The sequence below is a fragment of the Typha latifolia genome, chromosome 2 (genome assembly GCF_019914945.1).
Source record: "Typha latifolia isolate L0001 chromosome 2, TyphaL0001v2, whole genome shotgun sequence".
NCBI classification, from domain to species: Eukaryota; Viridiplantae; Streptophyta; class Magnoliopsida; order Poales; family Typhaceae; genus Typha; species Typha latifolia.
The window spans coordinates 6,274,212-6,397,707 of NC_133087.1; the positions used below are offsets into that span (position 1 = coordinate 6,274,212).

General features: G+C 37.9%; 6 protein-coding genes across 14 annotated transcripts; 2 read left to right on the plus strand and 4 right to left on the minus strand.

The window, feature by feature from the left end:
- Positions 1-31,575: 31,575 nt before the first annotated feature.
- LOC140782196 (uncharacterized) lies at positions 31,576-35,470 on the plus strand. Of its 2 annotated transcripts, XM_073128645.1 has the most exons (7): positions 31,576-31,801; positions 31,899-31,991; positions 32,875-32,953; positions 33,083-33,161; positions 33,275-33,314; positions 33,416-33,550; positions 34,104-35,470. In XM_073128645.1, exons 1-7 carry the CDS (start codon positions 31,605-31,607, stop codon positions 34,159-34,161), a joined length of 681 nt encoding a protein of 226 aa, XP_072984746.1. In that variant the 5' UTR covers positions 31,576-31,604; the 3' UTR covers positions 34,162-35,470. The 2 variants fall into 2 exon arrangements, with proteins under 2 accessions (XP_072984746.1, XP_072984745.1); XM_073128644.1 differs by lacking the exon at positions 34,104-35,470 and having other exon boundaries at positions 33,416-33,722.
- LOC140781433 (mitogen-activated protein kinase kinase kinase 20-like) lies at positions 34,426-35,391 on the minus strand. Its single transcript, XM_073127387.1, has one exon. The coding sequence runs from the start codon at positions 35,389-35,391 to the stop codon at positions 34,426-34,428; it is 966 nt and encodes a 321-aa protein (XP_072983488.1).
- A 38,911-nt stretch (positions 35,471-74,381) lies between the features above and the next one.
- LOC140782434 (phosphatidylinositol 4-kinase gamma 4-like) lies at positions 74,382-77,901 on the minus strand. Its single transcript, XM_073128987.1, has 3 exons — positions 77,734-77,901; positions 76,022-77,589; positions 74,382-75,002 (listed from the first exon to the last, which is right to left on the minus strand). Exons 2-3 carry the CDS (start codon positions 77,360-77,362, stop codon positions 74,625-74,627), a joined length of 1,719 nt encoding a protein of 572 aa, XP_072985088.1. The 5' UTR covers positions 77,363-77,589; positions 77,734-77,901; the 3' UTR covers positions 74,382-74,624.
- Positions 77,902-88,552: 10,651 nt separating this feature from the next.
- On the minus strand, positions 88,553-94,991 carry LOC140782550 (uncharacterized). Of its 7 annotated transcripts, none has more exons than XR_012107893.1 (7): positions 94,318-94,960; positions 94,042-94,236; positions 92,451-92,480; positions 91,250-92,359; positions 89,638-90,197; positions 89,333-89,459; positions 88,553-89,243 (listed from the first exon to the last, which is right to left on the minus strand). XR_012107893.1 is itself a non-coding variant. In XM_073129173.1 (6 exons), exons 1-5 carry the CDS (start codon positions 94,759-94,761, stop codon positions 89,646-89,648), a joined length of 2,331 nt encoding a protein of 776 aa, XP_072985274.1. In that variant the 5' UTR covers positions 94,762-94,960; the 3' UTR covers positions 88,977-89,077; positions 89,638-89,645. The 7 variants fall into 7 exon arrangements, 3 of the variants coding, with proteins under 3 accessions (XP_072985274.1, XP_072985272.1, XP_072985275.1); XR_012107894.1 differs by having other exon boundaries at positions 88,642-89,243; positions 89,333-89,431; XR_012107895.1 differs by having other exon boundaries at positions 88,642-89,238.
- Positions 94,992-103,933: 8,942 nt separating this feature from the next.
- LOC140782760 (uncharacterized protein At4g37920) lies at positions 103,934-110,163 on the minus strand. Of its 2 annotated transcripts, none has more exons than XM_073129513.1 (6): positions 109,914-110,163; positions 108,690-109,090; positions 108,371-108,539; positions 105,302-105,546; positions 104,852-105,039; positions 103,934-104,714 (listed from the first exon to the last, which is right to left on the minus strand). In XM_073129513.1, exons 1-6 carry the CDS (start codon positions 110,086-110,088, stop codon positions 104,555-104,557), a joined length of 1,338 nt encoding a protein of 445 aa, XP_072985614.1. In that variant the 5' UTR covers positions 110,089-110,163; the 3' UTR covers positions 103,934-104,554. The 2 variants fall into 2 exon arrangements, with proteins under 2 accessions (XP_072985614.1, XP_072985613.1); XM_073129512.1 differs by having other exon boundaries at positions 108,690-109,099; positions 109,914-110,160.
- A 689-nt stretch (positions 110,164-110,852) lies between these two features.
- Positions 110,853-112,054, plus strand: LOC140782761 (uncharacterized). Its single transcript, XM_073129515.1, has one exon. The coding sequence runs from the start codon at positions 110,902-110,904 to the stop codon at positions 111,826-111,828; it is 927 nt and encodes a 308-aa protein (XP_072985616.1). The 5' UTR covers positions 110,853-110,901; the 3' UTR covers positions 111,829-112,054.
- Positions 112,055-123,496: the final 11,442 nt, after the last annotated feature.

A 123,496-nucleotide genomic window follows, 5' to 3' on the forward strand; every position in this document is an offset into this window, starting at 1 on the left:
TGCAGGAGGCCCCGCAGTCAACCTCCTTATTTGTTGTCTGACTGGGCTCTTGAGCCCACCCATTACCTTCGGTCCAAAGGGGGGCTGCAGTAGGTCTCCGTAGCCCACTCTCTCTCTCTCACTCTCACTTATTTTGCTGGGCCTTGAACTCAGCCCAATCTTTAACATTTTAACCCTAGTCTAATTAATTTTGAGTCTGTTATTTTTCTTAAATTCTGTTAGCTACCTAAATTGTAATTATTATAATTTTTCTCAACCAATAAAATTAGGGACTATACAAAATTAAAATAGTATTTGAATCTATTAGTCTTCTCAATTATCTTCACATTTACAATGTGAATGGCTCTAATGACCATTATTATTTTAATTAGGACAAATAATATCTCAGACCTAGAGAATCAAACTTAAATATACACAACAAGATGGTTAGTTTATAAGTCCATTAATTTTATGTCTATTTTATTTATAAATTATTAGATTCAGCATTATGCGGGAAGGATCTTGAAATTCAAGAAGAGCCGACTGAATAGGAGAGTAAGACGGATTCCAGAAATACCCCAGGCGAGTAGAATTTTATAATAGTCTTTAAAAATGCATGCTTATGTCATATCTTACATGTGATAGTTAAATGTCGTTTTCTTATGAATCTTATATGACGTCTCATATTTGCATTTAATTACATGTCAGTTCTTACTTGTATTATTTATCACTTAATGCACATGTATGATAGACTATATGTTTGTTTATAATATCTGTTATTGTGATGATTATGTTAATTAAATAATAGAAGTCATGGCACCACGTGCACGTATCACTATTAGTCAAGTCCCGCTTAGGCAAAGGCCTTTACCTACTCAACCCGGGGTTAGGGGTAGAGTGTATATTATATAGTATCATATTAGCGGCCTACACCTGAGGTCGATAGCAAGTGGAGCATTCAGGTGATTACACTGCCATAGTTGGAGACTTGACTAGTATGATATTAGAAAGATAATTGAGAGGAAAGGATTGTAGTTCTAGCGGTACCCGAGGACGCAAGGTCAGGGCGTCTATTGAGCTGTGTGCTCTTACCAGCCGTATGTGATGATTTCGCCCTGTGCGATAATTATTAGAACGGTGTTGATGGGCCTACGACTAGGGTCCTTAGTCTGATGGCCACAGACAACCGGTCATATGCAGCGTCGCCAGGCATGTATGGACGATAATACCGCTAGTTGACTAGTCCTCTTCGATTTTTATGATGCTATGTGAGATATGTTATTGTGACTCGACTCCTGTGTGGATTTCTATGTAAAATAAGCTATAATGATGAAAACTATTAAAAGTCATAATGTACATTTTTCCCTGACATGTTATGAGTTGCATTTTTACTTATCATGTAATATTCTTAGATTATTATTAGATTTTACTTGCTGGGCCCCATGCTCACCGCCATTTTTAGTGGAAATATTTCAGAGATGATTATAAAGGATGCGGACATCGAGGAGTAGCAGATTCATTCCTTATTTTTAGCATTTGTTTATTCTATCATTTCAGTTGGACTTAGCCCCTGCGAGGGTATTTATGTTTTAGCAAATTTGTGATGGACTTGTATTCCTAGAGGCTTGTTGAGGCCTGTGATATTATAATTCAGGATTATTGTTGGATTATTATGGTATTTCTTGACTTATTCAGATACTTGGTGAGATTATTTCACTGACCGATCACGTGGGAATCACGTGGACATGCCCCACGTGAAGAACACGTAAATTTTTGGAAGTGGGTGTTTCATCACTAATCCTAGCGTACAGGAAGGTTAGATGTGTTTTGGGCTTATCCTAAGATGGAGGAGCTTAGCAATTGGATCTGAATACCTAGTCCTTTGGGTAGGGCTACAGCCTCATCCATCTCTTATTTTATGGCTGAAGCTAGACTTAAGCCCACTTCTCCTTGGGAAGACTGACAAATCCTTTGGAAGCTCCTGATTACTCCCAAATTAAAAAATTTCTACTGAAAAATTATTTGGAACCATCTTCTTACTAAGGACGGGCTCCATAAATTATCCTTAGGAAACACTTATTGATCAATTGCAGCAGGGCAGATAGCTTATGGATATGGGATGAAAAATCATTTCGATATCACTTTTAGGTTCCAAGACTCATGATGCTGTGGTAATTGGCTCCGCGAAGGACATCACTTGGACAAAGTGGCAGCTAAGATGATCATATGTCTTATTGCCACAAGAATGTGGTAAATTTGGAAAGAAAAGAACGAAGAATTTTTTTTAGCAAAAAGACTACTCGACTAGGTAATTATTATAACGCACATTGGCTCTCGTCCTCGAGAACTTTCAGCATCTTGGGAAGCCGAGTAGATCTATCGAGAATGATGGGAGATGAGCTAGATGGATCCCCCTCATGGCGGAGCATCTTACGCTAAACTCTGATGCAACTTCCTCTGCGAAATCTCGGGAGGTTGGTTTGGGTTTCATCATTTGCAACCATCAGGGTAACCCAATCATCTCGGGTGCTCTACTGGGGCTAGCCGACAATGCCCCATGCCGAAGCTTTAGCCTTCAAAGCTACACTAACTCAAGCTAAAGCGAATGGAGATGGCATTCTGATCATTCAGCTAGACTGCAAGACTCTTATCAACATCCTTTAAGCAAAATCAAGCTTTCCCTGGAGATGGCATTATGTATTTTTGAATATTTTTAATTTATTGTATGATTTAAACATTAACTCCTCTCACTATTTTAGAGAAGCTAACTATCTTATTTACTGGTTTGCAAACTTAGGAAAATCTCTATCCTTTTTGTTAGTTTGGGCTCGGACCTCACCAATTGGGATAGATGCTTTACTATATATGGATGCTTTAGGTATCCCCTTCAATACTTAGAGTAGCTTTGTGTCCTTTTTTTAGTTTAATGCATTAACCTTTCTAACCAAATATATATATATTTCTCTTCTGGACATCAAAAGACATAAGAAATTATTTGGACATTGGATTCCTGTTTCATTGTTGATATATCATATTGCTCTTGCTAGTAGATTCTAAATCTTTGACCTAAATAGTGTAGTTAGTATTTTGCTGAATTTATCATTGATTCATTCATAACCAAAGAGCTGGCTCTTCATTTGGCTGCCGATTTATAATAAGTCAGGTGTACCAACTTGAACTTTGAACCGGTGCATATTAGTATTTTTGGACTTCCATTGCTAGAGGAATATTGTTGATCTATTGGTAAAGGACAAGGGAGGAGGATCACGTGATTGACATGGGTTAGAGCACTGCATCAAGCCTGCTTTACTATTCAGCTGCGATTTTTCTCTTCTTCTTTTTTCCTCAAGCCGTCGGCAAACTCCTCCCCTCCTCACTCCTAGCAGCTAGCTAGTAGAGGAGGAGAGGCTTTCTACCTTACCTTCCTATTTTTTCCTTTTTCTTCTCTTCTCATTCTAAAGTCTCCTCTTGATCTCATTTATCTTCCTCTTCTCCCTCGTTGCTAGCTCACTCTCCTTCTCCTCCAACTTCGCTCCATCCTCTCTCTTTGTCATGCTCTTTAGTGCTATTGCCGTTCTTCTATCACTATTTTTATCACCGTTTGCCCTCGTGTCTAACTCCTCCCCACCTGTCTTGACCTTAGTTGGCTTCAATGGCCCCCTACCCTAATTGGCTCTCGAGTTCAACTTCTTCCTTCTTGGCTCAACCTTAGACGCCTTATCTCCTCCTCTAATAGTTTTTATTAAAATAAAATTTCTGTAGGTTGCATTCAAATGTAGGAGGGGTCACGTTCGAACGCCCTTGCGAACGCCTACATCAGGTTCGCAAATACATAGAACGCATAATGCACGTTCAAATATGGTCATGCGAGTTCGAACGCCTGCATTACATTCGCACATATAGAGTACGCCTTTTGTGCGTTCGAACGCGCCCGATCGCGTTCGAACACGATCGGCTGGAATCCTTTAGAATTAAGGTAACTTATTATTTTAGGACTTGTTGGCTAGCCTTTATATATAATTGGATGACAGCCAAATTCAGAATGCTATTTGAATATTGAATTCTTGTCTCTCTATCATCTATCTACCCTAATCTCCCTCCTCCCTCTTCACCATCTTTCCAACTCTATCGTTGGCAAGGTCTCTCATAACTTCTAACCACTCTCGTCTGTTGATTTCTCCCTATTCTTTGAGATCTCGACCACTTCTTCCCCTTCGTCTATATCCCTTAAACACATCCACTCTCCACCTTCATCTTCATACTCATCCATAACCCTAACATTCACTCCACCCGTCACCACCACCATCACCCGCGTTCTTTCATGTTTTCGTCCCAATTATAGTTTGAATCTACGAAGGGCGTACATACAAAAATGATAGATCAGTGAGTTATGGATCTAATCCACTTATTCCATAATTTTCTAACTAAAGGAGAATATTTGATGAATATTTTGCCACGGTTATGCGGACTGATTCTAATAATAAATCCAGATCTTGAAGAAATCATTTCATAGCCTATCTTTTAGTACAATAACCCATCAATTTGGTCTTAGAGCCAGGTGAACCTCAGACCTCCATTAATGGTTGAAACAAGGAAGATGACATCAACAAAGAGACCAATAGAGAGCACACCGACAAGGGAAGATTTAACACACGATAACTCTAACCATGATGCCGATTCCTTTGGAGCGACCATGGTAGGATCCAATCAACCAACGTCCATGGGTGTGAATATGGGCTTGGCGGATGAACTTAGGGGCATATTCCAAACCTTGCAGCATAGAGTTGATGCAATACAAAAGGATCACAATGATCTAAAGGAATATGTCATAAACCGATCGGTTTCATCATCTCCTCGATGAAGATCGGTACCTCAAAAAGGACCAGCGGTGGAACCACACCGATCCGATACCCCACAGGTCCAAGTGCGATATGTTAGTGCCAATGATCCCCTCTTACCTATGCCTACATATCATCCCCTACCTTCGATACAAAACCCAAGACCGGCGGTGGTGGAACCCGAGAGGCGAGTGGCACCGATGCACTTCGTCGATGAGGAGGATTGATATTTTGAGGATGAGATTGATCCCTTCGGAGATAGTGATGGACGTGCTCGAGGATTTAGAGAAGGAGATCAATATGCACAAAGGTTCAAACCTGAACCAAGGATCTTTCGCGAACCCGACAATGCTATTTGGGGGAGAATCTCACACTTGGACTTTTCAAAATTCCAAGGCGGTGATCCAACGGATTGAGTGCTTTAAGTTGAACAATACTTTGATTGTCAAGGGACAGCGGAGGATGCAAAGGTCTAGATGACAAGCTTTCACATCCAATGAACGACATTACATTTGTATAGATCAGTTATTCGTGGTGGAGGATTTAGCGGTTGGGGTAATTTTTGTAGGAGGATTATACGCAGATTTGGGACAGCGACATATAAAGATTTTGCTGCCACATTAAGCAAGATGGTCCAGAGGACGACCGTATTGGAGTACCAAGCAGAATTTGAAAGAGTTAGTAGTCGTTGTGAGCCACCTTGACCCGAAGTGACATTGATGAGCACATTTATTTTAGGGCTGCGAGAGGAGATACAGGCAGATGTTCGTGCTCTATGTCCTACCACTCTTGAGGAGGCCTTTGAGAAGGCCGTGAGGATGGAGCAAAAATATAAGGCTCTCAAGATGGCAGCAAAAATAAGTTGGGGCAACTGAGATGGGCGATTTGCACTTAGAACGCTGGCTACAAATTCTGCAAGTTCAAAGACAGCAACTACGAGTACTAGACTATGACCACCTTTGGTATCTTCTTCTGATGTTAGAAGAGGCACAAGACCCGCCGTTCGAACTCTCACACCTGCCTAGGTGGAGGAGCGAAGAGCGAAGGGCCTTTGCTTTCGATGCGATGAACGTTTCACCCATGATCATTGGTGTTCCAAACCGATCGGGAGTGTGATGCTCATCGACGGTCTCGAGGAGGATGATGAGTTAGTTGATGATGGAGCATGTCCAGAGAAGGTTCATGAGGAGGCCATTGAGGAGGGCGCGTAGGAAGATATCCAAGCTAAAATATCGATGCATGCATATTCGGGTACTTCCACGCCGAGGACATTATGGGTTGACAGAATTGTTAGAAAGCATTATGTGCACATCCTCATCGATTCCGGGAGTACACAACTTTCTAGACGAGAGGTTAGTGAGGAGATTGGGTTTGGATGCCGAACCGACCATGAGGTTTGACGTTGCTATTGGAGACGGCACGAAGCTTAAGGCGGAGAGCTTATGTCGCTGGGTCGGTATACGGGTGCAAGGATATGACATCATTATGGACTTGTTTCTATTGGTGCTGCAAGGAGCGGACATTGTCCTTGGCACTCAGTGGTTACAAAGCTTGGGACCCATTATGATTTTCGGAGCATGTGGATGAAATTTAAATACGAAAACAAAGATGTGTGGCTTGATGGCATTAGTTCTTCATCGATTCCAGCGATGCAGCCGATGGTGGGGCTGCCTTGTGAGTATGATTTGACCTATCTTCTTCAATTAGGACCAGCAGGAGATGAGCCTCAAACGAATTCAGGTACTAAAATTGAATTGCATTAGTTATTTATTTTTATTAAAATAAAATTTGTGTAGGTCGCGTTCGAACGCTCTTGCGAACACCTGCATCATGTTTGCAAATACAGAGAACACGTAATGCGCGTTTGAACGCGGTCGGGTGGGTTCGAACGCCTACATTGCATTCGCACATGCATAGTATGCCTTTTGTGCATTCAAATGCGATCGGGCGCGTTCGAACGCGATCGACGGGAATCCTCTAGAATTAGGGTTACCAAATTCAGAATGCTATTGAAATATTGAATTCTTACCTCTCTATCATCTATCTACCCTAATCTCTCTCCTCCCTTTTCACCATCCTTCCACCTTTATCATTGGCAAGGTCTTTCCTATCTTCTAATCCACTTAATTTTATAATTTTCTGACTAAAGAAGAATATTTAATGAATATTTTTCCACGATCGCACGGACTGATTGCAGTAATAAATCCAGATATTGAAGGAATCGTTTCGTAGCCTATCTTTTGGTACAAGAACCCATCAATTTAGTATCAAAGCCTATCAGTTGGTACCGTAGAACCCATCAGTTTCACCTCTTTCGTTCTTTGGCTACGTCCATCTTTTTTTTCTTTGGTAGAATTTTGTTGTTATTTGGGAGTTCTTGCCCGATTTCTTAAGAATTCTACAAGTTAATTTTAGGTCTTTTGCGCTTGTGTATTTGCTAGGATTGTGTTCCTTATTGATATCATATTTTCTTTTGTTGTAATGTTTATTATCATAAATAAGTGTAAAACTTGTCTTAAAAAGTTATTCCATATTTTCTCTCTCAAGTTTTATTTTAAATCGTCTTTAAAATATGTGCCTATAAACTTTCTCCGAAAAAAAAAACTCTTGGCAAAGCATTTATCCAAATTTCAACAATATTTTTTGGAAAAGCTACTGCTAAGAGGGCTTAGATTTCTTAATGCATCCAAGACGAAAATTATTCGATCAGCCAATAAGAATACTAATCTTATCACACGTATCTTGCTTTAAAGCATAATTACAATTAGTAGCTCTGTATAGAATCACAGTGACATGTGACCACTAAAAGAAGATTTTATAACAAATTTTCAATTAATCTGTAGTGGATTCATTTCTTAGGGCTTCACTTGTTGGCCACATCAATTTCATATTCTATCTTAGAATTTTTGTATTTATAACCTTCCAAGTGCTTATTTTAATTACTTTTATACCCTATAGATACTCTTGAACATATACTCCTCAAAGAATTGTTTTTTTAAACTTTTTGCATAGATATGTAATTTATATGAATGCCCCCTATATGTATATATAATATTACTTTATGGTATTTTGTCACTTTTACTGTTACATATCTGGCATTGAACGTGATCATTTTAAGTCTTTATGTCCTTATACCTAAAGATAAGTTTAAAAAGTGTATAGATAGATTGGCAAGGCCTAATAGTAACAGTAGGTGGAGCATCGTATTAGAAGTAAATAAAAATAAAAGCCTTAAATTTATTATAGGTGTACGGAGAGGCCAACCATTTTTTAAAATCCTAACTATCCTCTCTCACTTCCTAATTATCTATTGCATCCCTTGATTTATTAATCAATAAAAATTCCTTTTAAATGAATAATCGGTTGATGCGATAGCTACAGTATGCTTGTCGAGTTAATTATAGTTACGATTGGAGAATAGTAAAGCAGGCTTGATGCAGTGCTCTTACCCATGTCAATCACGTGATCCTCTTCCCTTGTCCTTTACCAACCGATCAACAATATTCCTCTAGCAATGGAAGTCCAAAAATACTAATATGCACCGGTTCAAAGTTCAAGTTGGTACACCTGACTTATTATAAATAGGCAGCCAAATAAAGAGCCAGCTCTTTGGTTATGAATGAATCAATGATAAATTCAGCAAAATACTAACTACACTATTTAGGTCAAAGATTTGGAATCTACCAGGAAGAGCAATATGATTATATCAACAATGAAACAGGAATCCAATGTCCAAATAATTTCTTATGTCTTTTGATGTCCAGAAGAGAAATATATATATATATGGTTAGAAAGGTTAATGCATTAAACTAAAAAAAGGACACAAAAGCTACTCTAAGTATTGAAGGGGATACCTAAAGCATCCATATATAGTAAAGCATCTATCCCAATTGGTGAGGTCCGAGCCCAAACTGACAAAAAGAATTGAGATTTCCTAAGTTTGCTAACCAGTAAGTAAGATAGTTAGCTTCTCTAAAATAGTGAGAGAAAGAGTTAATGTTTAAATCATACAATAAATTAAAAATATCCAAAAATACATAATGCCATCTCCGGGGAAAGCTCGATTTTGCTTAAAGGATGTTGATAAGAGTCTTGCAGTTTGGCTCAATGATCAGAATGCCATCTCCATGCGCATTAGCTTGTGTCAGTGTAGCTTTGAAGGCTAAAGCTTCGGCATGAAGGGCATTGTCGGCTAGCCCCAGTAGAGCACCCGAGATGATAGGGTTACCCTGATGGTTGCAAATGATGAAACCTAAACCAACCTCCCGAGATTTCGCAAAGGAAGTTGCATCAGAGTTTAGCTTAAGATGCTCCGCCATGAGGGGGATCCATCTAGCTCATCTCCCATCATTCTCGGTAGATCTACTCGGCTTCCCAAGATGCTGAAAGTTCTCGAGGACGAGAGCCAAGGTGCGTTATAATAGTTGCCTAGTCGAGTAGTCTTTTTGCTAAAAAAAATTCTTCGTTCTTTTCTTTCCAAATTTACGAAATTATTGTGGCAATAAGACATATGATCATCTTAGCTGCCATTTTGTCCAAGTGCTGTCCTTTGCGGAGCCAATTACCACAGCATCATGAGTCTTGGAACCTAAAAGTGATATTGAAATGATTTTTAATCCCATATCCATAAGCTATCTGCCCTGCTGTAGTTGATCAATAAGTGTTGCTTAAGGATAATTTATGGAGCCTGTCCTTAGTAAGAAGATGGTTCCAAATAATTTTTCAGTGGAAATTTTTTAATTTGGGAGTAATCAGGAGCTTCCAAAGGATTTGCCAGTCTTCCCAAGGAGAAGTGGGCTTAAGTCTAGCTTCAGCCATAAAATAAGAGATGGATGAGGCCGTAGCCCTACCCAAAGGACTAGGTGTTCAGATCTAATTGCTAGGCTCCTCCATCTTAGGATAAGCCCAAAACACATCCTAACCTTCCTGCATGGTAGGACTAGTGATCAATGAGCTAGTCAACCTTCTTGCCCACAAGCCTTTTATCCATGTTGATGGAGGAACATTGACCCATGCAAGCATCAATTTCATGTTCTATTTGAGAATTTTTACATTTATAACCTTCCAAGTGCTTATTTTAATTACTTTTATACTAATATGATACGATTCGGACTTCACCGACGTCGTCTCGAGCATGGATTCACTTTAGGAGTGTTTTTATTTCATGTTTTAGTGTTTAATTTCCATTAAAATAAGTTTTCTGTAAATCGCGTTCGAACGCGGGTGGAGTGAGTTCGAACGCGGTTTGTGAACGGGGTTGTGAACGTGGAGAAAAGAATGTACTGTGCGTTCGAACGCGGTGCGTTCGAACGCACTGTGAACGCCTGCATCGCGTTCGCAAATACCGACAGGCGCGTTCGATCACGCGTTCAAACGCCTGCATCGCGTTCGCAAATCCAGAAGAGCTAATTCGGTGCGTTCGAACGCGGTCGGCGAAAATTATGTTTTAGGGTTAATGTGAGTTGTTGGTTAGCCTATAAAAGGATGTGTAGGGCAACAAAAATTATTATTGATTATTGAGATTGAGTTTTGCCTTGCCTCCTTCGTCTTCTTCGCTCCCGTTCTCTCAATCCCCGGCGACGCCGCTTCTAACCTCCCTCGTCCGGCTAATCACCCTAGTCCCTTAGGGGTGGCCCTCTTCTCCCCCTTCGTCCAATCTATCCAACACTTGCCCTAATCCTTCCATCAACCACAACCGTTCCACCATCACTTTTCACCGGTGCCACCACATTAATGCCGGTCCACCACCAACCATCATTACCTAGGATCTCGTGCCTCCATCCACGAATCCAAAACAAGCATCCTGACGTTCGTCCACTAAACGCATGATAGCTCGAGATCCACAACTCCGATTCGCCTGAAACTAGATTTGTTGGAAAGCTCTTTTCTGGGGCTACAACATATCAAAATTTCACGTCGATTCGACGGCGGAATATTTTGGGATCTAATTTCAAAGTTTCGTGCCAGATCGTATCAAGCTGGTATCAGAGCCTTAGCCCCAAAGAGAAGATCGTATCATAATAACTGTATTATTCTTCTTGACAAAGATCAATTATCTCGCGAAGTCATTGACGACAAGGATCAATCATTGGCTGCAATTTTTCTCTTCTTTTTTCCTCAAGCCGTTGGCAAACTCCTCCCCTCCTCACTCCTAGCAGCTAGCTAGTAGAGGAGGAGAGGCTTTCTACCTTACCTTCCTCTTTTTTCCTTTTTCTTGTCTTCTCATTCTAAAGGCTTCTCTTGATCTCATTTACCTTCCTCTTCTCCCTCGTTGCCAGCTCACCCTCCTCCTCCAACTTTGCTCCATCCTCTCTCTTTGTCATGCTCTTTAGCACTATTGTGATCCTTCTATCATTATTTTTATCACCTTTTGCCCTCGTGTCTAACTCCTCCCCACCCGTCTTGACCTCAATTGGCTTCAATGGCCCCCTACCCTAATTGGCTCTCGAGTTCAACTCCTTCCTTCTTAGCTCAACCTTAGACGCCTCATCTCCTCCTCTATTGGTGACAGTTTCGCTCCTTCTCATTGTGGTCATGGGTGTTTCACCTTTTTCGTTCTTCGGTTACGTCCATTTATTTTTTTTATTTTTTTGGAAGCATTTTGTTGTTATTTGGGAGTTCTTGCGCGATTTCTCAAGAATTCTGCAAGTTAATTTTGGTCTTTTGCGCTCGTGTATTTGCTAGGGTTTTGTTCTATATTGATATCATATTTTCTTTTGTTGTAATGTTTGTTATCATAAATAAGTGTAAAACTTGTGTCATTTCGTTAAGCAGAATATCCCAAGATAACATTATTATTATGCTTTGTCGAAGCCATAGCTAACTAATTACTAATTACTTGTTTACTCTCCTCTAAACCTACCTGCTATACATGGATTCTTTATATAGGCATGAATCCTATCCTAATCCTAACCTAATCCTAATCCTGATTAGTACTCTACGAATATGCATGGCATTTCTTTTTCTTTTAATCCAATTACAATTAATTATATAAAGATGAACTCATGAAACATATTATAATAAAACAGATTTTTGCATAATTGTCTCCAAAACTTTCAAAATATTATAAACATTTCTTGATAAAAAACACTATATTTTTTAAAATATCAAAACTACCACTAAATTCTTTTGACTCTTTCGGAATAACAATTATGGTATTAATATTCCTAACGTATCATTATTAAAATTAATAAATATATATAAATACCTAAAATTTCCTCCCGTTTTAAGTAAAAGAGTATGAAATATCTATTAATAATTTTATCTTGCATAAAATAAGATATATAAACACCAAATGGTATTGCGTATAATATTGGATAGATTAAACTAATTTTAATAATTTATGTAGGGACAAGAAAGTCTTTTTGGATCAAAATTAGGTAGTTTAGTAATTTTACACGTATAAAGTTAACTAATGTATTTGATTGTCTTTAGTTAAGAAAATTAACATTTAGTGTTTTTTTATGATTAAACTCAAAATGCAGGGTTCTAATAATAAATACTCATATGCTATGGTGCAACTAAGAATAAAAGGGATACATCTAATGAATTTTAGTTAATTATAAATTGTTTGTTAAAATATTGAATTTTAGTAGTTTTTCTTAAGAGGGATACATCTAATGATATAAAATCCTCAATATATATTTTCTTATAGTAAGGAAAAACTTAATTTCTATGAAAACAAAATTATTCATTTAAAAATAATCTCCCAATTCACCAATGATTAATTTCATGGTGATTAGTTGAAAATAAAGTAGAGATATATATAAGTTAATAGAAATGTGTAATTTATAAAATGGATACCAAAACCTTACCTCTCTCATACTCATTTGAAGTGAAAATTTGCACAAAAAAATTTAATTATGTTCTACCAATTTTCTAACTCGATTAAACTTATCTTTAAAATTTTCAAACACTTCAAGATTTTAAATAAGTAATTTTCAAATTAATGCATTGATTGGCCATCTCCTCAATAGATTCATGTGCCTATGAGCGTAATTAAATTTGTCATAATAAGGTCACTCAAGTTTAGACGAGGAGTGCTTTGAAATTGCTTGTAAGGAACTAGAATATTTCTACCCTCACCCTTACCTTTAGAATAACAAAAATGCCCCAAAACTCAGAAGATCATTGGAACATGCAATTGATTCCCAAAGCAGTCCTGTAACAGCCGTCCACAATAATATACATTAAATCACTACATAATCTGGTAGGACCCACACAAGCTACAACAAACCATCAAGATACAACTAAAACGACTAATACAAGAGTACCCTATTATTCGACCTGTATCGTCTAATACAAAAGAGTACAAAGATCAAATACTAGTACAACTCAATTTCTATATAAACTATCATCTATACCATCTCGCATCTATAGCTTATCTCATCTTTGCTCTGAAATATCTCATCAGGGTATCTCATGGCGATATCACGTACCATAATATATGTGAGGGTTAAAAAGAAAGAAATTAAGAGAGTCATGAGGAAAAGGCTCAGTGAATAGACCTTACCCCGAATTAGTGATGTCAAACAGAGAGTAAATCATGTACTATATAATATGAATCAGCAAGAATATCATGTCATGAATAAGTATATGAATGTATCTTCAATAATATATAAATGAAAAGTAGATAATATGCTATAATTGATAAAAGTATATAATCCTCGACAATGAGTAAATAGATCTCCGTGTTATACTATCATTACAACTCTCTCTCAAATATAACAGATGATGCATGCCGACCATGACCATGCTATGATATCAAATGCAACCATATATGATGCATATTGATCACTCGATAATCAGGTAACCAAATAATAAAAAAATCATATGCATTTCTCAACATCACAATCATCACCGACATCTCAGTATAATATCATCATACTAGACCACCGTGCATAGTCAACGCCCGGTACCCGGTCTTAACATCATGTCCGAAGGCTTCGAGCATACTCTGTCTCCACAAGGAGTATCTCAAATATAACCATACCATGCCATCCACTAAGGGTATCAACATCCATCCAGACCGGGCACCCACATAGTTGATAGAAACCTCATAAGGATAACTCGTCACATATGCCCTAGAAAATGGCATGTGTCTGATTGTTTATGCGCACAGACTCAACTGACCTCGAACATGGGCCACGAGATATCGCATATCAGCGACCATAATCATCACTCCAGGCACTCCTAACCCTGGCGCCTATTCGGGGATCCTCGCGCTTTCTATCAACTATCCTATCAATTATATTTTATGTTTTTCTTCTAAATGTCAAATCACATGTATATATCTAGTACGATAACGAGTCAATGCACAACAGGAATTTAGGTAGTAAGGAAGTCAAGAAGAAAATAATGCAATGCAGTCTCCGACTATATATCTAACACATGTATACTCTTACTAGTCTGTCACATGTACACTCATACTAGAAATCACTCAAACACAAAATCATAATGGTATAATCATCTCTAATCATCTCTAATCATCTCTATTTATCATCATCATACTCATATCCAAGATCAGCCTAATTCTATGCATGATAAAAATATGCTCGACTGTAATCATCTCTAGATAAAGTCATATAATCATACTAGAGGCCAAAACATACATGTCTACTCACACTTGATCAGAAGATGCAAACCACGTATCCCTCATATCCGCCAATTAACTGAGTGACACTCATCACTAGTAAGGTCCACGAGGTCTCAAATAAGGGGTTCGGGATCTGAAAATATTTAAGTAGTATGATGTTAGTCGTTTATCTAATTAGAATTAATTCAATTAAAAATAAAGGTTTATTAGGTTTAGAATTACTTGTTTTTATTTTTTATTACATAACTAGATATATATTATAGATACGATTCAAATACTATAATTATACTATTATCATAAAATGCTAATTATAGTATAAGGAGAAGAGGTTTGTTTTCTAAATATATAATTATAAAATAAAATAAAATAAAATAAAAGGATAAATAACTATAAGTATATTGTTGGTCTAATTATAATTAATTTTATAATTCATACTATCTTCATTAATTAGAGACTATGTAGTCATTACTTTATAAAATAATAAATAAATACATAAGTCGATTATTTTATTTGTTACAAAATAATAATGTATAATAAATTATTAGAACTATTTAAAATGTATCTCATAAAAATATTAGTATATAAATTTGATAATTATAATTTGTAAATCTATATATTAATCTAATAGAGATATAAATAAATAAATATGAGTATTACTAATATTTATACCTAATTAATCATTGATTATACAAATTATAATTAATACTAATCATATTGAAGATTATATATTATTATTAAAATAATTAATGTCTAAATAATATATTTGCATTAACTAAGAAGAAAAAACCTAAATAAATAATATAAATAAATAAATAAATAAATAACTTAAAAAAAAACTGCCATCAATGCTAGGCTCAGCCCAGCACTGTGCAAAAAAGGGAAGGGGCAGAAGCCGAGGAAGGAGAAGAAAAAGAAAGAAAGAAGAAGAAGAAGAAGGAGGAGAAGAAGAAGAAGAAGAAGAAGAAGAAGAAGAAGAAGAAGAAGAAGATGGGAGGAGGGGAGGGAGGTGCGGACCCGGGCTGGCGGGGAGGGCACCGGCAGCTGGTGGCCAGCTAGCTGTCGGCCTCTCGCCGGCGACTCGGCTCCGACGGGCCCGAGCCCATAGCAAGAAAAAGAGAAAGAGAGGGAGAGAGAGAGAAGAAAGAAGAGGAAGAAGGAGGAGGCTCACCTGTGGCAGCACGACGACATCATTTATTTTAAAGAAAAGGGGGGTTGGAAGTGGCTGCAACGACGCTGAGGCCCGCTGCAACCAGTTGCCCACAACTGGTTGGCTACAGCGACGCGAGGGGGTGCGTGGCACCCCTCCATGCTGTGCCCCATTGCATAGGCACAAGGCCAGCCACACTATGGCCGGCCATGTCGTGCCCATGCAAATTTTTTTTTTAAGAATAGGTTGTTACATTTTCCAATATTTTTTTTAAGATTGCCCCAAACCTATGCAGGGCACTCCCAAGGTAACCCCTTCTATAAAGGTATCTTAGTCAGGATCCCTTTCGTTGTTGTATTCTCCTTAAAGAGTTTTCCATCTCTTACTTTTTTTTTTTGATCTGGTGTTTATGAATGCTAACTTAGTTCTCTCGAGAGAATTGGATGTCACACGGACCAAAAAGGAGGATATTTTCTTTATTTCTTGATAATTAATATCAGAGCGAGACAATCATTGAGAGTAATATGTCTAAAATTGTCGACGTCAATAATGCTTTTCTCTTCCCTCCATCTTTTCTTTTTGTGTTTCCACTTCCTTTCTCCCCATCCTCGTCGGGTTAGGGTTTAGCCGAAGAAGTGGGTGGTGGTGCTGAGCCATATAGGTTAGGCCTGTCACCTCCTCCTACTTTGGACCTTCTCCTCCTCTAACTTCCCCGATCTCTTGCTCGGCCTTCTCCTCGCCCCATTTGTCAGAATCTCACTCCGCACTCTCCTTGCCCCATCTTTATCAGAATCTCACTTTGCCCTCTCCTCGCTCCCCCTTCATCAGAATTTCATACTTAGTAGCGCAACCTCCATTCCAGTCATCCCCCTCCAGTCTCTTGCTAATGAAAATTCTTGGCCCATGCTGTGGTTTCTATGGCCCATGATCTATCTCCGATGTTGCCCTCGTGCCATGGTGGTCGTTGCCGCCTCTGGCTTGTCGGAGCTCCAAGCTGCGACCTAGTCAGCCTCCCTCTGCCGTCGCCATCCCTTGCCCCACCTCGCCTCACCCCTTGCCAGGCCTCCTCTGTTGTAGCTGCTATTGGTGGTGGACCTGCCATGGCAATCATTGGGTGGTTGCATTGCCATCGTGTTAGGGTCCGCTGTCGAGTAGGGTTCCATTAGAGGCGGAATTTGGTATGATATTTTAATCGGAGTTTGTTCAGTTGGTTTAGCCAGCCTCTGTTCGTGTTGGATCTATTTTGACCTGTGAAAGTCATAGGACACCGACCTTTTGTTGAGAAGCGCTCTAAGTCAAAGTTTCTTACAGCTATTTCTCCTATGCAGGACAATCTTGATAGGCCAAGAGAGAGGCTTGCTCTAAGGCCGATGTCCTATCCCCTCTCTTTTTTCTGCATGAGTACTTGTATGTTATATATTGATACTCTAGATTAATTGTTGGTCAGTCTATATTTTAGCCAAGAGTAGAGCTTAGTTCTTGATGTAATCCTATCTCCCATTCTTATATTTTGTATTATGTTGTAATTACTATTTGAAGTTTAATGAATCATCTATCTACATATATTTCTCAAAAAAAAATGAAAGAAGAAGAGCTCACGTGCATCGAGAACATGAAGGCTATTACGAAAGCATCCATGTCTCTATAGATGCTTCAAAGCTCAAATCTTTGATTTTAGGACTGCACTTATGCGTCAATGTGAAATCTATTGCAGACAGCAACCACCTAGAAAAAGTGTGGGCTAAAGTATTGATGAACTCAAAACTTGAGCTGTCCTCCCTGAAAATGCAGTAGCACATAGTGATAATTCAATAAGAAGCACACCAAAGATGTGAATAATTGAGCCCAAATGCTTCAAAGGTGCAAGAGACCTAAGAAAGTTGGGATTTTCTTTCGGGACCGGTACTTTCGAACAGCACATAGGCTTGAAGATGAGGATGATCAAATCTAGGTTGCAACCATGTACTTCTAGGACGATGCTAGGCTATGGTGGCATCAATGTTATGTGGAAGTCGAGGAGGGTCTTTACATTATCTAATCTTGAGAGGATTTGAACTGAGAGTTGAAAACTCTGTTCTACCCTACAAATATAGAGTTCCTCGTGAGGATCTACGAAAATTGAAACAAATAAAAACATTCAAAGACTACATCAAAGAGTTCACCCATTTAATGTTGTTAATATTCAACATGATGAAGGACAATTACAATTTCCACTTCATCAATAGTGGGACAAGGCAAGAAGAACCTAAATGTTACCCCACCATCACTGAACAACCGGCAAAGTACAAGCAAAGCAATAACTCCTCAAAGATGAAGCCTTCAAAGCAAGACTAAATTAATGCCGGGGGAGATTGGACGAGCAGTAGCAAAGAATCTTCCTGGAACAGTGACATGAGTTTGTCACAAACTAAGGGTAAAATAATTTTCTATGTACTACGCAGTGCAGATTACTAAGAAGAGGAAGAAGTATTGTGTAGGTCAATAAAAGCTAGGATGAGGTTGATAACAAACTAAAGCTAGGTGCCATCCAACTCATTAACGCTATCAAAGGGGAAACCCATAGCGTCCAGCCTTTGAAGAAGCATATCATGTAATGACAAGTTCATAAACAAAATCACATATAAGTTTTTGACAGATAAAAATATCAGAGATATCTAAATATCCAAGAAAGGAAACCTACTTATCTTAATTTGGATGAATGTTTCTCGAATGGAATCCACACATATAAGCATCGTAGCTTAGTGATTCTCATATTCATTTGTCTAGTATGTGTTAGGTTTTTACTTGTTGGCAATTGTGTACAAGTCATGCCGTTTGAACGCACCCGGGCCACGTTCGAACGCACCCGGGCCACGTTCGAACGCACCAATGAAGTTTGATAAAATTGGACTTTCGTGAGTACGGATAAGACTTGGATTTGGCTCTATCTTGGAGATCATATATAAGGATTGTAATGCCCTATCTCTAGGTTGGTTGAAGAAGCATTATTAAAGGAGACTTCTTGAAGCTACATCGGTTCTTCAACTAACAAGGTTCTACTCATCTACAAAACTTAATTTTTCGTCTTAAGGGCTATCTAGACGAAAGATCAATCTCGAGGGTTACTGAGGTTGGACTTCAATCACAAGAAGCAGTGAATCGTGGATTCTAGCGAGCAAGACTGAGAAGAACAAAGTCGTTTGGATCGACGGGTTGTTTTGTGAGTCAGTCTTGTAACTGCTACTATTCTAGTGATTAGTTTTGATCCGAGTTTGGATCCGTGGTTTTTTCCCATTTGGGTGTTTCCACGTTAAAATCTTGGCGTTCATCTCTGCTTTCGTTCCTAATATTTCTACGGACTTTTACTTAAGCGAACGAGTGATATCATTGCTTAGTATTTAGATACATACTTGTGTCTAGGGGTTTTTCAATTGGTATAAGAGCATGTTCTCTCACCTTTTAAGAGAGATCAGATAGACATGGATTTTCATAGAGATTGACCATCATCTATTAGACCTCCTATCCTAGATGGATCAAATTATGGATATTGAAAAGCTAGGATGAAAGCTTACTTGAAGTCTATAGATGAACGAGTATGGTTTGCCGTTGTGAACGGTTGGAGTCCACCAATGTACATGGTGGATGATAAACTTGTTGATAAACCGATAGAGTCATGGGATAGGTCAAACTATGAAAAAGTTAGATAGAATAGCAAGGCAATAAATGCAATTTTTAGTTGTGTTTCATCGGAAGAATTTAGAAGAATTTCTACTTGTGAGATAGTAAAAGAAGCTTGGACAATATTAGAAACTACTCATGAAGGAACTATGGTTGTAAAACTTTCTAAACTTCAGAGGTTGACTACTAGTTTCGAAACTCTACGTATGGAGGAGAATGAGATATTTGATGAGTTCTATGCAAAGCTGAGTGATATAGTCAACTCCAGTTTCAACCTAGGAGAGAAAATTCTTGAAAACAGAATTGTTTATAAGATCCTTAGGTCTCTTCTAGAGAGGTTTCAAGCGAAAGTTACAACTATTGAGGAAAGTAAGGACATTGATTCTATGAAAGTTGAACAATTGGTAGGAAATCTACAAATATTTGAGTCTAGTCTTTCAAAACTGAGGAAGTCCAAAGGGATTGCTCTATCCACAGTTGAAGAAATTATAGAGGAGTTTGATGATGAAGGTGATATAGATGTTGAGATGTTGGCCATGTTCGTCAAAAAGTTTAATAAATTCTTCCGGAAGTCAAACAAGTTGAATGCTGAAAAACTTGAGAAAAGCAAAGCCTTTGTGAAAATGAAGAATACTGCGAGTTCGAATATAGGTGTGAACAACAATAGTGTCAAACAGAAAAACAAGAATTCTGAGAATAAGGTTCGATATTTTGAATGTTCTAGTTTTGGACACATAGCACAAGATGCCCTAATCGCCTTAAGATGAAGGGTAAAGCTATGAAAGTTACTTGGGATGACTCAGATGAATCTGATGATGATTTTGGAAAAGACGAAGAAAACTTTGTTGCTTTTGCCTCTTCTCTACTTAATATCGATTTTGTTGTTGATACTGATAGTACAGATGATCAGAATATGTTACCAGCTGAGGAAGATGAATCTGAAATTCAAAAGGCATATAATGACCTGTACCTGGAGTCGTTTAAACTCAAGAAAAGCAATCTTAGACTACTTCAACGACTCAAGGTAATCGAACTAGAAATAATTCAATTTGAGGAGAAGTACAAATTGGAACTTGAACGTGTCAAAGACCTTTCTAAACAACTTGACAAAGCAAAAAATAAAATGAAGGCTGATGAAATTGAACTAGAGTGACTGAATAAGGAAGTGACATTTCTAAAAGGGAAGAACAAACTTGACGAGATTTTAAAGGCACAGATCTTTGGAAAAGACAGGTATGGTGTTGGATACACTAGTAACTTAAATAATAATAAAACTGTCTTCGTTTCTACAAGTATATAAAAGGAAGAATATCTGAAGTCATCAACCACATTTACAAAGCAATCCTAGATGAATGCTTCTAAATTGAAAGTGAATCTACAAACTGGTGAATCGTCAACGGCACCAAAGGTAAATTTTAGTCACACTCCTCGACAAAAGGTGAGTAGAAAAGGGTTTGTTCCGACATGCTATCATTGCGGCATTCTAGGGCATATTCGACCTCATTGCAAATTTTTGTAAAAACCTAGAACTGCTTTCATTTATGGGATAAAAACAAAGGCCATATGGGTCAAGAAAAGTGATTTGAAATGTTATGTTGTGCATACAGCCTTGAAAGTTTTAAATTTTGATTTATGGTATTTAGACAGTGGCTGTTCAAGACATATGTCAGGTGACAAGTCGTTATTCTCTAATCTTGAAAAACATGAAGGAGGAGTTGTGACATTCAGAGATGGTAATTCATCCAAGGTAATAGGTAAATGAAAGGCAAGTTCTCCGGGGGTTCCTATTCTTGAAAATGTTCTTTATGTTAAGGGCTTGAAAGCAAATCTTCTGAGTATCAGTCAATTTTGTGATGAAGATTATGAGGTAAAATTCTCCAAAAATGATTGTACTATTCTAGATCATGGTGGTAATGTTATATGTTATGGATCTAGAACATCTGATAATTGTTATGTTGTTGGAACGTCACATAAACTGAAATGTAACAGTGCCTCTTTTGACATTGCAGATCTTTGGCATCAACGTCTTGGACATGTAAATCACAAGGAATTATTTACTCTGTCCAAATAAGAAGTGATAAGAGGAATACCTAAGATGAAAGAAATGTCAAAAAGAGTGCGATTCCTGTTAAATTAGAAAACAAATTTGGATCTCACACAAGAAGGTAAATGCAGCTACCATTGACCGTGTGCTTCAATTAGTTCACATGGACTTGATGGGTCCAACAAAAACGGAAAGTCTTGGAGGTAAATGTTATATATTCTTAATGGTCGATGATTACTCCAGATATACCTGGGTTGCCTTTCTACGTGAGAAGTCTGAAACCTTTGAAGTTTTTAAATCACTATGCTTAAAATTGCAGAATGAAAAATCTACAACCCTAGTTAGGATTTGTTCTGATCATGGTAGAGAATTTGAAAATGAAAATTTTTTAATATTTTGCTATTATCTTGGTATTCAACATTAGTTTTCAGCTCCTATAACCACACAACAGAACGGGATTGTTGAAAGAAAGAATCGAGTTGTGTAGGAAATGGCTAGGGTTATGCTTCACGCTAAAAAGGTTACTCAAAGGTTTTGGGCAGAGGCGGTCAATACAGCGGTACATGTGATAAATCGTGTTTATCTAAGACCAGGTACAAAAATGACTACTTATGAAATCTGGAAAGGTAAGAAACCTAGTGTTAAATAATTTCGAGTTTTTGGTAGTAAATGTTATATCTTGCGTGATCGAGAATATTTGACTAAATTTGACACTAGAAGTAGCGAAGGCATCTTCTTAGGGTATTTGAATAATAGTAGAGCCTATGGAGTATTTAATCTTGACACTTTTACTGTTATGGAATCTGCTAATGTTATGATAGATGAATCCACGACTGATTTAACTGAAGCTACTCCTATTTTCGTTTTTGCAGATACATATGATGAAGAAATAGGAAAGAAGCTTGATCTGAAAATTGAGAATCAGGACGAGGACAAAGTTGAAATGAACAAAGATGACTACAACGTACCGGAACCATCTGCTAGAGTAAAATCAAATCATCCACTGTCACAAGTGATCAGAGACGTGAATGAACTAATTAAGACAAGACAACAAATCTAAAGTGAGGTATCATTTACTTGTTATACATCTTCTTTTGAACCTAAAAATGTGAAGGAAGCATTGTTAGACGATTCTTGGGTTAATGCTATGCATGAGGAATTAGAGCAAATTTCTAGGAATGATGTTTGGTATTTAGTTCCTAGACCTAAGAATGTGAACGTCATTGGAACAAAATGAATTTACAAGAATAAAAGTGATGAACATGGCAATATAGTTCGAAATAAAGCTAGACTCGTAGCATAGGGATACTCAGGTTGAGGGTATAGATTTTGATGAGACATTTGCTCCTATTGCTAGATTAGAATCTATTTGTATACTACTTGCTATTGCTTGTCACTTAAAGTTTAAATTGTTTCAAATGGATGTGAAAAATGCTTTCTTGAATGGTACTCTGAATGAAGATGTTTATGTGGAACAACTGAAAGGGTTCGAAGATCAAAAATTTCCTTCTCGTGTGTTTAAACTGAAAAAGGCCCTCTACAGGCTAAAACAAGCTCCAAGAGCTTGGTATGAGAAGTTGACCACTTTTTTAGTGGATGCGGGGTTCACTCGAGGGGGAGTGGACAAGACATTGTTCATTAGACGGTCAAACAAGAGTTTAGTTGTGGCACAAATATATGTGGATGACATTGTCTTCGGGGCAACGAGTCGATCATTAGCTAAGGAGTTTGCAGATCTTATGCATAGTCATTTTGAGATGAGCATGATGTGTGAGTTGAAGTTCTTTTTGGGACTTCAAATTACTCAATTGGAAAGAGGGATATTTATTGCTCAAACCAAGTATGCTAAGGATCTTGTGACTAAATTCGGTTTAGAAAATATAAAACATGCTAGAAGTCTTATGAGTACAACTACCAAACTAGGTAAGGATATTTCAGGAAAAAGTGTCGATCAGACACTGTATAGGAGCATGATTGGTAGTCATTTGTACTTAACTGCTAGTAGACCAGACATTGCATTTAGTGTCGGTGTGTGTGCTAGGTTTCAGTTTGAACCTAAGGAGACACATTTGTTTGCTGTGAAACGTATCATAAAATATGTCGGTGGCACAGTTGACTTAGGTATCTAGTTTACGTATGACTCGGAAGCTATCATATCTGGATACACGGATTCTGATTGGGCAGGTTCATGTGATGATAGAAAAAGTACCTCAAGTGGATATTTTTATACTGGAAACAATCTGGTTGCTTAGCACAGTAAGAAACAAAACTCGATATCTTTATCTACTGCGGAGACCGAGTACATTGCAGCGGGAAGTTGCTGTTCTCAGTTTCTATGGATGAAACAAATGGTCAAAGATTACAGCATTGAACAAGATACTATGGTGCTTTATTGTGACAACATGAGTGCTATTAATATTTCAAAAAATCCTATTCAACACTCGCGTACAAAGCATATTGATATCCGACATCATTTTATACACGAGTTAGTTGAAGACAAAACAATAGCACTAGAACATGTTGAGACGGAGAAACAGTTGGGTGATCTATTTACAAAACCTTTGGATTTACAGAGATTTGAGTATCTTCGTACTTCTTTAGGGATTTGTGCTTTGGATTGATTTTTTTTTTGTTTGGTTTGCGTGTTTCTTTTTTATTATTTCTTTTCGTTTCTGTTTAGGTTTTCTTTACTCTGAACCTTTCCTTAGTTTTAGTTTCAGATATGTCAAGAGTTTTTGTCATAAAAAAATGATGCACTCCTAGATTCAATAATATACTCTTGACATATAAATATGATTTTTCTCTTGATTATGAGTTATGATAGTCAATTCTGTTATCTTGCAGTATATTATATCATTTATGATTTGTTCACTCTCTCGATTTCTATGATAATTAAACTAAATTTAATGCACTCATAATGCGTGTATATTCTTGAGTGAGCATGACATCATGAAATTGTTTTTTAAATAGCTCACTATTGACGTTGATTTGCACAGTTTGACCTCATGCTTAGTCATCACAAATAAACTCATAAAAGATCAATGAAAAGGGCTACAATGAGTTTGTGTGAAAGCCATCTTGTTTAGAGTCCAGTTTGACTCAGTACATTGCTTGCAAATTAAATAAAATTTTTGATGTTTGTGAATATCTTCTTGCACATTGTTTGATATGTACTACAAGAAAAGGGCTACCTACTCATGTGTGAAAGCTATCATTGCACCTATATGGTTTATGTATAAAAAATATTACAAGAAAAATTCCTGTTCGGTTATGGAGAATAAGTCAAAATGTGCAAATTTAAATACTAAGTCGGTTTGACTACTATCATTGTTTAAATAGAAAAGTTTATTTAAGAAGAATATTTCATGTTATCTATGCTCACCTTGCATATGTATATTGTTATGATCAATCAAGATTAATTTAATTTTGAGTGATACATTAGAATTGATTATAATATGCTTTTGATGATTTGATTGATCTGTGTATGATTTATTTCATTCGATTGTCATATTCTATGTCTTGAATCTATTTTGAACGTTTAGAGGTGCATCTCCACAAAGATTTTTTGATTTTTTCTTAGATTTTTTATTTAAAAAAAAGGGGCGTTCGAACGCACTCGAGGATTCTTTATATATTGTGTCCGAACCCAAGGGTTTTCATATTCCATCTTCCAAACCCTAGAAACCCTTCATTTTCTCTTGGTATTTTTCATCAAATTTCTCACTACAAACCCTTTTAAAGGGTCGTTCTCCTCCGGATCTAGTATCTTTCGGCCGAATTTCTTAGTTTTTCTTCACTTTTGCGAGGTATGATCATCCATCAATTTTCCTATTTTTTTATTCAATTAAGTCTCTTGATCTTGATTGATTTATTGCATTTTCGAGTTTTGATCATGTTAAAGTTACTATCTTGATGTTTCTTGTGTGATTGAACGTGATATCTTAGTGTTTTCAAGTCGATGATGGATTTCATTTATGGCCTTCATGATTTCTTGGATTTTTTTTATTTCTTGCTATCTTTTTGTTTGCTTTGGGCATGTATTGAATCTTGCATCTTGTTTCTTTCTCAAGAATGCCTAGAAAAGCTGCAGTTTCCAAGAAACCTAGGCCGCCTTCCTCACCTACTTCGACTCCCAAGTTTTCAACATCTACGACTGTGGGGCGTTACAAACATAATTTTGGCACCCGTCCTGTTATCTGTGAATGACCCGTGGTCATTTTCGATTTTTCTTCTTTGGGGATAGAATAGATATTTATTGAGCGAGGATGGTTATCGATGTGTGGGATGAGCGGGACTGCTTATGTGGAAGTTGTTCGGGAAATTTTTAGTAATGCCACAGTTTTAGACCGATGTATACGTTCTACTGTTCGTGGGGTGTTTGTATACTTGGACTCAGATGTTATTCGCGCTGAGCTTCGTCTTCCTGATGGTGAGTTCCAGTATCCAACGTCTGCTCCACTTCCAGATGTCGATTTATATGCTGGCACTGTACTGATCAAAAGGGAACGTTGGAAGGGAAACATGATGCCGCATGCGAAGCTGACGTCCGTGGCTCGCATGCTTCACCTGTTTTGTCTGTACAATGTCACCCCCAAGACTTGACATTCAAGTATTAGTCTAGATCGTGCATTTCTTCTTCATGCAATGTTATCTGGAGTCTCGATTGATTTGGCTGCGGTGATCTATGATTCAATACTCACAGCTGCACAAAAAGAAGCACCTCGTGAGGGGTTACCGTTTGGCATCTTCCTTACAAATTTGTGCACTCAGAGTGGGGTGCGTGTGGATGCTTCGGAACCTTCTCTTACTTCGCACAAACTGTTGGATCAAATTACTCTTAAGCGGAGTCAAGCTCACGACCAGTCGTCTCCTCTCAAGCCGTCCTCTTCTGTCGTCGGTCACTCCTCGCACCTCGACAGCTCTGATGATAGCTCTGACGGTGACATATCTCACTCTGAGCGGGAGTTATCACAGTACTCTGACCGTTTCAATCAGCTTAGTACTCTAGTGCAGGATCTCCATTCGGCAGTGCATGATTTACAAGCTGAGTAAGCTCGTCAAGGGACTGTACTTGACTCTATGTTGACAATTCTTCAGCGTCAGTTTCCTCCGAGTTCCTAGTCTTTGACATTTGTGTCAAAAAGGGGGAGAGTGTCTAGGTGTCTAGGTGTGTAGGGGGAGCATGGTAATAGGGGGAGTTTGTTAGAGTATTTATGTCTTTCTAATCTTGCTTATAACTTTGCTTGGAGGAATTGTGAACTTTGTTTGTTTAAGTATTTTTGAACTTATACTCCATTGATAACTTGTGTTTGGATTGTTTATTCATTTCAAGTTATTTTCACTTGATCTTGGATTGGTATATGTTTATTTGCAGGGATTGATGTGCAAAATATTCTAGTCTTGTTGATTGCTCAATTTGAAATCTTTGTAATATCTTGTAACCTAGGTGTTTTATCACAAATTACCAAAGGGGGAGATTGTTAGGTTTTTATTTGTTAGCAATTGTGTACAAAATATTCTAAGTGTATTTTTTTATGTATATGAGCTTTACACAAGTTTAGAATATCTCTGGTTTGAATAATTGCAAGATTATTGGAGAAAAGCCGTTGAGTTCACATCGCGTTCACAAACGCGTTCGAACGCGGAATCTGCATTCACACAGACAGAGAGCTGCGTTCACAAACGCGTTCGAACGTGGGTACTGCGTTCACAAAGACTGAGAGCTGCGTTCACAAACGCATTCGAACGCAACCTGAAGAATTTAAATTGTCGCGTTCGAACGCACTCGGGCCCATTCGAACGCACCTGAGATCAAGTCATGTCGTTCGAACGCACCCGGGCCGCGTTCGAATGCACCAATGAAGTTTGATAAAATTGGACTTTCGTGAGTACAGATAAGACTTGGATTTGGCTCTATCTTAGAGATCATATATAAGAATTGTGATGCCCTATATCTAGGTTGGTTGAAGAAGCATTATTGAAATAGACTTCTTGAGGCTACATCGGTTCTTCAACTAACAAGGTTCCACTCATCTGCAAAAGTTAATCTTTTGTCTTAAGGGCTATCTAGACGAAAGATCAATCTCGAGGGTTACTGAGGTTGGACTTCAATCACGAGAAGTAGTGAATCGTGGGTTCTAGCGAGCAAGACTGAGAAGAACAAAGTCGTTTGGATCGACGGGTTATTTTGTGAGTCAGTCTTCTAACTGCTACTATTCTAGTGATTGGTTTTGATCCGAGTTTGGATCCGTGGTTTTTTCCCGTTTGGGTTTTTCCATGTTAAAATCTTGGCATTCATCTCTGCTTTCGTTCCTAATATTTCTACGGACTTTTACTTAAGCGAACGAGTGATATCATTGCTTAGTATTTAGATACATACTTGTGTCTAGGGGTTTTTCAGTATGGAACAAAACTAATAATTGAATTTACATTTTTTATTTAGCATATTTACTGTATTTAAGTAAATGAGTCATTCACAATGCAAACTAGCTTAATTGGAAATTCTTTCAAGGCATAATTACTAGGATGAGACGACACCTCATTCTCTTGATATCTTTCTTTAATTTTTATAAATATTTCGGTACCCAATTACCTTGAAAGAGAGGCAAAGGAGAAAACAATTTCTTCCAACCTTTTCAGACTTATTAGCTCAATCTTTTGAGGGGTAAAATGGACAGCCAACTTTTTTTTAACTTTCTTGCAAGTTTCTTGAAAGGTTTAAGTGCACGATAAAAGTGGAGGTCATGCAACTTCTCCTTGCGTAGTTAGTATTGTTCAAGTTCAACATGTCCTCCACCTTGTAAGGAGCATCTTTGAACTTCCTCAAATATCGTTCCATCTTGTCTTGGCCTTGTGCTTGCACTTCTCCGTAGCCTTGATCAATAGATGAAATTGGGAAGGATGATGGTCACTTGATCTTGTAGCACAGTTAAGATGCCATTGTCGAGGTAGGAGAATACCTCTTTGAGTAGGCTACTGATGATGGTCACTTGATCTTGTAGCACAGTTAAGATGCCATTGTCGAGGTAGGAGAATACCTCTTTGAGTAGGCTACTGATGATGGTAGAAGGCAACCATCTCTAAGGGTCTAGGGTGATAGGTTGGTCGACGGGGTTAGAGGTGACATAACCATGGAAAGAAGGAATAAAGAGAAGGAGAGGAGAATATTTGTGGAAGAAACTCAATTCATTAGATAACCACAATAAGGTTGCCTTTCCATATATTTAAAAGCTAACCTAACAAGCAAAATAAACAAAAGATAACCTTAGAAACAATGCATTCTTACCGAGCGCGTTTGAATGGAGTTGGGCACGTTCGAACGGCAAAACACGTTCTCCACATCTGCCAACGTATGCAGGCGTTTGAACGTGACTTTCCCGTGTTTTAAACGGGCAAATCATGTTCTTTGCATTTGCGAACGTATGTAGGCGTTTGAACGAGACTTCCCCACATTCGAACAGAACAACCAAAATCCTTATTCTTGGAAAACAAAAGTGGTTCAGTTCGAGAGAACTAGGTCCAACCGTAGTCGTATTATATTATATATAGTTCTTCTTTCTCTATGCCTTTACCTTCTATTACTCCTCCTGAAAGTGGTAACAATAATAAGTCATTGCTTGCCTGACTTAAAATGAGAACTTATTTATTTATTTACTTTGTGGAGGGATCACTAAGCTTCAAGCATATTATAATCATTTTATAAGTGAAGATGAAATAGATACTTTAGCATGGTGAAAGACAAATGAGATGAGATTCTAATTATTGCTATCACGACCTATAATATATTTATCTTTCCTATGTCTACTTTACCTTTTAGAATTTACATTCAGTACAAGTAGGAAGTTGATTGATCAACGTAAATCATGTTAGGGAAAAGAAATAATTGAAGCGCTGATGTGCCTACAAGATTGGTATGCTGCCAAATATAAATCTCAAGTGGACGACCATTTTGCAATAAAAAATATGGGATATGAGTTTTTAAATCTCAATGACTAAAGTAATTTTACTTTAGTTATTACAATTAACGAATGAATTATGCAAATGATAGATAGGTGGGTAGGTGCTAACCTAGTTGGGATGTGCTCATTCTATAGTGATGCAAAAAAACCCTCCTATTTTTTGTGTAACTATTTATTTAATTATGAAAATCTTTCTATTTACTCATTTGTTTAACTATTTATTTTTTATAATTACTCATTTATTTCCAATTACTTTATTTCCAAATTTTTTTTACTTCATTTATTTTTTGGTTAAGAGTTGTCGTGTGCAAATTTGGATGAATAATAGTAATGGCAAAATATATGGTGTTTTTGATAAACCTCTTAAAAAAAACTAAAGTCAGCAGAATTGATATTTGGTTAACCCTCATCCGACGATTAAAAATTTAGAATCACTGATCTGATGGTTAGAATCAATCTTCATGCTTATATATAAAAGTGAATAGTGATTTGGGATTTAGCCATTTAGGGTTTAGCGGTTTACTAATCGTTTGCTCGGTTGCTCGGGGCCTCCTACCTCCGGTCTTAGGCCGAGATGATTTCTTGCTCAAAAGTCGGATCTCAGTTCTATAATTCCATGGAGCACGAGAGCCTAGGAGCATTGCTCACCATCTTTGGTTAGAATCATTTTTTTTACTCCTCCATTTCCTCATATATGGCTCTTTTTTTTTTGCCACCAAGTGAAGCACCGCTCACTAGCCAGGCAGCCACCAACCCATTGCATGGAGGCCCCTCAGTGAAGCACCCCTCATCGGCTAAGCAGTCAGGTAGCCACCAAATAGAGCAAAAGTCGGTTCACCACTTATCCCGTCACTTCCACACCATACAAGAGGTTGTTACGCCAATTGTCATATTTAAAGTTCTATCTCTCTCTCTCCCTCCTCTGCATCTACCTCTTTCTCTTCGTGTTCTTTTCTTCTTCTTCTTCCACAGAAGTTAGAACCTTAGCTAATTGCTACCCTAAGAAAAGCAACCATGGCTTCGTCCTCCTCTAGGTCGCCAATAGAGATGCTGCTTCACGGCGACCTCGACCTCTAGATCTTGGAGGCTCACTGCCTCCGAAACATGGACGTGCTTTTCAAGCACCTTTGTCATTGCTTCGCCCCTTGCGGATACTGAGTCCCTGCCCGGCCCGGCCAGCCCGTTCTCTCACGATTCGACAAGTAGTAACGAGCTAGACTATTCTAGCCCAACCCAACCTAAACAGGTTGGCTAACACAGTGGCCAACCTGAACCTGGCCCGCCCAATGATCATGTCTATCGTGTTCTTATCCAGGACATTAATAACTATGCCAACTCCTTGAATAACTTTTTTTTTATTCTAAAATATAACTCCTTATTCTAAAATATAGCTCATTATTCCGGAATAACGACTAAATACTATAATATCTTCATTCTAGAATACAACGATATTTTTCAAATTTATATTTTATACAACGTACTAACTCAATTACTAATTAATATATATTCTATTAACCTACTTTTTTTTAAATTAAATAGTATTTATAATAATTTTATAAAAAATATATTTTTTCTATCTCTTTGTTACTTTATAATATATTAAAAGTAATTATTACAAACTTATTCTAAAATATAAGTGAACACAGTAGTAATTATTTCTAAAATAAAGCCCTAATTTTTAGTAATAACAAACATGAAGATCTATCCTAGAATTTACAGTAAATTTGGCCAATAGTATAACCAACTTGAGTGCACATTCGCCCTTTAGGGAAGAAGCCGACAGGTAGACATGATCAAATGGCCCAGCCTGCCCGTGCCCGGCCCGAACCCGGTTTAGGCCCAGCCCGGCCCGAGCCCGAACTACCCATGGGCGGCACGAGCCAGCTCTTTGCCCGCCCGACCCGACCCGAAAGCCCGCCCATTTGGCCCGCAACTAAGCCCGCCCGTCTGCTACAGTACTTTGTCCTTCTGCTACAGTAATTTACCACTGCTACAGTAAAAAATTTTGGTATTATACCATTTTGCATTATTTTAAGCACACATTTAAAAAAATTTAATTTATTTTAATTTTTTTAAAATGGAGGAATATAAATATATATTTTTTAAAATAAGCTAATAGTTAAAAAATTCTAAAAATAGCTAAAATATGGGTTGGGCCAAGTGATTGGTGGGTCAGGCCGGCCCGGCCCGACCGGTTAGCCCGATCTCTGACGGGCCAACGGGCGGTAACGGGCTAGACTATTCTAGCCCGGCCCGAACCCGGCCCGGCCCGAGTGATTGGTGGGTCGGGCCATGGACAAATACTTAAGCCCGGTTGGCCCGAACCCGGCCCGGCCCGCCCGATGATCATGTCTACCGACAGGTCTGATCTCAATTCTGTCACGAGATGGAGGCGATTCGCATCGTCTCGTGGCAATTCCTGACGAGTACTTCGCCTAGGAGGATACGCCGCCCGGCAACTTCTCGTGTCGTGCCAATGGCGGCGGTGGCGGCGATGTCGGAATTGGGAGGCAATCGTATGTTCGTGTTCGGGACGGGATTCGTCGGCCGATACGTATCGGAGCGCTTGATCCAAGAGGGATGGTAACACCTCTTCCTCTTTGATCGGTTCCAATCTTGCTACTGATGATTTCTCATGTGTAAGATTTGAGATTTAAAGCAATCGATGTTTGACTATTAGGGAAGTCTCTGGGACCTGCACTAGCGCTGCGAAGAAGAAAGAACTCGAGGATATGGGAGTTGGTGCTTTCGTCTTTGATGCAAGAAATAGCAAGTAGGCCTTTCTTGGGTTTTCGTTGAATCTACTTTGAATAGTTACATTAACAATTATTTTGCATAAAATTGAGTTAGTTTAGTGTGCAGTTGTGCTGCTAAAAGGAAGTAGCTTTCTTTCAAACTTTAGGGTAACAAGGAGGTTTGATATTTCCTGATCTTATCTCAAATAAGTGCAGCGGGTATACCATAAGACCAGAACATGATCTTAGTTTTCTCCTAAAACTAGGAATGGAAACTGAAGCATGTTTCGTTTGGTCTGAGGTGATTTGCATCAAGGCTATGGAACTGAAACATTAATGATTTAAGGTAGATTTTTCAAATATTAAAAAAGTTTCTGGTTTTTTTTCTTCCTTGAATTTTATAATTAAAACAAAATGTATTCCAACTTTATTCTTTACATTCTTTAAAATTGTCTATTTCATTTTCTCATATGACATGTTCTTTGTATCTATTTCATGCAATTCAATGCACTTAACAATAGGTAGTTACATGTACTAGAGTGCAAGTGTGCAATACATTGTAACTCTTTGGACTTCCATTACTGTACTAACTTGGACTGGTCAATAGGTGAGTATTCTGAACTTTGTTCTGTGAATTATCTTTTTTCTAACAGAACTTATTCCCTTCTGATTTTGGCTGCTGCAATTAGCGCTCGGTGCTCAATGCTCTGTGCTTGCTGACTTGAATCTTTGATGTAACTTGATCTAATTTGTCAATCAGCAACTGTGCCTAATGTGTTCTACACATCAATAAGAAACATATCTTGTATGTTTATGCTCATTGACTGCTTTATTTTCAGTTCAAGTCTTGTCATTAACTTTTATCTTAGTAACTTTTCTTTTATCTTGTACTATTTGTATTTTGTATTTTTGACTCTCTAGGCTGACAGACCTCCACGCTTTGCAACATGCGACTCATTTGCTCATTTCCATCCCAACTATGGCTGGAATTGGTGATCCTGTAAGTTAACTTTTACCCCAAACATGTTCTCATCTTTGGAATGCTTTTTGTTTTTCAATAGCGCTTGCTTCTAAATGCCATTTTAGTGAATGGCCATAAGCATGGTGATCTCTAATTTATTTTTTGCAGTTGCTCTTTCTACATGAGGACTTGGAAAGTACATTGAGACAGGGAAATCTTCAATGGCTATGCTACCTATCCTCAACAAGTAGGATTACATCTAACTACCCAGCCATATTTTTGAGGACTTTGCGTTAGATTGTTTTATAAACAAGGTTGTGCGGAACAAAGCAGAAAGTTCATTCTAATATTTCATAGCAGGTGTTTATGGAGATTGTGAAGGTGCCTGGGTTGATGAGGAGTAAGAATATATGTTGTGCTGAAAATTCATTATTAACTTTCTAATGATGCATATTTAGAAATGCAGCTTGGTTTGATTTCATTCGTCCATCTTTTGTGCAGCTACCCTGTGAACCCGAAAAGAGCATCTGCAAAGTTAAGATATACAGCAGAAAAAGGGTGGCTTCAATTAGTGAATCAGCTTGGTCTTTTTGCTTACATATTTCGACTAGGAGGGATATATGGTCCTCGAAGAAGGTTTGCATCTTATAACCTGACAATCTCTTCCCCGATTTTTTTTCTCTTATTTAAAAATTGGTTATAAGTTACTTCTTCAGTCCCAGAGACCAGGTCAATGAGCCAAGGATATAAGGTAGATATTTTTGGCAAATTGTAAGGTGTGTCTCTTAATTGTTCTTGATCCCCGCATACCAACATACACTTGTGGTACTTTGTATACCCATGCTTCTTCTACAGATTTTTTATAATATGCCTTGCCACATATTTATAGCCATGAAAATGACTCCATTGTGACATACAAGGACTGCTATAAAGTATAAATGGATGTTTTGATGTTATTACCAACTGACTGGAGTATTGGATTAATGAACTACTTCTTTGGTTATCCTTTCAATTGTGTGTGCACTTGCTAGCTTGCTGTGAAGTTTCTTGTTCTATGAGTCTATGAGATGGAGGTTCTTGCATTGCTGCTAGTTGCCATTTATGTTTTACATTATCTTTCAAGTTTCAGTAATGTCTCAATATTGGTCATGGCTTCTATCACTATAATGATTCAGTATCATTGTTCCAGTGCTCTGGACACCATCATTAGAAGGAAATCCTTGTCAGAAGGACAGAAGTTGAGATAGTCCAGGTATTACACAGCATGGATTCATGTTGCGGACATCTATCGGGCAATTAAGGCTAGCATGAATGCTCCACTTTCAGGGTGTGTTCCATGTTTATATAACCAGACTTCCCTCATCTTTACCACTCTGGACATGATACTATAGGAAAACAATTTCTACATTCTATTGGGCTTCTTTTATTCTTTATTCTCGTTCAAGGAGGAATAGTTCAGAAAAAATGTATACATTCGTCCTCCAGATTAAAGAATTAAACCATGGATCAGGCTATACAAAGCCATGCAGCGGAGTTGCCACCCTACTAAACTTATCTCCCCCATGCTTCGAACCATCGGAATTACGCTCGTGGAAGCACGAGCATTGCATCAATAACGCAGACGCCTCCATCGGCCTCAAACCATCAGCCGAGACGAACGGATGCTCCAACAGCATCTCAGCCGTCCATCGCCTCTCCGGCTCGTTCTCCAGACACCTCCTCAGGAAATCCTTCCCCTCCTCCGACACCGCCTCCGGTATCTCCGCCGACAGATCCCCGCGTCCAATCCGAAACAACATGGCGGGCAGCTCCATGTTGCCCGGGAGCTTCCGCGCCGGCTCCCCGGTCAGCATCTCGACGACGGTGCACCCGAGCGACCAAATATCCGCTGGCTTCTCGTACTCGTTGCGCTTCACGCCCTCGGGGGCCACGTAGAGCGGGGTGCCTCTGATCAAGATGCCATGCGACCTCTCTCCGGACCTCTTCGCCAGCCCGAAGTCGGTTATCTTCACCTCGTCGGAGCTCCACACCAAGACGTTATGCGGCTTGATGTCGCAGTGCACGTAGCCCTTGCGGTGTATATGCGCCAAACCCTTGAGTAGGGATAGGGTGAAGCGTCTCACTTGGCTCTCCGAGAAGGCGTCTGAGCCGGCGGACTTCATGCAGTCGTAGAGACTTCCAGAAGGAGCGTATTCCAGGAAAATGCTGTAGGCCTCCTCGCCGAATTCGTCGACGGCGTGATCGTCGCCGAAGCAGCGAACGATTTCAGAGCAGCCGTCGAGATATTCCAAGATTTGCTTCTCGCGCTTCAGCACGGAGGATGAATCAGAAGATGTCGAGGACTTCATGGCCATCAACTTGACAGGAACCAAGTCCCCGTCGCCGCCGTCGTCGTCGTCAACGATCATTGCCAAGCTGACGGTTGAAGTGCTTCCACTCCCCAGCATTGCACCTCTCTTCCATTTTCTCGAAACCATTGCTAACTACCAACTAACTCTTCTCTCCTCCAGTCTTTTACTAGCATCAAATCCTAATCCGAATTCCACTCTTATTGGACGGATTTCCGCGTCGTATTCTTTTTTCCGCGTATTTGCATGCTTTTGCCGTTATCCGATGGTAATGTAACTAAATTTTCTTCACAAATAATAAGAGATAAGTAATAAAACCGTTATGCACATAAAATCTCCGCCGTTGGAAATCTACTTCTCGCTTGATTCGATTTTATTAATTGACATGGAAATCTAACTTCCTACTGCCACTCGGAAAGCTACTTGGCAGTTACTATTCTCCGACCGTAAGACAAGCTTAATGTAGCTATCGCATCAACCGATTAATTTAAGGCTTTTTTTTTATTTACTTCTAATTTATCTTTAAGGCTTTTATTTTTATTTGCTTCTAATATTACTTCCTACCCTGAGGCTCCACCTACTGTTACTATTAGGCCTTGCCAATTCTATCTATACTCTTTTTAAACTTATCAAACTTATCTTTAGGTATAAAGACATAAATAGTCTCTTAAAATGATAACGTTCAATGCCAGATATGTAACAGTAAAAGTGACAAAATACCATAAAGTAATATTATATATACATATGGGGAGCATTCATATAAATTACATATCTATGCAAAAAGATTAAAAAAACAATTCTTTGAGGAATATATATTCAAGAGTATCTATAGGGTATAAAAGTAATTAAAATAAGCACTTGGAAGGTTATAAATACAAAAATTCTCGGATAGAACATGAAATTGATGCAGCCAACAAGTGAAGCCCTAGGAAATGAATCCACTGCAGATTAATTAAAATTTTATTATATAATCTTATTTTAGTGGTCATATGTCACTGTAATTCCATACACAGCTACCAATTGTAATTATGCTTCAAAGCAAGATACGTGTGATAAGATTAGTATTCTTATTAGCTGATTGAATAATTTTCATCTTGTATGCATTAAGAAATCTATGTCCTCTTATCAGTAGCTTTTCCAAAAAAAATATTGTTGAAATTTGGATAAATACTTTGCCAAGAGTTTTTTTTTGGAAGAGAAAGTTTATAGGCACATATTTTAAAGTCGACTTAAAATAAAAATTGAGAGAGAAAATATGGAATAACTTTTTGACTCAAGTTTTACACTTATTTATGATAACAAACATTACAACAAAAAAAATATGATATCAATAAAGAACACAACGCTAGCAAATACACAAGCGCGAAAGACCAAAATTAACTTGCAGAATTCTTGAGAAATTGCGTAAGAACTCCCAAATAACAACAAAATGAGTTTTTTTTGGAAGAGAAAGTTTATAGGCACATATTTTAAAGACGACTAAAAATAAAAATTGAGAGAGAAAATATGGAATAACTTTTTGACTCAAGTTTTACACTTATTTATGATAACAAACATTACAACAAAAAAATATGATATCAATAAAGAACACAACCCTAGCAAATAATCAAGCGCGAAAGACCAAAATTAACTTGCAGAATTCTTGAGAAATTGCGCAAGAACTCCCAAATAACAACAAAATGAGTTTTTTTTGGAAGAGAAAGTTTATAGGCACATATTTTAAAGACGACTTAAAATAAAAATTGAGAGAGAAAATATGGAATAACTTTTTGACTCAAGTTTTACACTTATTTATGATAACAAACATTACAACAAAAAAAATATAATATCAATAAAGAACACAACCCTAGCAAATACACAAGCGCGAAAGACCAAAATTAACTTGCAGAATTCTTGAGAAATTGCGCAAGAACTCCCAAATAACAACAAAATGAGTTTTTTTTTTGGAAGAGAAAGTTTATAGGCACATATTTTAAAGACGACTTAAAATAAAAATTAAGAGAGAAAATATGGAATAACTTTTTGACTCAAGTTTTACACTCATTTATGATAACAAACATTACAACAAAAGAAAATATGATATCAATAAAGAACACAACCCTAGCAAATACACAAGCGCAAAAGACCAAAATTAACTTGCAGAATTCTTGAGAAATCGTGCAAGAACTCCCAAATAACAACAAAATGCTTCCAAAGAAAATAAAATAAATAAATGGAAGTAACTGAAGACCGAAAAAGGTGAAACACCTATGACCACAATGAGAAGGAGCGAAGCTGTCACCAATAGAGGAGGAGATGAGACGTCTAAGGTTGAGCTAAGAAGGAAGGAGTTGAACTCGAGAGCCAATTAGGGTAAGGGGCCATTGAAGCCAACTAAGGTTAAGATGGGTGGGGAGGAGTCAGACACGAGGGCAAAAGGTGATAGAAATAGTGATAGAAGGACGACAATAGTGCTAAAGAGCATGACAAAGAGAGAGGATGGAGCGAAGTTGGAGGAGAAGGAGGGTGAGCTGGCAACGAGGGAGAAGAGGAAGGTAAATGAAATCAAGAGGAGCCTTTAGAATGAGAAGACAAGAAAAAGGAAAAAAGAGGAAGGTAAGGTAGAAAGCCTCTCCTCCTCTACTAGCTAGCTGCTAGGAGTTAGGAGGGGAGGAGTTTGCCAACGGCTTGAGGAAAAAAGAAGAGAAAAATTGCAGCCAAATAGTAGAGCTAGCTTGATGCAGTGCTTTTACCTATGTCAATCACGTTATCCTCCTCCCTTGTCCTTTACCAACAAATCAACAATATTCCTCTAGCAATGGAAGTCCAAAAATTCTAACATGCACTGATTCAAAGTTCAAGTTGGTACACCTGACTTATTATAAATAGGCATCAAAATGAAGAGCCGCTCTTTTGGTTATGAATGAACCTATGATAAATTCAGCGAAATACTAAATACACTATTTAGGTCAAAGATCTAGAATCTACTAGCAAGAGAAATAAGATTATTTTAACAATGAAACAGGAATACAATGTCCAAATAATTTTTTACGTCTTCTGATGTCCAGAAGAGAAATACTGACAACATACAAAGGGCGGATTAACTAGTTACATACATACATAACATACAATCTTTAGTTTACCAAACAAATGATTACTACTTAGAAACTAACATTACATTTTGAACATTTAACCAAGCAATTAGTCTACAGGAAAAGTTCTTCAAGATGATGATCCGTGCATGATCTTGAAGATGTTCCATGAATGTCATTTCACCGCTACATGGAAGGACAACATCCTTTGCTTTGTAGATTATCTCTTCAATCTTGGATTCCTTCTCATGTGTTTCCCTACGCAAGATGATGAGTCACTCAAAGGTGCAATCTTCAAACTGTATTAACAAAGAAGCAAAAAAGAACTACTCTAATCATTAATAAATTTGAGACATAAATTAGGAGAGTAATCATATCATAGAGTTGAAGTACCAAATAACTATGACTAAGATGGACAGAACGCAAGTCAATTCCTATTAATTGATGATGTCACACTTACATTAGCTTACCAATTACATGATTACATTTAATATAAGCAAAATACGCGATTGTCACCTCTAAGGCTATAATGTAATCTAAAGAGTAGTATGCCTAAACCAGCAAAATTAACAATATAATTTGCAAGCAGTTCTAAAGCACATATATTTTTCTTGTTCCCCGTATTGGTATCCATTGTATATCTATCAGATATCCATGCAATCTTAATACACATTGAATACGACTAGAGGAGTATCCAAATTAAAAGAAAAAAATTTTAAATTTTCAATACAACTTTGATATGATGGGATACAAGATCAATAAGTTTTTACGTTGTTTGGGGTTTAGCAGGTCGAGTTTGCAACAAAAAAAAAAAAGTCTCAACGTGTTAACCAGTTAACTAAAATGAAGTGAAAATGAAGGGTTAATGACCCTACATTTCGTTTTGATTGAAATCTAGTTTCCTTCTCACATGACGAAACCTAGCATCTACTATGTGTTTGTTATTTTCATAAGCACTAGTTTGAGGTCACATTGGCCTTTTAACGGTTATGTTCCACTATGGTGATCTTTAGTTACTTTCTATTGTCACTAGTTTTATCTTCACTATCTTAATATCATGTTCTGATTGTAGCAAAGACTCTTCTAATCTCATTTTGTCCTAATTTTAATCATTCTGGTCACAGTGCATGAACTTATTTAGTGTATATATTATATTTTTTTTGTTAGAAAGGTTAATGTATTAACCTCAAAAAAGGACACAAAACTACTCTAAGTATTGTCACCTCTAAGGCTATAATGTAATCTAAAGAGTAGTATGCCTAAACCAACAAAATTAACAATATAATTTGCAAGTAGTTCTAAAGCACATATATTTTTCTTATTCCCTGTATTGGTATCCATTGTATATCTATCATATATCAATACAATCTTAATACACATTGAATATGGCTAAAGAAGTATCCAAATTAAAAAAAAACAAATCTAAAAATTTCAATACAGCTTTGATATAATGGGATACAAGATCAATATGTTTTTACATTGTTTGGCATTTAGCTGGTCGAGTTTGCAAAAAAAACATTATCTCGACCCATTAACCAGTTAAATAAAATGAAGTGAATATAAAGTGTTAAAGACCCTATGCTTTGTTTTGATTAAAACCTAGTTTCCTTCTCACGTGATGAAATTAACCTAGTAGCTACTTTGTGTTTGTTATTTTCATAAGCAATAGTTTGAGGTCACATAGGCCTTTAACAGTTATGTTCCACTATGGTGATCTTTAGTTACTTTCTATTGTCACTAGTTTTATCTCCACTATCTTAATATCATGTTCTGATTGTAGCAAAGACTCTTCTAATCTCATTTTGTCCTAATTTTAATCATTCTGGTCACAATGCATGAACTTATTTAGTGTATATATTATTATTTTTTTGTTAGAAAGGTTAATGTATTAATCTCAAAAAATGACACAAAACTACTCTAAGTATTGAAGGTGATACCTAAAGCATCCCTATACTGTAAAGCATCTATCTCCGTTGGTGAGGTTTGAGCCCAAATCGACGAAAAGGATTGAGATTTCCCTAAACCAATGAGAGAAGGAGTTAATATTTAAATCATATAATAAGTGAAAAATATTCAAACATACAGAACACCGTCTCTAGGGAAAGCCCGATTTTGCTTGGAGGATGTTGATAAGAGTCTTGCAATCCGGCTCAATGGTCATTCCCAATAGCCTATGCATTTTAGCTTGAGTCAGTGTAGCTTTGAGGGCTAAAGCTTCGGCGTGAAGGGCATTGTTAGACAGCCCCGGTATGATCACCCGAGAGGATAGGGTTACCTTGATGGTTGCGGATTGAAAAAACCCCTAGACACAAGTATGTATCTAAATACTAGGCAATGATATCACTCGTTCGCTTAAGTAAAAGTCCGTAGAAATATTAAGAACGAAAGCAGAGATGAACGCCAAGATTTTAATGTGAAAAAACCCAAACGGGAAAAAACCACGGATCCAAACTCAGATCAAAACCAATCAGTAGAATAGTAGCAGTTACAAGACTGACTCTCAAAACAACCCGTCGATCCAAACGACTTTATTCCTCTCAGTCTTGCTCGCTAGAACCCACGATTCACCGCTTCTCGTGATTGAAGTCCAATCTCAGTAACCCTCGAGATTGATCTTTCGTCTAGATAGCCCTTAAGACGAAAGATTAAGATTTGTAGATGAGTGGAACCTTGTTAGTTGAAGAACCGATGTAGCCTCAAGAAGTCTTCTTCAATAATGCTTCTTCAACTACCCTAGAGATAGGGTTTCACAATCCTTATATATGATCTCCAAGATAGAGCCAAATTCAAATCTTATCCGTACTCACGAAAGTAAAAGATAGAGCCAAATCCTAATCTTATCCGTACTCACAAAAGTACAAGATAGAGCCAAATCCAAATCTTATCCGTACTTACGATCTTCAAGATAGAGCCAAATCCAAATCTTATCCGCACTCATGAAAGTATAAGATAGAGCCAAATCCTAATCTTATCCGTACTCATGAAAGTACAATATTCTTAAACTTTGTTGGTGTGTTCGAACGGGCTCGAGTGCGTTCGAATGCAACAGCTTGAATTCTTCAGGTTGCGTTCGAACGCATTTATGAACGCAGCTCTCGGTCTGTGTGAACGTAGTACCCGCGTTCGAACGCGTTTGTGAACGCGGCTCTCTGTCTGTGTGAACGTAGTATCCGCGTTCGAACGTGTTTGTGAACGCGGTGTGAACTCGGCGGCTTTTCTCCAATAATCTTGCAATTCTTCAAACCAGAGATATTCTAGACTTGTGTAAAGCTCATATACATGAAAAAAATATACTTACAATATTTTGTACACAATTGCCAATAAATAAAAACCTAACACGGATGATGAAACCTAAACCAACCTCCCGAGAGTTAGCAGAGGAAGTCGCATCAGAGTTTAGCGTGAGATGCTTCATCATGGGAGGGATCGATCTAACTCATCTCCTATCATTCTCAGTAGATCTAGTCGGCTTCCCAAGATGTTGAAAGTTCTCGAGGGCGAGAGCCAAGGTGCGATATAATAGTTGGCTAGTCGAGCAGTTTTTTGTTGAAAAATTTCTTTGTTCTCTGCTTTCCAAATTTGCCACATTCTTGTGGCAATAAGACATCTGATCATCTTAGCTGCCACTTTGTCCAAGTGTTGTCCTTCAGGTTACCAATAACCATTGCACCATGAGTCTTGGAATTTGAAAGTGATACTAGAATGATTCTTTTAGCCTAGATCCATAAGCTTTCTGCCCTATTGCACTTGATTAATAAGTGCTACTGAGTTTCCTCTAGGGAGGAGCATAATGGGCAAAGGTTGTTAGGGCTTAAGGATAGTTTATGGAGCCCATCCTTACTTAGGAAGATGGTTCCAAAGAATTTTCTAGTGGAAATTTTTTAATTTGGAAATAATCGGAAGCTTCCAAAGGATTTGCCAATCTTCCCTAGGAGAATTCGGCTTAAGTCTAGCATCAGCCATAAAACAAGAGATGGATTAGGCCATGGCCTTACCTAAAGGACTAGGCATCCAGATCCAATTGCTAGGCTCCTCCATCTCAGGCAAATGAATGAGACAAATCAAATCACTTAGGATAAGCCCAAAACACATAGTACTCCCCGTACACTAGGATTGGTGATCAATAAGCCGGTCGACCTTCTTACCCACAAGCCTTTTATCCATGTTGATGAAGGTAGACTTAGTAAGACCCATCCTAATGGCGACATGAGAGTCAAATAGAAATTTAAAGATAGGCGACTTACGGGCTCTAATCTTGAGGCAGCGCCACGAGTTACAAGGCCCATACTTATAATTCATAAGGGTGACCCATAATTTGTCAACACCACCAAGGAGATCAAAGGCCCAAGGCCAGATGGCAAGCCCAACCTTGGCATCCTTAAGATGTTGGATGCCTAATCCCCCATTGAGGATAGGTTGATTACAGGTTTCCCAATTAATAAGGTGGATACCATTACTATTCATTCCTTTACTAATAAAGGATCGAGCAATTTTGTCAATTTTGTTAATGACTGACAGAGACATAGGAGTACAATTCATAGAACAGGTGGGTATGGTGAGGATGGTGGACCTAATGAGGGTAGCTTGCCCCACTTGACAAAGAATGGCCAGCCTCCACCCATCGAGATTATTCTCAACTCTATGCAGCAGATTATCAAAGTTCTTAACTCTAGATATGGACGTACTGATCTAGATGCCTAGGTAGCTCATAGGGAAAGCGCCCTGACGCATGTTCAAGGTTCTAGACAAAGACTGACCTAGGGAAGTGCTGGCCTAAGTAGGAAGATAGAAAACCGATTTACTCCTGTTAACTTTTTGATTAGTTAGCAAAAAGTATGAATTGAGTAAATCATTCAGAACATCACAGTTGAAAGTATTAGCTTTGGTAATAATTAAGAGATTATCTACAAACATAAGGTGACACATTTTCACATCATTTGAAATATAGAAATCATCTAGTAAATCATCATTCACATCAGAATTCAGTAAACTAGTAAGAACTTGGGTACAGATAATAAATAAGTAAGGAGATAAATGGTCGCCTTGTCTCAAGCTGCAGAACTCTGAAATCTAAATCTACCAATGCACATCTACACTAGATTTATCATCTACCTTAGTTGCAAGAATCCACGCCTCAAAATCCTTCTCAACGGGCTTAGCTCCTATGTCAGGGAAGAGCTTACTTCTCTCTCTCCTTAATTAGTTAGATAGAATCTGTCTAATGTTTCAGAAGCTAAAATTGTCCGTAAGTATAACTAATAAATAGTTGGTATCTCAGCTCTCCCTTTCCTTTTTTGACCCTTGAACTATTACCCATTTTCATAATGACCCCCTAACTTCGTTCCCTTCGTCTATATCCCTAAATCACATCCACAATTCACCTTCATCTCTATATCCATCCATAACCCAAACATCCACTCCACCCGTCACCACCACCATTACCCACGTTATTACGTGTTTTCGTCCTTGCTACAGTCGAATCTATAAAAGGCATAAATACGAAAGTTGTAGATCAGGAAGTTACGGATCTAACCTAATTCGTTTCATAATATTCTAACTACAGGAGAATATCTGACGAATATTTTCCCACGATTGCGCGGACTGATTCCTATGATATATTCAGATCTTGAAGGAATAGTTGCGTAGCTTATTTTTGGTTCCACATCTTAACAAAGTGGTATCAGAGCCTAACAAGTGGTATTAGAGCTTATCAATTTGGTATCAGAGTAGGCGAACCTCAGACCTCTATTAATGGTTGAAACAAGGAAGATGACATCAACAAGGAGACCTATGGAGAGCACACAGACAAGGGAAGACTTAATCCATGATGACCCTAACCGTGAGGTCGATTCCTTTGGAGTGACCACGATAGAACTGAGTCAACCAACGTCTATGAGTGCGAATATGGATGAATTTAGGGGCATGTTCCATATATTGATGCATAGACCCCCCATTCGAATTCTCACACTTGCTCAGGTGGAGGAGTGAAGAGCGAAGGGCCTTTGCTTTTGATGTGATGAGCGTTTCACCCCTAGTCATCGGTATTCTAAACCAATCGGGAGTGTGATGCTTATCGACGGTATTGAGGAGGATGATGAGGTTGTTGATGATGGAGAATGTCCAGAGGAGGTCCATGAGGAGACCGTTGAGGAGGGCGTGGATGAAGATATCCAAGCTAAAATATCGATGCATGCATTTTTGGGTATTTTCGCGCCGAGGACATTACGAGTAGACAGATTCGTTAGAAAGCATTGTGTGCACATCCTCATTGATTCGGGGAGTACACACAACTTTCTAGATGAGCGGTTAGTGAGGAGATTGAGTTTGGATGCCGAACCGACCATGGGATTTGACGTTGCTATTGGAGACGGCACGAAGCTTAAGGCGGAGAGCTTGTGTCGCCAAGTAGGTATACGGGTGCAAGGACACGACATCATTGTGGACTTGTATTTGTTGGCACTGCAAGGAGTGGATATTGTACTTGGTACTCAGTAGTTATAGAGTTTAGGACCCGTCACATTTAATTTTCAGAGCATATGGATGAAATTTAAATAAAGAAACAAAGATGTGCGGCTGCATGGTGTTAGATCTTCGCCGATTCCTGCGATGCAGCTTATAATGGGGCTGCCTTTTGCGTATGATTTGGCCTATCTTCTTTAGTTAGGACCAGTAGGAGATGAGCCTCAAACGAGTTCAGGTACTACTATTGAATTGTCTAATTTATTAGATAACTTTTCTGGACTATTTGAGGAGCGACAGGAGTTGCCACCGAAAAGAGTGGCAGACCATCGCATAGAGATTGTATCCGGGGCTGCACTAGCGAACGTGAGGCCATATCAGTATCTACATGTGCAAAAAGAAGTTATCTCAAAGATGATAGCTAAGATGTTGGAGAAAGGTCTCATTCAACCAAGTCATAGCCCATACTCATCCCCCGTGCTATTGGTCTAAAAAAAGGACGGGACATGGCGTTTTTGTGTCGACTATCGGGGACTAAACGCTATTATTGTCAATGACCGGTATCCCATTTCGGTTATCAAGGAGTTATTGGACGAGCTTGCACGGGCGACTATATTTAGTAAACTTGACTTGAGGATCGAGTATCATCAAATTAGAGTTCACCCGACGGATGTGCACAAAACTGTATTTTGAACTTCGGATAGGCATTACGAGTTTCGGGTGATGCCTTTTGGTCTCACCAATGCTCCAGCTGCCTTTTAAGGCCTCATGAATGATATATTTCAGCCTCTCTTGCGAAGGTATGTCTTGGTATTTTTTGACGATATTTTGGTGTATAGCATGACTGAATTGGAGCATTGACGGTATTTGAAGAATGTGCTAAATTGTTGAAGCAAAACTAATTAAAGATCAAGAAGTCCAAGTGCCTATGGGGAGTACCACAAGTGGAGTATTTATGCCACATTATTTTAGTGGATGGTGTAGCGGCAGATCCTCATAATGAGCCTTCCACCAAACTCCAGAGGCTGGTCATGAGGGTATCTTGAGGATTTATAGGAGGATATCTCAGAGTTGCACATGACCAGGATTGAGGCGGGATGTGAGGAGTTTTGTCCGTGCTTGCGAAGTCTATCAAAGGACTAAGACAATCATATTGAAACCGATCGGATTACTACAGCCTTTACCTATATTGGACCGTGTTTGGGAAGACATTTCTATGGATTTTATAGATGGTCTTTCGCTGGTACATGGTTATTCCATTATCTTTGTGGTGGTTGACAGATTGAGCAAGTATGTGCACTTTTTGGCATTGTCACATCCGTTTTCAGCCAAGTCGGTGGCGAAACTTTATGTTAGAAATGTTGCTCGGTTACATGGCATGCCACGCACGATTGTTTCGGATTGTGATCGTGTATTTATGAGTGACTTTTGGACGGAGTTTTTTAGATTACAGGGGACTCGATTGAACCTCAGTTCAGCCTACCATCCACAAATGGACGGACAAACCGAGGTGGTCAATCGAGGCATTGAGCAGTACTTGAGGTGCTTTGTTGGAGAGATGCTGAGACAATGGTTGGAGTTCTTACCATGGGCGGAGTGGTTCTACAACACCGCCAACCATAGCAGCATTGGCATGACTCCATTTGAGGTGATGTATGGACGCACGGCTCTGACGTTACGTGCTTATGATCCAGTCACATCTGCAGATCGGACGAAGGTGAACTTAGCTTTGATGAATAGAGACGCCACATTGAGGAGGTTGCTGCTCATCTTAAACTTGCTCAAAACCACATGAAGCAAGTTTATGATCGTAGTCATAGGGAGCAGGAGTTTGACATTGGTAGTTGGGTGTTTGTGAGGGTGCAACCGTATCGACAAGTGACTTTATGTCCGATGCGTAACCAAAAGTTAACATATTGCTACTTTGGTCCGTTTTGGGTATTGGAGTGTATTGGTCTAGTTGTATATCGTTTGGAGCTATCGGAGAGGTCGAAATTGCATCTTGTCTTTCATATTTCATTGTTGAGAAAGTGCATTGGAGATCATGAGATTGTTTGATCGGTTCTATCGAAGCCATTAGACGAGATAGAGATCGTAGAGCTAATTCGAGTACTTGCTAGACGCCGACAACGACATGGTACCAGATTGGAGATGGAGATTCTAGTTGAGTGGCTTGGCAAGCCATTCGATGAGACGACATGGGAGTTGGAGACTGATATCTTGGAGTGTTTTCCCGATTTTTCACCTTGAGGGAAAGGTAGGGGAAGCGTGGTGGGCTGATATGCTGCTGTCCCAAATCTGTGTGTAATCCTCCTACAAAAATCAGCCCATCCGATAAATCCACCACCACAAATAATCGATCTATACCAATGCAATGCTGTTCCTTAAAGGTGAAAGCTTGCCATCTGGACTTTTGCATCTTCCGCTGTACCTTGACAATCAAAATATTGTTCAACTTGAAAGACCCAATCCATTGGATCACCGCCTTGGAATTTTGGAAAGTCCAAACGTGCGGTTCTCCCCCGAATAGCATTGTCAAGTTCACGAAAGATCCTTGGTTCAGGTCTAAACCTTTGTGCATGTTGATCACCTTCTTTAAATCCTCGAGCACATCCATCACCGTCTCCATAGGGATCAAGCTCATCCTCATAGTGCCAATCCTCCACATCGACGAAGCGCACCGGTGCCTCACGCCTCTCGGGTTCCACCACCGTCGGTCTTAGGTTTTGTAACGGAGGTGGGGGATGATGTGAAGCCATAGGTAGAAGGAGATCATTAACACTCTTATGATGCACCTGGACCTATGGGGTATCGGTTCAATAGGGTCCCACCACTGGTCCTTGTTGAAACTCTGTTCGTCATCGAGGAGATGACGAACCCAATCGATTCACAACATATTCCTTGAATTCATTGTGATCCTTTTGTATGTTGTCAACTCTATTCAACAATGTTTGGAACATGCCCCTTAATTAATCCATATTCGAACCCATAGACGTTGGTTGACTTGGTCTTGCCATAATCGCTCCAAGGGAATCGGCCTCACGGTTAGGATCATCATGCATTGAGTCCTCCCTTGTCGGTGTGCTCTCCATAGGTCTCCATGTTGATGTCATCTTCCTTGTTTCAACCATTAATGGAGGTTTGAGGTTCGCCTGCTCTGATACCAATTGTTAGGCTCTAATACCAATGTGATAGGCTCTAATACCAATTTGATGGGATCTAGAATCAAAAGATCGGCTACGGAATAATTTCTTAAGATCTGAATTTATTATAGGAAGCAGTCCGCGCAACCATGGGAAAATTACAAAACCAATTGGGTTGGATCCGTATCGTCCTATTCTACAACTTTCATATTTATTCCCTTCACAGATTAGAACTGTAGCAGAGACGAAAATACGAAATAACGTGTAGATTCGAACTATAGCAGGTATGGAAATACGAAATAACATAGGTGATGGTGGTGGTGACGGATGGAGTGGATGTTAGGGTTATGGATGGGTATGGAGATTAGGATGGATTGTGGAAGTGATTAAGGGAAGTAGATGAATGGAATGAAGTGGTCGAGATCCCAAAAAAGAGGGGTGGCTAGACAGCCGAGGAAGATTAGAAGTGAGGAGAAACCTTGCCAATGGTGGAGGTAGAATGATGGTGAAGAGGGAGGGGGAGGAGTCTAGAGAGAAGATAGGAGGCAAAAAATCAAGAATCCAATAGCAATATAAAGTTGGGTGTCATCCACATATTTATAGAGGCTAGTCAACAAGTCCTAAAATAATATGAAACCCTAACAAACCAACTAAACCAATATTCCTTATCTTCTCCGAATACCTTTTGGATTAACTTTCGTTTTGTCATAGATATATTCCGAATCAAGAGAAGTCATGAATATTAAAGTTGTAGATCTAGAGGTTGTTGACCTTATCCAACTAGTTTGATATTATTTGGATATGTCCAGAGCTGGATTTAGCTAATTAGATAAAATCCTAACTAAGTGTATCATCCCTCCTCCCTTCACCATCCTTCCACCTCTACCGTTGGCAAGATTTCTCCTAACTTTTAATCTCCCTCGACTGTCGAACCACCCCTCTTTTTTGGGATCTCGACCACTTCGTTCCCTTCGTCTATATCCCTAAATCACATCTACAATCCACCTTCATCTCCATATTCATCCATAACCCTAACATCCACTCCACCCGTCACCACCACCATTACCCATGTTATTCCATGTTCTTAACCCTACTACAGTTCGAATATGCACAGGGCGTAAATACAAAAGTTGTACATCAGGAAGTTAGAGATATAACGCAAGTAATTTTCTGACTAGAGTAGAATATCTGAAGAATATTTTCCTATGGTTATGCAGACTGATTCTTGTAATACATTTAGATCTTGAAGGTCATTATGGCTAGAATACCCTTATATGCATGTGATAACTTAAAATAGACTTTATGATTACCAAAATACCCTTAGGGTATACCACTAATCTCTTCTTCTTCCTCCTCCTCCTCCTCCTCCTCCTCCTCTTAAAGAATACCTCATTCATGACTCCCTTATTTTTTTCTCCTCCCTCACCGTCTTCTTCGACATCGGCCACTACACGTATCCCATCCTCGCTCATCCTTCATGTTCTTCCATCGCCTCCTCCTTCTAGTACTATCAATTCCTTCAACTTCTTGTTAGAATCCATAATCCACTGCCATTACTACCTATTCCCTACTTGTTCCTGCTATAGATCCAACAACAAAAACCAAAGCGGATACAAGCAAAACAACCATCATAGAGAGACAGGTGAAAATTTTCCCCTTGAAAATCCCAAAGATTTTTCCCTAATTTTAACCCAACCCACTTTTTTATGATTCTAGATTAGGGAAGAAGAAAATAAGGATGAAGTTATGAATCATGCGTCTGCTCCCAATGAAGCTCGGATGTAGGGAAGCAGTCCATGTAGTCGGAGAAGAATATTCTTAAAATATAATTCCATAATCATAAAATTACGAAACTAGAGCGGATCATTCTGTATCTTTCTAATCTATATTTTTGATATTCATGCTCTTAGCAAATTCTGACTGCTCCTAGGGAGAAAATAAACAATATTGCGGCTGAGGTGGAGATGGTGGGTGATGGAGATGATGATGATGAAGGTGGCGGTAATGATGATGGATTTGGTGTCACGAAGTGCTGAAGGGATAAGGATGAGGGGGAAGAAGTTGAGATCCCAAGGATGGGGGAGGACCCAACAGTCGAAGGGGATTAGGGGTAATCAGCGCCGAGATGACACATAGCTAGGGCTTGAGCAAGGAGAAAGAAGAGCTAGGGTAGAAGGACAAGGAAAAAAACTCAATATTTATTGATTCCCCTAATTAGATTGCCATCCACATATTAAGAGGCTAACCTAACAAGCCGCGCGTCCTCTGTATGTGCAAATGTATGCAGACATTTGAATGAGTGCATTCGAATAGGGTTGGGCACGTTCGAATGCACAATTCACGTCCTTTGTATGTGCGAACGTATGTAGGTGTTCGAAGGAGTGCGTTTGAACACAATCTCCCCGCATTCGAATGCAACTTCCAAATCTTATTATGAAGAAAATAAATAAACCAAAATAAGAAATAGGGTCCATAGGTTGTATCCATGCATGTGATGACTCAGTGTGGTCCGAATCACATCAGTGGAGTCATGGAGACCTAAAGAGACGTCTCGGCATGGCCAAGGAGAGAAGAGAAGGAATCTCCTAACTCAACGCGACCCAATAAGCTGGCTGGTGGTGAGGCTGCACGATGAGGTGGAGCACATGAGCGATCTTTTGTGGCTGTGCTTGGAATGGCAAGACGTCAGGCGGAGGTGATTGGTGGAGGAGAAGATACGACAGGTGTGGAAGTGCAAGCTTTAACCAGCAAGCTTAAGGAGCACTTATACCTACCATTAATAGGGCAAGGGGCTTGGTGATGAAAAAAAATTTGGGAGAAATGGAGATTATGGCAGGGGGCAATAATGGAATTTCAAAATAAAATTAAAAATTAATATTAGTTAAGCCACTTAACTATCCTATCATGATAAGTGGAAGGCAAATTTGGTTAATTCACTGATTTCGTCAACGACGTTAGGGGGCTAAGATATTTTTAATAGTTCAGAGGGTCAATATGTACCAAAAAAAAAGTTTAATCGGTCATTATAAAAATGAGTGATAGTTCAGGAGGTGAAAAAAGAATTATCCCTTCAAAATAAATAAATAATAAGCCTATATTTGATCCTTGAGCTCTTCACCATCATATATAAGGTTGTGGTTCGCAGGATCATCAAAACCCTTAACCCTCTTGGTTATCGAGGTTTTACCATGTGTTTACTATACTTTAAAACTTAAATATGAGACTAGATACATCTTGAAAACGTTGACTAGGATAATAATTTTCAAATATAAATCATTAATCGATGAAAGTAATTATGGGAAGATTAAAATAGTCAAAAACTTCTTGGCTATTTGCTTCTCGAGGTATCCAATGTTTTGGCTCTACTCTACTTGAAATTGCAAATGACGCTAATTGAAATTTGATTGATATTATTTTAGATGTGCTGAAAATTTATCAAATCTTCTATAATTTTATCTCTAATAAGGATCTTTAAATTAATTTGACATGTAGTTTAATCAAATATAATGAAAAATAGTACGAGTGTACTTTAATTTATGAAAAAAATGAACTCACATGAATCCTTAGATATGCTATGACACCAATTGAAAAACATAATAAATGTCCTAGGAGATGAGATCTATCACATTTTGTTGATTATAATATGCGAAAATGACAATCACAAACACAAAATCTTTTATATGAAAAAACCCCAAATATGGTAAAATAACCATGGATCAAAACTCGGATTGAAACAAATCACTAAAACCTATAGTAGTTAACAAGAAGCTTATAAATCATTCATCGATTTCCATGACTTAATATGTACTAACCTTACTCGCTAAACCCTGCAATACACTATTTTTCATAATAAGTTTCTAAACCTTAGTGACCCTCGAGGTTGATCCTTTCATCTTAATGACCCTCGAGATGTAGTTCTTTTAAATCTAATGTTGATGTGTTGATATGATAGCGATTCAACACGTTCTATCTAAAGTAGAGAGGTGATCTCTAATGGCCTCTAAAAGATGATATTAAGATGATGATCGACGACCCCCAACTAGGATTAGATTAAACCCCTTTATATACTTCTTAGAGATAAGATAGAATATTTTTTCACAAATTCTCTATCGATTATTTTAGAGATAAGGTAAATACCCCTTAGAAATAAGATCAAATTGAAGTCAAATCATATTTCATAGAATCCCAGATTTTGCAAAGTTCCACAACCTTGTTTGAATGGCCACTAGGTGCATTCGAACGACCAAATGGCTTCAAACGGCTGTAGAGTGCATTTGGACAGCCCCATAGTGCGTTCGAATGGTAGAGTAAATAGTTGAATGCAGAGTGGTCATTCATGTTCCCTTGGATTTTTTTTCATACTAATTTAACCATCATAATATTATTTGAGTACTTCAATGACAACTTTAAAATTAATTTTTTACTTTAATATTCTTCATCTAACATCTCATTATTTGTGCATATACTCATACATGAAATCTAGACACATTACATGAATAAAAGTTATGTTCTAAAATATAATTTATCAATTGCATAAGTAGAAATAAAATTTAGCAATTTAAATCACAGGGGGATTAGATGCTTAAACTGAAAGTACATGTGGTTTTGTGGAATTGAACATGGCTGTAAATTGCAATTTCTACTATTCTTCATAATATGTGTATATTTATGCATTGTGCACAATACTATCCCAAATCTATCAAGCAAGAAATTTGATTAAATGCTAAATTTCTAATGTAGAAATGTTTTCATAACATCAAATTAGAATTTCCTTATTGCCAATCATATCCATGTAACATTAAAGATCAAATATAAACTAATTACACAGAACTCACATATCTCAAAGGGGTCTTTTAGGGTGTAATCGTGCTAAGCTACGATCAAATTTAAATTGTGTCAGCCCTAGTTTCTCTAAGGTTTGGTGCAGGGGCTCCTCTTCAGACTTTTTCCCTCACCAACGTCGGCGAGGTTTTTTCCTCTCCTATCCCCTAGCCATGGGCTAGGGGAGGGGGTAACCCTCTTTTCCTCTTCCCCCTTCTTTTCTTCCTCTCTTTCTCTCCAAAAGCTCGAACATTTTTATCCTTTCACCCACATGACCACTAGCACTCCTTATTGCTACCTTTGCCCTCTCATTCAAAGTCGTCGTCCACCGCTACCACCCTTGGCCCCCATCCCCTAGATGCCACCATCCACTGCTCCTTGCTTCCCCTTGCCCTCACCATGGCAACTATGCTTGGCTTATTCTCTATCATATTTCCTTTGATTCCTTGGCAAAATACTTGTGTTATTTTTTGTGCTTCATACTGTGCTTCTCTATTAGTCTGTTTGTATATCAAAAAGTGTAGAGTTTAATTAAATAGTTGGCGCCCTATTTATCTTTGCTTTTGCTATCAAATTGTAATAGATCGATGAATGAGTTATTAGCCTATAGACTTTCAATGAATCAAAAGGGGTTCTTCTTTAAGAGATTCACAAGCATAATGCCACCAAACAACACCCAAAAATGATCAAATTGTAAGAAATTAAATAACAAGGAGCTTTTCTAAGATCAAATAGTAGGAATTATGAATTAGATGGTAGGAAAAAAAGAAAAGAAATTAGATGGTAGAAAACAAAGAAAAGAAAGGGATGGAAGAGAAAGATAAAGCAAACTTTTTCCCTTCAAATTAAAAAAAAAAATAATAGAGCTGTTTTGATGTAGGAAGATTATAGGAGATCAAAGGATTCAAATGAAAAAATCAAAAATAAGTTAAAAAAGAAAAATTGCATGGATTGCTATAGTACTAGAACCTAATTAATATTTTTTTTTCTGGTGTTCTACAGTGAAAATAAAACTGAACAGTGATAACGGAGAGACTGATAGAAGGAAAATTGAGTATAGATAAGGAATGAATAAACTAAGGAAGAGCAAAAGAAAGAAGTAAATAATAGATTAGATGAAATAGAAAAGTTTGAAGATCAGAAGATAATGATTTGTCCTCTTGAAATTTGCAAACTATAAAAAACTTTGTCTTCAATGAGTTTCTTCCAACACATCATTATCACCATTTGATTCAATCGAAATTTTAGATATGGAATAAGCTTTCTCTCAAGTTTCTACTTATGTGCCCTTGGTTGGTTTGTCCTTATTCTCTGGTAACTTAATTCAGAGTTTAAATTAATTTTATTAAAAAAAGAGTGTTGCAGAAAAACTGTTGGAAATTTGTTCAAATGAGATTTGAATGAACGAGATTGATCTATTTGAACAAAATTTTCTCGAGAGCAAAAATTCTATCTAATGTTAGAAGTCCATTTGAATGCCTTTTAGAAAACTATTATTCTTGATTGAAAAATAATTTTATATAGTCCAAAAGATACTACAAAAGATGCTATTTCGAATGGGATGTCTCTATTTTATAAAATGATGCTTATTTAATTTCTAAAACTTCTTAAAATAAAGAGGGAGGTAGCATAAAAAAAGATAAGAAAAATAATCATACTCTTAATCCTCCTTTCTTCATACAAAATCATTGATTTAATTTTTTTTTTCTTGATCTTTTGGATTGATAACTGATCTCCAAGTTTCTTGGAAGTATAGTTCTTAGACATTTGATTGTGAAGACATTGTATTATAGAGATAGAATTTTTAAAAGAATCCATCTGTATTTGGATGGGAATGTTAGTTTCTTAAAAGAAGCTACTAGCATCTTACTTATAAATCCAAATTTCTATTTTGATTCTAAAAGACAAAAATTTAATATCTTTATCTAACTTTAGATCTCCCGAGATATTCAAATGGAAAGGTAATGTAATATACTAAGTTAATCCTGCCCGCTAATGTTTTAGTTTCAAGGAATGGTGAGCTTGATAGTTGGATGGAGGAATTAGAAGTCTTTTTACCCCTCTGCTAGGGTTTTCCCCACCTTGGTGTCCCCCTCCCCCTTCTCCTACTGCAACCCTCCTTCCCACCCTCTTTTTAAACTTCACCTTCGCCAAAGCCTAGTCTGCCTCCTTCCCTCTCCTTCTCTACTCCATCCCTGCCTCCAAGTCTCCCTATGGTCTCCAAAGAGGAGCTCCTCAGAAGTTTCTCTGTCCTTTTAAGGAGTCCTCTATGGATACTGCCATCCCCCTTAAGAAGGAACACCTGATCACAACCAGAAATCCTCAGCTATGTCTGATGGGGAAGCTGATATCTAACCATCCCTTCGACATGGTCGGCCTAAAGAATGCTCTCACAAAAACGTAACACTAAAGGGTCTCTTGACATTGTTGAGGCGGGGAAAAATGCCTTTCTTATTGTATTTGAGCTCCTCATCGACAAATGGAGGATTTGGTATGGAGCTCCGTGGTCTTTCAATATGGACCTATTTGTCCTCATGGAGTTCAAACCTAATCTCCCTATTGAAAAATGGAGCTTTAAGCAATGTAAACTTTGGGTGCAATTCCATGGGTTTCCGATAGAGTACCTCTCTATGAAAATGGCTACAGTTTTAGCCTCCGCGGTGGGTACATTGATAGAGCCTAACTCCTTTGATTACTCAAAATAGACCGGATATATCCGAGCTAGAGTTTTGGTGGATATTACAGCTCCACTCAAAAGCTCCCTCTCAGTTACCTTACTTGATAGAAATATTCATAAGATGAAGGTACTATTTGGAAGGCTCCCTAGATTATGTAGTTTCTGTGGAAGGATAGGCCATGAAATGGTAGAATGCCTTGTTGGAGGCAACCTCGAAACAAAGGTTATCAAAGACTACCCCACGCAACTAAAGAACAACGTAATGGAGTTGTTAAAGCTTAGATTTGCAAACTTGTTTGCCCCTTACTACTCATTGGAAGAAATGATCCGGACCTTGGCCAGCCTCATCCAAAGCTCGAAGTTGCAACATTATGTTCCTCCATGGAGGAGGAAGACGCTTACGAAAAAGCCCGATCAGCCATTGAGTGTCCCATCTACAGGTGAGCTGTCGAGCCTTGGTGAGAAGTTGGCAGTAGATGCCTCAACCTATCAAATCTCTATCTACTCCGATAAGACAGGAAAGCCTCCTATCCTTGTGTCGGGGCCCTTGATGGATAATGTGTCGGGGCCCTCGATGCAAACTCGGATTAATGAGATGGAGCCAATTCTGTTCTTGATCCCCATCAATCAAATTCAACCCCTCCTAACCAAAAAAAAACCTCCACTGGCTTTGTCAGCCCCACCCCTCCAATACCTAAATCACCAACGTCCCTTTCTTCTGTTGACCTCGTCCCCATGCAAGCTGGTGACATAGTGCACGTATGGACCAACCCAAAACAACATCTAACCCCCCCAAGGAAAAACATTACCTACATCTCCTCCCCTTCTAGAAGAAAAAACCTCCACCAAGGTATCCAATAAGCTCCACTTGGCCCAAAAAACCAAAACCATCCTCTTGACAAACATCGTCAAATCTTCCAAAGTGGATTATGGTTACACTAAGAGAAAGCTTTCTACGACCGCCAATGCTAACATCAAAAGGTACTCTCCTTATGGTTTGGAGGATAAAACTTCAGATAGTAGAAAGGCAAAAATGTGGAGGTCCTCTCCATCTCTCCTCCCCCAAAGGCAGTGGAAGATGTCTCGCTGCCCAAGCACTAATGAACCCAATTGTTTGGAATTGTCGTGGGGGAGGAGGACCCACGACAATTAGAAATTCGCAAAATATCCTCCATAGCTTGAAATCATCTATTGCATTCCTCTCGGAGACAAAATGCAATAAGAGGAAAGCAAACTCAATCATTGATTCTGTTAGGTTTTTAATTGTTGGCAATTGTGTTTCAAAATATTCTAAGTGTATTTTTACATGTATATGAGCTTTACTCAAGTCTAGAATATCTCTGGTGTGAAGAATTGCAAGATCATTGGAGAAAAACCGTCGCGTTCACACCGCGTTCACAAACGCGTTCGAACGCGAAATCTGTGTTCATACAGACAGAGAGCCGCATTCACAAACGCGTTCGAACGCGAGCACTGCGTTCACACAGACCGAGAGCCGCGTTCACAAATGCTTTCGAACGCGGGCACTGCGTTCACACAGACCGAGAGCCGCGTTCACAAACGCGTTCGAACGCGGGCACTGCGTTCACACAGACCGAGAGCCGCGTTCACAAACACGTTCGAACGCAACCTGAAGAATTCAAGCTGTTGCATTCGAACGCATTTGGGCCCGTTCGAACGCACCTGAGATCAAGTCAAGCCGTTCGAACGCACCTATGAAGTTTGAAATTTATTGGATTTTCGTGAGTACGAATATAACTTGGATTTGGCTATATCTTGGAGATGATATATAAGGATAGTGTTGCCCTAACTTGAGGGTGTTGGAAGAAGATTATTCAAGGAGACTTTTTGGAGGCTACATTGGTTCTTCAACTCACAAGGCTCTTCTCATCTACAAATCTTAATCTTTCGTCTTAAGGGCTATCGAGACGAAAGATCAATCTCGAGGGTTACTGAGATTGGACTTCAATCGCGAGAAGCAGTGAATCGTGGGTTCTAGCGAGCAAGACTGAGAGGAACAAAGTCGTTTGGATCGACGGGTTGTTTTGTGAGTCAGTCTTGTAACTGCTACTATTCTAGTGATTGGTTTTGATCCGAGTTTAGATCAGTGGTTTTTTCCCGTTTGGGTTTTTCCACGTTAAAATCTTGGCGTACATCTCTGCTTTCGTTTTTAATATTTCGTCTAATGTTTACTTAAGCAAACGAAAAATATCTTTGCCTAGTGTTTAGATACATACGTGTGTCTAGGGGTTATTTCAATTGGTATCAGAGCGGGTTCTCTCACTCTTTGAGAGAGATCAGATAGGCATGGATTTTCATAGAGATGGACCCTCATCTATTAGACCTCCTATTCTAGATGGATCAAATTATGGATATTGGAAAGCTAGGATGAGAGCTTATTTGAAGTCTATAGATGAGCATGTATGGATGGCCATTGTGAACGGTTGGAGTCCACCAATGTACATGGTGAATGATAAGTTTGTTGAGAAACCGATTGAGTCATGGGATAAGACAGATTATGAAAAAGTTGGCTGGAATAGCAAAGCAATAAATGCAATTTTTAGTTGTGTTTCCTCGGAAGAATTTAGAAGAATTTCTACTTGTGAAATAGCAAAAGAAGCCTGGACGATCTTAGAAACAACTCATGAAGGAACTATGGCTGTAAAACTTTTGAAACTTCAGAGGTTGACTACTAGTTTTGAAACCCTACGTATGGAGGAGAATGAGACATTTAATGAGTTCTGTGCAAAGCTGAGTGATATAGTCAACTCCAGTTTCAACCTAGGAGAGAAAATTCCTAAAAACAGAATTGTCCGTAAGATTCTTAGGTCTCTTTCAGAAAGGTTTCAAGCGAAAGTTACAGCTATTGAGGAAAGTAAAGACATCGACTCTATGAAAGTTGAACAATTGGTAGGAAATCTTCAAACATTTGAGTCCAGTCATTCAAAACCGAGGAAGTCCAAAGGGATGGCTCTATCCACTGTTGAACAAAATTTAGAGGAGTCTACAACCCTAGTTAGGATTCGTTCTGATCATGGTAGAGAATTTGAAAATGAAAATTTTTCTGTATTTTGTGATTCTCTTGGTATTCAACATGAGTTTTCAGCTCCTATAACTCCACAACAGAACGGGATTGTTGAAAGAAAAAATCGAGTTGTGTAGGAAATGGCTAGGGTTATGCTTCACGCTAAAAATGTTACTCAAAGGTTTTGGGCAGAGGCGGTCAATACAGCGGTACACGTGATAAATCGTGTTTATCTCAGACCAGGTACAAAAATGACTGCTTATGAAATCTGGAAAGGTAAGAAACCTAGTGTTAAATATTTTTGAGTTTTTTGTAGTAAATGTTATATCTTGCGTGATCGAGAATATTTGACTAAATTTGACATTAGAAGTAGCGAAGGCATCTTCTTGGGGTATTCGAATAATAGTAGAGCCTACAGAGTATTTAATCTTGACACTTCTACTGTTATGGAATCTGCTAATGTTATGATAGATGAATCCACGACTGACTTAATTGAAGCTACTCCTGTTTCTGTTTCTACAGATACAAATTACAAAGAAATAGGAAAGGAGCTTGATCTGGAAATTGAGAATCAGAACGAGGACAAAGTTAAAATGAACAAAAATGACTGCAACATACCGGAACCATCTGCTAGAGTGAAATCAAATCATCCACTATCACAAGTGATCGGAGACGTGAGTGAACCAATTAAGACAAGACGACAAATCCAAAGTGAGGTATCATTTACTTGTTATACATCTTCTTTTGAACCTAAAAATGTGAAGGAAGCATTGTTAGACGATTCTTGGGTTAATGCTATGCATGAGGAATTAGAGCAATTTTCTAGGAATGATGTTTGGTATTTAGTCCATAGACCTAAGAATGTGAATGTCATTGGAACAAAATGGATTTACAAGAATAAAAGTGATGAACATGGCAATATAGTTCGGAATAAAGCCAGACTAGTAGCACAGGAATACACTCAGGCTGAGGGTATAGATTTTGATGAGACTTTTGCTCCTATTGCTAGATTAGAGTCTATTCGTATACTGCTTGTCATTGCTTGTCATTTAAAATTTAAATTGTTTCAAATGGATGTTAAAAGTGCCTTCTTGAATGGTATCCTGAATGAAGAAGTTTATGTGGAACAACCTAAGGGTTTCGAAGATCAAAAATTTCCTTCTCATGTTTTTAAATTGAAAAAGGCCCTCTACAGGCTAAAACAAGCTCCAAGAGCTTGGTATGAGAAGTTGACCACTTTTTTAGTGGATGCGGGGTTCACTCGAGGGGGAGTGGACAAGACATTGTTCATTAGACGGTCGAACAGAAGTTTAGTTGTGGCACAAATATATATGGATGACATTGTCTTCGGGGCAACGAGTCAATCGTTAGCTAAGGAGTTTGCTGATCTCATGCATAGTCATTTTGAGATGAGCATGATGGGTGAGTTGAAGTTCTTTTTGGGACTTCAAATTACTCAATTGGAAAGAGGGATATTTATCGCTCAAACCAAATATGCTAAGGATCTAGTGACTAAATTTGGTTTAGAAAATGCAAAACATGCTAGAACTCCTATGAGTACAACTACCAAACTAGGTAAGGATATTTCAGGACAAAGTGTTGATCAGACACTGTATAGGAGCATGATTGGTAGTCTTTTGTACTTAACTACTAGTAGACCTGACATTGCATTTAGTGTCGGTGTGTGTGCTAGGTTTCAGTTTGAACCTAAGGAGACACATTTGTTTGCTGTGAAACGTATCATAAAATATGTCAGTGGCACAGTTGATTTAGGTATCTGGTTTACGTATGACTCCGGTGCTACCATATCGGGATACACGGATTCTGATTGGGCAGGTTCATGTGATAATAGAAAAAATACTTCAGGTGGATGTTTTTATGTTGGAAACAATCTGGTTGCTTGGCACAGTAAGAAACAAAAGTCGATATCTTTATCTATTGCAGAGGCCGAGTACATTGCAACAGGGAGTTGTTGTTCTCAGTTACTATGGATGAAACAGATGGTCAAGGATTATGGCATTGAACAAGATACTATGGTGCTTTATTGTGACAACATGAGTGCTATTAATATATCGAAAAATCTCTGTTCAAAGACTCGCGTACAAAACATATTGATATCCGACATCATTTTATACGCGAGTTAGTTGAAGACAAAACAATAGCACTTGAACATGTTGAGACGGAGAAACAGTTGGGTGATTTGTTTACAAAACCTTTGGATTTACAGAGATTTGAGTATCTTCGTACTTCTTTAGGGATTTGTGCTTTGGACTGATTTTATTGGGATTTGAGTTCTTTTTAGTTTGCGAGTTTCTTATCGTTTCGTTTTTTTTTTGTTTTCTTTACTCTGACATTTTCTTTGGTTTTAGTTTTAGATTCGTCGAGAGTTTTTGTTATATATAAAAAATAAAAAAATAAAAAAAATTGATGCACTCCTAGATTCAATACTATACTCTTGACATAAAAATATGATTTTCCTTTTGATTATGAGTTATTATAGTCAAGTTTGTCATCTTGTAGTATATTGTTTCAATTTTAATTTTGTCACTCCCTCGACTTCAATAATTATAAATGTTTAATGCACTCATAACGTATGTGTATTCTTGTGTGAGCATGATATCATGAATATTTTTTTTAAATAGCTCTCTATTAACTTTGATTTGCACAGTTTGACCTCATGCTTAGTTATCAAATATATTTTTATAAAAGATCAATGAAAAGGGCTACAATGAGTTAGTGTGAAAGCCGTCTTGTTTCGAGTCCAGTTTGACTCAGTACATTATTTGCAATTTAAAAAAAATGATATATGTGAATCTCTTCTTGCACATCGGTTGATTTGTACTACAAGAAAAGGGCTACCTACTCATGTGTGAAAGCCGTCATTGCACATATATGTTTCAGTAAAAATAAAAAAAACAAAAAAATAAATAAATAAATAAATAAATACAGGAAAAATTCCTGTTGTGTTATGGAGAATAAGTCGAAAAGTGCAACATTTCCATACTAAGTCGGTTTGACTACTGTATTGCATCATTGTTTATATAGAAAAGTGTGTTTAAAAAGATTGGTTCATGTTATTAATGCACATCTTGCATATGCATATCGTTATGATCAATCAAGATTAATGTAATTTTGAGTGATGCATTCGAATTGATTATAATATGCTTTTGATGATTTGATTGATCTTGTATGACTTATTTCATTTGATTGTCATATTCTATGTCTTGAATATAGTTTGGAATTCTAGAAGTGCATCTCCAAAATGATTTTGAACTTGCTTTTAGCTTATAAAATAAATAAAAAAATAAAAATAAAAAATAAAAAATAAAAAATAAAAAGAGCGTTCGAACGAGGATTCTTGAGTTCGAACGCGGTGCGTTCGAATGCGCGGACTGGTGCGTTCGAACGCACTCGTGGATTCTTTAAATATTGCGTCCGAACCCAAGGGTTTCATCTTCCTTTTTCCAAACCTTAAAAACCCTTCATTTTCCCCTTCTCAAATCTTCAAGATCTTGGTGTTTTTCATCGAATTTTTCACTTCAAATCCTTTTTGGGGGTAGATCTCCTCCGGATCTAGTGTCTTTCCACAAAATTTTTGAGTTTCTCCCCACATTTGCAAGGTATGATCATCCATTATTTTCCTTTTTTTTTATTCCATAAACATGCTTGATCTTGAGTGATTTTGTGCGTTCTCAACTTTTGATCACGTTAATATTAAACTCTTGATGGTTCTTGTGAGATTGAACGTGATATCTTAGCGTTTTTCAAGTGAAAGATGTTTTTCCTTTTGGGGCTTCATGGTTTCTATCAGTTTTTTTTTTTCAAATTCTTGCTATTTTTTTGGTTGCTTTGGGCATGTATTGAATATTGCAACGTGTTTTCTTTTCAAGAATGCCTAAAAAGGCGACAGTGACCAAGAAACCAAGGCCACCTTCATCGCCATCCTCGGCTCCCAAGTTTTCTTCAACAGCGGCTGCGGGTCGCTACAAACATAATTTTGGCACCCGTCCTGTTATCTTTGAAAGACCCGTGGTTATATCTGATTTTTCTGAATTGGGGATTGAACAGATCTTTACTGAACGAGGATGGTTATCAGTGTGTCGGATGAGCGGGACTACTTTATGTGGAAATTGTTCGGGAATTCTTTAGTAATGCCACGATTTTTTATCACTGTATACGGTCTACTGTTCGTGGTGTATCTATCTACCTGGATTCTGATGTTATTCGTGCTGAACTTCGTCTTCCTGATGGTGAGTACCAGTATCCAACGTCTGCTCCACTTCCTGATGTCAATGAATATGCCTGCATCTTGTCCCGATCAAAGGGGAACGTTGGAAAGGTAACATGATGCCGCATGCAAAGCTGACATCTGTGGCTCGCATGCTTCACCTCTTTTGTCTGTACAATGTTACACCCAAGACTCGACATTCCAGCATTAGTCTCGATCGTGCGTTCCTTCTTCATGCCATGTTATCGGGTGTCTCTATTGACTTAGCTACCGTGATCTATGATTCGATTCTCTCAACTGCACAGAAAGAAGCACCTCGTGAGGGATTACTATTTGGCATTTTTCTTACAAATCTGTGCACTCAAAGTGGGGTGCGAGTCGATGCTTCGGAACCTTCTCTTACTTCGCAGAAACCATTGGATCGGATAACTCTTAAGCGGAGTTAAGCTCACGACCAGTTGTCTCCTCTCAAACCATCCTCTTCCACCGCTGGTCGGTCATCGCACCTCAACAGTTCTAATGATAGCTCTGCCGATGACTCATCTCCCACTGAGGGGGAGTTACCTCAGAACTCGGACCGTTTCGCTCAGCTTTGTACTCAAGTCCAGGATATCCATTCGGCAGTAAATGAATTACGAGCTGAGCAAGCTCGTTAGGGGACTGTTCTTGACTCCGTGTTGACGATTCTTCATCGTCAGTTTCCTTCGAGTTCCTAGTCTTTGGCATTTGTGCCAAAAAAAGGGGAGAGTGTCTTAGATAGTGTCTTAGTGTTTAGGTGTCTAGGTGTGTAGGGGGAGTATGGGCATAGGGGGAGTTTAGTGGAGTTTTCTTAATGTTGAAACCTTGCTTTGTCTTAGTGTCGTTGGCATTTGAACTTAACTTGAAGTAATTGTGATAACGTGTGTTTAATCTTTGTCTGTTTAAATTTTTGCTCTTGTGATAACTTGTGTTTTGATTTTTTTTTATTTCAAGTTATTTTCACTTGATCTTGGATTGGTATATGTTTCTTTGCAGGGATTGATATGCAAAATACTCTAGACTTGTTGGTTGCTCAGTTTGAAGTCTTTGTAATATCTTGTAACCTAGGTGTTTTGTCACAAATTGCCAAAGGGGGAGATTGTTAGGATTTTAATTGTTGGCAATTGTGTTTCAAAATATTCTAAGTGTATTTTTACATGTATATGAGCTTTACTCAAGTCTAGAATATCTCTGGTGTGAAGAATTGCAAGATCATTGGAGAAAAGCCGTCGCGTTCACACCGCGTTCACAAACGCGTTCGAACGCGAAATCTGCGTTCACACAGACAGAGAGCCGCGTTCACAAACGTGTTCGAACGCGAAATCTGCGTTCACACAGACCGAGAGCCGCGTTCACAAACGCGTTTGAACGCGGGCACTGCGTTCACACAGACCGAGAGCCGCGTTCACAAACGCGTTCGAACGCGGGCACTGCGTTCACACAGACCGAGAGCCGCGTTCACAAACGCGTTCGAACGCGGGCACTGCGTTCACACAGACCGAGAGCCGCGTTCACAAACCCGTTCGAACGCGGGCACTGCGTTCACACAGACCGAGAGCCGCGTTCACAAACGCGTTCGAACGCAACCTGAAGAATTCAAGCTGTTGCGTTCGAACGCACTTGGGCCCGTTCGAACGCACCTGAGATCAAGTCAGGCCGTTCGAACGCACACGGGCCGCGTTCGAACGCACCTATGAAGTGTTACGATCCTTCCTCGGCTATAGGCTCTGATACCAGATTGATACGATCTTGCACGGAACTTTGAGATTAGGCCCGGAAAAGAGCTTTCCAACGGATCTAGTTTGAGGCGAATCGGAGTTGGGGATCTCGAGATATCGTTCGTTTAGTGGACGAACGTCAGGATACTCTGTTTTTGGATTCCGTGGATGAAGGCACGAAATCCTGGGTAATGGTGGATTGTGGAGGGCCGGTGTTGATGGGGTGGCACCGGTGTAAAAGTGATGGTGGAAGGGTTATGGATGATGGAAAGGTTAGAGATAGCGATGGATAAATTGGAAGAAGGGGGAGAAGAGGGCCACTCCTAAGGGACTAGGGTGATTGGCCCGTCGAGGGGAGATTAGAAGCGGCGTCGCCGGGGAGATTGAGGGAACGGGAGCGAAGAAGATGAAGGAGGCAAGGCAAACTCAATTCTCAATATTCAATTCTAATTTTGGTTGCCCTACACATACTTTTATAGGCTAACCAACAACTCAATCTTATCCTAAAACACAATCTTATCCTAAAACTCAATCTTATCCTAAAATAAATCCAAACTCGAGACGACGTCGGTGAAGTCCGAATCGTATCAATCCACCACGCTTCCGCAACCTTGTCCTCAAGGTTTGAAATTTGGGAAGCGATCCATGATGTCTGTCTCTAGCTCCCATGTAGACTCGTCGCAGGGTTTGCCCGGCCACTCAATCAGCACTTCAGTCTCTAATCTGGATCCTTGGCGTCTTCTCCTACGACTTAGGACTCGAACCGGCTCATTGGAGCCATATTCCTCCATTGGTTCGGGTAAGGTCGAACCCACTACATGGTTAGGCCCGATCTGGGCCTTCAATGCCGAGACATGGAAGACGGGATGTATCCTGGTTCCTTCAGGTAGGTCCAATCGGTAAGCTCTTGGACCGATTCGTTGTAGCACTCGGTACGGACCATAGTACTTGTATCCCAACTTTTGGTTCAAAATTGGCCTCAATGTGGATTGTCGATACGGTTGAGCTCGAACGAACACCAATTGATCCACCTCAAATTCTCGCTCACGTCCGCCTTTGTCATGCGTTTGCTTCATGCGGTTTTGTCTTTGGGGCTAGGTGAGTCTTGAGCCGTCTCAATGTTTCATCTCGATCAGCAAGCTCCAAGTCAAGCTCGGTCCTATCCGTCGCCGCGAGTCTATCGTAGGCACGCAAGATAGGGGAGTGCGCCCATAAACCGCCTCAAATGGGGTCATGCCAATGCTTGAGTGATGAGCGGTATTGTATGACCACTCAGCCCGGGGAAGAAATTTGACCCAATCCTTTGGTCGATCCGCCACAAAGCATCGCAATTATTGCTCTAGTCCACGATTCACCACCTCGGTTTGGCCATCCGTCTCGGGGTGATAAGCTGAACTAAGATTGATTTGAGTCCCTTGCAATCTGAAGAACTCGGACCAAAACTCACTTATGAAGATGCGATCCCGGTCTGACACGATCGTCCTAGGCATCCCATGCAAGCGTGCCACTTCCCGAACAAAAATTTCAGCAACCCTTTTTGCTGAAAACGGGTGAGACAATGTTATGAAATGTGCATACTTGCTCAGTCTATCCACCACAACAAACACCACCGATTGTCCTCGAACTTCCGGCAGCCCCTCGATGAAGTCCATGGAGATATCCTCCCAAATACGCTCTGGTATCGGTAGTGGTTGCAGTAGCCCGCTAGGCTTGAGTGCCTCCGATTTGGCTCGTTAGCAGATTTGACATTCACGCACATACTTCTTCACGTCCGTCTTCATCCCAGTCCAAGTACGTTTTGGGCCAGCCGCTTGTAAGTACGTAATACCCTTCATGACCTGCTATAGGAGTATCATGGAAGTGTGCCATCAATAGCCTCCGTAGCTCTTCGTTTCGGGGTACCTTGATTCGCCCGTGCTCTAGTACTAACCCATTGCGCTCCTCGTGCTCGGGGTTGCTTGAGGGGTTCGCTCTCAACTCCTCCATGAGTCGGACCAGATCACTATCCTCTGCACTGGCTCTTCGTAGATCTGAAAAGAAAGGAAAAGTGGGTGCCGAGAAAGAAGCGAGCTCCCTTTCTTTTGAAAGTTCAAGCAGCGGTTTACTTCCATCCAACAACACTCTCTGACCATCTCTCCAAAAGGTCAATGTGAGGCTTATAAAATCAAAGGTCACGGGCCCCAAGCTCCGGCCATTGGGTCCCTAAAACAATATCGGCACCTTGCAAGGCCAATGGATAAAGATCCAATGTGAAAGTTTGGCCTTGCACCTTCAATTATGCACCTCCACAAATAGAATCTGCTCGCAAGGTGGTGCCATCTCCAATCGTCACATCGAACCCTTCCGTGGGTTCCGACTCGAGCCCAATCTTCCTAAGGAGCCTCATGTCAATGAAGTTGTGGGTGGACCCGGTGTCAATCAAGATTCTCACTTTGTGGTCTTCTTGACTACTCCGTTCACCCGCAATGTCTTTGGCGCCGCCGTCCCCGAATAGGCGTGGAGGGAGATTTCAGCTATAACGTCCTCCACGTTTTGCTCCTCAACTTCTTCTCCTCGATGTCCAGCCACATCTGCGCTTTCAGCTGCAAGCTCATCCTCCGCTTCCTCCAATCCATCGATGAGCATCACCGATCCCATCGGTTTAGCACAACGATGCCCCGGGTACAAACTTCTCATCACAACGGAAGCATAAGCCCTTGGCTCTTCTTTCTTCTACTTGGGCAGGTGTGAGTGCTCGCCCGGACCTCTAGGTGCGTACTTCACATCTTGGGATGGCTTCAAGGGTGCTCGAGGAGGTATCAATGCAAAGCAGCTCTTGGTACTCCGCTAGTGTTTCCTGCCGCTATGTTTGGTAGAGCTTGATTGCGGCTTCCTTGGCTTGTCCAACTCTGCTTCCAGTGTATCTTCATGGCTCTATGCTTGTCTTCCATAAGCACCGCATCTTGGAAGGCCTCCTTTAAGGTTCTAGGCCTTAAAGCCCTCACATCGGCTTGTATGTCACCCCGCAGCCCGGAGATGAAGGTGCTGCGAAGTTGCCGATCCGTCCATGGTGGATGACATCGGCTACTAATCCTCTCAAATTCTTCTTGGTATGACCCAACCGTGGTCTTCTGAACCGTCTTTGAGAGGAGAGCATCAAAGTCTTCATAGCCCGATACTCCAAATCGCCGTGTGATATCGGCGCAAAATTCAGCCCAAGTTTCGATGGCCTCAATGGCATTGGCTGATCGAAACCAATGAAGCGCCGCATCCTCAAGGTGGAAGCTTGCAAGCGTCACCTTGTATTCTTCCGCCGTACCTTGGTATGCAAAGAATTGCTCCGCCCTATACAACCAATCAATTGGATCGCCACCTTTGAACTTGGGGAATTCGAGACGCACGACTTGTCCACGAATGCCGTTGTCTCGTTCCGAATCATGCCCAACTCCTTGTCTAACCGGCGGAGGATGCACCATGAAGGGTTGATGATCCCTCCTTCGGTTTAGATCAACTCGCCGTGGTTCCGGATCGTATCGGCCCGCCCATGGATCTTGATCTCCAATGTGGTCTCCATGGTGATTCGCTCGTCGGATGGGTTCACCCGCAACTGGTCCTGGTGTAACCATCCTTGCTTGCCTCTCGCCCATAGGGTGGTGGTAGCAGCGGCTCTTGTGGTTGCAAAGGCTGAACCGGTGAGGATTGATTCAAGGGGGTGGACTCGCGTCGTGGGGTCGATGGTGCCTTCCCGTTAGACATTGCTTCCCTTGGCGCCCGTAGTTCCCGCATCATCTCCATCATCATCTGGTGGTTGATGGCCATCTGCTCTGAAATAGACCCCAACATGGATAGAACGCTAGGCTCTTCCGTATTCCGATTAGATCGGATGGTTCCGCGGGTGGAAGTCCCCGCAATCGTCTCTTCCTCCTCTATTGGGAGAATCTCTTCTTCATCATCACGCCGTGCAGCCATGGATCTGGTGGTCGTCATTGGAAGCGCTTGTCCGAGGAACGGTGGCTCTGATACCAGATTGTTACGATCCTTCCTCGGCTATAGGCTCTGATACCAGATTGATACGATCTTGCACGGAACTTTGAGATCAGATCCCGAAATATCCTACCGTTGGATCGCTGTGAAATTTTGATATGATGTAGGCCCGGAAAAGAGCTTTCCAACGGATCTAGTTTGAGGCGAATCGGAGTTGGGGATCTCGAGATATCGTTCGTTTAGTGGACGAACGTCAGGATACTCTGTTTTTGGATTCCGTGGATGAAGGCACGAAATCCTGGGTAATGGTGGATTGTGGAGGGCCGGTGTTGATGGGGTGGCACCGGTGTAAAAGTGATGGTGGAAGGGTTATGGATGATGGAAAGGTTAGAGATAGCGATGGATAAATTGGAAGAAGGGGGAGAAGAGGGCCACTCCTAAGGGACTAGGGTGATTGGCCTGTCGAGGGAGATTAGAAGCGGCGTCGCCGGGGAGATTGAGGGAACGGGAGCGAAGAAGATGAAGGAGGCAAGGCAAACTCAATTCTCAATATTCAATTCTAATTTTGGTTGCCCTACACATACTTTTATAGGCTAACCAACAACTCAATCTTATCCTAAAACACAATCTTATCCTAAAACTCAATCTTATCCTAAAACACAATCTTATCCTAAAACTCAATCTTATCCTAAAATAAATCCAAACTCGAGACGACGTCGGTGAAGTCCGAATCGTATCATGAAGTTTGAAATTTATTGGATTTTCGTGAGTACGAATATAACTTGGATTTGGCTATATCTTGGAGATGATATATAAGGATAGTGTTGCCCTAACTTGAGGGTGTTGGAAGAAGATTATTCAAGGAGACTTTTTGGAGACTACATTGGTTCTTCAACTCACAAGGCTCTTCTCATCTACAAATCTTAATCTTTCGTCTTAAGGGCTATCGAGACGAAAGATCAATCTCGAGGGTTACTGAGATTGGACTTCAATCGCGAGAAGCAGTGAATCGTGGGTTCTAGCGAGCAAGACTGAGAGGAACAAAGTCGTTTGGATCGACGGGTTGTTTTGTGAGTCAGTCTTGTAACTGCTACTATTCTAGTGATTGGTTTTGATCCGAGTTTGGATCAGTGGTTTTTTCCCGTTTGGATTTTTCCACGTTAAAATCTTGGCGTACATCTCTGCTTTCGTTTTTAATATTTCGTCTAATGTTTACTTAAGCAAACGAAAAATATCTTTGCCTAGTGTTTAGATACATACGTGTGTCTAGGGGTTATTTCAGATTCCCTACCTCTCATGAATAGATTTGTCATTAGCTCCTTTGGCCTAGCTAGAGGTCTTTGGCTCCTTTGGGGTGACGATGTTCACGTAACTGTGTTAGAATTTGCTAATAGATTCATCTTTGCGAGGATTGGTGATATCAATCCCAGCTTCTCTTGGGTTCTCTACGGAGCCTATAGTGATCCAAATAGGGTGAACAACTCTCTCCTCTAGGACAGAATCAATTACTTTTCCTCGCTCGGATCCCCCTTGTATTGTATAGAAGATTTCAATGCCATTCGTTCCTCTATGGAAAAGGATGGAGGTCAAATTGCTAGCTCGTCAAGGATGTGGACCTTTCGGGAGCAAATAAACAATGTTGGGTTCTAGAACTCGGCTTTGCTAGTCCAGCTTTTACTTGGACAAATAGGAGAGCTCCGTTCGACCTGATTTGTGAACACCATGACAGAATCCTAGCCTCAGCTTCGTGGATCACCTCCTTCCTCTCAGCTAGGGTGCTTCATTTACTTGCTATATCAAGTGATCACTCTCCCCTTCTCTTAATCACTAAATCTATGTCCTCTTATCGTAGCAGGTTCAGGTTTGAAAACTGGTGGACGAGATTGGAATCCATCGGCCCGTTCTGCAGGTCTACATGGAAGGAAGCGGTCGAGCCAAGGAAATCAATCTCCTAACTTTGGACTCCTTCACAAGAAAGCTATCTTCATGAGCTTGCTCCAGCGTTGGAAATTTGAAGAAAAACTCCATGACATCAAGACAAAGCTCCTGGACTGCCAAACTGGATATCTAGATGATGAAAGCATCCTCCTTAAAAGAGCCCTTAGAAGCAGGCAAGAAGATCTCCTCCTCAAATCAGAACTATACTTGTAGTAAAGGGCCAAAACTAGCTTTGCGGCTTGGGATGATCATAATACAAAATTTTCCATACTCTAGCTACCACCCGGAAATGGTGAAAGATGATATTGGCTTTACAAGAAAGGAATGGAAATTGGATTTACTATAAAAAGAGTATTAAGAGGGAGTTTGTTTCTTATTTCAAATCCCTCTTTAAGAGTAGTAACCCGCCAAGTCTCTCACAGAGCTGGATTGGTCGTACCTACCTAAAAGTTGACTAATGAAGATATGAATGGTTTGTCTCTCCGTCCCTCTAATGAAAAATTTCTGAATAATCTCAAGGCCTTTAACCTGAACAAAACACCGGGTCCAGATGGGCTCTCAACCTAGTTTTACTTTATGTTCTGGCCAGAAGTAAAAGACGTCGTTTGTGAGGCTTATGCGTAGCTTCTTCATCTCTGGGATCTTAGAAGCCAATCTTAACAAATCTATTATTGGTTTGATCCCGAAAATGAACAATCCCTCTAAAGTCGACGACTATAGACCCATAAGCATGTGAAACACAATTTATAAACTTATACGAAACTTCTTGCTGTGAGAATGAAGCTTTATCTTGATGGCTTAATATCTGAGTCCCAAAATGCATTTGTCCCTAGTAGACAGATTGTTGATAATCAAGTAATAGCCCATGAGCTTATGGACTAGCTGAAAAACTACTTTAGCAAGAACGAAGCATTCATGCTCAAAGCGAACCTCTCCAAAGCGTTTGATCGCATGGAATGGTCCTTTCTCAATGAGTGTCTAAGGCTTTATGTCAAACTAATCATGGTGTGTAATACTTCAGCTAATTTCTCCATTGAGATAAATGGGAAAACCAATGGATTTTTTTTTCCTTCTAGGGGTCTGAGACAGGGATGCCCACTCTCTCTCTCTCTCTCTATCTCTCTCTCTTTGTTTATTTTGGGCTTTCCTTCATGCTAGAGCAATAAGCAAGAATTGGCAAGCTTAAAGGTGTTAAACCTGCTAGAGGAGCAAAACCTATCAACCACTTGATGTTTGCAGATGATCTTCTGTTCTTGGGTAGAGTTACTGATGAGGATGCAGCCACCATCTCCGGCGTTATAAGCCACTAGATCTCAGTCTCTGGTTAGACCATTAATCTTAACAAGTTGGCAATCAACTTCAGTAAAAGCACTAGCCTTCCTCGAAGACAAAGGATTTGGATATCCTATAAGGTAGAGATCTTCTCGAAGGTGAAAAATATCCTGGCTCCCCTCTTCTGGCCCCTAGATCGAAGCATGAAGCTTTCAAGTTCATCCTTGACAAATTCCACTCGAAGCTTGCTAGTTGGAAAACTCGTATGCTCTCTCATGCTAGTCATTTGGTGCTCATAAAATCTGTCCTCTTCCCTCTTCCAACTTATTATATGTCCATGACTCTTTTACCAAGCTCTCTTTTGGCCAAAGTAACAGTAATTATTCATAACTTCTAGTGGAGTTTCGAGCAAGAGGGTCGACACTTACACCTTAAGAGATGGGAAAGCATCTGCAAACCCTTGTCCATGGAGGTCTTGGTATAAAGGATATTGCTCTTATGAATAAATCTCTAGTTCTCGAACTGGCTTAGAGGCTTCTGTCTAATGCTAGGGCGCAACGTGCTAAGGTCATCAAGCATCGGCATTTCCGTAACTACTCCATCTGGGATGCATCGACAAAGTCAAAGGGATTGTGGATTTGGAACGCTATCATAAAGGTGAGAGATGTCTTGCATGGTAATATTCGGCGGGTTGTTGGTAATGGTGAGAACATCAACATCATTAAGGACCCATTGCTCCCTAATTGCAATTTGCAAAGTATCAGCCTTCCCCCTAACGTCAGCAAGGTTAAAGACCTGAATAATTCTACCTTTGAGCAGCAGGACAACCTTGCCTGGATTGCTTCCAAATCAGGTATCTTCAGTTGCAAATCTATCTATGCTGTGCTATCAAACGGCCACTGGTCTAGCTTGGCCTCTTTGAGTCAACTAGTGTCGATGTGGAAAGCGATTTGACGAAACACTTTCATTGTCCCACAAATCAAAATGTTCATCTAGTGTTGTGTTTTAGAGGCTTTACCTATTACTGGAAGGCTTAGCAGATTATGTCCAAATATTGTTGATCTATGCCTCCTTTGCAAAGCGTGCAGAGAGATGGCAGACCACCTCTTTCTCCACTGTCCCTTTTCTTGAGCAATCTAGCTCGCCTGTTGACTATGCTTCATAGCTGATCTTTTCCATAGTGATCTAGCTACTTGGATAGCCAGCTTCTCCTTGAATAATTCTCAGGAAGATGTTGCATACGGTTCTTGGTGCTTTGGGAAATTTGGAAAACCCAGAATGATTCAGTATTCAGAAGCTTATCGCCCTCTCCGGCACTGGTCATCTTTAAAGCAAACGAGGCAGTTGAAAAAATTCGCCTACAGTCACCTCTTACCTCTAGACTTGATAGGGATGATTGTAACCTGCATGGACATGTTCCCGCCCGTCACCTTGATGCGAGCAATGTAGAAGGGCAAATGGTGATCAGTTAACCAAGGTGGGCCCCTCCATCTCTGATTTAATACTTTGGGTGGATGCAAGTTGGGAATTTGGCTCTACAAGAGGAATTGGTGTTTTCTATTTTGAGGGCCCCACTAAAGTCGACGAAGGCATCTCCATTTTCTTGAATCACTGTGCCAATTCGTTGTTTGGCGAAGCTATGGCACTACTAGCGGGTATCAAACAAGTAGCACAGTGCAAAGATTGCAATCCCATCTGGGTTTTCAGTGACTCATTAATTGCGGTAAAGATTCTAAATGGTTTGATGGTAAAGGCTGATTGGCTAATCCACTCCATTATTCTGAAGCAAAGACCATCTTAAAGATGTACCCCAAAATCTGCATTTGTTACACTAGTCGGGGCAACAACACCATTCCTCATCTTTTGGCGAAATTTGCCATTCATAATCATGGCCATAAGAAGTGGTCTAGTCATGAACTTGACTCTCTTTGTAACCGATGATTTTAATGGAACTTTGTCTACAGACCATTTCTTAAATAAATAAAAAAGTTTTAGTTTCAGTTGAAATGTCTACATTGGATACTTACAAGGAGATTTTGTAATTTAATTATATTTAAAATTTTAATTTAGCATACAAAATTGAGTGTATATATTATTTATAGTTTATGTACATTTGTTATGATAAAATGAATGCACACAATTTATACACGTGGTGTATACCAGAATCCATTATTATAAATAAAAATATAATTAAATTGTAGAAGTCCCTATACTTATATGTGTGCTATTAATAATGTACACTAGTATTTAGATGTCAAACTAAATTTGCAATATCATAGGATTCTGATGTAGTCTGGATGTAAATGGATAAATGAATGTAATAAATTGCTTTCCGATAGCCAAAAGCAGAACACGAATGACATTCAAACATGATAGGATTTGATCAAATTTTGTCAACATATAATTCAATTTAAGGATGTCTACTGACCTTCATCAAGGAAAAAAGAATTAATTTTAAAAAAATTAAACTTATTTCACTACCAATTGGATAAATGCTTTGCCAAGAGATCAATATCCCTCTAGCAATGAAGTCCAAAAATTCTAGTCTGCACCTGTTCCAAGTTCAAGATGGTAGACCAGACATATATAAATAGGCATTGAAATGAACACCCAGCTCTTTGGTTATGAATGAGTCCATTAATCCAGCAAAAAGCTAAAATCCTCTTTGGGTCAATGATCTGGAATCAACCAGCAAGAGCAACAAGATTCTATCAACAATGAAATAGATTTCCTAAAAGCTTAGTTGATAAGATAAGCTAGAGGTTCATAAAGAAGAGATTTGCACCTTTTCTTCACAACAGTTCTAGATTGATAGAGAATCACGTTCTCAGCTACAATCCAAATTTTGAATAATTTCTTACATCTTCTGACGTCCAGAAGAGACAAATATTGACAACAGGAAGGGGGTTTACCACTTACTTACAAAGGGGGTTTACCAGGTACATACAATCTTCAATTTGCCAATCAAATGATAACTGTTCACAAACTTACATCTCAAGACATTTTGAACACCTAACCAATCAGTTGGTCTACAGGAAAAGTTCGTCAAGATGACGATCCATGATATCGGAGATGGTTTCCATGAATGTTATTTCGCTGGTGCATGGAAGGACAGCATTCTTTGCTTCATGGATGATCTCTTCAATCTTGGATTCCATCTTGAGTGTTTCCCTACACAAGATACTTCCTATATCGTATGGAGTGAGCCCTCTTTCTGCACCCTTCTTCAAAAGCATGGTGCTAATGCGGAGAACGCGAGAGCACTCCAGTGACAGTTCCCAGCCATGGAACTTTAGGAGTGAGATATCTTCTTCAGCATCTAGCACTTTTATGTAGTTGATGGTTTCAGTACTGAAAGGTTCGCGTGCTTGGGGCCAGTAGAGCCACTCGAAGGTGCAATCTTCAAACTGTATTAGCAAAGAAGCAAAAAGATAGAACTCTAATCACTAAAAAAATTGAGACGAGTTCGGAGAATAATTATAGCTACCACTGTAATCATCAGAGTTGAACTACCAAATAATTATCACCAACTTAGACAGAATGCAGACTCACAATTGAGGATGCCACACTTAAGTCAGCTTGCGGATTACATCCAAAATAAGAAAAAAGATGTACTCTATCTAACTCCACATATCATCACTTCTATGTTGAGAGAATTAAAGTTCTAGTGGAACGCTAAAATGACAAAAAGTTTGGACTAGAAAATGAAATGCAATCTAAAGTGTAGTATGCTTATACCAGCAATGCTAACAGGACAATTTACAAGGAGAACCGTTTAACAAGAGAAACTTGCTTGTTAAACAATGGTGATAATACAAATAGCTGAATTTAAGTTTGGTAACAAAAAATTGCTCACTGGACTGCAACTGATTGCTGGACCAAAATAGAAGAATTTATTCCTGACTTTGAATACTCGAACAATAAATATTTCAAGGGTAGGCAGGTAAACATAAAGGGTAATGAATAAACACCTCAAGAGGCAACACTAACATGACGAGAAGAGAAAAATGGCAAAACTAGGGAATGTTACAAGGTAAAGTAGATATGGCAGAATTTGTAAATTTTATTATTTGAAAGTTGGACTCAGACGGTACAAGTCACTTCCAGATTTGGAAAATCTAGAGAAACATTAAACATACTTAATTTCTCATGACCAGGTGGCACCTGCTTCATTATGCATTAGTGATAAAAGCTGGTCTACAAAAGAAACCAACAAAACTAAAAAAGAATGCCAATATTTGAAGAATGATAAGTAGAAAATAAGTACAAGAAGATGTGAGAGAAATAACCAAAGTTAGAAATCAGATTCTATTAATTTAGAAAAGAAAAAAACTTACTGAATTAGAGGAACAAGGAGAAAAAAGTAAATGCAATTGAAAGCTCTTACATCTAATTCTTTCAATGCAGAAGTATAATTAATACTCACGTTCTCAGGCAAGCAATATCCATGATCAATTGGAACCAGAGTAAAGTGCCCTTCTCTTTCCTTGCAAACTAATATGTTCCCTGCATGACGATCAGCATTTACCAACCTTATATCCAACACAGAGATCTTATGGACCTCCTCGACAGGAAAAGCTCGAGGACCCATATCCTCGCAGCTTCCATAGTTCTTTACAAACATCTGCAATGATCCAATCTTGAAACTTTTCCCTGTATAGTCGAGCCCATCAGGATGATTAAAACCAACATGCAGGCAGTGAACCAAGACTGTCGGCGGAACACCAGCAAACCCAGTCTCATCACATAAACGACGCCCATTAGTAGGATGGTCAAGAATATATGCTGCAACTTCTCTCAGTGCACCTTCTCCTACACGTGTTCCCCTCTTCAACCCTTCACCATCTGTTGACAAGGGAAGTCCACGAGGATTATTTTCAGCCATTGGTTCCTCATCAATTGGCTTAAAAACAGCAACATACTTGTGACCTGATGCATCTTGCATGAAATAAGCTCCACCTGAACCTTCTGCAGACATTACAGGTGTATTACCCTTCTCTAACCCAGCAATAGTAGATTGGATCATATCACTAACCAAAGGAGATAATTCCACTTTAGGGTTAATAACTGGCTTGACACAAGCATCCCTATCAGGAGATTTTCTTCGAATCACTTGAAGGTCATCTACCCCCAATTTCTCATTTGCATCAGATGCGACAATCGACACCTCAAAATCCTTCTCAACAGGCTTAGCTCTAACCTTTGCCGACTTGCGAATCAACAAATGGATAACAGCGTCATTGTTCTTACAGATGTCAGTAATCAGCCTATGATCCTCGAGCTCTTCGCCATCAAATATAAGATTGTGGTCCTCAAGATCACCGAAATCCGTACCCCTCTTGGCTACTTGCTTCTTGATGTACCCAATGTTCCGGCTCTGCTCTACTTGGAATTCAAATTTCTTTCCACAAGTAGTTTTCACAGTGATTACACGGAGATCTGATAGCCTGATAGCGAGATGGAGGACGTTCCCATCAGTCACCCCATAGTCCCTTACAAGACAATCGTTCCGAGCCAGCTCCCGTCCGTCAAAGACCAGCTTCTGTTTCTTAACTACAAAACCTTTGCAGCTCTGTATCCGAAGCTTCACTGAAGCAATAGAATCAGACTCAAGGACACTTATTGGGATCGGCGATGACCCAGGGACCGAAAGGTAGATCAGGATTGACTCAGTTGAGCAATGCGGCGATCTGCTACCATCGAATCTGATCGGGGAGAGTGCCGGATCCTCACTAATAGGGCTGAGAGCAACGCTGGCTGAAGACATCTTTTGATCCTAAAAAGATGAAACACAAAGAATCCCCCCTTTTTGCCTCAAAGGACCCCGGAACCGGGGGAAAGGCAAGATTTTTTCTACCAAATTTCAGATCCCATCTTTAATTAGGGCCTCTTCCTTCATAAACGGAAGAAAAATTTACGACTAGAAAGGTCAAATCTTCTCTAGTCCTGCAAACCCTGAAAGGGTTCACAACACTAGCCTCAAAAAGATCAAGCCTTCAAATCAAGCGCCAGAAAAACCACCAAACCAGGATCAACATCAGACTCTTTTCAACCGAAAACCGAATGGTTGAATTTTTCAACAAGGGATGAATCAAATAAGGGGGAAAACATCGGGGAGAGGGACGATGGAAACTTTACCAGAAAGAGAAGAATCGAGCGAATAATAGCTATTGATCAAAGAGCCATTCTGCAATGGCGTTAGGGTTTCGATTCGAATTAGCACCTCTCAATGATCTCCTCCTTTGTTACAAATCCAAACCTTTCTTTTTTAGGTAGGATGGTAGCATGGTAACGGAGACGAAAGGTAGAAGGATCTTGTGAGAGGAGAAAGAAATAAGACAATTACGACGTTAAGACCTCCGTTAACGACGTTACGAGAAGTAGTTCCGTGATCAAATAGGGAGAAAGAGTAAACTTTGGTTTTGTGGGACTGATATGCCCCTGGTTTTATTAGGAAATATTTCATTAGATATAAAAAGGAAAAATATTGGAATAAAAACGTATCGGATAGTACTCAAGCAATATTAAATAGATATTAAAACTTAAAGATATGATTTATATAATTTTTAGATAGACGATAAGACCTTAAATAGATATAGATCGAATTTTATTGACACAATTAACACAAAATAGTGTATTAAAAAAAATAGATGTCAAATATATATAAAATTAGCAAAATCAATCTCTACAAATAATATATAACATATTATTAGTAGCAATATATCATTATTCACCATAAAATAAGCAAACAAAAAATTATAAATTATTTTTAAAAATGTGTTGGTAAATGGATATCCGATATTCGTATTCGTATCCGAAAAATTATACCCGACCCGTACCTATATTTGTATTCGAATCCGTATCTAAATTTTTTTTCAAAAATCTTACCTGATTTACCTGAATTCGATTCGTGGGTTGGACCGAATTAAATCCAACCCATTTGAGTGCAATCAATTATTGCTTTTATCTTTTTATAAGTTCCAACTTTAATATATATACATATATATATAGTTTTATTATGTAATTAGCAAATATAAATTTAATAAGAGTAACCGCTATAGCTCAGCGGTTGAGTCTTCCAATTTTAGCAAACTATTACAGAGCTCATGATTTTTAAATTCTACCGTAGACTTTTAGGTTGATATTAGTATATTTTTTTGCTAATATATATATATATATATATATATATATATATATATATATATATATATATATATGATCTAAGCTTATTATCGTCCGTTTCTTAAGAGGATTTGTTTAATTATTCAATCTATATGTATTGAGAAAGATTGACTCGTTTATTTAATTTATGATAATCCTACAAACTCGGTCTATCAAAAAGAAAGTATAGATTTGATTAAAAACATATATGCCAGAATGTGAGAATCATATTATCTGTGATGTGTTTCATATATTAACATTACTAGGATGATTTAAATGGTTAAAGCATGCACGAACAACTCATTAAAACCTCAACTATGTTAACCATTTACAATAGGTTTTGGCTTTTGATATATATATATTTTTTCTTTTTTATCTCCTTAGAAGGGTATTTTGGTAACTTAAGCTACTGCTCGGCCTTCTCTGAACGCCGTCAAAAATAACGGTAACACCGATATGTCATGCATCCCTGCAACCTCGTTAACGTGACATCCATCGCTTTCTTGATTTCCCGTTCGCTGCTCCCAGGAGTTGGACTTCCAAGATCCTCCTCTCGCAGTCGACCGTTCGCGTGTCGCATCCAATGACGATTCGCCACGTAGTAGTAAAGCGCGTACGACTGCAATGACGTTGGGCGGTAAGAGACACGTGTCCACCAACATCACGAGACGAATTCTTCCGACTTGTTGGAGCGAGTACGTGAACTTTTCTGTAAAGGGTATCTAATTTCAAACTTGTCGGAGAAGTAGATGAGTATTAAAAAATAGAAAGAGAAGTAGGCACCACCCAATTGTAGACAACTGGGAGCGTATCATCGACTCCAAGTAATTTACTTACTATAGTAATAACAATTAATTGGTGGTTTAGTTGGACAGTTCGGCTCGATTCGATTCTGATTAGACAGTGTATTAGTTTAGAAGAGCAGCTCAGTAGTTTTTTTTTTATGCAGCACAACGATTTGAAGCCTGATTTGAATAACTCAGTATATTGACTAAAGATTTGTGGTGCTTAATATCTTTGCATTAAGAAATGATTAGTATAGTAAGCTAAACTAGAGTTCTTGGTGTAAAAATTATTTACTTCTTTGTTGTAGGTGTTAAATTATTTATTAAGATACTATGATCTCGTTTGATTGAAGTATGAGATAATTCATGGATGCTGTTATATTTTTATTTTATCCATAGTTTAGAAGAGAGATATGTAGTATTTGGTTGCAATACTAGGATGGACGATTCTCTAAGAAAACAAGGATAAGGGGTCTGATATGAATATTAATACTAGATTTAGTGGTGTCTCATTAAAAATTATGATTAAAAGATTCCTAATTTTATGGCTCACTTTGTCGAATATTTACCAAAGATAATGGATGGTAAAAGAACTTATTAAACCGTGTTTGATGCAAGTAATTCGTTCTCAAGGTCAGTTTTTTTCTTTTGGGGGGGGTGGGGGGGTACCCAAGTGAAGAACAGACTTATAAGGGTAGATTTTAACCTACCCTTATGTATTTCAAGCTTAAACAATTAACTATTATATAATCCAAATTTAGTAGTAGTTTTAGATTTTTTTTTTAAATATTTAAGATCAAATTTGTAGAAAAACAGTTCATCCCAAGTACACACAAAATCTAAGCTCTTTCCCTTCTTTGCAAGCTAGTCAATAATTTACTAAGTAGTTAGATTTTTTATGCCATATATTATGGACGAATATGGCTTATGACTATCCCTCAATATGTTGATGAATAGGATAGAATCAATTTCGTCTTATTGTGGTGCATAGTAGCGCCTCCCGAATTACCACAGCTTCAACAGTGACTAGGCCCACATTTAAGGAGTTTTTGACCAAACTAACCCTCTTTATTTTTTTTTATTATTGAAATAGACTTTCTTTCAAACTTATTACAAAATAGGGTTTAATTTACTATAACCCTAATAAAAATACTAAATTAATTAGCGTTTTTATCCTTAGGTAATTTTTTTCTTTAACTAAAAAATTAAGTTAAAATATATATATATATTAAAGCTAACTAATCAACGTTTTAGGACAAGACAAAAATGATGAACTAATTAGTATTTTTGCTTAGAGATAAACTGCTGATTAGTTCAGCATTTTTATTAGGGCTATAATAAATTAGACCCCATTTGATAATAAGTTTGAAGGATAGTCTAATTCGGTAAATATAAATTGGAACATGATTAATTTGGTCAAAAACTCTACATTTACGACCCTTAAAAATAGAGCCACTATTAGCTATTAGCCTATTAGACTATGCATCCAGCTCCTCCCACTACTAAATTATTTATTACTATTTACATCATCTATACTTGATATATATTTATTACTGTGAACCGCCAAATTGTTTAATGTGGATCATCTATTTTGAGTCTAAAGGACAAGTAACATATGAACAGACATTATGTTTATTACTGTTCACAACTCTCTGTCTCTCTCTCTCTCTAGTATTGCAAGAATGACCATGTAATATGTAAATTGATCACTGACACTGAGGTAACTAGTAAAATATTTATCGATCAAACATTTTACTTAGGGCTACAATAAATAAAACCTATTTTAGTACTTAAGTTTATGTATTATTTATTTTAATAAGTAAATTAAAAAATATATCTACTTTGGTCAACAACTTGGCATGATGCACGTCTCTGGATGTGCGTTGCAGGCACATCCACTCTAACAAGAAATGGTTTAAGATTTCTTTGAATATTTGTAGTTCTGTAGGCAGTATTCATGCATCGATTCTATTCTATAAGTAACCATCTCCATTACCCATAATAGCCAGTCTTAAAAATTAAAGAAAAGTATATTTTACACCATTTTTTTGTTTGTTTTTATTATTATTTATTTATTTTTAAGAAATGTCCAGATTAAACTAGTGCTGAAACCCTTTAGCACAATCTCATTAGTCTTTTTACATTAATTATCATTTAAACTCTGTATTTTAGACATGCTCCATGAATTCCTCTTTGCATTTTAGACATGCTCCATTAAACCCTGAATTTTTCTTTTACTACCCACAAAGACACTCTATGCAAAAACTACTTTAATTTAACCATAGACAATCAAAATGCAAAAAATACCTCTATTTTTAATAACCTTAGGAGTTAAGAGTAAAGCCTTAAATGAAGGGATATATTTGGTATTTAACTTTTTCTTTAATAGGAAAACAAAATATTGTAAAATTTATGTTATTTTTAATTAAGAGAAAATGCAAGGGCGGAAAGAATTTTGTTTAATACATAGGGTGCAAACAATAATAAATACAAAAGGAAGGGCGTAAAATATATAATTTTCCCTAAAAACTTTACTAGCTCTCATAACCATAGCTTAGGAGGAACCTATCTTCCAATCTTCCATTTGGCACTAATAATTCCTCTATACTGATTCAAATTTCAAACCGATTCTTTTCTTCTAATGTGAGAGTTAAAACTTTGGAATATAAAATTACGAAAGCACACTACTGATGGTAAAGATGCCTTTAACTCTCCCCTTTCATTTGATAGGAATAGATTTAGTCTAGTGTAAACCTCATATTCGGCTAAGAGGCTTTTGGCTAAGAAGCTTTTGGCCCTCCTCCATAATGAGGACTCCCCGTGGGTCAAGTTGGTTTGGGCTAAGTACAGCACTCCCCATCCATGGAAAACTAACCTTGCTCACCGCTCGGCTAGTATCTGGAAACTTATCACTCCTGCTCTCATCCAAACTAAAGTTGGGTTCCAAAAAATCATTCGGGACGAGAAGTCCACGGCATTGGTTTCAGATCCATGGATAACCCCGATTCCGCTCAATAACTGGCCGACTTTCCTTAACTCTAGATGCCTAGCCAAGTTTCATTACGTCTCTAATATTATGCATAACAATGACCGGAATGAGGAAAGATTGCTCACTATGTTTGGGACGTCACTTTGTGGCTATATCATAAATATTAATATCCCCATTAGGGGTGGGAATGGTTACTCGATATGGGCCCCCCACCCTTCGAGCCAGGCTTTGGCTAAGTCGGCTTACCATTTCCTTAGACTATTCGAGGATCTGCCTTAGGAAAATTGGATAGGTTGGCACACTCTCTGGAAACTGTTAGTCCCTCCAAAAATCAAAATATTTCTTTGAAAAGTTTGTTGGAACAAGCTCCCAACCAAGCCAAATTTGGCTAGGCTAGGACTCGGTTCCGACAAGAATTGCCCTATATGTGAGACTCAAGAAGAAATAGTGGAGCATCTGTTGTTTTCGTGCTCCTTTGCCCAGGCTCTGTGGGCTAAGCTCATAAATCTCTGGCCCATTGGCCGCTAGACCTTGCTTGGGCCATGAGGTCTTGGTTTTTTAATTTAGTTTGTTGCCTAAGAATTCTCGTGCCTTGCTCTTAGCCAACATTGGCATCATGTTATGGAACATATGAAAACATCATAATAATAATTTATTCAATGCTACCCGGAACTTCCTAGTACAAGTATGTGAACAATCTATTGCCATTGCCTTTGAATATTATGAAGTCCTCTCCCCTCCGGCCAGAGGGCCAACTGCCACTCATCAAATCATTCGCTAGGAGCCCCCTCTGTCTGGCCCCCTCAAACTCAATACCGATGACTCCTTTCCGGGTCCCTACAAACCTAGTGGGGCGGGCTTCACCTTACACACCCCAATAGGTTCCGCGATTTGTGTAGGCTGTTGACAGGGTTTCTACCGGTCCTCCTTGGCTGCTGAAGCAATCAGCCTCTGTGAGGCGCTCCGCTTTCTCTATCAGCAAAGGATCTCACACCTCATCATCGAAAGTGATTCTCTATTGCTCATGAACATTTTGAAGGCTCGACATCAGGCCCCTTGGGCCACAACTTCTATCATTGAAGATTGTTTGTATTTTTTATCTTTTTTGCCTTTCTAGTCTATCAACCATATCTACCATGAAGCTAATCAGTCGGCTGATTGGCTTGCAAATTATGTAGAACTATGGCTCTCAATTGCATCTGGGAGGGTTCGGTTCCCCCCTCCTTGCTGCCTATTTTAGCTGCTGACGTCAGTAGTGCTTTGTGTACCAAGGAACCTTAAGTAATATTCTTCTTCTTGTTTTAAAAAAAAAGAAGTAAACATCATATCACTATAGCAACTAAATAATCACTTAAACTTATATTAATATAGTAATTACATCTCTTCTTTCATTTATATATCCAAACTATATCAATTTAATAATAATAATAAATGACTATTTTGTCGAGGAACAACACCCATCACCTCTCTCTCTCTCTCTCCAAAGCCAACCATGGCCCCAAGTTTTCATTCAACTCTCCTACCGTGGAGCTCTCTCCTCCTTCGATGAAATCTACCATCTCTCCCACCTCCTCGAGTAAGGAAAAAGAGGCTCGAGCAAGGAAAAAGAGACAACGAAGGTCATCCTTTTCGATCAATGAAGCTTCACCACCCACCCTTTGCTTTCTTCAACAATACCCTTCTATTCCAGTACTAGATTTGTTATCCCACCTCTCAGCACCGCAATTCATTTTCGTTTCAACTATATGGTCATTTTGCATATCATGTTATTTTTTTTTCCTTCATGTACGAGGCCATCTGTAACATATCATTCCAATTAAAGAAAAAAAAGTAGTGAGCGCACGTAGCCCGGCACATGCATTGCCTTAACCCTTTCCCACTCCCTCTCTTCTTTTCTTTCTTCTTCTTCTTCTTCTTCTTCTTCTTCTTCTTTCTCTTCTTTTCTGCCCCTACAGCCACCATTTTACCTCTTCTTTCTCCTATCGCGCCGGAGCGCCATTGGAGCCTATCGATCCCATCGTCCGACTTGCTGGTAAGTCCCCTTTCAGCTTATAAATTTGATTTTTTTTTTAATTAGCGCATTGGTATGCTTCTTTCCCCCTTCCGATATTCATCTCGTCAGGCAGTAGGCCGGCCGACGAACTTGTTTCAACGCCGTGACAAACCGGGGAGCTTCCCCGCGTCATCCTCCCTTGCTAGGTACCCTTCATGAGTACTCTAGGCCGCCGGTTGAGGCTACACCCCATAGCCTCCTATCGCTAGTTTCTCGAGGCTTTTTCGGCCGCCAGGGGTGATGTGTCTCCTCTCTCTTAGGTCAATCGCATTCCTCTCCCTTCATGGGAGCTTGAGCAGCTGTCTAATGGGGCTCTTATAGCTCGTTGGGATGTTTTAGAAAACTCCATGGCCGTCGGCCATGGAGGAGGCCTCCTGTCGCTACTGGCCACCTTGGCTGGCCGACCATTGGTCCTTGTCAACTTCCTCGTTATGTTGGATTCAAGCTTCCTTACTGTTTTCCTTCGTCGGGCTGCTCCTCCTCGCCATCGGCAGCCATCTCCTCCCTTGGTGAGTCTACTGTCGAGTGAGAGAGGAGGAGGTGAGTGTGAGCTGGCTGGGGTGCAGCCCAGCCCAACTCAAGTTGGGTTGGGTTGCAGCCCAGCCCAAGTGGAGTCTTGGCTAGATTGGATTTTGGGCCAATCCTTGGGTTAGTGTAGGTAGGCTGGGCTAGGTGCGACCTAGCCCAGCTCTAGTGGGTGGGCTAGGTGCAGCTTAGCCCAGCTCTAATGATTTGGTGGATTGGGTTGCGGCCCAGCCCAAGGCTTTTATGCCTAGTTGCCTCGGGGCTTCGGGCCCAATCTTGGGGGATTTGTGCTTGGCCTTGAGCTAATCTAAGCAGATTGGTAGCACCATAATTATTTAAATTTATGTTAGTCATCTTATGCGTTATTCTTGTCAATTGAGCCTTAAGTATTGATCACCTTTGGAAGGTAGTCTAGTTAGCCATAATAATTGTTATATTAATAAATGAGGCAGTGGCATGTGAGTATTTCTATGAATTTGCTTTTAATAGAAATTTAATTATAATTAGAGTTTGGTAATTATATTAGAGGTGCTTTTATATTCAATAAAGTAAGTTAATTGAATGTAGTCTATTCTTTTTAATTTAAATGGACAATAATAGGTGAAGCGGTAAATGTAATGATAATCGCATTAGTGAATCTTAAGAGCGTGTCAAATTATCGTAATTAATATACTAACTCTACTGGATCAATAAATATAAGAAAATCCTAGGTGAACCAACCCATACAAGTATCGGCTGTCAATAGGATTATTAATTAATTAGTGAAAGGTGTGCTTATGTTGCTACTTTAATTATCAAGGGATCCAATACAGTGCAAGGACGATCCCGTGGCGCAATTAGAGTGGGTTTACTTGAAGTGATATTAGGCAAGTAAATCCTCCGTAGTCTAAGAATAGTGTAACATTGATGTGATGTTGACTTTATGAATTCATGATATACAAATCACATGTGTGCAAATAATTGATTTACTAGTCAACATTATCATATTTACTTCCTGCTTCATGGTTATTTACGGATTGTTAGTGCATACCTGAGTATGATAACTTTGTTGTACATGACATGTGATTGATGATGTGATCATTGCACTACTTGCATGTACTACCACTTAGTTAAGTCCAGACTAGACAGTGCCCCTCACTAACTCAGTCGGGGTTAAAAGTATAGTTCATTGTGTGGTGCCTATGAGATAAATAGTCTACGTCTAAGGTTTTTAGCCTGAGTGGCATTCAGGCAATCACACAGCCCTGTTAGAGACTAGACACTGGTGATATGCAACTATAATTGGAACGTGGAGGTCATAGACCTAGCGGTACCCGATGACGCAGAGTGATAACGTCCATTGATGAGCTGAGGGCTCTTGACTATCCCGCTATAGGAGGTGATGATTATAGAGAGGGAGATATGGGCTTACGACTAAGGTCCTTAGTCTGTTGGCCATAGACAACCGGTCATATACAGCGTCACCAGGCATGTACGGGCAATAGTACCGCTAAATGTCTATCCCTTCTTGATGTATGAGATGATTAGTGAGCATGTGTTTATGATGTGGTGGATAGCTTGATGAGCATATCATAATGATTTATGGCTATAACTATGTGGGAGCATGAGAGCAAATATTTGATAGTTTAAACGATGCATATCATGTATTCCCTTATTATTATTATTATATGTGAGTTGTAGATATGGACATGATAGACATGTTGCATGAGATGCATTATTATGATCATGTTGTTATATATGCATATTTTGTGACATCTTTCTTACACTACTTTTAAACTGTAGAGTTGTATAAGGCTTTGTGCTCACCACCTTTGGTGGAAATATTTTCATATTAGTTAATGACCCCGAGTTCATAAGGAAATTGATCGATAGTAGTCCAATCGCACCCGAACAATAATATTCCAGAGGGAAATGCACCTAAGATCAAATATTTTGAGCAAAGAGTCAACCATCAAGGAGCTTCCACCCGAGACAGACGGATGAAAGTTTGAAGTAGGGGAATGCGTCGAGGCGGCGAACAACAACAAGACAAAACACTACATTGAAAAGTTATTCATAGTCTCTTTTATCTATTTCAATGTGGTACGCAGGTATTTACCCTATTTAAATTGTATGGATATGTATTTTGGGACTTGTTGTAACCTGTGATATTTTTAGTTTCTTTTCTTGTATTATTTATAGAAATATGGAGTTTTTATCTTGTTATTGTGTAGAAACTTGACTAACATGTCACGCAGAAACTACGTGGAGGCATGTGTATTTGGTGGCGGGTGTTTCACCATCATTATTATAAGATCTATTTGTATCCTTTAGTTGTATGTATTGCAAAAGTTTCTTTATTCATCGCAGACATTTCTTTATACTATGCATTACATATGTATATGTACTGAGAACTTATTTTTATGTAACCCAGATTTAATACGCTATACAACAGACTAAAACGTGTTACTATGTACTGGATTGCTTTCTTATACTTATTACTATTTTACTTAAGCTATTACCTATATAGTAGGATAAAGTTTTCGTAATTTTGGTTTACTCCGAGTTGAAGCTGCAAAAGAAAAAAGACATACGAGGTGTTACATACAATATTTAAGATTACTGGAAACATTCAGTAACTCTATGAAATATGGGGAAATAAACCTGCAGTGCATATGAACTAGTTTGCAGAGCAGGGTAGTCACCTGCACTGCAATGTTATTTCTCTACATTACAAAAATAAAATACCTGGCACCGCGTAGTTATTTCTCCGCATTGCGGTAAAATAACTACTTACGAGTGTTATTGAGATGCAAGAATATTATCATCTGCTGGTGCAGGGAAAGTTTATTTTTTCGTGTGTACTAAGATAATGCAAGGTGGTTGTGATAGGTAGGAAAAGAATCCCTTTATATGGAGTGACGAAAATATTATGTATCTTTTATTAAATAAAAGTTACCATAAGTACATATTTATTGAATAATAATACTTTTAAGTCCACTTTGGTCATTTAGTATAAAAGATCATCAATTCCTAATACAATTTTATCTATTACTTTAATATCAAATTTATGTTACGTCGATTATAATTATTACATATTATACTATCATATAACTAAACATTAGAATAATATATACCGGCATAAGTTCTCTTCTCCTGGTGTAAGTTATTAGAATAGCTATTCTGCTATTCGCCTTATTCCACCAAGTGAACCGATTAGATATGAATGAGAAGATCTTCTAGCATCCCGTTTGGCTTTAACAGGTAAAGTGTGACTTCTCACCTCTTCGTAGGAGATGAGAGGTCCCCTAAATTTTACTCAACTAGAATTAGCTGAATACCTTAGCGCACTACAAAAGCAAAACAGTTGAACCCTAGCTATCAATCTAAGTCATCCAACAAACTCATCCCAGGATTAAGCAGTTCTGATTGTGTAACTCCTGCAAAAAAGTTAACTCATCACAGTACTGTACCGAGAGCTCCTAACACTATTTCATTAATTCAAGTAATGGTACATACATAAAATGTTCTCCTGCATTTAACCTAGCCTCAACTTCCTAAAAAATATTTCATTAATTCAAGTAATGATACATACATAAAAAAAGTTTACCTGCATTCCACCTAGGCTCACAACTTTGGGTAAAACATTTAACATACCATCCAGATTTCTAGCATTTATTTATCAACACTTACCTAAAAACATACATCTAATATGGCTAGCCACATTTTCTCCAAAAGAGAAAAAGAAAACAAAAAAAGATTAGCAACATCATTCATGCAGATGAAAGAGCAGAACTACGGCCTCAGGTGGGTAGTAGATTCGTAGTTTCTTAAAGAGCTATGAAATAAACCTAACAGCTTGAGAATTCGAATAGCATTATGCAGCAGAACTAACTCACCTAGCAGTGGAAAGGAATCTGCAGAAGATGGCTTTGTGATAGGACTACAAGATGCAAGTTTCTGCTGTGATTGTTCTTCTGCAATGCATCTCTGCAACCATTATGTTGAGAGTGAAAATCGCAATATGGACATTTCGATCTAGATGACTGGTGATGGTTCTTCAAAGGATAACAAGTAAATTACTACATAAACTATTTCGTCTATCAGAACATTTCGGTCTCTCTCTAGCATCCAAGATTAAAAATCGCAATCTGGACTGCCAGCAAAAACAGAAAATCAAAATCTCAGCGCAAGTCTAAAATCTAGTGTTAGTGAAGACTAATAGTTTTATTGGGAAAAAAGGACCTCATAGAAAAGCAATATCTCTCGCTATATTTGCGATTTTCTTTTGTCAAAATTTTGAATTGTGACCGTTGATTTTGCAATGGAGCAGCTACCAATTTTCTGCAGCCGAAACAACTTCAAGAAATTCCTGATAAATAGTGAAAGGAGAAAAAACAGATATCTCTCGCTATATTAGCGACTTTCTTTTATTAAATAAATTTTGAATTGCATAGCTCTTGATTTTACAGTGGAGCAGCTGTCAATTTTCTGCAAATGGAACAACTCCAATAAAGGCCTGATAAATAGTGAAAAGAGAAAAAACTTACAGATCTCTTCATAAGTTCCTCTCTACAAAGTCCCAAATCCTCTCTTCCATATAAACACGGTCCCTGAGCTGTCGGGGCATATGGCGTTCATCTGGGAAAACGAGAAGCTCATATGTCTTGCCAGCTGAAATTAGTGCATTGACAAGCCTCGCTGTGTGCCTAAAGTGCACATTCTCATCAATCATTCCATGAACGAGCAGCAGCTTCCCCTTGATCTTATCCACATGATGCATGACAGAACCATACTCATATGCATCACAATTCTCTGTGGGCAAACCCATGTACTTCTCAGTATAGAATGTATCATACCCATCCCATGCAGTCACAGGGGCACCAGCTACCGCACAGCAAAAGATGTCAGGGAACCTTGCTAGGGTCATGGCAGAGAGAAAGCCGCCATAGCTCCAACCATAAAGGCCAATATGACCAGGTTTTGCAAGGCCTCTGTTTACAAGCCACTCAGCACCAGTTAATTGATCTTCTGCATCTACACGACCGATATTGTGCTTCAGATGCCCCTCGAATTTCAGTCCTCGCCTAGCAGTCCCTCGGTTATCTAGCTGCCAGCACAAAGCTGACATAAATCAGGATTTTAAGCTGAAATTCTCAAGAAGTTACAAGATTGACGTGATCTCATACAAATATCAGAAACCAAGTACTTCAGATAAAAAACAATCAAGAATATATCCCTTCACCGGGAAACCAACAAATGATGTCACACATCTGATGTTGTAGATTGCATTTTGATATTCGATCATTACATTGACTCTATTTCGGTTTTGCATATTGGTACTCCCTACCTCCAATATGATCTTTGGTCTCAGCCAAGTAAGTGACATGTCAGAACTATACACCTAATACTTTTAACTTTGAGGTTCTTAATTTTCCCTTTCTTGATTCTTCATTTCATGTCAGTGAATTATCTATCATGGCGACATTACTTTTATTGAATAGATTGGCATTGATTCCTATAGTTCATTGGCATAATCAAGGCAAATATTTGTATTTCTATGTAAGCAAATTAGCTATCATGGACACATTAGTTTTATTGAAGATTGGCATTGATTCCTGTGGATTATTGACATCAAGGTAAATTTTGCATTTCCATGTTAATGAATTACCCGTCATTAGCACTTTGAATGCTATATATCTTTACACTAATCAACCCAATGCCTTGTCCAATATTTCCGAATGATTCTTCTCTATATTAAGTCTTATAGGTGTAAGAATTTTAAGATGCATACTTGAATCTAATGGGTGACAGAGCTTAAGTTAGAAGAAAGAAAGTATCCTGCAAATCAATAGTCACATGTAGCAACCATGCCTACCACATGGTCAATCACAGACAACACATCACATATGTCAATTCTAAGATAGCAATTGGTAGAACGTAGAAGAATAAAACAATATTCATCCTAAATTCTAATAATCTTATTTAGAAGAGTATGCTAATCTTACTGAAAGAAACAACTTAACAGCTTGCTTTGAATTATTAGAAGCTGAGGAGTACTGCATGAGAGTAGAGGCATGTTGCATTAGGTTGGGATGTACAAACCAGTAGAAGAATAATGTGAACAGAAGAATTGAAAAGAAAAAGAGTAAGCAAGTTTACCTTCCAAACTAAAATTCCCTTATTCCGTAGGTATTGAGCTCTCATGTCAACTGTATTAACCCATGAATCAGAAACAAGCTGGACACTTGGACCACCATAAACGCTAATTAGTGTTTTGTAAGGTGGTGGCCCAAATATTTTCTCATCAGGTAGGTACAAAGCTCCATATAAAATGGTGCCATCTTTTGCTGATATTTGGACAATCTCTGGAGATAGAAGCTGAAGTCTCCTGAATCGTGGAACAGAAACTGGCAGCTCATAGAGAGGCATTATTACACTTCCATCACGCAATGAACAAAGCAATACCCTCGGTGGAGATTTTAGTGAGTCATGAACATCAATAAATCTCTTCAGTTGATGATCCAGAATCACCGCATGTCTTCCCTTGCCATGAGTTAATCTTTGCGGAGGTTGCAAGGGAAGATTCCAATCAGGAAAGAGAATGGCAGAGTATAAATTTGCTTCCAATGGTCCATCCATTGTGCCAGTGAAGTACACCACCCCTGCATTCTCATTGATCCCCACAATCTGCTCTACCATCCAATCACCTTGAGTGATAGGTCCTATGCAATTTCCATTCCTGTCATGAAGATATAAATGTCTAAAGCCAGTCTTCTCACTGGCCCAAATAAAACCCCCAGAAAACTTATTTGCTCCTTTATCTAAAGGTGTGAAGCAATCATGTAATGTGATCCATATATTTTGCTCTTCAACTAGTAAGATTTTCTTTGCCCCTGTACTGATATCAAACTTCAAAATCTTAAGTTTGGAGTGACCCCTATTCAGAACTTGAGCGGTAAGAGAACCATCATGCATCCAGTTGACTCTGGTGAGATACTCCTCTTCAGCTCCGGTTTGATCCCGTACTCCACAAAGGAGATCCATCCAAGTTACATTCCCCCCACAAGAAGGAACAACTCCAAGTCGAACTGTGACATTAGCTGCTCCAGCAAAAGGGTATGCATGATCTTCCTGTGCATCTGAACCAACAGAACTTTTACCTTGGTGCATAATTCTAAAAAGAGGTATTTTGGATGAGTCAACTTCAGTGAATGCTATGTATTTGCTATCAGGTGACCACCAGAACCCAGTCTTTCGTTCCATCTCCTCCTACATTGGTCAAGCACACAATAATTAGATACAAATATTCTAGCATTTGTGAAAAATGTAAACACAATGATAAATAAATCCATTAGATCACCTGTGCAATATATTCGGCAAGCCCATGACTCTGAAAAGACAAAATAAATCAAACCTGTCAATTTCTGAAGACGACAAAAAAAGGCATGCATAATATGATATGCTCTTACAAGTCTCATGGGATGAGATATATCTTAGAATAATATACAAAAGTTAAGGATGTCTTAGTTTGACCATTACTGACATGACTTTAGAATCTTGACAAATATATATATATATATATACTGACAGATGATGCCAAATGCCTGGAAAATGTTACCGAAGATGCTCAGATCTTGTCTAGGAGCTCGGCAAGGTGAGGCACTAGGACAGTATGCAACTAAACCAAAAGCAAGATGAATGCTGACTATAGTAAAGCAATGACTAGGTGAGCAAAAGGATTCATAAGTGCCAATATAAACACTAAACCAACATAAGATAGCTTTCGGGCATTAATTCAATATGTTTCTTATTCTTTCTTCAAGAAGTTTGTCCAGCTTTTTGATATAATTAATGCTTAGTACCTAAACCCTTGTTCTTAAAGTTCTTGAAAGATATTAAAAAATTAATGACTGATGTTATCCCTTTTTATATGAAAAATTGGACTCTGATGATAAAAAAAACATCTCTCATCACTTATCTAACCTTGACAGCATTCACAACTTCACAGTTCATATAGCAATGATTATGAATTATAGTACTTTTTGTTTTGAAAATCACATTGAAACTTAAAATGCATGCTTGATGATATCTATTTCATTCAAGTCAGGTATTAACTATGAAAACTTTATTACTCATCTACTTATTAAAACAAGGATTGGCGCTCTGTTTCTTCACTAGAGAACCTAGATTTTTTACATGCCTCCAGTAATAGTGGGTCCTAGAGCCTTGAAGACACCTCTAGCTTTTAACTACAGTTATGCCATCATTTCATGTGTTGAAGCAGTAGTCAACGACATTTTTCACTTTCTATATTTTTTCTAAATCATATCAAGATGCATCACTCAAGACATGCAACAAGAGCTAGAAACTTTAATTAGCATGTTAGAATGTTGCTTATTAACACCAGATTCTTTTGAGAATTAATGTTTGACTTGACATTAAACTATTTTAGGCACATATAGGCAACGACATTTTTCACTTTCTATATTTTTTCTAAATCATATCAAGATGCATCACTCAAGACATGCAACAAGAGCTAGAAACTTTAATTAGCATGTTAGAATGTTGCTTATTAACACCAGATTCTTTTGAGAATTAATGTTTGACTTGACATTAAACTATTTTAGGCACATATAGGCAATTTCCATATTCTAATAAGAGCTAACACATGTGACATTCAACTCAAAAGGCATGTATCTTTGTTTAAACTTGAAAGCATAAGATGCAACAACAATTTGCAGTTAGAAAGAAAATGCACATCGTCGTTGAACACCCTGGCATGCGATTTCATTGCTTCCCCAAGATCATCTTGGCAGAAAATTAGAAACGCATTTCCTATTTTATATATCCTTATAATGCTATCTTCTACAGACTACAAATTGCTGAAAACTGAAGAAAAACTAACCAGCTAACATAATATAAATTGTCAGAAACAAGTAATAGTATATCACCTTCCCATTTCCTCTCGCCCCAAATGTCAGTTGTCTATCTTCGCCATTTGATAAATACACAACATACAACTCATCATCTCTAACATACGCAACCATGGTACCATCAGGTGACAGATGTGGATCAATTACAGGCGAATCAGCGGAACTCGGCAACTTAAGTTCCGGTTCCGACCCACATAGATCCTGGAAGTACACCTAATAAAGACAAAAGGCATCCATCAAAACCAAATTTTAAGTTATAGCAATGCAACGCCATCAAGAATTAATCTCACGAACCCCGGAAGGCAAAGGGACCATAAAGCCGGTCTTGTGCGGCTGCCTCCTACACCATTGGTATCGAGTAACTCCGAGCCCCCTCTCCCTTGACCGCTCTCTTCTAAGCTTCTCCTCGGCCGAGAGATTGCCCTCGTCGAGCCCCCCGCCTTCTGGTGGGCTAAATACGAGGTCTTGCCGGCCCGACGCGAGATCATAGGTGTAGACCTTGCGGTAGAGCGAGCCGTCAGGGCTGTAGAGATGCGCGACGAGGCGGTCGTCGGGGCTGAAGCTTATCGACGACGGCGCCACGTAGCCTGGGAGAGGGTACACCACGATCTCATCGACGGGTAAGAGGAAGGAGTCGTCGTTGGAGTCAGTGAGCGGCATCTCCTCCTCCTCGTCGGTTCGCCTCTTCTTGCAAGCAAACTTCTCGCCCTCCGCCGCCCCAGCTTCGCGCGCTTGCATCAGAGGTCGCCGTAACCCTAGGAAAAGGCCGCGACTTTGGCCGGTGCGCCGTCGTAACCCTAACAAGAGGAGTCGGGCGATCGGATCGGATCGGAGGAGGAGGAGGAGGAGGCGGAGATATAGCGATCGAGTAGTGCAATTGGTTTATTGAACCGGGAAAATTCAGGAAATTCTCTTAAAAAATAAGAAAATTGCACGTGGCAAGATTGGAGATGATTGGGATAAAGAATAGTAGAGAAATGGGGAGTTGTTACCCAAAATGAGCCTGAAACTTATTTACTGAGGAGTCCACAGCTCAGCAGTCACTTCATAGTATATGGATAGAAAATATCTCTTGGTTTTAACTATACATCGTAGAAACGAATGAAATATATATATATATAGGAATTTTTACAAATAACACCCCCTATTTTGCCTATTTTGTAATTTACACCCTTCTATAAAGATTTTATAATCCAACTCTTCTTTTTTCCTATAATTTTCATTTAGCACCCTCATATAATTATGACTAACTAACGTTGACTAAGTTACTAAAATACCGTTGCCTGCCGTCATTGTCGCCGCTACCATATTTTCTCATCTTCCCCCCTCCCCCTCCTCCTCATTCTCCTTTTTTTTCTTCTACTTCTTCGATTTTGGGGAATGAGAAAAAATAAGAGAAAGAAGACGAGAATAATTTAGATATTTATAAATTATTTATATATTATAATAAGATATTTATTTTCTAGTACCATCTAAATTAACCTAGGGTGTTAAACGAGAATTATAGGGGAAAATAATTAGTTGGGTTATAAAATTATCAAAAACAGAATGTAAATCACAAAATAGATAAAGATAGGGTGTGATTCATAAAAAGCCTATATATAGAGATAGAGGAGAGAGTGAACTAAAACTTGGAATTCCCTAGAAAGATGAGATGTCATAACATTGAGCTGAAAAGTTGCTTGCTGTACAGTGCTGAAAGATTCATCTACGGTAAAGAAAATCCAAGGAATCCAAAAAAAAAAATGCATCCTTTGAGCTCGTTTAGTTAAAAAAAAAATTTTAATAAGTGGGATGGGGTCATAAGACTGCTCAATAAATAAATATAATATGTCCGCTTCGTTGGAATAACAAAAATAACTAAGTCAACAATTTATGTATATTATAAAACACTAAAGAATTGAGATATTTGGTGAAATATTAAAACAACGCTAAACTTTTACACCTAACAAAATGATAGCTTCTGTATAAACCCTGAGATGAATGGAGGGCTAAGTATTAGACAATTGGATCTTGTGAACAAAAGTCCTATTCTAAAGTTGGCATAGCATCTACTAGTTGAACCCAACAACACTAGGGCTTAACTCCTAAAGCAAGATATTTTCCTCGCTCTTCTTGTTCTAGGAATCAAACAAGCCTCGTCATGCTTTGTGGTTGTGGCCTGCTATACTCTTAACGATCTCCTTAAGGGGCAAGGTTGGAACTGGGAGCTCATCATCACCCTCTTCTCTCAAGAAGCTATTGTGTTTATTAGAAGAACCAACCCCAGAGAGAAGCTATTGTGTTTATTAGAAGAACCAGCCCCCATTTGCCTCTAGCTAAGTGAAAACTTGGATTTATAGGTTACTCTTGAAGCTTAGGCCCAATGGCATCTTCTCCACGGCCTACACTACCATCTCAAATGGCAAGTTGGTTAAGCTCCCCTCATCGGAATCAAGCAAAACTTTTTGGAAGGGCAATTTGGCAAAACAAGGCCTCTCTTCCAAGAAACAACATATTCATCTTGAAATGCATAATCGTTGCATTTCCTACCATATCAATGCTCTATAGAAGAATTAACCATATAGATCCAACATGCATCTGCTACTATGATGAGGAAGCATTGCTAGATAAAATATTTTGTTAGGATTGAAGACTTACGTGTTGACATGGTAGATAGGATGTCGATCCACGCTAACTCTTTAGGCGGAAAAGATTGTCTCCATTTTATGGATCTCTATGCACTATGGATTATTACTCCCCCCCCCTATTTAACTTTAGGCAAATATGTAATATACATACTGTCATGTACGGATTTTCTTACTAAAGTGATCAATTTGGATTAAGGATCATTTGACAATCTATGTATTCATTAGGGTGTGGTCCATAAATGTGTAGACCTATTTAGGCAAAACTATAATTAATCTGAATTGATCCCCAAGGCACAAGATAATAAAGAGATAGAGTCTGAAAGATTATTTTGTGACATACAGAACATACAGATCTGTTATATTTTCCTTTATGACACCATCTAAGAAAAAGAGAAGAAAGATCCATAAGAAAATTAAAAAGGATTTTCTCAAGTGTAAAATCTTGAAGCATTGAAAAATCTATCTTGTGGTTTGAAAAGAAAATCTCTTCTTGTTGTTTGAAAAGAATATCTATTCTTGTTGTTTGAAAGGAAGATATATTCTCATGATTTGAAGAAAAAAAATATATATTCTCGTAGTTTAAAAAGAAGAGTTTCTTGCCATTACAGACAAGTCCTATGCTCACGAGGATGATCGGTGATTTCTCAAAAGACTAGATTGATCCATGGAAACTTTCATGGATTCAGGTATAAAGCTCCGCACTCAAGTAATTTATGATTCGAGTATACTTTGGCATAGATTGATCCTTAGGTTTAAAATGGGGAATTATTTCTTCTTCCCCGAGGTGTAAGTGTTTGATCCCCAATATTTTCTTTTCTCGTTAAACGGCGTCGATCCCGTGGAATGACTAGTCGGAGCATCCTCATCAACTAGGTATGAGTAATTTAGGTTTAATAAAGTATTTAATGTTTTCTCCCAATTTTTCTTATCTCTTAATTTTGCTAAAAATCCGGCCGGCCGGCAGCCTCGTGCTTCTCCATGCTAGCCGGCCCCAAATTATCTCTCTTGCCAAAAACCCCATTAACCTAGTTATGGGTAAATTGGCATCTCCATTAATAGAAGTTTTTCTTTTCTCCGTGACTCATTTGGGTAAGTTGGCTGGGCCAAACCCCCTCCTTTTGAGCTTGGACAACAAGCAAGCTCGGGCTATGGGTAGCCCACAGCCTATCCCTTTATTTGGGCTTTGGGCTAACCCAATTAGTTGAGTTTACTTTTCAATTTATTGAATTGAGTCATATAAATTCAATTTTCAAGCAATTGTAATCCATTTATTTAAAATATTAGTGGTCATGAACTATAGTAATTGTGAATAATATTTTTATTAAAAATAATTATTTATAATAACTATTAGGTTTAGCATTCTTAATAATTATTTTGACAAGATAAATAATTGAACTTATCCGAGCCTATATCTGCAGCCCAGCCCAAGTGGCTTTTAGGCTTAGTTGCATTGAGGTCTTTAGATTTTTTAGCTAGCCCAAATAGATTAATTACCCTCTAATTTGTTTCAATTTAATTTATCTATTTAATTTATTTATTCTGGTCAACTTGAGTCTTAATTATTAATCATCTTTAGAGGATAATTTTGGTTAGTTTTAATAATTTTTTATAAAGCAATATTAATAAATAATAATCATATTAAATGTGCTTTAATATTCAATAAGTAAGTTAATTAATGCGTTATATTTTAATTTACTTTCAATCGACAATTATTAGGGGAATAGTGGTCATAATAATAATTGTATGATAACCCTTAATAGTGCGTTAGACCGTCGTAATTAATATACAAACTTTCCATGATTAATAAATGTAAGGATTCTTAAGTGGACATACCCCAAACCTGTAATAGCTAACCGTGGATTAAATAATTAATTAATTTAGGTGGCTTGTGCTTATGTATATTATTTTCATTATCGAGGTAGATTCATTATCATGCGAGATGACCCATGATTTAGTTCGAGTTGATTAACTTAGAAGCAATGTTAGGCAAGTGAATTCTATGTAGTCTAGTAGTAGTGTAATATTGAAGTAGTATTTTACTTTAAGAGTTTATTGCATTCATATCATACATAGGTAGACATTTATTCAGTATTTAGCATAATTACATTCACAACTTCATAGTTATTATTGGATTATTGGAGCATTTTTTATTATGATATCTTCGATGTGCATGTCTTATGATTGATGACGTTAACCACTACATCACTTGCACGTATCACCATGTAGTTAAGTTTCGTCTCGATAGTACTTGTTTACCTGCTCAGCCCAAGGTTAAATAGTCAAAGTGTATATTTATTACCTATATTTTTATAGGCCAATGCTTGAGGTCGTGAGGTCATAAGGGGTCTATCAGGCACCGCGTGAGCCGATTTGAGTAGGTATAACACTACCAAGTACGGATACTAGACACTAGGTGATATTAAAATATGATTAAGAGGTAAGGATCATAGATCTAGTGATACCCGATAACACAGGGTTAGGGCATCTATGAGCAATGTGCTCTTATTTTCGTTGTGAGTGATGATTCTACTATATGTGATGATTTTGTTATGTGCAATTATATAGGCTCACAATTGGGATTCTTAGTCTGGTGGCCACAGATAATCAATTATATGTAGCATTGCTAGGCATGTATAGGTGGTATTACTGCTAGATGTCTATCTTTTCTCGATGTTTAAGATGATGTGTAATCCTATGTTTATTATGTGGTAGATAGCTTTTTGAGTATATTATGATAATTATAGCTATGGCTCAGTGTGAGCTTGATATAAATGATTTAATAGTTTAAATAATATATATCATATATATTTTTATTAATATGTGTGAGCTATTGATATGAATATGTTGTATGAATGCATTATTATAATCATATTAGCATACAAATGTTCACCACCTTTTGGTGAAAATATTTTTCAGATCAATAGATGACCTCGAGTTTGTGGAGGAGCTGGTGAAGATCTAATTAAATTTTCTTTATTTATTTTAGAATAAATGGATTATTTAGTGGACTATTTAGTAGTTATCTCGAATAGTAGATAAGAATCACTAACCAAATATTATGTACATGAGTTTCTCAAATCCCACTTGACATGGACTTCACATCCGCCAACGAGTGTCAGACGGTCAGGCACAATGCCCTTCTTTCCTGCAGCCTTCACCAAGCCCTATCTCATTGAAACGTTGCCATCATCCGTCCCACTACCACAGCTCCACTACACTAGGGCCTTGGGTACCAGCACGCGTCATGGTGGACCATGCAACAAGCTCAACCTAAGGAGAATAATCTCCTCCTATTATCGCATGTTGACGTTCCATCACCATGGGGACTAGTTCGAGGTCAAATACTAGTAGCCCACGACCTAACCCGATCATCGTTGGTGCCCGTGCAACCCATGGTTATGCCCCTAGGTTGAAATACAATTTCGGGCCTACAGTAAGGGTTAGGGCAAATAGGTGAGGAGATTAAGTGCATGCATATTAAGGAAGGCTAAATTTTTGCAAACTGGCTCAACCATCTCGCGTGAACCAATTGGGAACCTATGAGTGCGACTTGGGGCCTGAGAATAACTTGTGGAACGACCCATTGGGCCCACATCAGCTAGTTGTGCTGGGCCAGCATGCAGCCTCAGGTCAACGTGAGCCAGACCTTTGGCTTATGACTAACGTGACTAGCACCCACCGTGAGGTCGCCCGACTCGCTATGATAGACTACATTAGGGAATTCAAATTTGGACAATCAAATTTAACTTTTTTTTTTTAATTTTAAGAGGAGGCCTGCTAGACTAAACTTACATAGTAAAACAATTTTTTATGTACCATGTCACGCCCAACCACCAAATGGTCCAACCCACATCATTTTATTTGGAGGGCGTGGCGATCAAATAGTACTAATCGACAGAGCAGACTCGACCGTTCGAGTCTTTGCAGGCTTTTGCTGACGTGATTTGTGCTCAATTCGATCTGACCTAGTACAAAGATTTTCATATCATATAGACTAAGTTGACTCAATCAATAATAGTTCAGGCTATTATGAGGAGTTTGAACGAATCTTCAACCGAGTCACCAACTTGTTAATCTCGACCTTGAAGAGTCCTTTCATCAGTGGGTTCAAATCTAACATACAGCTGAGGTTAAGGCTCTTGAAGCCCACTATTTCTGATGAGACCTTCTCTTAGGAGAGAAGAGAGACGACTCACACCCAAGGCCCACTTAAGCCTAATCCTACTATAGCTCATCCAGCACAAGCAGCCCAGCTCAACCGCTAGCAGATCATACGCCATTTTATACTTAATGACTTGAGTGCAGAAAGAAGGACGTGTATTTAACTATGATAACCGTTTTACCCTTGATCATAAGTGCAAGCTCTAGCCAGCCTATGTTATATTTCTAAGTGGGCTCCAACAGGATGAACCTGAGTCCATTGATTGTTACAATTGACTCTACAAGTACAAGAACACCATGGATTGGCACGATTGACTCTACGAGTACAAGGGCGCCATGGATTAATTACCTTGAGAATAAGGTGTCAGAAACATGGTGTATTGTTATGATCTGACCACAATGGTCGAGTTTAGTTGGTTGTTTTTGTTTATTATTTTTATTTTTAAATTAAAGTGAATATTCTGCTAATATAATCCCAATAGAGCGAATTGGATTTAGTTTGCTATGATTCTACTCCTATAAATAGGAGTGGTCATAGGTTAATTATCATCGTGGAATGAATACTGAGTTTAGTTAATTATTTAACTTGCCTTTATCTTTAATTGTAGTTGTCTATGTTCCTAGGACTATATCTTAACCTAAGAAACCCTATCAAGATACCAAACCCTAATTCACACATTTCCTCAACCTTTTGGCCATAACTTCTTATTTCGATCTCTAAATTCACTCAAATGAGAGTCAAAACCCTAACACATGAGGCTACCACTCGTAAATTTTATAATTTTTCTATAAACATATTGTTTTAAATCTGGTTTGTAACACAATACCATTCCATTCCATGGTCATAATTAGTAATAACATTTTTCATAGTCTATAATAATCTTTTCGATGGAACATTCTTATTACGGGAAGCATCCACATAAGTACCAGTCCAAAACTTATTTTCCTACTTCTCTGACATGATATAGATAGTTTACTTATGATAAAAATCTATATATTATTTATTCTTGCTCATTTAATTAATTCAGGTATTTTACTAATGCATCAAATAATCTTCCATACATAATAGTATTTGAAACTAATAATATACTTTCATGTCTTAACTATATTGCTAAGATAAGAATTAACTCCCACTAATCAAGTATATTATAGTAATTTATGAGTTAGTCGTGTGTATACAAGACATGAAAATTTTCAACTTTCTCCTTAAACAAAATTCAATAGTATCGATTTACCCATGAGTTAGTCGTGGTTATATGTCTTAGTTTTTCTTGATGGAGATATCATGTATCATGGATTTAATATTTATTTACCACACTATTTAGCCAGTTCTCATGAATTGTAACCTTGCTGTAAATCATAAAATTTAATTTTATAATCGACTATTAATAAACTTTATTGTTCCAACATTTATCAAGAAATATATCCTATTGTCGATTTAAAGCTTTAGGACTGCCCTTAGAGTCCATCACTTGATTAGCATATTCAATCATTTTGTTATTAGTGTGAGCTTACCATATAATAACAAAGAACAAAACTTTTAACTTTAATCTTACATAGAAAGCTGAGTTTCTCGTAATCTCTTTCTGCAACAAGAGTAATATCAAATTGTATGTTAATTTACTATGATCCTCTACATCTTAGATAAATTTAATGGTTCAACCTTCTCTATAAGTTTTTTGAGTTATTTTGGTCAACTTTATTATTGACCTCTCAAAGGATGTATGTGACTTTAAAGATAAGAATTCCTACGTTTTTATACTATGATCTTTAAAATCCATAAATCATATAAACCTTTTCTATATACAAAGAAACATGAGAATAAACTATCATACTAGAGTTGAATTTCTTTTCTTTTTTCTTTTGTATTAAGATATCTCATCATAACAATAAGACGATTAGCCCAAAAGATAATCAATTTTACTACATCTCTTTAATTTAAGTTTAGTCTATTAAAAGATAACATATTTATCCTCATGTATATACAATCTAAAGTAATCTTATAAAGGTACGACTAAAGTTTACTCGTCTCATTATTAAAGTAAAAAAAAAAAACTTAATTAAGGGATGATGAATCCTCATATTAAGTACTCTTTACTATTACCTAACTAATATATATAATTGTGACAAAAAAGAACTCCTCCAAGCAAACAGATTAGTACCACTAACCATAGTGGAATGGCAAATATTTATTTAAAAAATCTGATATATAACTTAAGTTTTATTATGATAACTTCAAATAATATATATTTTTTATTATGATCTTCTCTAGTGTCTACTAAATAAAGTCCCAGTTTGTGTTCTCCAACCAATACAAGATGATGAGTGGGGGGATACGAGGTACACTGTCTTCCTTTAATTCTTTATAAGAAACTGAAATACTCGCCATTCTTATAAACATAATAAACAATGAGGTTGATTGTTATACCAATTTATAGTGGAGTTTGAGTTAATTTTTATTATAGCTCTACAAAACAAAATAAACATATCTGAAATAACCAAGATATAATATGCCACCTCATATATTTTAGGGTCCTTTATCCTAGGAAAAAAAGATAGCTTTTGTATTTTTTTTTAAATTATCTTTTACTAAGAGAACCTATGGATCATCATAATCCCTTCTTTGAGCCAGGATATGTTATCTCCTATTTAGTAAACTATAAGATCATATATAAGTTCATTATAGGGCTAATTAATTATTGATATCATGCTCACAAAAGACATTACTCTCTTGAGTTTAACCCATTCTATTGCATGCTAACAATAATAACTACACTTTTCATAAGTAAAACAGACTAGGCAGCATGTATGCAAAATAAGATCAAAAAGAGAACAAAAAAACTATGAATTCTGTAATAAAACTAAAAGAGAGGATAAAGATAAATAGTACCACATGGACTCCACCCTATCTCCCATTCATTTTCCACCTTCAGATGATTTCACTGAGCATGATTTTGGACAAGAGAAATAATTTAATGTGAGTTTGAAAAGCCTTCATAAATCATTCATGGGTATAACAGTACTCTTATTTCATACATGAGTAAGAATACCCAAGTGTTGTTCATCTCTCACAAACACATGACCAATCTTTCTAAACCTGCTTAATTTCAGCTACACTGTTTGTGATTGTAATGTCTAATCAATGGAAAAGAGTAAGAATACACTTCTTTTTGCTTGTTCAAACGTCAAAATTGTGACAAGCTAACTTCAAGCTCAACTAACTCGATTGCACCTCCAAGATTACCAAAAGAAAAGGCCTTCCATCTGTGGAATTGAAACTACTAAATGTATGAAGAAAACATATACAGAACCAATTAACATGTGAACCCACAAGTTTGACGTTTGAACAAGCAAAAAGAAAGTGTATATGAATAACATGTCCCATAAATCTTTAAGAAAAAAAAGGGGGAGGATACAGAGAGAACCGAACCTTTTTACATCATAAACAATACATTTTTCTGGTATGATGTAAATTTAAACTTACAAACAACATTCTAGACTGATGATGTGTTAGATAGGGGATCATATCTATAAGACATCGGTAATGATCATCAAGTTGCAGCTTTGGTTTAGGCATAATTTGCAAGCGAACAAAGTAAATGAATCTCGTATTGGTTCTGAATGATTGATCAAATCTATGCTATACTAATGCAAAAAGAGTGAAACTCTTGGAGGAACTTGTCTCACACTGGCCCATTAAACTCCAATCCAAGTCGTATTAATGTATGATTTGTCGAACCTCAGAGAAAATTGTTCTGCACTAGTTTCTTTAACTCCTCTAGTCTCTGGATGACTTTCGGGTTCATTAAGTCCCTCGCTTCCCTTACGAGAGAGCCTTCTCTACTAAAATGGTAAGCATCCACTATAGTCCTGATCCACGTGAAGAGTGCCTCCGGAGTTCTGCATATGAAGAGAACATCTTCAACATAAATTTAACTACTTAAATCGTTTTTCTTGGCACCCAAAAGCATTTTTGCAGAGCAAATAAATAACATCAAGGAATGGTACTTGATAGGTGAAATTTAACAAAGACTTACGTGTACAGAAAATCAAGATCTTTCCCTTCTAGTTCATTCCCAGGAGTAAATGCATCATTTAGTGCACTGAGTTGCTGCTCAGGATCCTCAATGGTGATAAGATACTTGAGAATTCTGATTTCTTTTGGCATAAGCCTCTGAAGATTACCTACTCCAGTCTTGTACAAATGGTATAGTACATCCTTTACCTACAAAATGTTATAAAGGCAGATAACTTTAAATGCTTCCACCACCCTAATGAAGGACTTGCTAAAGCACAAAGTTCTCGTAAGAGTTCTCTCAAAGTCTCTACCTTACTTTCATAAGTAGAAATTGATGATGCAATGCAATACAAGCATGTTGTTACAAGTATGCATGTGCATGCAAACATATAGTAGTACTCTACTAATGTTGATTGTGCCTTCAATAAATGCCCATAATTATGACTTCTATGCTAGACCATTATCTTACCTCCTCTTTCATCATATTGGATTCTTTGGCAGCTGACCAGGCTTTGGTAAGCATCAACATTAAAGCAGAATCTAGTTCCTTCTTCTCAGCTAAATTGTCTATCTTTCTGCAAGCAGCATCTAAAGTAGGTGAATTAAGGATATCATTGAACTTCAACTCAGCAGCATTCAGAGCCTCAATGCTTTCTGATGCATTATCATAAGCTTGTACAGCAGCTAGACAAGCATTTCCAAGCTTTGCCAAATCTAGAGGAACAGTGTTCAGATAGATAAGATTAAATCCATAAAATTGGCAAAGCTGTACAAACTTGTAACATTATACGTTTGTCAATCACTCTATGAATGAAATAAAGGAATCTAGAGGATGATGCTTATCTTCTAATTAGGCGGATAACTCAGATTTTACTATAATCAGAAAGTGATGTTCTTCTATAAATGAAAAGAAATTGATGCGAGTTTGTTACTTCCCTTTCTGGAGAAGGTACTGCTATTCTAGTCTTCAATCTGAAATAATTTTAAATACTTAATGTTGACAAACTAACAAAAGAAAGACAAGAAGTTGCCTTTAGATATTTATTTTGGAAACGAAAAGCAATCTTATACCAATGCTAACAGCAAACAATAAGAAAATATGAAGAGGGAGTTCCAAAAGGAGACGTAGTATGATGATCAAGAGTCAGCGCACATAAGTGCACCAATATGTAGTAGAGGCAAACACAATTTCCACTCCAGTTCAGTTCTACCTTCCGAAGTATAAGATCTAAAACTTGAATGAAATTACTTCTTTATAGTGCATTACATGGTCTTCATTAGACACGTATAGATCGTGTTAAAGAATTGCCCTTTTCTTATCCTTTATCCTTAACTACCATTACACAAACTGAAATCCAAGTTCTACCTTTGCCGCATAAAAGGATAATACCAATTCATATCCCTCTATGTTACACTCATTTAGTTAACTAGTTTGCTAGCCACCAACAATCTGATGCATACATAATCATCTAAAGATGATGTGATGCGCACTCTGCACACTGAAAACACCAAAGAAGTAAGCTAACAGACAGAGCAACGAAAATAAGTATTTAAACTGAAAGATGATTTTCATATGCTTCATATGCTGCTTTAGAGGATGATACTGGTTAGATATTACTATATTCCCAAACAGTAAAAAGAAAAAAATGTAGTACTACAACATTCTATGAAGGATGGCACCCAAATAAACACATCGATCAACTTTGGAATAGAACCAAGACTGTCAATGTAGTAAGAGAACTCCTAGTAACAGGAAACAGAACCTTGAAAGCTTTAGGAGCCAAGCAGCACAATTATGTAATGTACAAAGCACACACATGGTATGAGATTTTATAATAACCTTATAAAACAACATGGGGTGTAGCAGAATTTTAATCAAACAGCAATAATGCCTTTCATTTAATTAAATATACAAAAACTCTTAACACTCCATGATAATAATGAGTAAGAATATCAATAATGATAACATCATTATACATATATATATGAGATTTTATAATAACCTTATAAAACACCATGGGGTGGAGCAGAATTTTGATCAAACAGCAATAATGCCTTTGATCAAATTAATATACAAAAAAATCTAACACTTCATGATGATAATCACTAAGCAATCAATAATGATAACATCATTGTATATATTTACACACAAACTTTTTTTTTCAACAAATAATCAAGTAATTCCTAAGTGTATTTGTTCTAATTTGCTAATCTAGTCAATTTGCCAATATTGTTAATGCCAGAACAGTAGAATTACCACCATGAAAAGTATCTATTATTGGTTTTCTATTGCAATTTTTGAAATAAACTTAAGAACAAACATGATTTAACTGCTTTCTCTAAATTTTGACATAACTTAGTGTCTATATCTTGTTGAATCAAGTGCTTGGGCACCTATCTGAATCTGAATTTGACTATCTTGCATGTGCCCATCTATGAAGCACGGATTTGGGATATAGATATGATACAATACGGATACGGGGAGACAACAAATTCTCAAAAAACAGGATAAGATACATTTTAGATACGGCAATAAAAAATTATATAGAAATATTATATTCTAATCACAATCTATACATGTGTATGTGCAAAAAGAAATTTATATTCTAGTAACAACCTATGCATAATATTACATTCAATATTTTAATATATCTATTATCTACATAAACATTGAATAGCCAAAATGAGAGTAATAGATATCAAAGACAATTAGACAAATAATACATCAACATAATAGTAAATATCATTGCATCCAATGCTGTCAGATACATTGTTTTAAAAAACTTTCGCTTTAATGCCCTAGTCTCCACTTAGATCCCGCCTAAATGATCGCCTTAGCATCTCGTATCATATTTAGTATGATTGACTTTGAAACTCAAAGTTAGTACATGTTGCTGAATTAGCGGATTGAGTAGCTTACTGTAGTTCTAATCAAGAATGCATTAGTATATATTGGGAAGTAATTAATGATAGGTTAAAGGAGATCAACCTAGCATGAAGTAATTAACTTAACTTCTTCTCTTATTATTATTTCTTTAATTTGTTTATTTGTTTACCATCTTGAATTCTAGGTACCCACCTAGGCACCCAACAAATGCCTAGGCGCTACATGATCTCTTGTCCACCCGTATACCACTTACAATCTTTTAAAGCCTTGGTAAGATAAATTCATTGTCTCAAAAAAAAAGAAGTAATAAGAACATATTGTATCCGCATGTATAAACTTGTAATTAATAAGTAGGTAAGCAATAATATAACCATCAAAGTAGATATCATTCCATGAAATAGGATAACACAGAAACCTTACAATGACACCTCATATTGGGAAGTAATAAACGATAGGTTAAAGGAGATCAAAAATTAAATTTATGACCTTGATCTTCTATAAGTAATTTTGTCAAAGAAAATGAATTAATATATAGAGCACATAAAATACGAGAAATGATCAATAAAATACCAGCTACTTTTCAATAATACAACCATTTCATTTGATAATGCCACTTGATCAGAAGTTGTTAATGAGCCATCTTATTCTTACCATTTTGTTTGGCTGGATTGTCAAAGTAAGACTCAGCTAAAGTATGAAGATGCATGAAGAACTCCTTTGTGAAATCTTTACGACGCGTAGCAACAATAACATTAATCTCAGACGGAGACTCTTCTACTACTTCGAGAAGTTCATCATGTCTTTGAACATCGTCATCTATCTGAAAGTAGTACGGCAAAATTATTGATCACACGATTAATAAATCAAAATAGTGTTACCACAAAAAATAACACGCTTGGCCCTTCCTCAATCAAATTGGACAACTAAACTAGGATTTCAAAGATTGAAAGGGAAAATCATGTACAAGTACCTCTTTCAGTTTTCTGCCAAGTCTGAGAAGCTTGTGTTTCATTCCTGGATCACTCTCAGCATCAGCTCTATCCTGACAACGCTTGTAAAAGTGTGGTCTGATACTGTCCCATTCCCTGCTGAATGCTAATAATCTTCTCCAATCGGTTGTTGTAGGTTTGTCAACCATGAAAACTTCAATTAATTTGTCACAAACTTTAACCATTTTAGTGTCATCTATGTATCTGTTGTCCATTTCGTCATCTTCTACACCCCAACTATCTTCTGATGAGCTTTCAGGCAGAGTAGCATTTCTAGAGTACAAAGAACTTGACGGCAAGTCTTCAACATGGTCACTAGGCACAGCTGTCAGATCACCGACTGCTGCAAGAGATGACCACCGAGACTGGGAAGAACCAATAACTAGATGACCTGACATTGGAGAATCATTCATCTCTACTGTATACTATTTTTCTATAATAGTTAGATGTACAAAAATACAGTATTGGTGGGATAGATAAAAGCAAATTACACCTGTATATAAACCTAATCTAATAAAGAAGATATGAGGCGAAATTATAAATCTGATGTTGCTTTAATGTATAATATAGCACTTACAAGCAATGACTGAAGTGTCATAGCGTGCTTCAACCTGGCATGAAGTGTGCTAGAAGTCATGCATAGTAGGGGAGAGAGAGGGCCAACTAGTGCAACATGATAATGGTGTACGATTTTCTCATTACCCCTTTTGTAATGAATAAGTGGGTGTTGTTCGCCCAAAGAACAATTAGGACTTCTCATAATTAACAATTCTAGATGAAACATAATCATGAGCACCATGTATTTTGAGGTTGCCTACAGTTAGTTTCTAGTCTAAGAACAACTATGATCTAATCCTAAGTAGTATTCATGGCCAACTCAATCGAGGAAAACAAAGAATCATGATTGTGAACTAGAGATAGAACAAATGAATACATAACAATCTAATGCGAGCGTATATACTCAATTCTTGTTCTACAACACATAAACGTTATAAAAACAAAAAAAAAAACAAAACTTTAGCATCAAATCCTCACGCATACTCCAAAATTTAGCAGAAGTGAGTCTAATCTCTAATGCCAATTGGCAACATAACAAATAAGGGTTTCTGAGAATCTTTGGGGTACAATCCCGAAACAAGTTCGATTGAGGCGTCTGTGAATCAATCTCCGACAGTTATCGGATCTACAAAGGGAGCAGTATTTACCTCTAGGCTCGACGAAAGATGGAAGAGTTCCTCCTCCTCCAGTGGTGGGAGGGAAATTTCTTCGAGAAAGGCAACGAATCGAGGGGCTTCGAGAGTTACGGAAGTTGCGGATTGGAGGAGAACGGAATCGTAGGTGAATCGACGGTCGTAGAGCGCAAGAAGACGCCATCGCCATGGTCGAGTAGGGTTTAACGGGCAGAGATTTCGGAGTTCGAGTAAGCGAGAAATAGAGACTATCTCGTGCTACGGTGGTTTAATTGAGTCGTTCATAGGTAACTCCCAAAACGTCACACGTGTCATCAATATGGCCAGGATATACGGTTAACGGAAAATTCTATAAATAAATAAATAAATTATATATATTATGAGTTTTTGACCAATAGCTCTATCACCCGCCCTCGAGCCCCAGTTTAGCTAAATTTTAATTTATCCCCCTAACACTTAAAACTAAGTAACGGTGCTTCACTAGCACCAATATTTTTTACTATAAATTAATTATAAAATGAACAAATTATTCCTACTATCTCCAGCATAGATTATATTTTTGTGAAAATACTTATCAATTAATAATCATTAATAGTTAGAAATAGGAATAAATTATACTTTCTCCTATATTTTTTAAAACCTTTTAAAGTTCTTTTCGTAAATATTATTTGAAGTTAATTAATCATTAAAACTTTCTTATTCTAGTTTCAATACACTTCTCTTAGTTAATAGTATTTTTATTTTTTCTATTAAATTATTGAGATTTGAGCTTATATTTAGAGTATATCTGTAAAAAAGTATTTTGAGGAGTATATATATATATATATATATATATATATCAATTTTAGAAGGGTAATAAAGTAAATAAGGGATTGTTTTAATGGTATACATGCAAAAAAGAATTTAGATTAAATCGAGCTCGAACCGGAATGACTCATCTCGCTCGAACTCCTCCGGAATCCGTGTCGGAAACGTCTTCCTCATCGGAGAAGGGAAAAACCTGATGTGTTTAAGAGTCGGAGATGCTACTCCGTTCAATCTCCGCTTTATTAAATACGGCTCTCTCTGCCCTCTTCTTTTCCTTCCACTTGTTCCAATTTCTTCTCCCTCTCTCTGCCATCGTCTAAGGTCGAGATCGATGTCGGAAGAGACCTCTTCTTCGTTGCCCGACCTCGAAGACGACAACGCCGCCGTGGGCATAAGAAACCCGCAAGAGGCGGAGAACTCGGCGGCGGAGTCGAAGCCGGCGAACGCCGAAAAGGTTCCGAGGAGGATCTTCCTACTCCGCCGCCGGGTATACTCCGCCGCCGAGGTCAGAGAACCGTCGTCGTCCAAGGTCAGAGAACCGTCGTCGTCCAAGGTGAATGCCGTCGATGAGAGGCCGGCGCCGAGGAAGAAGAGCATGAAGCACCCACCAAGGCCAAAGCCTCGTCGACTCGTTCCTCCTCCTCGTTACGGCGACGGCCTGACGACGCTTCAGGGCCTCGGCATCGAGAACCCGACGTGGATTCTCGATAAATCCCTCTCGGAAAGCGATGTCTCCGGCGGGCAGAGCCGTCTCCTTCTAACGGGTAAGAAAGTCATACAGACGTCGCTCCTGAAGATGATGAGTCAGAGGGAGATAGAGCTGGTGAACGACAAGAAGGAGGGCCTCCCGGTAATGGTTATTGATGAGTCCTATCGGAAATTCGAGATGATGTTCAAGTATCTCGATTGCAACGGCAGCTACCGCCTCATCGGCCAATGGGGCTCGTTCGTCAAAGAGAAAAACCTGAGGGCCGGTGACAAAATTCAGATATGGGCCTTCCGGCGGCGTCGACGGATCAACGACGAGGAGGTTGATGAGCTCGGACTGGCTCTTCTAGATAGTCCAACTGTCAACGAGCAGCATTCAGCGGAGGCGATGCTGCTGCTCAAAACTAAACCTTAATTTTTGTGCCATTCATTCAAATTCTATCCTATCTGGTTCGGGTTCGGGTTCAGATCTTTGTTTAGCTTAATTCTCTACATCCGTTAATTATATCTATCTGCTTCACGAAGTCGTATAAGAAGAAGTCTACTATGAAGAATGTATAATCCTCTCTTAATCTGGAGGGCTTACCTTTTATTTATAATAAGTATTATTGTTACAAGAGATAATATCTAAGTATAATAGATAGAATCAAATATAAGTCTATCGTATGATGTTTGTTAGCTAATTCTTATCCAGCGAATCTTTATCCATATCTTGCTTTTTCATGTCAATAAGTTGAAATTTAAATGTACAACCTCGATTTCTTTTCGCTTTTATCTCCCCAACCCGAGAAGTTATTGGTCAAACTCTTCCAAAATTTACAAGATAGTAATATTTTTATTTTTTATAAAAACTAGAAATTTTTGTATATAATATTTTTTTAAATGTAATTATAGTTTACACCCTATATTTTTATTATTTACAAATCGAGTCTTATAAAGTGAATATGTGCAAAATAACACCATGGGTTATATTTGGACAAACATCACGAGGATATTTCCTTAAGTATAGATATTTTATTTTTAAACTAACTAAAATATCTATATTTTTAAAATAACTAAAATGCCCTTAGTATGACTTGGTTGAGAGTATTTTCATATATTTTTTTGTATAATTAACTTCAATTAGAAGTTTAGTTAAGTCTAACTAACTGATCTATGACAAGGTGTTTTATGTACATATAAGACTCAGTTTGTAAATAGTAAAAATATAGAACAATTTGTAGTAAAAAGCCCCTCATTATCGAATTGGCAGCAATAGGCACCTTCATTATCAAATTGCAACTTTGAGTCTTTTTTACTAGTTTAGTCCTAACAAATTCTAAAAAGAATGTCGTGTCCTAAAACAACATAACTAGTACCCAAATTACCTCATTACCTTATTTACTAATTTAGGCTTAACAAATTAAAAAAAAAGACTTTCGTGCGCTCCTTAGCTTGATTTCCTAATTCTTACTGTAACACTCATATAAAAAAAAATTTAAGTGCACGCGCGTGGCGCGTGCACTCTAACCGCAGCGCACGTGCTTGGCGTGTGCGCTAACTTGTTCTTCTCCCTCCCCCACCTCTCACAGTTAGTTGCAAGAGGTGGGAGAAAAGTGCATCAGAGTGGAGTTGAACTCCACTCTTGCCCCTCTCCGCCTCATCTCTATATAAACTCAAACACCCCTCCCCCTCTGGCTTTCTACTCTTCGCAATCTCTCTCTCGCTCTTCCACCCCTTTCTATCTTTTCTCTTTTTGAGCCGCCGAAGACCTCGCCGTAGACAGCGAGTCACCGGAGCGCCAGCGGCCAATCAAAACCCCCTCACCGTAATTCTCGGGTCAGCCTCCTTCTCCCGTTTAAATTAATTTGAATATTGCTTAGTAAATCATAGTTAATTGTAGTTTATCTATTTTTATTTTCACCGAAGAAATTCACCGGCCGGCGACTTCGGGTCGACTACCCACCGGTTTGCGAAGTTTCCCCACATCAACCCCTTGCTGTAGGTACCCAATTTGGGTACCCACAAGGTGCGTGGGAGGCAATGCCATGTCGCCTCCCACCACTAGGTTCCTTGGTCACTAGCAGCCACCACCGGCAGTGGTGGCCTCTTTCGTCAGCCTCAATTGACTCACTTCTTCATGTAGAAGAGGTGGGTACTCGAGATGAGGGCTTCGAGCCATTTTCTTCACTAAATTGGGAAGCTCCATGGCCGTCAGCCATAGAGTTCATCATTTCCTCACCAGCGACCACATTAGCTGCAACCCAAGTCGACCTCATCGACTTCAATTTTAGCCAAGGTTACGCATCAATATTTCTAAAAAAACATTACACATCGACTATTTAATATATACACATCACCTATGCAAATTATACGCTCTAATTTTAATCAATATATGTATCAAGATTTTTAGAAAAACATCATGCATCGTATATGTAATATGTGCGCATTGCTTATGCAAATTGTATGCTCTAATTTTAACTAAGGTACGCATCGAGATTTCGAAAAAAATATTATGCATCACTTATGTAATATATACGCATTACCTATACAAATTGTATGATCCAATTTTAACCAATACATGCATCAAAATTTCTAAAAAAATGTCACGCATTGTCTTATCTCCTTGGTGTCTAGCAAAAAAACCTAAGAATAATATTTTTATCTTAAAGTTTATTTCTAGCATTTAGCATTTATATACAACTATATATTTTATTACTTGAAAGATTTTTTTCTCTAGTTTACATAAATGATGGACAAAGAATTTTTCATCATTATAAGTGTGCACGTTGCCTAATTTTGAAATGCATATTTTGTATATGTAGTGTGCAAAATTTACATAGGTGACGTGTAAGACTTTTTTACCATTATCAATGCATGCATTACATAATTTTAAAACTCACATTTTGTATAAAAGTTGCGCAGAATTTACATAAGTGATGTGTAAGACTTTTTCATCTATTTTAATCAAAGACACCTTTACAAAATTAGAGTGGTGCAAAATATTGATAAAATGATAATACACTCATCTTCTAGAAATTAAATATGAGCATATGTTTAATAAAATAGTGTACTGATCTTCTAGAAATTAAAAAATAACTAACAGAAGCCAAAATATAATACACTCATTTTCTAAAAATTATTGCACTGAAATTGCACAAAATAGATTGCAGAAATTTTTATCAATTTTCTTTAGCAATAAAAGATTAAAAAACAAAACAATATCATGCCCCAAGTTAAAACAGTCTGCATCTATTTAACAAAATAAATACACTCATTTTTTAAACTTAAAAAAAATTCTCAGAATAGAATACTAAAATTATCATTGAGTGTGCTAAATCATAAATCATCACTAACGTAAAATAATAAATCATAACAACACAACCCACCTGTAATAACAATAAATCATCACTGGAATTTGCATCAATTTAAAAAAAAAAACTATAATCATTATTGAGTATGTTAAACCATAAAGTCATAAATAATATAAAACAACAAATTATAACAACACAACCTAATGGTAATAATAATAAATCATCACTAAGTACACCATAAATAATATAGTTATATCATAAATATTACAATTATATTATAATTACATGATATAGTTTTATAACTTTTCGCTACTGCCTCCTGTATGCATCAATAAGTTGGAATTTAAATGTCCAACATCGATTCCTTTTGACTTTAATCTCTCTAGCCTTAGAAGGTGATCCGCCAAACCCTTCCAAAGTTTACAAGTTAGTAATATTTCTATTAAAAAAAAGAAAAATCTGCATATAACATCCTTCTTTTTAACGTAATTTTAGTTTACACCTTATATTTTCACTATTTACAAACGAGCCTTATAAAGTGAATATATTTAGAAAACACCATGAGTTATATTTAAACTAACACCGTAAGAATATTCCGTTAAGTAGAGATACTTTATTTTTAAAATAACTAAAATGTCCTTATTTCTAAAAATAACTAAAACACCCTTAGTATGACTTGGATGAGGGTATTTTCATAATTTTTTATAGTTAATATAATTTAGAAGTTTAGTTAAGTTTAATTAATTGATCTACGACAGAGTATTTTCTATACATATTCGCTAAATCATAGGGCTCGATTTATAAATAGTAAAAATGTAGAGTATAAATCACAATTACGTTAAAAAGTAGGGTATTATATACAAATTTTTCAAAAAAATAATTGAAGCAAAATTTCTTTTTTCCCTTTCTCTTTGAATTTTTCTTTTTCTTTTTTTCCCTTCCGCCGTCTAATCCGAGTAGCTACTTGATCTTAGAAAAGCTTCCTGTCATCGTTTCTTGGGTGTTATTTTTGTGACATTATGTTTGGGATTAGTAAAACATTATTAATTTTTAATTGAAGCTCTTTTTAACATTGTGAATCTCTGTTTAAGTTGTAGAATTAAAGGAGACCCCTTCGAGATCTGTGAGTTCCAAGTATTTAACTTATATTTGATGTGTAATGTTGCACCGATATGATTGGTTATCAAGAAGATGTAATTCGATGTTGCAAAAATTCTCTCTTACACTAGAAATTTAGCATTTAGTCCAACTTTCTTTTGGTATTAAATTCGTGTAATGCAATACCTACAACATTCTACTGTTAGACTTTATCTCTTTTAAATAGTCTAAGATAATCACAATTAATGAATTAATTAATCTAATCCTATAATAATAAGATTAGATAAAAAGATCTAATCTGATAAATACTTTATCTCTGAATTTAGATTGAGATTAGGATAGGGTTCCTAATATCTATTCTACAAGCTGAACACAACTTCCACACATATGAACTTTATAAATATCAAGGATAGCAACGTCGATACATATAATCCTTATTTTTTTTATTAATCTCAGCATGATTCGTTGTGATTAATAGACAATTTATAAATATTATTTCAGTTTGTCCACTGATGTTATAGCAAGGTTATTGCTCTAGATAAGAAGTAAAGATTAATCAATTTATTTGATCTAATAAATTGTGAAATTTTTGAGAGATTATACTTTTATTTATGTACTTTCAACTTAAATGCATCAAAACTAAAGTACAACCGTTATATTTTTCGATCATATTTGGTGAAATTTGAAGATCTTTATTAAAGACAAATTTGTATAAGATTTAATAAGTTTTTCAATGCATCTAAAATTATACATGATAAAATTATATCCAATCCATTGCGACTTTATCTCTCTAATTTAGTCAAATATGATAAAATAGATAACAGTTGCACTTTAGTTAAGATTATGTGGGGTTCAGTATTTAAGTTAAAGGAATACTGAGAGTGGGGTTCAGTATTTAAGTTAAAGGAATACTGAGAGTTTTATAAAATTGAGCAAAACAAAGGGTAAAATATAATTAATTTTTGTTTTTAATGATAATTACTGGTAATGTAACAAGCCAAAGTACTATTTTTACAAGGAAACCCGCAGCTCGCCACCTTCAAGCCTCCCAAGGGTAAAGCCAAATAAAGGAGAATCACCACTAGGATCAGTGTTTTTTTCTCTTCCTTTTTTCGGACAACTAGCTGAGGGTTATTACTTTTAAAAATTAGTGCTAAACTTGGTTATCATTTTATCATATTATTTCATCTAGCTAATTGGTGTGTTACTACCAAGGTTATTTTGGTAGTTCTCATACTTATTAGGGGTATTTTGGGAATAATTTTATCTTGTTATATATAAATCTTGTTTAGTCATACGCAAGCAAGTCATTGTACAAAAAAAAAATTATCCTCTTTAATTTGGTGCCATCTTAGGGAGCAAGAGAAGAGAAGGGAAAATGATCCATCTTAAAGTTTTGCTAGATAGAAGGTGGGTGACCTTCTATTCTACCTCCAACCTCTCTTGTGAGCTTGTCTTGTAAGTTTTGTAATTTTCTATTTGTAAAGACTTGGCACTATTGGGTTTATACCTTGGTTATTATCTCTTGAGGTAAAGATTATAATTTATATGTATTATGATTATTTGGGTGCTTTATTATGATGCTATCTTCGCCATTCTTGTTTCTATTTGAGGTTATACGATTTTGGGTATATAAGAAATATTGAGTTTTTACACTTTGAGGAAAGGAGGTTCTCGCATTAGAGAACAATAATTTCTCTTTATGGTATTAGAGCTACAGGGGTTCTTGTAGTGAGTTGGAGATTCTACATCCTTGGAAAGCAAGAGGGAAGTGTTTCAATTTGTGCACACAAGGTGTTTTGTTGAATTATCTTTATGATAGAGTCAATGGGAAGCTTCAATCATCTTAGAATGAAAAGGCTCACAAGTTCAAATTATTTAATATAGAAGTCGTGCATGGAGCCATACCTTCAAGGCCAAGAATTATGAGAGACCGTTTTTAGGAGTGACACCAAAATACCGGATGATGCACTGAGAAATGAAGAAGGAAGAAAGAGATGGCTTGCTAGAAGTGGCAATGCTATTGTTTGTCTTGAAGATATCTATCCATAGGGATATGTTTGATCATATTCGGGAGGCTAAGATACCAAAAGATATTTAAGATACTTTTGAAAAGTTGTTGACAAAGAAAAATGAGGTTGGGCTGCAATTTTTAGAGAATGAATTGTTAAATACAATTCAATGGAACATGACGTTTGAAAGTAAAGAACCTATGTGCGAAGATTTCTGGTTTGGATTCAGATGAACTGATTAGTGAAGCAAAGATGAAGCAATACCTTATTAGAGGGCTTCGAAAGGAATATCATATTTTTGTCTCATCACTACAAAGTTGGGCTAGACATCCAAGTATAGTAAAGTTTGAGAATTTGCTTGCTTAGCAACCAAGAAGAATTGATGAAGCAAATGACAGAGTGTTCGATCTCTGATAAAGATGATAAAGAAGAGGCTTTGTTCAGTAAAGGCAAGAAGGGCGATCCAAGTAGAGGCAAGATAAATATAAAGACACATGAAGGTAAAAGCTCAAGTTATAGAAATGAAGCTTCAAGAAGAACGAATGTCAAATGCTATCGATGTGGCAAGATGGGACATATCAAAAGAGATTGTAGGATCAAGCTCAGAGATGCAAATATTGGCTCTAGGGAAACTCAGAGAGCAATAATATAATCAAGGCTCTTGCTTTATATCTGGTGATGCTTTGGAAGATGGCTCTAAATATGTTCAACATTAGCAAGTGTTAACTATTATAATAATTTGATAGTTGACTTGAGGTGCTCTCATCATTTGACAAGTCTAAATTTGATGAATTCATGCACTATGAAGGGAATGATTCTATTATCACGGCGGACAACACGGTTCATATGGTGGTGAATGAAGATGCTGTAAAGATGGATGGAGACACTTTAAAAAGCATCTTCTATGTGCCCGGTATAACTAAAAATCTTATTTTCATTTCTCAAGTAGCGGATTCTAGCTATTATATTCACTTCGAGCTGAATGATGTGCAAATTATGCAGAATATTCGGAATGTTGATGCGGATGTCATCTATTATAGAGAAAGGGTGAAATCTCTTTATGTTCTTTCGACCGGTACTTCATATATGGAGAAAACTAGTAAAAATGACAATACTAGTTTGTGGCATGGCATGCAAGATTGGCACATGCAGGGCTTGATAAAATAAAGCATATATTCTCAAAGAAGTTGGTGCATAGAATACCTTATCTAAATGATATCAAAGATGATGGTGTATGTGAAGGTTGCAACTTGGGAAGCTTCACCCTTTACCATTTGAAGACTCCAAGTCAAGATGCAAGAAGCTGCTTGATCTTGTTCATACGAATATCTTAGTATCAAATAGTACGCCAAGTTATTCCGGATTTAAATACATGCTTCTCTTCGTAGATGATTATTCAAGATCTTCTTGGGTGTATTTTCTTAAAGAGAAGTCGGAAGCTTTTTTCAAATTCAAGCTCTTCAAATCAACGGTGGAATGTGAGTATAGGAGGAGTTTGATAAATACTATTTCATACTTAGTGCTAAACTTGGTTATCATTTTGTCATACTATGTCATCTAGCTAATTGGTGTGTTATTACCAACATTATTTTGATAGTCCTCATACTTATTAGGGGCATTTAGGAAATAATTTTATCTTATTATATGTGAGTCTTGTTTAGTCATATACAAGCAAGTCATTGTACAGAAAAAACACTATTTTCTTCAATTTAGTGTCATCTTAGAGATCAAGAGAAAGGAAGAGGATCCATCTTGGAGTTTTGCTAGATAGAAAGTGGGTGACCATCTATTTTATCTCCAACTTTTCTTGTGATCTTGTTTTGTAAGTTTGGTAACTTTCTATTTATGAAGACTTAGCGCTATTGTGTTTATACATTGGTTATTATCTCTTGAGGTAAAGATTATGATATATATGCATTGTGATTATTTGGGTGTAAAGATTATGATATATATGCATTGTGATTATTTGAGTGTTTTCTTATGAGGTTATCTTCTCCGTTCTTATTTTGATTTGAGTTAGTGTGATTTTGGGAGCGCGGGAAATATTGAGTTTTTACGAGGAAAGGAGGTTCTCGGATTAGAGGACAATGATTTCTCTTCTGTTACTTATTATTACAATTATCAAAACTGGACTGGGTTATTAGTTCAACCGGTGGTTCATCTAGTTGAATCGTTGATCTTTAAAAATATTTGAATAATATATAGATAGATTTAAGTAATTCTAAAAATAAAAAAGATTTAGTATAATTTTATGTATACCCCTAAAAAATGTATGTTATTTATATAGATAAACCTCATGGTTATTTTCAAATTAAGTTATTTAATATAAATAGGCAAAAATATTATTAACTAAGAGAAATACTTGAAAATAAAAATAAGAATATTTTTATCTTTTTATATTTAACTTGTTCAAAATTTAATGGTAGACTGCAAAAAGTACTCGTACAAAAGATATGAATTTTAATAGGTATACGTGTAAAAATTGTGTATTTTGATAGATATGCATATAAATATGAACTTTAGATAGACATATAAGTAATTTTAGAACACTTGATATTTTCAAATTTTATGACTAAAATACCATTAAAATATAATAGAATAATTAAATATTAAGGCTAATTATGTAACTTTGCAAAAATACTTGATCCGACCGGTTTGCCAAAAACCGGCGAGGTTGCATGAGTCTGGTTCAACCACCCGATCTGGTCCGATTTTGATAACTATGCTTATTATTAGATTATTGTATAAACGATAGCATTTACAGATAGAGATATATAAGCTATCTGGAATATAGAATTAAAATAAATTTCATTTTCTGTATACAAGTATTGTGCTATTCTATTTAGTGCAGAAACTAAGTTTTTTTTTTTGGCTTACAAGTATCGTTTCTGTTGTGTTTAATATCAAAGAATGCTGAATAATATACACATATGTAGAATTTAAGTAATGTGTTCTTTATTTGATCCTATGCAAATTTTGATTGGCTGGTTGGCCGCCAAAGCGGCTTGATCATGAAAACTTGTATAGCTTTCAAATGTTATATGATTCTCTGTAATTTCTTTATATCATATATGTGATCATGAGAATATATTAAAATCACGCTCAATTAATTTAAATGTTGATTAAACCCAAAGGTGGGTCGACAGGAAAATTTTGTGAAAATTATTTATGAACATATTGCTTGGTTATTTTCAGATAAAGTTATGTCTATACTAAGGATTTTCACCAAACTCCATAAAATTTCACTATAAATTGATACAGTTATCAACTCTTATTATTTATTATATTTATAAGAATGGTGGGTCTTCTAGTTTCTCATAAAATGAAATGAAGATAGTGTGCATGGTACCACCCATGATCTTCCATTGGCTCAGATATCACTAGATGTCTTTTAATCGAGCTAGAGAATCATATAAGGTGATCATTAAAAATTACATATTATTAGAAGTTGAAAAAACTCCAGACACAAGTATGTATCTAAATACTAGGCAATGATATTACTCGTTCGCTTAAGTAAAAGTCCGAAGAAATATTAAAAATGAAAGCAGAGATGAACGCCAAGATTTTAACGTGGAAAAATCCAAACGGGAAAAAGTCATTAATCCAAACTCGGATCAAAACCAATTACAAAGATAGTAGCAGTTACAAGACTGACTCACAAAACAATCCGTCGATCCAAACGACTTTGTTCCTCTTAGTTTTGCTCGCTAGAACCTACGATTCACTACTTCTCGTGATTGATGTCCAACCTCAGTAGCCATCGAGATTGATCTTTCGTCTAAATAGCCCTTAAGACGAAAGATTAAGCTTTTAAGAAGAGTAGGACCTTATTAGTTGAATAACCAATGTAGCCTCAAGAAGTCTCTTTCAAAATTGCTTCTTCAACTATCCTAGAGTTAGGGCATCACAATACTTATATATGATCTCCAAGATAGAGCCAAATCTAAGTCTTATCTGAACTCACGAAAGTCCAAGAATTACAAACTTCGTTGGTGCATTTGAACGCGGCCCGGGTGCGTTCGAACGGCCTGACTTGATCTCAGGTGCGTTCGAACGGGCCCAAGTGCGTTCAAATGCGACAACTTGAATTTTTCAAGTTACGTTCGAACGCGTTTGTGAATGCAGCTCTCGGTTTGTGTGAATGCATGTACCCGCGTTCGAACGCGCTTGTGAACGCAGCTCTCGGTCTGTGTGAACGCACGTACCCGCGTTCGAACGCGCTTGTTAACGCAGCTCTCGGTCTATGTGAACGCGTGAGCTCACGTTAGAACGCGCTTGTGAACGCAGCTCTCGGTCTGTGTGAACGCACGTACCCGCGTTCGAACGCGCTTGTTAACGCAGCTCTCGGTCTATGTGAACGCGTGAGCCCACGTTAGAACGCGCTTGTGAACGCAGCTCTCGGTCTGTGTGAACGCATGTACCCGCGTTCGAACGCGTTTGTGAATGCAGCTCTCGGTTTGTGCGTAAGCTCGCATTTAAACGCGTTGTAAACGCGATGTGAATGCAATGTGAACTCATAAACTTTTCTTCAATAATCTTGCAATTCTTCAAACCAGAGATTTTCTAGACTTGTATAAAAGCTCATATACATGTATAAATACACTTAGAATATTTTGTACATAATTGCCAATAATTAAAAACCTAACAATCTCCCCCTTTGACAATTTGTGACAAAACATATAGATAATAAGATATTACAAAAAATTCAAAATGAGCATTCAACAAGTCTAGAATATTTAGCACATCAATCCCTACAAATAAAAATATATCAATCCAAGATCAAGTGAAAATAACTAGAAGTGAAAAAATAATTCAAACACAAGTTCACAAGTTCTCAAGCAAACACAAGTTCACAAGTTCTTCAAGCAAAGTTATTAGCCAGTAAACTTAAATTAGTAAACTCCCCCTATACCAGTAAACTCCTCGAACATCTAAACTCTCCCCTTTTTTGACACAAATTCCAAAGACTAAGAACTAGGAGAAAACTGACGATGAAGAATCGACAACACAGAGTCGAGCACGATCCCCTAACGAGCTTGCTCAGCTCGTAAATCATTCACGGTGAAATGTAAATCCTGCACCTGAGTGCTAAGCTGATCAAAACGGTTAGAGAACCGTGATAACTCCCCCTCAGGATGAGATGAGTCATCGTCAGAACTGTCATCAGAACTGTCGAGGTGTGATGGACGTCCAGCGGCGGAAGAGCAGGATGGCTTGAGAGGAGATGGCTGATCATGAGCTTGACTCCGCTTAACTGTTATCCGATCCAACGATTTTTGAGCAGTAAGCGAAGCTTCTGAGGCATCTACTCGCACCCCACTCTGAGTGCACAATTTGGTAATAAAAATACCAAACAGCAACCCTTCACGAGGCGCTTCTTTTTGTGCAGCTGTCAAAATTGAATCGTATATCACAATAGCCAAATCAATAGAAATCCTCGACAACATCGCATGAAGGAGGAATGCACTATCCGGACTAATACTTGAGTGTCGAGTCATAGGGGTGACGTTGAAAAAGACAAAACAGGTGTAATATGCGAGCCACTAATGTCAGTTTCGCATGAGGTATCATATTTCTTTTCCAACGTTCCCCTTTGATTAACACAGTATCAGCATAGTCTTTAAATCAGGAAGCGGATCAGAAGATGGATACTGGAACTCGCCATCAGGAAGTTGTAGTT

What these genes read in the sequence shown, in the direction of transcription:
- LOC140782196 (XM_073128644.1), top strand. Translation starts at nt 31,605, where the DNA reads ATGGAGGCGATTCGCATCGTCTCGTGGCAATTCCTGACGAGTACTTCG. An exon ending in TGGCTGGAATTGGTGATCCT is followed by an intron (nt 32,954 to 33,082) that starts GTAAGTTAACTT and finishes TATTTTTTGCAG; the next exon opens with TTGCTCTTTCTACATGAGGA. An exon ending in ATGCTACCTATCCTCAACAA is followed by an intron (nt 33,162 to 33,274) that starts GTAGGATTACAT and finishes ATTTCATAGCAG; the next exon opens with GTGTTTATGGAGATTGTGAA.
- LOC140781433 (XM_073127387.1), bottom strand. Translation starts at nt 35,391, where the DNA reads ATGGTTTCGAGAAAATGGAAGAGAGGTGCAATGCTGGGGAGTGGAAGC.
- LOC140782434 (XM_073128987.1), bottom strand. Translation starts at nt 77,362, where the DNA reads ATGTCTTCAGCCAGCGTTGCTCTCAGCCCTATTAGTGAGGATCCGGCA. An exon ending in GATATTGCTTGCCTGAGAAC is followed by an intron (nt 75,003 to 76,021) that starts GTGAGTATTAAT and finishes TTGCTAATACAG; the next exon opens with TTTGAAGATTGCACCTTCGA.
- LOC140782550 (XM_073129173.1), bottom strand. Translation starts at nt 94,761, where the DNA reads ATGCAAGCGCGCGAAGCTGGGGCGGCGGAGGGCGAGAAGTTTGCTTGC. An exon ending in TTGCCGAATATATTGCACAG is followed by an intron (nt 92,360 to 92,450) that starts GTGATCTAATGG and finishes TGACCAATGTAG; the next exon opens with GAGGAGATGGAACGAAAGAC. An exon ending in AGGGAATTTTAGTTTGGAAG is followed by an intron (nt 90,198 to 91,249) that starts GTAAACTTGCTT and finishes TTGTGCTGGCAG; the next exon opens with CTAGATAACCGAGGGACTGC.
- LOC140782760 (XM_073129512.1), bottom strand. Translation starts at nt 110,088, where the DNA reads ATGGCGATGGCGTCTTCTTGCGCTCTACGACCGTCGATTCACCTACGA. An exon ending in TTGGCAGAAAACTGAAAGAG is followed by an intron (nt 108,540 to 108,689) that starts GTACTTGTACAT and finishes TACTACTTTCAG; the next exon opens with ATAGATGACGATGTTCAAAG. An exon ending in GATCTTGATTTTCTGTACAC is followed by an intron (nt 104,715 to 104,851) that starts GTAAGTCTTTGT and finishes CTTCATATGCAG; the next exon opens with AACTCCGGAGGCACTCTTCA.
- LOC140782761 (XM_073129515.1), top strand. Translation starts at nt 110,902, where the DNA reads ATGTGTTTAAGAGTCGGAGATGCTACTCCGTTCAATCTCCGCTTTATT.